At 32.0% G+C, this 144179-nt stretch overlaps 3 protein-coding genes across 4 annotated transcripts; 1 reads left to right on the top strand and 2 right to left on the bottom strand.

The window, feature by feature from the left end:
- Positions 1–52096: 52096 nt before the first annotated feature.
- LOC139490726 (histone-lysine N-methyltransferase SUV39H2-like) lies at positions 52097–65459 on the bottom strand. The gene is made up of 6 exons (XM_071277676.1): positions 65130–65459; positions 63575–63651; positions 58381–59214; positions 57578–57730; positions 56736–56865; positions 52097–55213 (listed from the first exon to the last, which is right to left on the bottom strand). Exons 1-6 carry the CDS (start codon positions 65299–65301, stop codon positions 54837–54839), a joined length of 1743 nt encoding a protein of 580 aa, XP_071133777.1. The 5' UTR covers positions 65302–65459; the 3' UTR covers positions 52097–54836.
- Positions 65460–81796: 16337 nt separating this feature from the next.
- On the bottom strand, positions 81797–102904 carry LOC139490722 (carnitine O-palmitoyltransferase 2, mitochondrial-like). Its single transcript, XM_071277661.1, has 15 exons — positions 102727–102904; positions 100527–100576; positions 99727–99926; positions 98718–98777; positions 97191–97294; positions 96452–96585; positions 95519–95623; positions 93934–94031; positions 92313–92459; positions 91601–91721; positions 88583–88779; positions 87228–87397; positions 85862–86090; positions 83594–83782; positions 81797–83077 (listed from the first exon to the last, which is right to left on the bottom strand). The coding sequence occupies exons 1-15, from the start codon at positions 102790–102792 to the stop codon at positions 82932–82934; spliced, it is 2016 nt and encodes a 671-aa protein (XP_071133762.1). The 5' UTR covers positions 102793–102904; the 3' UTR covers positions 81797–82931.
- Position 102905: 1 nt separating this feature from the next.
- LOC139490707 (muskelin-like) lies at positions 102906–138123 on the top strand. Of its 2 annotated transcripts, none has more exons than XM_071277648.1 (21): positions 102906–103208; positions 106483–106552; positions 107013–107155; positions 111241–111329; positions 116896–117005; positions 117710–117847; positions 119048–119102; positions 119994–120068; positions 120563–120634; positions 121778–121890; positions 122454–122567; positions 124540–124697; positions 126792–126936; positions 127271–127400; positions 128805–128872; positions 132694–132770; positions 134084–134195; positions 135991–136068; positions 136325–136489; positions 136760–136820; positions 137483–138123. In XM_071277648.1, exons 1-21 carry the CDS (start codon positions 103132–103134, stop codon positions 137608–137610), a joined length of 2178 nt encoding a protein of 725 aa, XP_071133749.1. In that variant the 5' UTR covers positions 102906–103131; the 3' UTR covers positions 137611–138123. The 2 variants fall into 2 exon arrangements, with proteins under 2 accessions (XP_071133749.1, XP_071133741.1); XM_071277640.1 differs by having other exon boundaries at positions 102919–103208; positions 127271–127490.
- Positions 138124–144179: the final 6056 nt, after the last annotated feature.

Genomic DNA, 144179 nt, shown 5'->3' with positions numbered 1-144179 from the left:
ATAATGAGTTTTGAAACATACACGAGAGTTTACAACAAGGACTAGGATATCGTGAAGATGATGTTGTTATTTTGGTCCATTGTTGTTGATAGGTGTTTTATGTGTGTATTGTACATCTTCTTTAGATACTAACCAACATTGTATATAATCGTTGGTGCCACGTGTGTACTCTTCTAGACCACCTGATAGCATCCCTGACTTTAAAGTTGGTTTCGTGTTGAGTTTTGTATATAGTAACTGTTTGTGTTTTCTTTTATTTGCCATGGAAGTTGCGTTTTACTTTATTTGCTATGGAAGTTGTGTTTTGCTTTATTTGCCATGGAAGTTGTGTTTTTCTTTATTTACCATGGAAGTTGTGTTTTGCTTTGTTTGCCATGGAAGTTGTGTTTTGCTTTATTTGCCATGGAAGTTGTGTTTTGCTTTATTTGCCATGGAAGTTGTGTTTTTCTTTATTTACCATGGAAGTTATGTTTTGCTTTGTTTGCCATAGAAGTTATGTTTTGCTTTATTTGCCATGGAAGTTATGTTTTGCTTTATTTGCCATGGAAGTTGTGTTTTACTTTATTTCCTATGGAAGTTGTGTTTTGCTTTATTTGCCATGGAAGTTGTGTTTTTCTTTATTTGCCATGGGAGTTATGTTTTGCTTTATTTGCCATGGAAGTTATGTTTTGCTTTGTTTGCCATGGAAGATGTGTTTTGCTTTATTTGCCATGGGAGTGTCAGTTCCTTTGGTATCTTAAGCCTCTTCTTTGTATTCATCTGTATTATTGTTGCAATTGGCTTTGGTTTTGGTAGGCCGCTTACTTGTTTTGTAATTGCGCCTTAGATTCATAGAACATAAATATTATGTATATGTTGTGTACAAGTTGTAATGTTGTACAAATTATAATTTGTACAGATTTTTTGTACAAGTTATCAGTGTTTTATGACCTGCTGAACAAAAATGGATGATGCAAGCACACAGTCTTTTGCTCCACATATTTCTGTGAATTTTTCACAACTTCATGATACAGTCTAATACTGAGCATTGATACAAAAACATTATAAGACCTCACAAAGATTTTGTATAGATATGAATATGGTGTAAGGAAAAAAAGAAAATTAGAATTTAAACCATTCAGGTATCCACATTTCCAGTTTGAAGGCAAGGAGAATAGGACTAAATGTTAGGTTGACGTATATTTATTTGAATTTAAAACATTACACAGGTACATTTTTTAAGTTAAACCTGTACCACCTGTTTGTTGCAAGAAGGTAGGTGTCAAAAAACTTATAACTTGTACAAAAACCCTGTACAAATTATAATTTGTACAAACTTACATCGTGTACACAACATATATATACGTTCATTCCTTAATTAACTTTTAGTATTACATTTTGGGACTTTTAACCTGTATTGTGTTTCTTTGTGTATTTGTTAATTTTTATCATTCTTTCATACTTGCTCTGCATAGTTATAATATGGTCTCTGTACAACCCTTTAAACTTTAAAAAAAAAATTAAAGGGAAACTTCGCAAAAAAATCAAAAATTGATATTATGTTCATTCTGTATAAAAATGCTCAAATTCATAGATATTAAAGTTTTATTCCGCTAGATAAGCGATCACCATCGATTTTAAATTTAGAGTATTAATTCTCTGAGTTCCGCCATTTTGTCCTTCTTTCCCGATTAATGAAACGATATGTCTATAAACCACAAAGAAACAAAACTACAGTAACCGATGTAGTCGTAATTGCGTGTCGATATCTTGTCAATCGTACGGTTGTTTTATCCGACTAACTAACCATGGTCTGTTGTTTTTATACTTGATATTGGAATTAGGTGAAAAGTCAAAGTTGAAATCATAAATAAGTGTTCCGTGAAAATTGTTTTCGAAAATCTAATTTGTTCATAATTCTATAAAGTAATAAACCGTTTTCAAATAAATTTTTATCTTCCCTCTTCTGATTACCAGCATGGCTAAAGGTATTACTTCCAAAGGTATTGTGAGGGGTGTGAGGTGACACGTCCAGGTATTCAAGCGATTTCCTGTCGGGCTTGCAAGTTCACGCATCGTTTCACTTCTGCAGGTATTGATCAGTGTACACGGCTGATAACATTTAACTTTCCATTTTGAACTATCAGATGTATAATATACAACTCTGTCTTATTTGTCATTACCAAACTCATACGCTTGTTTATAAATAACATTTCTGGTGTAAAGAATATTATTCATAAAAATATAAATAATACCCAAAAAAATAAGATTTGATGAAATTAAAATCTATTTAAATATTTTTTCCCAGGGTGAATTTGGGAAAATGTAATATATACTCATTGTCAAAAGTGAAGGACAGATTGGAACATACCAGAAATATTGATTTAAAAATATGTACGCACTTGCCGACGATTCGTTTATACGACTGGATAGAAAGTTACGGAACTATAGCGCAATTTAAAATATATACATGTATACATTGAACATAAGAAAAAAACATATATTTTGAATAAATAGGGGTAAAAGTGTTGTAAACAGACTAGTCCACGTATGCCAACAGTATGTAATCATCGAATGTCGATAGACTATTGTATACCAGAAGAACAAGAAGAGAACCAATTTGATTTAAATACAGGTCGATGTATAACTTTTGCTTTGGTACATTGAAGTTGTGGACATAGTAAAATCACAGATTTATATTTCAATAAGATTGTTCTCGAACAAAGGAAGGAATTCGTCATCACAATTGTTATATATGCCACTGGACGAACACTAATTATCCCGAAGGGATGTGAATATTTTGCTGGGAAACTTTTGAGTATCAAAGTTTCAAATTAATTTCGGGATTTATTTTTTTTCTTGGTATTCAATAACAGAAAAAAGAAAAAATTACTTGTCCGCTAAATAGGGGTATTCTTGTCAGATGAAAGACTTTTAGTTATATTTAAAAAAAATAGGGAAATATGACATTAAATTGGTTCTGTCTTTTTTTTATTTAAACATCGTTAAAAAGATGTGTGTCTAAGGTGAACGCCACAAGAACCCTGTAATACTAGTACGAGAGTATAGCATGTAAACATTCCTTCTCAATAATATGGTTGTATTGGAAATCTTTTCATACAGATTGACAACTCATTGTCCGATATGCATGTAATATTTGCCACATGACGCCCATAGTTCTTTCTACCATCATCATCTTATTCTTTGATATTGCTGTCAACATCGATGGTTCACACCCAAACAAAATGGGAGTAATGGACCTTCAGAGCTTCTCCGTGTTATACACTTGTGAAATATATAGACGAAATTTCTGTATTGAAATGAATATACATCTCACAAACAGGATTTTCAAATAACGATTTTGAGTAATCACCTTACAAACCAATATAAACGTATGGCAAGATATAACCATGAAGGAATTTAGTTTTTGTCAGACACAAGAACTCATCACTATCATAAACGTATACGTATATATGCATACAATTTCAACTATCAAGAACAAGCGGTCGATGTCGATAGTCCGTTTTCTAACTGTTCGAGTTAGACATGTCACTTGTTCATTCTTGAAAGCCTTCATATTCCCCGTCTAACGATGGGAACTGTTTCTGATTGTGTTGACTATAAATGCTTGTATGGTAATTCTGTTGTTTATCTGTACAAGCGGTTGCATTTCCTCTCCTTTCCCAACAAACAAACGAACGAAACGCTACTAGTCTGCTTTCTCTGGAGCTCATCCTCAATGGCTCTTATACGTCAGGAAACTTACATGTATACTAATAATGATTGTTTTAAGAACAACGATGTATGGATGAACTATTCTAAATTCGTCAATATCAGTTATGCATGACTAAAATATAACTTTTATTACAACTACTGTATTACTTATTTGGATTAATGACGGCTATCATGTTCAACATTGCACAACTATTATCATAGAATTAAAAAAAAAATTCCTCAAAAATCCTTAAAAAAAAATAATGCCTTAGCTTAGATAATTGGTATTTTTTCACAAAAAGTTCGTGTAAATGATTGTCAAATGAATTTAATTATGTAAGAATAAAATGTTAAAAAGAAACTAAAAAAAAACCCATGTATGTTGTATTTTTTTGTCAATTAAAAACTATAAAATTGCAATAGTTTCATTAGCATTTAAACACAGCCAGATTTGAATACAAGTTAAGAAATTCCGGTAAAGTCAATGATATCAAACAGATGTACAATGGTATATCAAATTGGGTAATATTGCATTTAGTTTTTATTAAAGATTAAAACTACTATTTTTTACTTCATATTTGAATCTTTACGCCAATTGCCGCTAAGAAAGTAATCAAAAATTGTTTCCTTTTATTTTTATACATTTTCGGATTTACGAATCTGAATTTTATTTTCAATTAATTTACACAATTTAATTATTGAATCTTTATTCTCATCGTGTATTAAATCTTAGTGTATTAACATCGTGACATCATACTCTTTCTAATCCTTTCTGTATATCCTTTCCAAATAACAACATTTATACCTGTGTACGCTTGAACTCACACCTGCGGCTAAATAGCTACAAGGTAAACGAATTGACCTCAAGCCGAGAAATATACAGTGACCTTTACAAAATAATATACACACTCTGCTCACACATTAGTTGCATTGAAATGATTATCAAAACAATAACGGTAAATAGACAAGTAAATAGTAAAAATGTTCAATAAATATTTTATGAATAAAATCTCAACAATAATTAATTAAATTTATTCAAAAACATTTACTAGAGACAGAGACATATAATTTTATAGGAGTTTAATTCAATGAATACAAAACGGTATATGCATATTCATTTTCGTTCATTATTATATTGTGGTTAATAACTACGACCATTCGTCAGCTGTGCGCTTTTAATTACGTATATTGTCGATAAGCTATAAGAGTTAAACAGATTTTATTTTTTCCCAGAATTCAATAAATCGGGCTAATACGTCACGACCCACTCGAGAATTCAACCAAAAAAGTTACAAATACTTGATTTTCTCCGTTATTAGAAGGAATATAAATTTAAAACTTTGCAAATGTGTTTTTTATGTTAAGATGAACATAATTAGATGATAAGTAAAAAATCGCGGAATTTCCCTTTAAGGAAGTTCGCTGCTCAGTTTCAAAATAAATAGCTTTTTATAACACTACTAGTATATATTGATAGGGGATTAATTGAGGAATCAAAAAAAAGCAAAAAAATATAGGGGTCAATGTGCTTGTTTTCGATATATTAGCCATTTGAATTTTGGCGGGAAAATGTTCTCTCTTGACTTTTCATTGACCAGTTAAAGTTCTCAAAAACTATTAAAAAATAACAATGATTTTATAAGACTCTTACAGATGGCTTATAATTATGCATGTAAAAGATGTATAAAAAGAAAAATGGGGGTCAATGGGCAATTTTTTTAAGGCAAACAAATAGGTAAAACCAGAGGATTTGGAAAATTTGACAATAATTCCAAAGCAAGCGAACATCCTTAAGTAACATTATATAATCTGATTAAGAAATATTGTGGGCTTTTGACTTTACGTTCTCTGTTGGGATAGTGAATGATAAGGGTATAATGGATTGATATTGTGTGTGTGATCCGTTCATTACTGACTAATACGGATATTCTCTTTAAAAGTTATAACCAAAAATTAACACAGAAGTCTTGTGACTTTGTTTCCGTTTGAGGTCCTTCACAAGCTAATCAGAAAGATTTAGATAACCGAAACCCTTAAACGATCCTCATTCCATATGACATAACCAAATATGTCAACTTGAGTATTAAACCTTATTACGCAAGAAAGGCTTTTAAACTGTTGAAAGCTGTGATTGTGAAAATGTTATTTTAAATTTTACTTCTTTATAAAAATCGTTCGAAACCTGTGAATTAATAAAAACGGAAAAAAAGTCTTTATATATCAATAAAATTTAGATAATAAATTCTTTAAATATTTGTCTTTAAACTATTGAATTGAATATTCTAAAACATAATGTGCCTATTTGCTTTAGCACAATATCTAAAAGTTTAGAAAATAGTTCAAATATAAAGGCATATTCGATTATCTTTTTCTTCGAAAGCATCGTGATCCGGTAATCTGTAATAATTACATTAGATGTATGTTACATTATAATACATTATTCTGATTGGCTACACTGCAATTTCGCGTTATTTCTTAATCAACTTCATTACACAATAAAATTTATCATTCATGATGACACGAGGTCCCACAATAAAGTGCACAGGTAAATTAAATAAAAACTTGACAAAAATCGTGTTTTTATGATCCAAGCAAAAAATGAAATTATAAGTATTGAATGCTTCTTTTTGTAACTTCATAGGGTTGTAAAATCGTTGACCGTGCGTACATTTTTGGAATGAAGCGCGGAAACAAAATGTACTTCGGTAAACGCTTTTACACCCCAAATGAAGTTACAAAAAGAATCATTCAATTCTTAAGTAAAGTTGAAGTATGTCAGAAATATAAAAAGTAATTGTAAATATGACAAACTTTAGTCCCGCCGAAAAGGTATAAACCCATCCTGCTGTCTATAGACTATAGTGAAGTGAAAAGTATGTTTGAATTATCTCCCATGTCTTATTTAAATTCTATAACTGGTTTAAAATACTTTTTACGTCGCGTTCCTACAACACGACGTTACACTAAAAATGCGGCGTCAAAGAGGGTTTTTGACTTTGATTAATTTTTGCAAGTTTTATTCGAAGGTTTTTGGTGGAAGAAGACTTCAAGTCTTCTGAAGACCTATGGTGCCGACTTTAAAATCATTGAGCCTCCGTATGCCGCATCCGTTTCTGTGCATTACAATTTCATAACAACTTCCAATTCTTGACACCGATTTTTACACATTATAAAGCATCTGAATCATTTGTTAATTTGTAAATTAGGATTGAAAAACAAGCAGTCGTAAATATGTACCCTTTTATTTATGTAAATTATTAGATTTTATCTCATCTATATGAACTTTGTTTGTTTACTTGTACATTGTAACCGGATGTTTTTAATGTAGATATTTGTAGTACGCATGCGTGAATTTAGTATCGGGTCGACTCGCCCTGTTTACATGTTCGCCCTTGGTCTGTTCGTCCTGAGTTCTTTCGACCATATAGTACGTTCGCCCTGTGTTCATTCTCTTCACTCTTATCAAGGACGTTTTAAAATACGTCCTTGCATTTATTAAAAATATTAATATTAAGGGTATCGTTAAAAAAACCCCTCTAAAACACAATTAAGTGAATATCATATGTTCCTTATTTTGTTCCCAAGGTAAAACAACCGTGTTCAGCCAATCGAATTCTGTGTTTCTCATGATCAAATTAATAAGCCAATCAAAAATGTTTTCTCTGAAGATTATTTTAACATGCTAGATTTTTTAACTTTGTTGTTTCATCTAGTTGTAAAATCGTGAACATAGCACTGCCGCAGGTGAATTTTCGTCTGCAAAGAGGGTTCTTACACAGTTTAAGGATAAAAGCATGGCTGATTGACAAAATTCAATGATGCAATGATGCAGAACTACCACGAAGATAATACTGAATAGTAGTTTTTTCACTAATTTATTGACATAATACGTTATTTTTATTCAATTAAATCATTTAAAGCACAATGTACTATTCTTTTTTTCACAAAGACCAACAAACAGGTTGTTAAATGAAGGACTGTTCCTAAAACAAGGGGTCATTTTACTGTTGAAAAAAAAAAGATAGGAAAATTTTTAAGATTTTTAACTCAAACATGGGAATATTCATTATATTTGGAACAACTTTTCTAAATGAGGGGTCAAATTAATAAAGAAGATATAAGTTTAGAAGCATCGCAAATTTTTTTTGACATGTTTTGACTATTTAATACTTGATAGATGCATAGTTCTTGAGGAAAGTTTCATCAAATAATATGAATATAAAGGTGCTATTTTTTTTTTACAGTGGGTTATGTTCTTCCAATGAGGGTTACCCCTCATTTGGAATGTTGTTCCCAACCTGTAAAAGGTCCATCTTTGTGCATAATTCAAAATTGGAAATTTCAACAAGTATCATATATTCTTACACAAGAAAATAAACTCTGGTCTGCTAGCTACATGTTCATCTTTTCTACTGATTTAATAACTAGAATCGAGCAAACAGACTTAAGAAAAAGGCATGTAAGCTCATCATACAAATATGACACTTTTTCTAGACAATCCAGATCGTGCAAAATACTTCGCTAAAAATTGTAACCTTTAAAATTGTTGTCGCGCACTAAAAAACTCCATGGGAACTTTCAAAAGTTGGCAGGTATGTAACAAGTGTTACTATTTTTATGCCCCATTTATGGGCATTATGTTGTCTGGTCTGTCAGTCCGTCCTGCTTCAAGTAAATGTTTATGGTCGAAGTAGTTTTTGATGAAGATGAAATCCAATCAACTTGAAACTTAGTACACATGTGTTCCTTATGATATGTAATCTTTCTAATTTTACTGCCAAATTAAAGATTTTACCTAATTATCACGGTCCATTGAACATAGAAGATGATTATACGGATGGGAAATCCATGTACTTATGACACATTCTTGTTTGAAGAAAAAAATATGTCATAACGATAATGGAACAAAGCAGGCTGGGTTATTGGGGCTGCTTTTATGGTAATTCAAGTAACCTTTTATTCACCTTCTTCCACCTCAGAGCTTTCAGCTCTTTGATTTTATATGTTGTTGGCTGATTTCTGGTTCTGTTCTTTTTGTGATATCATTTTATCATAAATTACCTCAAGTTGTGGAAATCGATTTAATAATGTTTACCTTTTAAGTTATTTCACCTAAAATGCAGTGCTTACTGTCGCAAGTAATGTAGATAGGAAAAATTGGACGGAAGTACTGTACATGTATACGGTTTCCATAAATAATGTGCAAAACTTTTATCATAGGATGTTTAACTTTCATGGTGCATATCATCTCTTATTGTAAAATTTTTATATCTTAATTCAACCCCAATACAAATATATCTGACACTCTGCAAGTAAATCGAAACTTTTTTAAACCTTGATTAATTTGAATAGAATTGTATTTTTCTTGGCACATAATTTGTCGAAATACATCCCTTCAATTTCTTGAATCTTGGCTTGAGAATTTTTTTCAAAGTCTTCTAAAGTTGCCTGCTTAAATTGTTTAACTTCTGATATACATTTTAAAATATAGTAATCTACTCCTGAATTGTCCGAAAAACGGCTAATATAATCTCGGGTTTTATTAATTCAATGAAACGGTTTTCGTCTCTGTTTTAGATTTGTCTTTTAATTACCTCAATTTCATGCACAAGTTAATATTGACGAAAAGTTCCGGCTTCGCTAGTACATGTAGTACAGGAATTACTTTCAGTTATAACATGAATAGCAGGACAAATTGCGATGTAAAACATTCCGTGGACCAGTATTAAGTCTTTTAATATAATTGGTGAATGCACCTTACTGAAGTGACGACTTTAAATGATCTATTTCGTAGTCCTTCCGCAACATAAATTACAATTCGCATTTTACATTTATAGGATTGTCTTGGTGTTTCTAATTTTTCTTTGCAAAAGTTGAACGAAGTTCATGTAATGAGATGTAATTTCCCTTTTCACGATCCTTTTGAATAAATCGATAAAAGCTATAAACGATCAATAAAAATTGGCAAATTTAAGCTGTGTCGAATCTATGTCCCGGCCGGAGTCTATACATGTAGCAACATGCACTATTCTTTTTTTTTCGGCAGCCATCAACATCTTTTTCCAAATTTCCCCAAACGATTTGTTTTAATTATCATGAACATTTAATTGAAACTTTAGGACATGTAACGTCGGAAATTAGCGTTTTTCGGATTTTTCGACGTTTTTTGACGTTTGGACAAAATGGCTACCGTTTTGTAATGTGTTGAAAAAATGTATTCCTTTAAGACCCAAATATGTAGTAAATAAAAAAAAAATTGGCATTTTGTATTTTTCATGTATCTAACTTTTGTTTTGATCAATTATAAATAACTTATTGAAATATCAGTTAAAAAACTGCTTTGAAAAATGAAATATCAACTTGGACAAAATGGCTAACGCTTGAAAAACGACTGTGTAGAGAAGATTTTATAAAATCTGAAATATTTGAACTCACGAACAATGAGGCAAATATTTGTACTTTTGGTAGATGTTATTATTGTCTTACTCTTTTTATTCGTTTTCCGCTATATTTACTTAAAAAATTAACTTTCAGTCGTTAAGTTCCCGAAAAACGTCGTTGGACATTTTTCTTATTCCAGCTTAATATGCGGCCACCGAGTCAAATGAAATTTGGCAAAATAACGGCTTTAACGCCACAAAGAACTGACACATGCCGTTGTTCCTGTCAAGTTTCCGAAAGATCAGAGAATAAGAAATATGATCACTTTACATAAGAGTCAAAACAGTTTTTCATAAATGTAACGTTGGACATCCGTTTTTTTTCACATAGCTTTGTTATTTTAATCCTCAAATAGTATAGATATTACTTAGTATATGATCAAGAGCTATAAAAACATAATTTAAAACATATATTGAATTTGTTTTAATAGTGGTTCGTGTTTGCTAACACGTTTATTTTGTTTTGCGGAGGAAATTTCGAAGATTGTGTTACAAATCCTAGGGATTGTAGGAACAGCGTGCGTAACGTTGAGGGCATTCCGATGTATTGTTGCAACAAAGATTTAATTAACTTTCGTTTTTGACTGACCAGTATGCATCGTATTAATAGGCGGATATTGTCGAGTGCAATATAAGATGCCTTATCGCTTGTTATGATTTCATTCCTTCAATGATTACTCATAACAATATTTTTTTAGAACATTAATGATATAAAAATGTTTTGTCTTTAGAAATATATATATATATATAAAACAAATCATTAATTTCCATGAACATGTACAGAAAAATTGTGTTAACGCATGTGGAAGAATATCTCCAGAACGTTTTGCGGGAAAATATGAATGCCTACTCAAATCCAATGTATTAGAAAAATCGAATTATTAAAGAAGATAGTCCACCATGCACTTGCACTGTTACAGTACTATTATAAGACTACTAGTAGTACAATAGAATGATATATATACAAATGGATGAAAATTATTCATAGATGTAAATGTTACATACTAATATTAATATAATATATAACAACAAACCAGAGTATACTGATTTAATTGTATCACTAGAATATAAAAATTATTACGGTGGGGTTGAATTCCGTGTCATTTATTCATCGTCCACGCACGAACTTGTCTCAGAAAAATTATATCTCTGTACATTAACCTCATTTTCAGGTATAAAGGTGTGATTTTTTTGTGACCATCCACAACAACCAGCGGTCATCCGATGTTCAGTACTTCAGTACATTGATTGAGTAATTTTGTGTGAAGCTTTTCGCATATTTTGATCGGTTATTTGTCTTTTCTTAAAAGACATCATGATTTATTTTTGTGTTTATGTCTTTTATCTTGAAAACAATAATAGCTAGGTAGTTGGAAACTTTAAGAAGCAAAAATGAACAAATCAAGATCTACAGTTCAGTCAACATTGAAATCATAGATTGACATTTTATAAGAGTTATTGACCTTAAATGACATTTTTTATGATCGTTTTGTGTTTTTGCCTTTTATTTAGAAAACAAGAACAGATGGATATAATTATGATTTGCAAGACTAGATCTTCGAAATATAGACTTTTAATAACGAATATTACCATTTTTGGCGCTTTTACTTTTTATCTTAAAAACACATAATAAATAGAGTCAGACACACTAAAATAGAAAGCTCTAAAAAAAAATCGCTGTTTCTGAAATCGTGTTATATATATATATATATATATTATTTAGAAAACTACCCCTTTACATCTGGGGCACCAGTCATCAGAGTAGAAGTGATGGTGCGTCTATACTATATTATTTACAATTATATACATTTTAGTTAATGGTTTCATTATAGAATGTCTTTGAAACAATAACATACATGGCACATTAAAAAAGACAATTTATAGAATGTTAAAATATACATGTAATTAAAACACTCATAGACAAATCTGACCATGCAGTATGTATAAAGCATAAAAAGTAAGTTAACTCAAAGGTTATTTTGGTTATTTTGGTTCAACCATAGTTTGACGTAATCTAAATAATTCTAAGAGATACATTCTTCCATAAACATCATAAAATGAACCAATTTCATCGTTAAAAGCATAACCAATATCGCCAACTAAAAATAATACTTGTGCACGTGGCGACAGTTCCAGAAAACTTACATTTCTATCATTAAAAGAGGCAAATAAGGTGAAAAATGTAGTCCTGGTTTGTTCAAGAGATGTACACCCGAGCAGAAAATGTTCTAAATCTTTTGACTCCCCTGAACCACAAATGGGACATAGGTTGTCCTCGGACATATGCATTCTAAAAAGAAACTGCTTTAATGGCAAATAATTTGTTCTTGCGAGCAGTTTAAGACGAGATGAATTAAAATCGCCTATGTCCTCTAAGTATAACTGGCTACCTGTCTTAATATAGCAGTGCTGATACAAATCAAGGCTACTTTTAGTAGTAACATCAATAATTAAACTTTCCCTTATGGCATTACCATATTGACAGTTAAATTTATCAGACCCAATACTTTCCGTGTAGGTGTTCATCTCTTGAACATATTTCCAGACACTTTCGTTTAATTGAACCACTTCACTAAAGACTCGCTTGCACAGTCTATCGTCTGGTAGGTTATTAATCCTTTTAAAGTATGCAACTTTTTGGCGGGTGATAAATGCAGATACGGGTTCCCATCCAAGCTCGAGAAGGAGAGCGGAACGGGGAATATTCATTTTAGTGTTCATAATGATCTTAGCTGCGCGGTATTGCCAACTGTCGATGATCGATATATTAGTAGCTGAAAGTGGCATCCAGACGGCACATGCGTGTGTTAAAGAAGGCCGGAGCACTGAGTTCCAAAGGGCGTCTCTAAATTTAACAGGGTTAAAATTTCCATGCTCACCGAGGACACGTAACAAATAGTTCAGCATATTATCCATCTTATCTTTCCATAACAGTGTGGTCGACAGTAAAACGTTTGTAGGTTGTAACTTGTTTGTCAACGGCTATGATTTTATGCTCACCCAGTCTGTCAGAGGCCTTCCAATGGGGATTGAACTTGTTACACATTCCGATACATAAAATGAAACTTTCTTTTTACAAAGCTTGAAAGGAATTTGTTATAAATATTTATTATAATCATCACATACAACCGTGTCATTTATAAGAATAATAATGTTCAGAGATGATATTATTTAATAATAATAAAAAAATAGGTTTATCCATTGTAAAAAAAAATATTAAGTTGATGGGGTTAATTCACAAAATATCTCATTGATTAAGAGCACAACTACTTCTACGGTGTGATCATTTAAGAATGGCCTACTATTTATTCAATGCGTATACATGTGGGGTTTGTTTGTGAAGAGTTCTGGATAATTAAAAAATCATTTGATTTGTTTGTTTAATACCATAAAACGATTCATTCTTTCAGATATTTGTCACTTTGCCTTATCTTCAAGTCCAACACAATTTCTCACGTTTCTTACAAAACTTATATTCTTGTGATGTATTCTTTTGTTGAAAAAAATGTATAGATAGATATAGGAAGATGTGGTATGAGTGCCAATGAGACAACTCTCCTCCCAAGTAAAAATTCATAAAAGTAAACCATTATTGGTCAAGGTACGACCTGCAACACGGAGCCTTGGCTCACACCGAACAGAAAGTTATAGAGGGCCCCAAAACTACTAGTGTAAAACCATTCAAACGGGAAAACCAACGAGAAACGAAAAACACATGAACTACATAAACAGACGACATCATGCATTGTAACTTTTAAAGCCAATTAAGTAAAAAAAATAATCTGAAAGAACGTGCGATATCATATTAGGAAAATTGATGGTCTGTGGCACCGTTAAAGTCCACAATTCCTCTAAAGTCCACAACACCGCTAAAGTCCACAACAAATTTCCGCTAAAGTCCACAACGCCGCTAAAGTCCACAAATTTTCCGCTAAAGTCCACAAAATAACCTCCGCTAAAGTCCACAAGAAAACGCCGTTAAAGTCGACAATAACAAGTTCCGCTAAAGTCCACAAAAAAGCACCGTTAAAGTCCACACCAATATTTTTATTGTTAAAAACATTATTCGTTATTTTTATCCCGTTAGTACAATACAAAGCATTGGCCATTCTTCTCGGTAGTATTTTTTTTATCAGTTTAATACATGAAAGAAGTACAGTATCGGTATATGATTTTGTTCTATCAATTTTGATCTTGATGGCCAATTTGGACATCATTTCTAAAAAGTTTGTAAATTCGTTATTTATTATTACTGCATTCAACAAGTAATTTTTTTCTCTTATTCTTTGCATATAATCACTTTTTGACATAATTAATGTACAAAGCAAATGTGCCTCCTAATCTATAACATTTGAACGGCATGCAACAATCTTGATTATATCATTAAACAAAAAAAATACTAAGTTTATGAATTCCCAAAGGTCTCCTGTTGCAAAACTTTTAACCAACGTTTAACGTTATTAATTTCTGTTATGATTTTCAGAACGGAAAAATGAAGCCAGTATGATAAATTCCAAATAAAAAAGAAAATATTCTATGCTTTAAGGTGGTACCTAACACCGCAGGGAGATAACTCTGTAAAGTTAGCTAAACGTTTTAATTACGTTGTGTTGGAAAAGGAATATTAAGCTTCTCAATAATCAAAATTGGTGTTTGTCAAACTGCTATATAACCAGTGTAATTTTTCTGACAAAATGGTTGGTTCAAAATTTTTGAAAATTTTATATTTTTGTTAAAGGGTCAAAGTTAAATAATTTGACAAAATTTTATGAAAATTAAACGAGCCAAATTAATTTTAGTGAAAGTGTTGGGTACCACCTTAAGTTATATTTTTATCGATTAGTATCAGATATCGATGCGTTGAATGGGTTTCTACCAAAATGTCACAACAAAACCTGATTTGATCGATAAAGGAAGATGTGGTATGAGTCACAGTGCCAATAAGACAACTCTCTATACAAGTTAAAATTTATAAAAGACCATTATAGGTCAAGGTACGGCCTTCAACACGGAACCTTGGCTCACACGGAACAGCCAGCTATAAAAGTCCCCAACAATTACAAGTGTAAAACCATTCAAAAGGAAAAACCAATGCCCATAAATGGGGCTTTAGAAAATATACATACACTAGTTGTTTATCTTGGTAAAGTGTTTTAATCACATGTAAAATTACTCACAAGATTAATTTCTATAAACTCACAAAACGCTAAATCTGTTCTACAGTATTAAACCAATAAAATTGTATTGAAAAGAACAGAAACATTCTTTGATATTATATAATTCGTAAAAGTTTCAGCTTAAAACTTCATACTTGTCTTCCATTTAGCCTTTTCAAAATACTAAAAAAAGTATCTTTAAAAGAGAATAAAGAAACGAAATTAACTCTGAAAGCGATACCGTGAACTTTGACGTACATTTTATCAATCAATATGACTATAGGATAGTTAAACAATTGTTGGTGTTCGGGCTCAATGCAAGATGAACGTTCCTATCGCCTTTATTCTATATCCACATCCTGTCTTTATCCTATATCCACACCCTCCAATGCTCATATACACTTATTTTATTAGTTCTGGATTTCTCAACACACAAATACGTCGGCAAGTTTTTTTTTTATTTGGTCATACTTTTCTTCGGTTATTTTTGTTTTTCATTTTTGGTGTAAATCAAATTTTTGGATAAGATATAAACTTTGTGTTATATCATCAGAAATTGAGAATTAACGCTTCAAAATAGATAAAGTATATATACGTACCAAATCAACAAATAAACCTATGAGAGGTCTGCTTCTATTGGTACTAATTTTGATTAAAATCTTACATGAAATAGTTCCTAAATATTTGTTATGAAAAATATCCGTAGATTTCATGATATATATAACAACTAATTATAGGTGACAAATACTTCTGACCATTTTACTTTACTGGCTTATCGGTTTTTGAAGTACAACGTTCCTAAATGTTCTAAAAACTTATCTTCCAAAATATACATGTATGTACTTCCATAACTTCAATTGCAATTTGAGCATTTGAACTTAATTTCATACTAAAAAATGTAGCGTCACTTTTTAGCTCACCTGGCCCGAAGGGCCAAGTGAGCTTTTCTCATCACTTTGCGTTCGGCGTCGTCCGGCGTCGTCGTCGTCGTCGTTAACTTTTACAAAAATCTTCTCCTCTGAAATTACTTAAACAAAGTGTAACTAAACTTATGCACAATCATCATAAAAGTATATAGTTTAAAAAATGTGTCCGATGACCCTGCCCGCGAACGAAGATGGCAGACATGGCTTAAAATAGTACATAGGGTAAAATCAGTTTTTGGTTTATATCTCTGAAACTGAAGCATTTAGAGCAAATCTGACGGTGGCAAAAATGTTCATCAGATTTAGATATATCTGCCCTGAAATTTTCAGACAACCAGTTGTTGGGTTGCTGTCCCTGAGTTCTTTGCTATTATCTTAGATATTATTATAGTATCTAATGATATCTTATACTATAAATTATGATTTTAACCTTATTTTACATGATTTCCAAAGGATCAGTAAATACAGGTGAACGACACAGGCTCTTTAGAGACTCTAGTTTATTTGGTTAAAGTTTTTATTTCATTTTCTGACTCTTGATAAATTTGACAAATGCACATGTATGGTCGACCTCATACTAAACCATACGAGTATACTCATACGGTACGAGTATACGTTCAGGTATACTTATATGGTCCACATTGTACGCGAAAGGGTTCAAATCAGATATACTCATATTGTCTGGAACATATATATATATATACATGTAGCATTGTTGAAAAAAAACTTATAATTGTACTCATCATGGATAATACACAATACAGAACCACATCCGCGTATAATTTATTCAATTCATCTTTCATTCTGAAACAAATTCATTTTCCTTTTTGAAAACAAAACAAACAGTTGTTTATAATGTCTGTGTCATTTTGGTCTCTTGTGGACAGTTGTCTCATTGGCAATCATACCATATCTTCTTTTTTATATGCAAACCAAAGAGTGATGGAAATTTGCTGAGCACCACAAAATGCATGAATGTGTGGTATTCTTTATCATTATTTTGACTTCAAAAAAGAACATGATGGATCCAAGTCTATTTTTGAGATTTACGGACCGTTTTGGCTGCTGTAGAACCTAACAGACACTGAATGGAAATCTTACTTAGAATGAAATTCATAACAGTGTAGCTATGGCCATTCATTGACTGGGGGAAATTAGGTGAACGTTCGTCTGTAATGCCCACTGCTCACGACGTACTTATCATAGAAATTTAAACTGTGAGGTCACCAAAGGTTCTAAACGCCTAAATAAAATAATTAAAAATACTAATCAGGAATAACCTTTGTAATTTGAAAATAAATAAAAATGGTCTTCAACACGGAGTCTTGGCTCACACCGAGGTTGAATACTTAAAATTCTTTACTTGATTTTTTGTTATGGTTTGACCATCAATTTTCCTAATATGATATCGCACGTTCTTTCAGATTTTTTTTTTTTACTTAATTGGCTTTAAAAGTTACAATGCATGATGTCGTCTGTTTATGTAGTTCATATGTGTTTTTCGTTTCTCGTTGGTTTTCCCGTTTGAATGGTTTTACACTAGTAGTTTTGGGGCCCTCTATAACTTGCTGTTCGGTGTGAGCCAAGGCTCCGTGTTGCAGGTCGTACCTTGACCTATAATGATTTACTTTTATGAATTATTACTTGGGAGGAGAGTTGTCTCATTGGCACTCATACCACATCTTCCTATATCTATTTATATCAATACATTTTTTTTCCAACACAAGAATACATCACAAGAATATAAGTTTTGTAAGAAACGTGAGAAATTGTGTTGGACTTGAAGATAAGGCAAAGTGACAAATATCTGAAAGAATGAATCGTTTTATGGTATTAAACAAACAAATCAAATGATTTTTTAATTATCCAGAACTCTTCACAAACAAAACCCACATGTATACGTATTGAATAAATAGTAGGCCATTCTTAAATGATCACACCGTAGAAGTAGTTGTGCTCTTAATCAATGAAATATTTTGTGAATTAACCCCATCAACTTAATAGTTTTTTTTACAATGGATAAACCTATTTTTTTATTATTATTAAATAATATCATCTCTGAACATTATTATTCTTATAAATGACACGGTTGTATGTGATGATTATAATAAATATTTAAAACAAATTCCTTTCAAGATTTGTAAAAAGAAAGTTTCATTTTATGTATCGGAATGTGTAACAAGTGAATATTTCAATCCCCACTGGAAGGCCTCTGACAGACTGGGTGAGCATAAAATCATAGCCGTTGACAAACAAGTTAACACCTACAAACGTTTTACTGTCGACCACACTGTTATGCAATTAATTCTATGTTTTATAGATATTGCAAAGGAAATTTAAATATCAAATATAGGCTCCAAATTATGTCTCCAGCATATACATAAAGAGAACGCTATGTTGGAGTTTCTTGTGGATGAACAAATATTTACTAAAGAATAAAAAGAGAAAACTTTTCAGAAATGTTGTCTGTTTGATTGATAGAAAATCGCATAAAAATCGATAAAGCAAATACTATAATTTTTTCATTCATCAAAATAGAATTTATGCTGACAAGAAATACTTTCTAAGAACAAAAGTCCGTGCTTTTAATTAGATCTATAATATCGGGTGTAAAAAACAGAAAATTGTCTTTTGATAATGAAAAAAAAAATGTTTGGACTTTAACGGTTCTTTTTTGTGGACTTTAGCGGAACTTGTTGTTGTGGACTTTAACGGTGTTTTCTTGTGGACTTTAGCGGAGGTCATTTTGTGGACTTTAGCGGAAATTTTGTGGACTTTAGCGGCGTTGTGGACTTTAGCGGAAAATTGTTGTGGACTTTAGCGGTGTTGTGGACTTTAGAGGAATTGTGGACTTTAACGGTGCCACAATGGTCAAACCATAACAAAAAATCAAGTAAAGAATTTTAAGTATTCAACCTTTATAGCTTGCTGTTCGGTGTGAGCCAAGACTCCGTGTTGAAGGCCATTTTTATTTATTTTCAAATTACAAAGGTTATTTATGGAACGCCGTAGCTGCCTTATGTGTACTTGTTTTTAGATACGCTTATACTTTTCAATATATGCACATAGTTTTTCTATACATGCACATAGTTTTTCTATATATGCACATACTTTTTCTCTATATGCACATAGTTTACTTTATATGCACATAGTTTACTTTATATGCACATACTTTTTCTATATATGCACATAGTTTTTCTATATATGCACATAGTTTTACTATATATGCACATACTTTTTCTCTATACGCACATACTTGTTCTCTATATGCACATAGTTTACTTTATATGCACATAGTTTTTCTCTATATGCACATCTGTTACTTATTCGTTTTTAATGCGCGGAGTATACGGTTGCACTTTGAATTAAATCGTTTTTCAATTGTGTTCATGTCTCTGGTGGTAACAATGTGTTCTTACAGATGAAATGACCCTATAAGCGCGATTGCAACCGTTCCAGTGCTCGGTTAATACCCTGTTACTTATTCACTTATAATACGTTTGTTGTACGTTGCACCTTTTAAAAAAGGATTTTCAATTGTGTCCGTGTCTTTGATGGTACCGATGTGTTTTAAAAAATGAAATTACCCTATTAGCGCGCATGTGTACTACACCCGTTCCAGCGCTCGGTTAATACCCTGTTACCTATTCACTTATAAACGTTTGTTGTACGTAGAACCTTTTAGAAAAGGATTTTCAATTAAGTTCATATCTCTGGTGGTAATAATGTTTTCTTAGAGATGAAATGACCCTATTAGCGCGCATGCACCAGTTCCAGCGCTCTGTTAATACCATGTTACCTATTCACTTTTAATACGTTTGTTGTACGTTGCACCTTTTAGAAAAGGATTTTCAATTTTGTCCATGTCTCTTGTGGTAACAATGTGTTCTTAGAGATGAAATTACCCTATTAGCACGCAAGTACCCGTTCCAGCGCTCGGTAAATAACCTGTTACCTGTTATATAAAATTAAAGTATTTACATGTTTCTGCTTTTGCACATATTTTCCTTGGAGAACCCTGACAAATATGGTTGAAAATCAAATATGATGAATAAAAGATGAAAATTTGCTCTTCTTAATGAACATTTATCATTGTCATAGAAAATTGTAGATTAAAGCAATGTCCCTATTTTTTGGTGGCAGCTTTGTGACAAGTACAGCTTTCTTTTAAATGTTAAATTTACTATTCTAATAAATTCAAACTCTGAATGTTTACACTGCCATTACACATGGAATATTTAAACAAAATCATCCAAAACGTACAAACAAAAATAAGTCTGAACATACTACACTACACATAAAAAGTATTACAAACGTGTTATAAGCGAATAAGTAACGAATAGGTAACAGGGTATTAACCGAGCGCTGGAACGGGTACATACGCAGTAATAGGGTTATTTCATCTCTAAGAACACATTGTTACCACCTGAGACATGGACATAATTGAAAATCCTTTTCTAAAAGGTGCAATGTACAACAAACGTATTATAAGTGAATAGGTAACGAATAGGTAACAAATAGGTAACAGGGTATTAACCGAGCGCTGGAACGGGTACATACGCGCTAATAGGGTCATTCAATCTCTAAGATCACATTGTTACCACCAGAGACATGAACACAATTGAAAATCCTTTTCTAAATTTTCTAAAAGGTGCAACGTACAACAAACGTATTATAAGTGAATAGGTAACGAATAGGTAACGAATAGATAACAGGGTGTCAACCGAGCGCTGGAACGGGTACATGCGCGATAATAGGGTCATTTCATCTCTAAGAACACATTGTTACACCAAGAGACATGGGCACAATTGAATTTTTTTTTAAAAGGTGCAACATACAACAAACGTATTATAAGTGAATAAGTAACAGGGTATTAACCGAGCACTTGAACGGTTGCAATCGCGCTTATAGGGTCATTTCATCTGTAAGAACACATTGTTACCACCAGAGACATGAACACAATAATTGAAAAACGATTTAATTCAAAGTGCAACCGTATACTCCGCGCATTAAAAACGAATTAGTAACAGATGTGCATATAGAGAAAAATTATGTGCATATAAAGTAAACTATGTGCATATAGAGAACAAGTATGTGCGTATAGAGAAAAGTATGTGCATATATAGTAAAACTATGTGCATACATAGAAAAACTATGTGCATATATAGAAAAACTATGTGCATATAAAGTAAACTATGTGCATATAAAGTAAACTATGTGCATATAGAGAAAAAGTATGTGCATATATAGAAAAACTATGTGCATATATTGAAAAGTATAAGCCTATCTAAAAACAAGTACACATAAGGCAGCTACGGCGTTCCATAGTTATTCCTGATTAGTATTTTTAATTATTTTGTTTAGGCGTTTAGAACCTTTGGTGACCTCACAGTTTAAATGTCTATGATATTAAGTACGTCGTGAGCAGTGGGCATTACAGACGAACGTTCACCTAATTTTCCCCAGTCAATGAATGGCCATAGCTACACTGTTATGAATTTCATTCTATTTACATGGAAATTTGACTTTAGTGTTCTATTTATGTAGTAACCGAGGTATTTATATTCGTTCACTTCCTCGATATTTACATCACCAAGAGACCAGACTCGTTCCGGATTCAACCGCTTCCCAACCACTAGAACTTTAGATTTCTTATGATTAAATTTCAAGTTCCATTTAGTTGCGAAATCGTGTGAAATCCGAAGTAACGTCTGTAAGTCTTCTGGCGATTTGGCAACAAGTACAACATCATCTGCAAATAGGAGACAATTTATAAGTTGTTGCGAAAGATCCAATCTCACGAGATTGTGAAAGATCAAAACCTACACCGCTTTCATTAAGCATATCAACCAAGTCATTCATGAGCACAGAGAATAAAGTGGGTGATAATACACAGCCTTGTTTGACACCATATTCCTGTTCAAACCAGGTAGATTCAATATCACCAAATAGTACCTTATTTTCTACATGACTATAAATATTTTTAACTAGACGCCATACCTTCCCTTGTATCCCACTTTGCCATAATTTAACAAAAAGCCCATCGCGCCATACCCTATCAAACGCCTTTGATAAATCCAAAAAGGCTAAGAAAAGGGGTCTTTTAGAAGAGCGTGACAAAGCACAAATACCCTGTAAAGCAAATATTTGATCTTCAATGCGTCGATCCTTTCGAAAAGCGCCCTGGTTTTCCCCAAGTACTTTGTGTTGTTCGGGGAAGTTCACGATATGTATTTCCAAAGTCTTCGAAAAAAGTTTATATACATTTGATGACAAAGTGATACCTCTGTAATTATCTAAATCGTAAACAGAACCGGATTTATAGACAGGTTTTATAATCCCCCTCTGCCATTCCACCGGTAACTGTTCGTGATCAGATATGAAGGTAAACAGATCACACAAAGTCTTAACCATCGTATCACCACCATATTTCAAAAAAACTCGTTCGGAATATCATCGAAGCCGGGTGCTTTTCCTAGTTGAATCCAACGCAGTACATCTGAAATAGAGTCACTCGAAAAAGATACTGAAAGCAAATTTTCGCCACGGCCACGGTTGCTCTCAATTTCAGATAACAGGTTTGTGACATGGTTTTTGAAATCGGGTTTAGTAGTTGTGTCTTTTCCGATTTTGCTAAAATGAGTTTTTAGACACTCACTTATGTCCGCATCGTCCTCGATAAAATCGTCCTTATTGTTGGGATCGATAATTCGACTGGGGTTAACACTTTCTTTCGGACCACTGAGCAGTTTCCAGAAAAAATTACTATTTTTATCAGTAGCTATGCCCTTAACCGTGAGACACTTAACCTTTCTGTCGAATTCCTGACGCTTAATGGCTTCATTAAGTGCTAATTTCCGTTTTTTATAAACGTCAGAAATGTGAGTTCCGAGTTGGCTATCATGATTTCTCGTTCTATTATGTAAACGTTGCAATCTATTTGCATCACGTCTGAACTTTAGCATTCGATCTAGGGGTTTGTCCCAAAAGTTTCTATAATTTTTTACAAACGGAACTTTTTTCATAACCATATCAGCCGCGTAGTTAACTTTGGCTTTCCAAATATCCCAAAGAACAATTTATATCATTTGATGCTTCGTGCCAATGTTCATCGAATACATTGTCTATGTTAACTTTGAATTTGTCCCAGTCAACATTTTCAGTTTTCCACATAAGCCGTGTCGGATTTCGCAGTTTATTAACGTCGTCTCGTTGTTTACGCAACCGAATCCGAACAATTACATGGTCGCTATGGAGATGTAAACTCCCGAGTTCGTCGATGAAAACCGATTTGACATGGTTACAAAGCGCTTCCAATAATAAAATATAGTCAATTGCAGACTTCTGGTTAATATTAAGAACCCTGGTGTAAAAACCTTCACAGCAGTTCATAGAGTTGGCAATTTTTAGGTTTACGGTTTCTGAGAATTGACGAAGTCTTACACCGTTGTAGCTTTGTTTTATATCGGTTACTAACGTCTTGCCAGTAAAATCGCATTTACTTAGGCATTTACCATTAAAGTCGCCCGTAAGACAGATCTCGTACCCGAGCCGGCGAAAGACTGAACAGTTTTCCAAAAGCTCGTAGAACAGCTTATCAGTAGTGGGTTTATCCACTGCATCATTTGGAAAGTAAACAACCCCTCAAGCCGTTTTAACATTATTCATTATGTACAGGATTCAAAGTCGTTCAAAACCATCGTCTCGACTATCAATTAAGTTTTCGTCTAAAATCTTTAGACGGGAGTTAACACATATACCAATTCCACCCTTATCTTTAGAACCAGTACGACATTTTCCTACCCAGACATAGTTATTGTGCAAGTCACGAGGTTTGCAGTTTGTGTTCATTTCGGGATTATTTCCCCTAAATTAAATTTTTTTATGCAGGGACTTCTTATACTAGTGTAGAAAGTCCCTGAAGAATGGCATCCTTTAAAACTAAATTTTGACTTTTGCCATTTGCCATTTTCATTTGTTTTTACATAAGATAAAGCTTCCGTCTTATTTAACTAATTTTTTAATGTCCATCTGACATCTTGACAACTAGCCCTTGGAAATTACAGTTAATTTTATTTGAGTTTGCCTTTTTATAAAGGACTTTTACGTTTTGATTTTCCTTTGAGTTTTGTATTGCTGCAATTTTACTTTTTAAATTTCCAACCGGACAAGGAATCAGAGCTATGCATGAAGGAAATACTATCCTGTACATTTAAGATGATTTTAAAATTTTATAACAACAAACATGCAAAGAAAAATTGTATACAATTATGGCCCGCTGAGGAGCTAAATATCCAAATGAGTCATATTTGTTATATGATACCGAAGGAACATATTACTTTCAATAGTAAATCGTACTATCCACACTTATCTGTGTCCACACTTGTACTATCAATAGTAAAATATTGTAACAGATTGTCAAAACACTTACGTTAGAAACCAGTTTGGAAATTCACCTCTTCACCGGGCCATAGTTGTATATTGTATAATGCTAATACCGAAATACTGGCTTCTGTGGTTGTGATAGGCCTACTCTCTAGGACTAACACAAAGCAAGTAGAGAAGCAGTTATAACTAGTATATATTTGTTTAGGGGCCAGCTGAAGGACGCCCCCGGTTGCGGGAATTTCTCGTTACATTGAAGACCTGTTGGCGACCTTCTGCTGTTGTCTGCTCTATGGTCGGGTTGTTGTCTCTTTGGCACATTCCCGATTTCCATTCTCAATTTTATAACATTATTTGACGGTACCAATTATGTTGCATCAGGTGCTTATTTCAACTTAAAATTGATAACTGCATATTCAAATAGAACAGAATCAGGACTCTCATGTAAAAATCTAGTAACGGCATGACATAAAATATACTTGCGATAAAATTCAACTTGCAACTTAAGCAAAACTTCTGTTTGACTGTATTGGCTATTCTATTAGTACCCCTCGAATGTTTTAGACCCTGCCTATTTATATCTGTTTGGAATCATTTCATAATGCTATTCATCATTTTATAAAATTTGATAGACGTGTCCTGCTATCTATGATATTAGACAGCAATATAAAATTAGAACTTCAGTTCAACTGTTTCTAAACGTCTAAATACTACAGGTGAACCTTTACGTGTCAAATGTTAAACAAATATTATTTCAGAGTTTTATATATGTGATTGGATATACTTAGACTAAATAACATATAATTTTTACTGTATGACAATAGCATTAAATCAACGTAAATTCCATATTTTTTCGAATTGGTGCTTAGAGGGCTGATATGAAAAGTTTATCACATGCTTCGATTGTTATCACATGCCTTTCCGTAACGTTATCGCATGGCATTCCGGTGATACTCGGCAAATTCCGGAAAATACACCTCAATGCTACGTTTTCGTTTTCTATGAAAAAGTTTAAACATTACAAAGTAGTGTACAAAACAATTATTTGGATGCTGGAAAGTATATTGTGTAAAATAATACACAAAAAAAAACCACAAAATTATTGAATAAATGCATTTTTAAAAGTTTCAAACATAATTTAGAAAGTTACTTTAAAAAAGTTGACTTTTCCAAACAGTGTTCATTATGTACATTTTTGTCGATTCGTCCATATTAAAATATGTTTCTTCTCTGTTGAGGCATATGATAGAAAAATTTCATATCGAATGATCTAAATTTGGGATCCGATGTCCGTGAACTTTTCACTCTTTAATTAAACTTCTATTTGGGAAACACGTAAAAGGATCAATTAATGAATCTGTTATTTTCTCCATTGTTGAAGCATATGATAAAAGATCATAACATGTCATTTTTCATATCGCATGTATCATCAGCCCTCGGTCAATATCAGCCCTCGAGCCCTTGGGCTGATATTGAACCTAGGGCTGATAATACATGCGATATGAAAAATGCCATGTAATAATCTGATTCTATTGCATAGCAATATAATATTTCCCACCAAAAAAAAAAGTTAGCGTGCAATAAATTCTAATATTGCACTAGTGCAATAAATCTTCAAAAATCATGACGTAATCAACGACAAAATCTTAGTTAAAACCAATTTTTACTTTCAAATATTATATTGCTATACATTAACCCATTTCTCTGACGTCAGACTATTGTTCTAACAGTGGATTATTTTTCAAGAATCCACTGACCACCATGTTAACTTAAGATAACTTACATCATAACTTTAAACTTTTAACTTACGATATGTTATCCTCTCAAAAACGAGTGACTAATGAAAGGTTCGAACTCGCGCGTATTTTCGACAGTAAAGTTCGTAGTCTATGCACGTTACCACTAGACCTGACTTAAATTATTTGTTAAAAATCACTCTAATAGCGTATATCTGTCAATAAACTGTAATTTCTGTCTTTTTGTTATCTAATATATATAATAAACACTATAAAATCAAGGAATTGTAAATATTACTTATTAGTACAATTACTTGATAAAATAAACATCCATGTACAAATTACACTTATCACTTTTAACGTACAAGGCCTTTCTCTTTTCATCATAGCAAATGCTTATTTTTGTTTTCATAATGATATCATACTATGCTCACTTAACTTTTCTTTGTTTGATTATAAATTGTCCAAATTTACATCTACATTTAACTGACTCTTATGGGAATAAAGTGTGATAAGCTACGACTGTAAAACTACTTCTTTGACGGTACAACTAGAAACAAAATCGTCAACTTTATAGTAAAAATGAAATATAGATACCTCTAAGATTAAAAATAATTTTTAGGTAGAGAAAAACATTACAAAAATAATCATTCCGGGTACTAGGCTTGAACTTGGCAAAGTTAATATCACAGATATTTCTTTCGGTACCAACGACTAGACGATCACGGCTATGAACAGCTTACATCATACATTGCAAAATTGACATATTATATATTGTACATTTGTAACAAAAGCAATTCTGCTAGGGTTTCAGATTGCGTACTACAAATAATACTAGTTCATTAACTTATTGACGATGGATACCAAATACAATAACGTTAAAATAATCAAAACATAATAAAGAGTAACCAGTTTACACAAAATTTATGTAAAATTTTCAATTTAGACCAATAATTGTATCTATTTTAACACCATCTGGTGTCTAGTGAAGTGGTGTTATTGTGAAATTTACAATTTAATATGGTTTAATCATTTATTAGGTGTGTTGTAAATTCAACCAATTGGGAGATATAAACGACATTACCTTTCACATTATATATATGTGGTGGTGTTTAACGACCTTGACTGGCTATACAGCCCTCGCACGGTCGGCTCGGTGCCCGAAGACGCTTGGTGAGCTTTAACATGTTTTTGATGCCGTGGGTCAGGAACAAGTAGTGGAGGTCGCAATATGTAGGCCGCCATCTTGGTTTTGGTGAGTAGATTTTTCTTTGTTTACTATTTTGATGTTTATTTTCACTAACGGCTGCTTTCAGGGCCAGTTTGGTCAGCTTGGCAGCCCGCTAGCCTCGATGATGGAGTACAGGTAGATGATCTCGGATGTAGTTCGAAAGATGACAGGAAGCATTATCAAGACCAAAGCCGTGAGGCAGTGAAATGAAGGTCATATCACCCAACAGCCTAGGATACAGCCCTCGGACGTTAATCGGCATAACACTCCCCATAATACAATGGTTTTGGAGTGCATGTTAACGCGGGTACGCCAACTACTACGTCTATCTGTACGGCATGGATTGGTTTCTGTCATCTTAAGTAGTAAGTCGTTGATATCTGACTGTAAACCCTCATCGAAGATAGCGGGTAATGGAGAGCACGTCCGTTTAGCTGTAATGACTGAGACGAGAATGATGTGTGATGTGTTTCACATTAAGTTGCTAAATACTATATATATATATATTGAAGGTTTCAAAAAATATGTAATTATTTTTTTTTAACTTTTCAAAAAAAGATTAAAAACATTCCATATATTAATTATATGTCTTTTTGAATGAATTATAAATACTAAATTATACTCAATATCAATTATTTGTAATGATTAAACATTGAATGAAATAATTCTTTACAGATACAAAATCTGGTAATAAAAAGGGGAGATAACAACACATTTAAGTTAAATTGAACTTACTTTAAGTTAAATATAAATGTGAACCGTGTGGATCTAGTCATTTCCAGCCATTAGCGGAAAAAAAAGACAAAATACCTAATTATTTGCACGAAAGTCCGTTGATTCATTGTCAGATAATGAAACAGAAAGTCGTTTTACTAGAAATGGGTTAAGCTAGAGAATTGATAAGAAGTAGTGAATTCGAAAACGATAATCAACTCGCGACTAAAGTCGCTCGTTGATTATCGTTTACGAATCCACTACTTCTTATCAATTCTCTACTACATAAAACGGTTATTGCATGTTTATTAGGGAATATTGTCATCGTAGATCATATATTGCACTCGCAAGCTCGTGCAATATAAAATTCTACTCGGGACAATATTTCCCAATATTCATGCATTAATAATAACAATAATACTTTATTCCGGAAGCAATACAGCTTATAGGATACATATACACAATTTTACACCAATATAAGAATATTAAGAAATAACCCTATAATAAAATTTTTAATATAATTTTAAATATAATTTTCAAGCTCAATGTCAAGCACAATGAAAGTTTGACCTGCATATAACCGAATAAACAATATATTGAATAGACATTGATTTGACGAAATTGTTTTCTGGTGAAAAGCAATTTGATTTTTAAATTATTTCAATTTAAATATTTTGTTTAAAGGTACAATAAAAGTACTAGATCGAAAACAAGTACAACTTAATCTTATTTTAATCAAGCCCCCATGTATAATATTGTTTTGTTAAAACTAACAAATTTTATAAAAGTACTTTTAATGTTTAATTTAATCTACAGAATTACACCTACGCAAAACATTTTTCAAACAATTCGCTGTCAATTTAATTTATTTGCTAAATCGTGATGTTTTCTGAAATAATATATAACAAATACGTGTTTTGTCATCCGATGGACACCATTATAGTAAAACGCCTTGGATGTGTAGGTAAAGGTAATATCTTGAACTGTGAATATCATTTTAATGTAAAGTATACCACAAGCGTTAGCCTTTCAAAAAGGCTATTCGACTCTTAGCTGATGAAAATGGAAAGTGCTCTCGCTTTGTAGCTTAATTCATTTACTAGAATAGCCACGTGCATCAATCAGCAAATTTTACCACACACGTGAGGTCACACGCTATGAATTATTATCGTTTAACGTTGTTGTTTACTCGTGAAGATTCGACTATTTATAGATAAAGGTTACCTGTGTAAAATCTAATTGCTAAAATAGAGAGGACAAATCTGATACTCTACGGGATTGAAGGACATTTACTTGGTTTGGATTGTCCTAACCAATCAATAAACTTTGATTATTCACGTCTCGTAATATCTTCCAATCAGGAAGCAAGAAAAATTCACGCAATATCTGTCCATCGTTCAATTCTTAATCTCGACTCCTAGGAGTCTAGAGTCGAGAATCATCCTTTCGGAGTAGTCCAGTCCTACATACAGATTGATTGGTTATTTGTCTGACTAGTCGTCTTTAAAGGAGGGCAGTATACCTAACTTAATAATTTTCGAGAAATGATATTCGGATCGTTAAGTCTGATACTGCAGCTGTTGGTTTTTTGTTGTATTTCATACAGGTGGAGTGCCTGTTAATCGTAAGGGTATACAGTATTGCTTGCCAGTCATACATACTGGTTTTCTCCCCGCAACCCTTGCAAGAGCCTGCTGAATTAGAGCCTGACTTATAGGATAAATCATTTGGCACAGGAAGGCTTTAAGGCTTTTGGGATTACTAAAAGCAAGTATACGGGTGGTTCGGGAAAGATCTTAGATAGTTTTTTTTTTCTTCAATTTCTTTCCAATTTTAGGATAAGGTATGACAATTTGTCAGGATGGTTAGTCAACACAAACGCAACTTTTTTGCTTACAGTTCTCTCCTTATAATGTAATAGTTCATTCCGGTTGACATTGTGAGCACGAGGAAAACCTCTATCAACCTCTTTATTTTTTAGGTGACTGCGAAGCTCTTGAAATCGGTCGGTCACAGTATCATAATGACATTGGTGGATCAATCCGCTTTATTCTGATAGTCTGGAGAGTTTGTCTGTGGGCTTGCAATACAAGTCTGAAAATAGGATTCCATTGTTTACTTGTGCAGCAGTGTCAAGGAATTTGATCTTAGATGAAGATATTTTAAATTTATATATATTTCTTAGGGAAACTACCCCTTAACATCGAGGATGCCAACCGTTTGGGCAGTCAAATTGTTTATTGACTTTGATCATAATGCTCACCACTGTTCCTAGATAAATTATAAAAAGTATATTTTTTTTACAACCAATTTTAGAAATATGTATAAATAAAAATAGATGACGTCAGCAATATCAGGTTTACAAAATATCTTTACAATTAATTGTTACTTAATTATAAAAAAAGAGATATGTATGTTATTGATTCCCATTCAGTCGGAAGTATAGCATAAAAGAAACATTATCAAGCTATATTTGTAAAGCTTGTAATACAAATCTTTACTCATTGCATAAATACTACTATGTATTCCAAATTTGGCATGTGAAACAACACAAATTGTAATAAACTATACACCGTCCATTTTCACTAAACTATTACACATTTTTGTTTAGGGGGCAGTTGAAGTACGCCTCCAGGTGCGGGATTTTCTCGATGTGTTGAAGATCCATTGGTGGCCTTCGGTTGTTTTTACTCTTTGGTCGGGTTGTTATCTCATTAGTGACACATTCCCCTCTTCCATTCTCTATTTCATATTTAATTATAAGTTATGAAATATGAACTAAACACTTCATATCAACTTGGTTATGCATCTTTTGCATTCATAGACTTGTTTGTTTTATTCACAGCCTCGTTATTAGTTTTACTATAGAAGAGGTGTACGAGTAGGGACAAGGAGCAATTACAATTTAAAGTAAAGGACGATGAATAGCAAAAAGAATATATTAAGCTTACATGTTTTGTCACTTTCATACCCCCACCACCCCTTTTCCCTAAGTTAACTCTTTACCTTCTTATACGCCATTAGCAATGGCACCAAACTGTCTCCCTTTTCTGAATTTGTGAAATTTACATAATTATTGATCATTAAAGTATGTTAATCGTACGGCGATAGCACTTAAAAGCGAAACTTTATAACAATTAAGTTAACAGAAACCTCTTTAAAACAATCAAACACAAGTTTTCGTTAAACGTCTTAAAGCGGTCAAATGAAATGCATACAAAATATTTAAATCTATTACAAATTTCATCACTATCGGTTTCTAACAATGACATCACTTAAAGATACGAGTTTAAATTTTTGCCAGCACCTCTTAGATAGACGTGATTTTTCGAATTTACAGTCGTTTAAAGTTCAAATTCTTGCCTGAGGCAACTTTTATAAGAAGTCGGGATAATTTGAGACGTCATATTTTATATGGTCAACCCTATACGTCTATAATGCAATGTAATGGTTAGGCTATAAAATATTATAAAAACATCAAGGTTTGAGTTATCGTTTTTGTAATGGTTAAGACGAACACTTTCAATTAGTTGTTTGAAAAACGAAATATATTAAGATGTATCAGATTATTTTGTAAGCCGTTCATATTGACAATTTCTTGTATAAGCGACTATCATGTAAACTTTGAAAGCGTGCGTAGTAGCCAACCCTTTATATACTAAATTAAATGTAATTATTCGCTGGTTATATATTTTTTTTTCAATTTAAAATCAATTTAGCCGCTCTTCGTTTCAACGATGATGTAAATTAGATAGAGCAACAGGATCAACGGGGGCATGGTTTTCGAAAGTATCCTAGGATATGGCTAAGAAATATCTTTAAACTGTATGACAATATGAATATCATATGATATATTAGTAAGTCACTATATAAAACCGGTATATACTTTTGGAATCAGTCTAAATATAGCTATGATCAGGGACCGGAAGTGACATGTCTACACCGGAAGTAGCAAATTATATCCCTTTTACAGAAAAAAGAATATATATAAGATTTATTTTTTTGGAATTAGTATAAGTATAGTACTCGCTTATGAGACCGGGAATGACATTTTTTAAACCGGTCAAAAATTTGAGTGTGTAAGTTAATCAGCATTTTTTGTTATCTAGCGGTTAAGATAGCACTAACCAAAGCTTTTGTTTCAACTCGCACTCTCAAGTCATTTGGTTGTAACCGATAATATGAAATTAAACAGACCTAATAAAAAATCCAATTATTCAGACCTATATAGTTTATTAAAGAAAACTCAGCCGCAGAAGACTGCGTAACAGGAGCATATTATGCACAATATACATCACAATATACATCACAACATCACAATATACATCACAATATACATGCACAATATACATCACAACATATACATAACTATGTTTATATCGCTTTTATATGACTGTCGGCAGTCTTTGGATGTCACTTCGATAGTTAGTTAGATGGCATCTAATCCAAAAAAGAAATACACACAAAATGATGATACATATTATCGAGCCCATGCATTGTAAATTGTATATTCTAGACTTTTTATAATTTGGTATATACGTTTTATATATAAAGGAAGATGTGGTATGAGTTCCAATGAGACAAGTCTCCATCCAAGTAACAATTTATAAAAGTTAACCATTATAGGTCAATGTAGGGCCTGGCCTTCAACACGGAGCCTTAGCTCACACCGAACAGCAAGCTATAAAGGGCCCCCAAAATAACTAGTTTAAAATCATTCAAACGGGAAAACCAACGGCCTTATCTATAGATATAAAAACGAGAACCGAGAAACACTTATGAACCACATAATAATTATCAAAGGTACGGCAGGATTATAATTTAATAAACAGACGACAACTACTGCACATTATATTCCTGACTTGAGGCAGGTGCAAACAATTGCAGTCATAAATCAAATATGAGAATTAAGTCCAATCAGTGAACATCATTTTGACAGCAAATGACCCTTTCAGTGTGTAATCATTTCAGGTCTAGGAATTTTTGTTCGAACTAATTGGGGCTTCCCTACGATACAGGGTAACACATTTTGCCCTTATTCAAACATTTTTCTTTTCATAAAAGACTTCAAAGTTTCATATAAGGTCACAACCAAAATTAAACAGATTCTAGATTTTTTTTTCTAAAGATTTGTGACACAAATAGTGCCAATACGAAATCACAATGTTAAAGTCTGAATCAGTCTTTTCCCGCCATTTTTTTTAATCAAATAAAAGGAGTTCCATCCCAGAACGATATCTTAGCTTATTTCGTTCCTTAACTAATATAAAAAAAGAAGATGTGGTATGATTGCCAATGAGACAACTATCCACAAAAGACCAAAATGACACAGACATTAACAACTATAGGTCACCGTACGGCCTTTAACAATGAGCAAAGTCCATACCGCATAGTCAGCTATAAAAGGCCCCGATAAGACACTGTAAAACAATTCAAACGAGAAAACTAACGGCCTTATTTATGTAAAAAAAAAAAATGAACGAAACACAAATATGTAACACATAAACAAACGACAACCACTGAATTACAGGCTCCTGACTTGGGACAGGCACATACATAATTATAATGTGGCGGTTTAATGCTCCTCTGATTAAGTTATAGTATCAGTTTTAAAATCGAGATTTCACCTGGTTACATCCCACATTAAAAACTCTTCTATTTATTTAACCTTCTATAATTGAGAGTGTATAATAGCTATAACATATTGTTTAATTTCAAATGGACATCCGTTTGTTAAACTTGCCTTCAGGCTGAAATGTAGATCTTTTCATGATACATAAAAGAGCTCTATAACATATCAAAATATATTTATTTCGCTTTCAAAATAAAACGGCATAGTTTATTGTACAGATATATTTATTATATACATAAAATTAGTCGCTGACGTAATCTATCTTCTTTTTTATATTACAGACATAATGCCAAGGATTTGTATAGTCTTACTATACAAATCCTTGATAATGCTTTTAGTATGCCTTAGTTAGTTTTCTCGTTTGAATTATTTTGCATAGTTGTTTCGGGGCCTTTTATAGCCGACTATTTGGTATGGGCTTTGCTCATTGTTGAAGGCCGTACGATTTCACCTATGAACGGCCTATGGTTGCTAATTTCTGTGTCATTTTGGTCTCTTGTGGACAGTTGTCTCATTGGCAATCATACCACATCTTCTTTTTTATACTAATAACAAAATATTATATTGTATAGGCCAGAGGGTGATCTGACACGTACTGACACACCAAGTCCGAATGGGATAACTATTTTACATGCCAATCGGCCCAGACTAAATCGCCACTTTCTAAAAAAATCGCCTTACTTTTGATTACCAACTCGCCCCACATATGAAAAGGGTGAAATACCATTGAACAATCAGTCTGACGACTCGACTCGCCTTATTTATGAAATTTAAGACTTAAAATCACACTGAATACAGGTCTGCCAACCCGCCCCCACTTTTAAAAATATCTTGCTTCCTTTAAATATGTTAAATTACTGAGAGTAGGTATCCAGTCGTCCTGAGCAGGGTCATGGGTTGATATGCTAAAGGTCTTGAGTTCGAATCCCAGCATAGACAATGGATTTTTTCTACATAAATTTTGAAAGTGTGTCTTTTCTCAATAAATAATAATAAATTTTATTGTAGATAAGATATTCCCGCCGAAATGATTCAAAACAAAGGAAATCATGTATCTCAAGCTGGGGTGATCTGGTAGGGATGATCCAGCTCAGATGACCCCTGGTAGAACAAAGGAACTGGGATGTAATCACTAGGATCGTGGTTTATAGAGTGAATCGGCCCACTTTTTTTGAGTGTAGATCGGGGTTTTTTTCGAGTGATAAAACATGCGATAAGAATAATCAAAATCAATGTTATTTCGTTATCATGATCGTTTTTTACATAACTACACATCTTATTTTAAATACTACAAAATGGCTGTTATCTTAAAAATCTTAGCTTATCTTTAAGACATGTTTTTCGATGCTCTATCTTCTTGGTATAACCTAACTTCAGACAATTTTCAAAAATTGTATCCTTAAGACCGTACTATATCTAAGTCAAAAAAATACTTTCGAAAACCTTGCCAGTGTAAATTTTTAACCACTTTGACATATTCCCCATTTCCATTCTCAATTTTATCATCAATATTTGTTTTTTGTAATTGATTTTTATGACTGACATTAAGAAAACACAAAAACTACATTATTTTGCATTTAATTAATTGTTGAACCTCAGAAAAACTTACAAACATTCATATAAAGCAGTGCAAGAGGCCGTTCCAAACGGAGGGTCAAGGATAGTCGACTCTTTCCTTTTTAAAAATGTGAAAACCGCAAAAACAACTACTCTGTCATTTATATGGACGAAAGGCTGTTTTTAAGTTTCCTTACTACACTCCAGGTTGTTTTTTTCGTATGACAAGATCTGACAAAGTATCTATGTCAAATCAAGCATAACTTAGTTGACAAAATTTAGAATTATTTTATATAAACATTTAGTTTCAAACAAATAAATTCTTATATTTGAATTTCGGGTTTAAATCGTTATCAAAACATTTTTCTTTGCCATCTATTGTTATAAATCTCTTAAATTTAAATGATACCAAAAAGAAAACCAAACGTAGAGGTGAATATATATAACTCAGTTAGTTTAGATCATTTATATTTTCTCCGGATGCAGGATTTTCTCGCTGTGTTGAAGACCCATTGATGGCCTTTGGTCGGTTGTTTTTTCTTTGACACATTCCTCATTTCCATTCTCAATTTTACTAAGTCACATATATTATTTATTATTACTATTTTTTTTTCTTTAATAAAACTTTAGATATGAAATAAAGATAAATGCCATACTTATATGTTTCTTCTTGTATTTCAAGGTTTCAAACAATTTGGTCGTGTTTCCAATAATTCTAGATAGCAATATCATGTGCCATTGGTCCCAGCAACTTCCTTCCCTATATCTACTATATGTGTAAGTTATATTTCAATCAAGCAAGGGCAACCCTAGAAACCATCTGGCAATCATGTGTTTCGACCCTAGAAACCATCTGGCAATCATGTGTTTCGACCCTAGAAACCATCTGGCAATCATGTGTTTCGACCACACAGATGGATGAACAGAGTTACAAAGCGATTACTATATGCTTCTAAATTTCGGGGAGCGTAAAAAAAATGGGGGGTCACTTTTAAATGACCTTAATCTTTATATGATATTAGATATTTTTTCATTTGAAACAATTTAGGCAAACTTGACAAGAAAGGGATGCATGACATTAAGCAATTTTTTTTTTATTGACCCCACAGACTTTGAAGCATTGATTTTCATATATATCTACTTCTAATAAATATTTTTTTCGCTTTTAAAATCTGAATGTGGTAAATGAGGGCTTATTCGAACATCTCGAATGAATATATTTTGTGAGTCAACCTATATGCCTGTCCTCGCCGACTTTGTTGCAATAACTTTGTCTTTTTCAGCAAAAACAGCTTATAGTATTTATTCTGCAACATGAACCTGAAGGGCAAAAAATATATTCAAATAAAAACTCATCATGACAATTATTGTCTAAAAAGAGGTAACGGACAACTTTGATCATATTTATTCAAATATTTTTGTAAAACTTAAAGGACGACGACGATGGATATACGACGATGATGACGGACGACGACGATGGACATACGACGACGATGGACATACGACGATGATGACGGACGACGACGTCGACTGACGCCAAGTGATGAGAAAGCTAGCTTGGTCCTTTGGTTTTTGGCCTAGGTGAGAAAATATCCTTTAATATAAGATTATTCAATCATTCTTGTTTTGGGAAAAGATTTGTATAGGCGTTGCCTTTTGTCCAATTCCTTTGTTTATATTAAATGTACGTTAGATATTTTAACAATGAAATATTTTGAATTGAATTGAATAGCCTAGAAGAGCTTAAAATTGCGCTATATAGTTATGTATATATCGATAATACATGTAGTAACATTTTATATTTAATTTCGAATTAGATTTTAAAAGAAAAAAAAAGATAAAAACTTAATTGCAATAAATATATTCGCATGAGTTGATACACACTGATTGTAACGGACCATCGTAATTGGCCAAAAAAAAAGGAAAGAAAAGTAAATCATGAACAGAAAACGTGATTTTGGTCAGTCTTTTCTTTTGTTGTTATATATTCTTATACATTTTTGGTTTAATCGTCCGTCTCAATTATTTAACCAATAATATACGCATGGAGTGACATTGGTCACGATTGAAATAATTGACCAGGTATAAAAGTCTTAAACCTGTCCAGCTACAATCAAGAACACTGGTCAAACATAATGAAGTGGACGTTACTATTAGTGGCGCTGTGTGCCTGTGTATTATTGACTGACGCTCATAGCAAGGCAAGTATTCGTTTTTATTTTATCTTGTCTTTTTTTTGGCTTTAGATTTCTTGTTTGCTTATTGTAAATATAAAATAAAAACGCTGGACTTGATTTTTGTTGCTCATCATACATGTATTGCGAACAAACTTGCTTATTCGCTTAATTTGACAAAATGGACCCATACTGGCTGCTAAAAGCTATTATTTTTTCACTATTTCACTTTCATTAATGATTGAAAAAAACTAATTATATTTTAGATTTTTCATATATCCAACTCCAACAGTCGATAATTTGTACTATCAACCCTCATGTGGTACCTTTGGTGAAATAAGAAATTCAAAGTTTCACAAATTGTTAATTTACCTACGATGTGATTTAGCTTCCTCGCCCAAAACTTCGACGTAACTATTCAAAGCACAACACGATTTCTAAAGTGTTACCAAATTTATATTTAATGCAGAGATAATGTGGACCATTGATCATTGAAGCATACTTTCAGAAATAAAAGTTGTAAAAAAGGGCGGTTATTTTGATGTTAAGTTGTTCTTGATCTAGTAACATAATGTCCTACAACAGGGTATAGGTAGTCTGTCGATGTAGACGCCCTATATTCGGCTATACAGTTATTCTATCTGTTCTCTGATATTTTTTATAACATTGTATGTAAATGTAAATATAGTTGTCATGGTTTTGATTTACAGTTGTTTATTTTAGAACTTTGACGAGGAAAGGGAACTAGACAGGATTTTGAAAGAACTAGAACGTATGTATCAATTATTCTGTGGTGCTGTATGGAAAATAAATAAGCAAATTTAAAAAAAAATTTATGTTGTATTGTACTAATTGTTGAATATTCTAAATATAGAGTGGTGTGAGCTATTTTCTTTTTGTGTAGCGTATCGCACTTCGTTCGAGAAAAAAATGTACACAAAATGTACACAAAAAAAATGTACAAAAACAAATGTACAAAAAATTATAAACCTATTTAAATAAGTTATTTTCTCCCTCGCTTCTTTCCTCCGAAAATAAAGTTTACCTTAACTAAATTTTGTAGACAAAACCAAACACAGTATAGGGTTGTGAGTTCGCTACAAGATCATCATCTTTAATTTTTAACATCTTTTAATATCATAAATATATACAATCAGCCATACGTCAATACAACAAATGTCACCATACACAAGGAGATACGAAAGGAGAAAGTTATTATAATGTAAGGAGGGAGGGTAGGGAATAGCATGTCAAACTAAATTTGAAATTTTGTCCTTACTATCTCGTTACGAACTTCGCATTGGTCAAGCGCGCCTTAATTTTTTTACACACTGACCGCCGAAATCGTCCGTGCAGAAAGGAATTAATTGGGTTTTATCCTATATCTAATTTGTAAAATATAGAACTAGAGGCGCTTTATAAGAGCCTGCTGTGTCGCTCACCTTGGTCTATGTGCATATTAAACAAAATACAGATGGATTCATTACAAAATTGGGTTTTGGTGTTGGTGATGTGTTTGTAGATCTTACTTAACTGAACATTCTTGCTGCTTACAATTATCTCTATCTATAATGAACTTGGCCCAGTAGTTACAGTGGAAAATATTTAGTAAAAATTTACAAAATTTATGAAAATTGTTAAAAATTTTCTATAAAGGGCAAAAAATTCTTAAGGGGTCGTCAATTGACCATTTTGGTCATGTTGACTTATTTTAGGTCTTACTTTTCTGTACATTATTGCTGTTTACAGTTTATGTCTATCTAATAATATTCAAGGTAATAACCAAAAGCTGCAAAATATTCTTAAAATTACCAATTTAGGCGCAGCAACCCAACAACAGGTTGCCTGAATGGTCTGAAAATTTCAGGACAGATAGATCTTGACCTAATGAACAATTTTATCCTATTCATCTTTGTTCTAAATGCTTTGGTTTCAGAGATATGAGCCAAAAACTGCATTTTATTCGATCATACACAAGAATGAAGGACATTTTAATTTTTTACATTAATCAGTACACGTGCTATGTCATTGATAAATCTTATAAATAGTTATCATTGGTGTAATACCCTGTTATAATTTTTAATATGTCTTTTTTTTTTTACCTTAAATGTCTACCAGATCGTTGAAAATGTTCATTTCACGTTTTCAATGTTAATGCTTAAGAAAAATCTTACATTTTCATCTTCTTGTTTATATGATACATTTGGACTTTCTGAACAAAATGTGAATGTCTTTTTTTTTATTAGAAATGCAGACATTCCCTTATCATTGGTTTGTTATGTAATAAATAAATCAAATAAATATTATTCAATTAAATTACAGGTGAAGCGGACAAAATTATTCGTGGTGAAGAACGCCCACGTCCAACAGGAGATCGTCCAGAGCGTCCACGTCCAACAGGAGGACGCCCAGAGCGTCCACGTCCAACAGGAGATAGTCCAGTGCGTCCACGTCCAACAGGAGGACGCCCAGGGGGTCCACGTCCAGCAGGAGGACGCCCAGGTGGTCCACGTTCAGCAGCTCTATTTGAAAGGAGGGCACGTCCAACAGGAGGACGTCCAGATGGTCCACGTCCAACAGCTCTATTTGAAAGGAGGGTAAGTCCAGCAGGACGCCCAAATCGTCCACGTCCAGAAGGAGGACGCCCAAATCGTCCACGTCCAACAGGAGGACGCCCAAATCGTCCACGCCCAAATCGTCCACGCCCAACAGGAGGACGCCCAAATCGTCCACGCCCAACAGGAGATAGTCCAGTGCGTCCACGTCCAAGACCAACCGGAGGATCTGGGCCTTTTGCAAACGAAGAATCGATGCTTATGGACTTGATTCGAATGTTAAACAAAAGAGAGGGCTAATCTATTCAAATTTTCGTTAAAAAAAATAACTGCAAACTGATGATATTGTTGACAAGTGATTTCTGATGCAACATTTATAAAAATGTAAACAAAAATGAACGATTTTAAATTGTCAAAATATGTACATGTATGTCAAAAATAAACCTGCAAATCAATATTACTATCTTATTAAAGTGCTGTCGTTTTCACCTAGTACATAATTGGTTACGATTCAGTCCGTCGTATATACTTCACAGAGAAATTAAAAGAACTTGTAAATGGTTATCCCAGTAGTAGTGTCTGCCATTGATTCGAGTATATGTAAAGATATTTGCTTTAGGCTATTTATACACATCATACCTAGGTAGCTCACGTTCGGTTCGCGTGATTGACTTCATATGGGGAACGGCTTCTCAACAAAGAAGGCAACTTACTAGTAAATCAAAATGTGGCCAATAACAATTGACATGTTAGAGCCTTTATAGTCCTTTTTAATATAAAAAGCTCTAAATCCCCGACAGTCTTGCACATGAAAGGCAAAAACTGCTACCATAGAGGAGGCCTCAGTCTAAATGTGTATTTAGATTGGTTACTAAAATAAGGCGATGTAGCATGACTCCCAATGGGATAACTATCCACAAAAGTTCAAATAAGTTGATGTAAGCAAAAAGACATAGGCAACCATACGATCTTCAACAATAAAACACCCCTTACCGTATGGTCGGCTAGAAAAGGCCCCAACATGAAAAATATGTAATAATTCAATTGAGAAAAATAAACTGTATAATTTATAACTAAATATGACCGACATGAACCAACAACCACCACTGAATAATACAGAATGTAACGGGATTAAACATGTTTATGAGCGCTGAAACCTTCCCCTAACCTGGTACAGTGGTGTAACAGTACGCCATAAAACAAGATAAGACAAGGCAAGACAAGACAATATTTTATTTAAGTCTCACCTCTTCACATAAGATCACATCACATAACGTAACTCCTTTTTAATGTTTATGTTGATATTGAATGAGTTATGTTTGAAGCAACCGCCAAACGTATGGCATTTAAAAATATAGCCCCAGTTGGTCCCCGTCCCAAAGGTAAAATTAACACAGACCACGTCTAAAGGAACAGCCCTAATATGAAACTTGAACATTGACCAATGAACCTTTAGAATGACATTGAGGTCAAAGTCAGATGAACCCTGACAGACAACATGTATATCATGATCAAATACAGTTTACCTATTGCTTTTTCGAATCTAAAATCTAAAATCCAGATACATGTGTAACCCTGAGAACTAATCATTTACATGTATTAATGAACCATGAAAAATAGGTCAAGATCAGATACAACAAGCAAGACAGATTTCTTTTTATTAGTTGTAAGTGGCTTTGAACTCACCAGCTGTCAGTAACTGCGAGTACTCTCAGATCTGTACTTAGTGTCTTTTTGTTGTTGGGATATACAAATACCCGGCCATGTCGACTCTGTGTAGTATTTGTATTTGTATCCATCTGATGAGTTAAGCCTTTGTCAACTGTTTTTTTATAGTTTTTTCTTATGTTGTACTGTTACACTACTGTCCCAGGTTAGAGAAGGGTTTGGATCCCGCTGACATGCTTAGCCCCACCACATTCTGTATGTATGTGCCTATCCCAAGTCAGGAGCCTGTAATTCATACAGTGGTTACCGTTTGTTTATATGTTACACATTTGTTTTCCGTTCATTATTTTGTACATAAATTAGGCCGTCAAATCTCGTTTGAATTGTTTTATATTGTCATTTCGGGGCCTTTAATAGCTGACTATGCGGTATGGGCTTTGTTCATTGTTGAAGGCCGTACGGTGACCCGTGAATAGTTGTTAATTTCTGTGTCATTTGGTCACTTGTGGAGAGTTTTCTCATTTGCAATCATACCACATTTTTTTTATATTGTTCACCTTACAATCTTTCCATGCACCATACATAGTTGTTGCTTAAATTTTCTAAGGAATGGACAAACAATGAAAACGTAACCTTGACCAATGAACCATGAAAATGAGGTCACGGTCAGATGAAAACTTCTTTACAGATATGTACACCTAAACATCATTCTATACATCAAATAAAGCGGACGTTTGGCTGAAAACATCTGAGAAAAGGACTTAACTGGAATAATTTAACATTGTCCAATGAAGCCTTAAAATAGAGGCTTTAAGGAGCCTGTGTCGCTCATCTTATGTTTTTATTCACAATTGATGCTTGAAATGTTGGTTGGCACATTTTTAAAACTAGGTACCCCAATGCTGTTTGTTGGCAATTTTTATTCAATTTGTCTCAGTTGTTTCTTAAGTTAAAGATTTTTAAAAAAATACGAAAAAGTGTTAAATTTGACTTTAAAGGACACTTTAATGCCACTGGAAAATGAGGGTATATTGGATAGGGACTGAGATTTTGCCTTGCAACAGATCACGCGACCTTTAAAGAGTTGTTGCAAGGGTTCTTAACGTGCAATGAGCGTGGCACAGTCTCTTTACACGAGGCACAGGATTTAACATCTCCATTCTCACCGGATGTGGCTGCAATCTTGATACACAGCCAAACGAACGCCCAACTTTGGCAAGCGTTTTACTGCCGGTTGGAAGAAGATCAAGTGATCTTTTTTCCTTTTCCCAGTCAACCATAGGATATAATTGTATCAAGTATATATATACACATCAAAACATTAAGAACTTTAATTATTAATTATGTACAGATGGATGACTTTAAGCAATAATAATTAATAAATATTATAATCATTTCATAGGATTGTCATCATAAAATTTCAAAAATAATAGTCTTGATGTGCTGAAGTGTAAGAAAAAGTTAAGTACGAACAGGATATATTTACAAATAAGTATATAGAATTTAAATAGTCTCAAGAATGTTCGCTTGTCAAGTTTCTATCCTTTTTGTGCGCAGTATCAATTTTATCCATTTTCTGTTTAATTTTTTAGCAATATTCAGATCTTCTTTGCAGTGTAGAATAAAATGTTCTAGATTTTCATTTTCCTGTTTACAGATTGTACATATAGGGTTAACTTTCGGATCAAACTTAGCTCTTTTGGCTTGGAATATGTAGGTTTTAGTACTTATTCTTGCTTTAATTTCTCCTGCCTTCACATCTTTACTATTGTTTTTTACGCTTTTCCATATATTGTGAGCTTCATTTAACGATTTTTTTCAGATTTCGAGTTTTTCCCACTCTGTTGATAAAGTCTTTTTCTCTTTGTTCTGAAAATGCTATTTGTCGGTGCAGAATTTCACATTCTATGGTTTCTGAATTTCGAACAATATTCATGAAGAAGTTAAGTAATTTTTTGTCTAATGTGATGGTAATAGGTTCTGCTCCTACCAGGGTATAGACAGTCATATTTGCTGTATTATTTGGAAGCCCTTGAATTTGTCTGAGGATTTTTCTCTCTGCAAGTTCTGGCATATCAACTTCTTTTGCAAGTGAGTTCATCACCTCAAGTCTGTAGATGCTTCTTGGTATATGTTCTTCATAACTTGTATGCGACCATGGGTGAGAACCCCTTCTGACATGTAAACCAGCTCCGAGAATGCTGTATATTATTGCCTTGCCGGTTCTTATTCTTTCTGAGATATTTCCCCTTTTTCTAGTTTCTTTATACCTAGATGTTTGGGTTCATTGGTTATATTAATGTCATCGTCTTCGAATACAATATTGATGTGTTTGAGCTTTTTGCATTGTAGATGTAGTTGGATTGATTTTAACGAGACATCTGCTTGTATGGTGCTGTACTATGTCTAGTATTCCTTGTGCGTCTACAGTACTATTTGCCAGGACAGCAATGTTATCGGCCTATGTGGGTGCGGGGATTTGTACATCACCAAAACATGCTCCAAGTCCACTTTTTTAAAATGCTATCTAGTATGACTTTGTTGTAGCATTTATATAGCGCTGTAGAAAGTTTCGTACCTTGTTAAATTCCTTGTAGCACTATGGCATCTTCTGTACATTGCCCTTCCCATTTAATCTTAATGCTCATGTTTTATACATGTTTTTCAGTAGTATCCAGTTTTCCTTTTATTCCATAATGTTACAGCTTATTGAATAGGATTTCATGGTTTAGTTTGTCAAATGCCTTTTTTACATTTTGTAGAGTCAACTCTATCCTTCAGTATACTTTTAATATATAGGTTTTAGTTACAGTTGTTCATCTGAAAATTAAATTAAGCAAATGTACTATAAAGGGAGTTAACTCATTCAACCCATATTTGTAGTGTTCTGCCGAAATTCCATCTTCATCCGGTGCTTTTCCTTAAAGTTTTTCTATGGCTTTATTAACCTCCTTTACATTGACATGATAATGCCTTGAACTTTTTTTTCACTTTGTATGGATTCTATTTTATTGTTTTGTATTTCTACAAGCTATAGCTTTCCAGTGTCAAAATTTTCTTCTAATATGTTGGCGTAGCTAGTTGTTGGAAATGTTCTTGCCAAATGTTTATTATGCTTGGTCCATCTTCTGCAGTCTTTTCCTTCAGTTTTAGTAGCTTGGTGTTAGCAAGTGGTGTTTTTCGTTGCATTTTGATAAGCTTTTTAAAAAAGTTTTGTGTCTGCATTTGAAGCTTTCACAATTTTCCCCGCTGTTGATTCTCTCTGAGAGGCATAAGCTTGTCTTTGTGCTTTTCGAAGTATTCTTTTTGCAGCTGTCATTTTGATTTTGAGCTCGTTACTTGTTTCTTGATGTGCTCCATGTTGCGTTCCATACTTGATTGCGTTGATGCCTTGTCTATTTGTTCATTCCATATCGCCTTTCCCTTTGATTTGATTTTGATTTTTCTTCTATACCCGGCTTTTTTTTCTCTCTCTAGATTTCTTATATCTTGCTCAATGATTCCTTTTGATTATTGCATGAGGTTTGGTAAATCTTTATTGAGGATTTCCTTATAAATTTGATGGTCACAGTCATTCCATTTAGGTTTTGTTATGATAGTTGTTGCTTTTTTCCTTTCTTTTTTCTGTTGGTTGTTCAGTGTCAGAATAACAAGTACATGGTCCGAAGAATTCTGTGGGTCATTATCACTATTATTTCCGAGTTACTTTTGAAGAGGAAGTAATCAATTTGTCCTTTCGATTTACCATTCTGGTGTTGTTTCTTTTTATGGTCATTTCTCAGTATTTCCTGTACATTTTTCCTTGCAGAAAGCCCTAAGAATGTTATCATGAGGTGTAGAGCTTCTGTGGAGTGACCCGTTCATGTCTCCACATACTATAATTTCGTGTGTATTTTTATATTTCTCTATCATTTCATCAATTGGAGCAAAGGTGTCTTTGTATTCGATATCTGCATTTTTGTTATCTGATGGCATACATACATTTATAACACATATTACTCCACCATATCCCCTTTTCATTGATACGCTGAAGTCAAGGTCATCATTATCATCAACGCTTTTAGCTATATATCCGCTATTTTCAGCAATTTCAGCTATAATTTTCTTTTCCGCATTGAATAGCCAGTGTTCGTTCTTTGCCTATTTGGTTTATATTATCAGCCTGTTTTGTTTGTTGTAATTGATTTTGTCTTTCGATACTTTGTATAGCTATTACTGGCATGCTTGTTCTTTGGTCATAGAATATTTTATTGATGTTTCATTGACTTTGTTCCATTCTCTTTGTCTATTTTTGACTATATCCTTGGTGATAATTTATACTTTGTAGTATGGTTGTGGATCTATCCTGTATTGCTGTCTATATAATTGTGCATTTGTATCATCTTAGTGTTTATACTGCAAGTTGGTATACTTCTATAACCAGTGTAATGGTGGCTGTTTTGTCTATTTGCAGGTACTGATAATATCCTTCTGTTATTGTGGTACAATGGCGCTTGTATATGGCCACGATTTATATTGCTCTGATCTGTTGGTATTTAGCTATAGTGTGGAGGTGTCATATGATCCATGAATATTGGATTGACTTGATTAGGAATCCTGGATTGCTGGTTTGTTAGCTGTAAGCCCGTATGCTGATCACTCATTTGGTGTAGGTCCGTGTTCCTAGTACTATCCATAATCTGGTTATAAGGATGATATTCATGACTTCCTGGTCTTTGACACATTCTTAGTTCTTTTTGTAATTCCATTATTTGCAGTTTATTTCTTAATTCATTTATTTCCATATGATGTTGAATTCAAATGTTTCTATATTCCATTTATAGCCTGAGGTTGTTCAGCATCATATCTACTTTGTTTAAAGCTGCTCCTGCGAGTTGTTGCTACAGTTACAATTTGGCTGATAGGATTTTAAATTAACTTTGTCAAAGGTGCTTTTTTCTGTTTGCACCTTGAGTAGATTGGTTGTATTTCTATAGTCTCTATTGGTATCTTCCATTATGACTAGTCTTGCTCTGTATTGTGCTAGTTAATCTTCCAGTTGTAGTTTCATTTATATATTTGCACTTATATTGCCTTTTCGTTTTTGTTTTCATGTCTTTTGGCTCATCTTCATATTTGTTCGTTTCTGCCATTCTGTAACATTTGGATAGGCTGTTCCTTTCTAATTCTTCTGTGTTTGCATTTCCTGCTTCTTCCTTCGTCATGTCATTTCTAAGTGGACTGTCATTAGATTTACTGTCTGGCACGTTTTTAACTATATGGGCCATTTCACTATATTCCTTTGTCGAGCCTTGTTCTTCTAGACTTAATGTTGGTATTGTTTCTTCTGTATCTACAAGGTACAAATATAATTTCTTCTGTATCTATAATTGTGTTATTGCTTCTCAGTGATATATTTACCACGTCCATGTCCATAATAGAGCAACTCCTTGATGAATACTGTTCTTCGTCAGTTTGGCTTACCCTTACAGGATCAATGTTTTCACATGTATAATGAAACAGCTGGCCGCATGCAATACAGTCTATGGATATTTCTGGTTGTGCTGTCTGATTGCATATGGCACAGTATGTATAGTAGACATGTGACTGCACTTGTATCTTGACTTGGTGTTGGTCCAACTTCTGACCATTCAATGGTTCTATTCCAGTTATTTAGAAATTCTTCTGTGTTTTTTTATACATTCTGCCCTTTTGGATACTAGAATTCTATTACTGTGGTTGTTTTAGGCTGATGAACTTTTGTTTTTACGAATGACTCATTCTGTTTTGCTTTTATTTCTATATTGGCTTCATTTCTCTTGATTATGTTTGTCTGTTCCTCTATCTGTTTGTTATATATCTTACAGTTCCCTCTAGATTTCATTCTTTTATATCTTCAATGTGTGACAGGAAGAGTACTATACCATGGCCACGTTTGATGTTGCATGTAATAAATTGATACGATAAAGTTGTCGGTTAATACTTCTATTTCTGACTGAAAGTGATGTTCTGATGCATCATGCTGGTGTTTTGACAAGAGCTTGTTGTCCAAATTATGTCTATATCCCCTTTAAAACTTAATAAGCTCTAGTATGTAGTTATGATGTTTCTGCTCAATTTTTGTCCATTTTTCTATTACATGTTTCTAGCTTTTTGTCTAAGGTCCTGATTTTATTGATACTAACGTTTTGCTCTTGGTTCTTTCTGCTGTTTATTATTTCCAATGCTTGTATACAACTGCATATCAATTATCATTATTCTTTTTGTGCTAATGCGGCGTAAAGCAACCAACAATCAAAAAATCAATTATCATTAAATTACCACAAGTGGTTCCAAATAAATCCACAAACTAATACATGAAAACCAAGCAAAATTTTCAAAGACAACAGACCATAACAGAGGGGGCGGGCCAAATAAAAAATCCATGGTAATGAGTTGTGCCAATACTATTACAACTGCATACCAAATACCATAAACTAAACCTTATCACAAACTAATAGTATTGGCGTCGCAGCCGCTAGAAACAGCATACCTTTTTCTCACTTTTTGACTCTGTCAAGAGAGACCCAAAAAAACAAGAGGCTCTCAAGAGCCTGAATCGCTCACCTGGTAAACAATGTCTTATTGAACATATTGAACCATGCCAGGCAAACATGTACAGCTAACAATTCTTCAATATTACAAATATATATGACTTACTGTTTATAAATAATGAAAATGAGACCAAAACACAAACACTTAAAACTTAGCAATGGACTGTGAAAATGAGGTCAAGTTCAAATAAAACCTGCGTAACCGACATATAGATCATAAAATATTTTCATACACCAAATATAGTTGACCTAATGCATAAAGTATTAAAAAAATAGACCAAAACTAAAAAAGTTAACTTTGACCACTGAATTATGAAAATTAGGTCAAGGTTAGATGACACCTGTCAGCTAGACATGTACACCTTACAATCATTCTATACACCAATTTTAGTAGAACTATTGCATATAGTATAAGAAAAAAAGACCAAAACACAAAAACTTAACTATAACCACTGAACCATGAAAATGAGGTCAAGGTGAGATGACACCTGCCAGTTGGACATGTACACTTTACAGTTCTTCTATACACCAAATCTACCAGACTTATTGCTTATAGTATCTGAGATATGGACTTGACCACGAAAATTTAACGTTGTTCACTGATCCATGAAATGAGGTCGAGGTCAAGTGAAAACTGTCCGACAGGCATGAGGACCTTGCAAGGAATGCACGTACCAAATATAGTTATTCAATTCTGCCGCCGGATCACTATCCCTATATCAAGCTAACTGCAACAAAAGTTGCAGGCTCGACAAAAATGTTCTATTTAAAGTAAGGGCGGCCATGTTTTTTGACGGATCAAAAATCGAAGCACACACTTTGTGCAGGATAATCTAAGGAACTATCATGCTAAGTTTCATCCAAATCCATTCAGTAGTTTCAGAGGAGAAGATTTTTTAAAGTTAGCAAATATGATGAACAAATTGTGAAATATTGTCATTAAAGGACATTTACCCCTTAAGGGGTCAATTGACAATTTTGGTCATATTAACCTATTTGTAGATCTTACTTTGCTGATCATTTTTGCTGTTTACAGTTTATCTTCATCTATAATAATATTCAAGATAATGACCAAAAACTGCAAAATTTCCTTAAAATTACCAATTAAGTGGCAGCAACCCAACAATGGTTTGTTTGATTCATCTGAAAATTTCTGGGCTGATAGATCTTGACCTAATGAACATTTTTACCCCATGTCAGATTTGCTCTAAATGCTTCCGTTTTTGAGATATAAGCCAAAAACTGCATTTGACCCCTATGTTCTATTTTAAGTAACGGCGGCCATGTTTTTTGACGGATCAAAAATCAAAGCACACACTTTGTGCAGGATAATCTAAGGAACAATCATTTTAAGTTTCATTCAAATCCATTTAGTAGTTTCAGAGGAGAAGATGTTTGAAAAATTGTTAACGACGACTGACGCCAAGTGATGAGAAAAGCTCACATGGCCTTTTAGGCCAGGTGAGCTAAAAACGCATAAAAGAATTTCAATATGTAGTTAAAACTGCTCGATTCAACTTGTTTTATGTGTGCATATGCATTATTGCTTTCTATGTTTAATTTATTTGTGCTTATGTCAGTTTTGAAATATTTCTAAAGCAAACAGTTGTATCATCTTGCGCCATATCAACTTTAAATAAAGTATGGTCTTAAAGTTCAGAGATTAAAAGTATCAGTATCTGAAAGTCTTGTTCTACTTGAGGTCAAACAGTGATTAAATTTACTTGGTCATACTAGTATAAAGTATTTGATTTAGAATATGTAAACCACTTTTCTGCACAAAATGAGTCTACATAGGTAGCCTTAATCTATTCCTTTGATGTGTTGGACCTAAAAATCAATATATATCTTCTTCTTGCAATTGTTAAAAGTGACCACAAATCCCAGAAAGATTACAATCCCTTGAGAGGAGATTTATTTTGCATACAAATATCACTTATCTGCAATAAGTTCAGTATATTTTAAGCAACTTTAAACCTTGACAATAGCAACCTCAAATCCAATAGCTAATTTCCACTCATTATGTGTGACGACAAATCCATGTATGGGTTGAATTCTTTATGAAGAATTGTGGTTGGCATCCAAAAACAAAAATGACCAAGACCAGTCAAACTATATAAAGTAAATAAATTGTTGACAGAAATGTCTCTGCTGTCAGCATAATAATTAGTAAAAGACAACCTGATGTTAAGTAATGGAAAGTCACCAGACCATAGCAGAAAACTTAATATTAAAAATTGGTATTTAATTGCAAGTCACTACACCATTACAGGGCATCAAAAGAGTCATCAAACTGATATGTACTGAAAGCAATTTTGCTTCAATTTATTTTTCATTTTTTATTCATAAAATAGGTCTTTAGTTTTCTCATATTAATTGTTTTACATTTATATTTGTCATTACTGGGCCTTTCATAGCTTAATATGTGGTATGGTGACCTATAGTTGTTAATTTCTGTGTCATTTGGTCTCTTATGAAGTTGTCTCATTGGCAATCATACCACACCTTCTATTTTATATTAAAGTAAATATCATTGATCTACCATTGAACAAAGTTCCTATCATACTAGGAGCAGAACTTTACATTGAAAATTGCGTCTTATTCAAAGTTACTAGAACATGACCTAGGGTGCAGGGCCTCATAAAAGTCATCAAACTGTTATGCATTGATAGAAATTAAACTTCATACAAAATATCATTGATCTATCACCGGTGGTTTCTTTCAAATTAACTTCAGCAAAAAAACAATTGATTACGCCATCGAAGCTGCTGGAAAACAGCGCCTATATCTTGCCTTCCAAGACGATAGTTGCAGGGGAGACATAAAACAACCAAAATCCAACATGAATAACTTTCTACTTCAATAGATTTAAAACATTCAATAAACTTTTTTTAAAGACAGCAGGGACAAGTAATGGCAGTAGCTAGGACTGCCTTTTATGTGGTGACTAAAAATAACAAAATATTTTTTTATTAGGTTTTTAATTCAATTGACTGATAAAAAGAGGTGACAATCAATTAAAATAGAATATATTCAAAAATATGCATGAAACAATTCTAAATGGTATTATAATTAAAAGCAATAAAACAATGAAATATTACTTAATTTCTTCTTACAAAGTTGTACCTGAAAGTTCAACAAAAAGACAATCTGTTCATCTTTAAAAATTTCAATGTGTAAAAGTAAATTCACTATTCATAAGAAAAATGCAATAGGACTATTTTATTTTAACTATTAAGTAGATTTCTTTTAAATTTCAATACACTTAAACCCATTGTATATGTAGTACATTATTATCTCCATTTCGAAAAATCAAGACAAAATGAAAATGACTCAATGAGCCACTATTCAATCTCAGAAATTATAAAAATTTAATTCAACCTTTGAGCATTGTATTTTATTGATCAAATAATGAATAGAAAGATGATCTAGAAATTTCTAAACAAATTTCATCCATTGCTTTTGTTGGTCATAAACACGTCATAATTACAATATTTCACCAAAAATGGTCAATTGCTGTTCAGAAAATATTTAGTTGAACCTTTTAATAAAAAAAACTGTAACCTGTGTCAAGGTATTTCAAGTCATTGTCAGTTAAGACATTTGTTCAATGCATTTCCAACTCTGGTGAAGGAATTTATTTTGGGGTTTTCTTAAAAAAAAAAGAAATAACATCTAAATTAACCCTGATCAATCAAAATTTGAAGTAGAAGAAAAATGAAACCAAAAGAAGTCATTTGAAATAATACTTATTCAACTCCATGTTTTTTGTGTGTAAACCAACACACTTTTCATAGGACACCAGCAGATCAGGTTTAGGAGAAATAAATGAATCTCACAACTAGTTCTGTTCCAAATATTGACATATTGTGTATTAAAAGTGAACAATTTTCTCTGTATATTTGAGGAAATGAACAGTTATTTTCCAGTATCATTAATTCATACAGATGCAATAAAATGTTTTTTTTAACCATTACACACTATTGAAATGGTCACCTCGGATAATTTGAGAAGTCTACTTGGGTTACTTTTGAGTTATTGAGGATTGACTGTAATTATGCCCAAAGATTTTCAGCAACCATCATCATCTTTGTAAAAAAAAATTGTTGCTCACAGCAAGCAGAAAGATCACAAAGTTGAGCAATCTGAGGACTTTTTTCTTCTTCAAAATACAGAAGTTTGAAGGCCTTAAATCAAATATGCCTGATAAACATAAGTAAAATACTTTATTACTGATATCTAATACACTATATTTTGTTTGAACATTCATGTTTTTTATGCAAAAAGAATAAACACTGGATTAATGTTCACATTTATCGATAATAAAAAAACAATCACAGAGCGATATACATGTATTGTAAGTTTAGGGGTCTACATAGCACTATTGGATCATTGAATCCCTTCATAACTGCTATTCCTTACAAACTTAAAATCCAATCTTCTATTTATATATACTACACTATCTACAACTTTATTTGGTTAGAATAAATTACATATGTGTTAAAAACATTCAACTTCATTTCATATTATTGGTTTTGAAATAAAATTTATCTAGTTGACTCCCTTTTTTATTTGAAAAAAAATCAAACCCCAAAAAAGTCTTTTGTTTAAATATTTTTCACTAAATAAAATGAATTTATTCAAGACACCTTCAAAAAGATAGCAAAATACAGGATTGTACAATCAAAATTCTCATTTTATACTGCAACTTTATTTTTAAAACTTCATTAAAACAATCAGAGTATTGTGAAATTTAAATTCCACCATTATTTTTAAATACTAATGAAATAGTTGTGGGTAGAACTTTAAAAGGGTATACAACTACCATTGTTAGGGGGAGATAATCACAGTTGGATGCTGTCATTGGCAACACAATAACATCTCAAAATTTAATAATTCTCAATGAGGGACTACTTTTTACAGATATGCTATAAATTTCATGTTTATTTATCTACAAATTATCTAAAAGTCGCTTTAAATTTAACAAATAGATGGGTATCATCCATAAAATTTAAAATATAATTTCCACCCCACTTATCGGAGAAACTCTTGGTTTTATAAACAAAACAAATCAATATAGCTTCACATACATACATTTAACTTTCCTAGTGATTACAAAACCTGTTCAATACCTTTTTCACCAACATGTTTATAATTCAGTTAAAATACACATTTGTATATTCAAATCGGTTACAATAAGTTTTCTCTAAAATACAACAAATCAAAAAGTTTAAGAAGATTGTTTTTTTATTGTAAGTGGGATAAGAATATGATTTATTTCACACTTTTTCAAACGTCAACCCAAAAAGTGTTTATACCATATGATTTATGAAGTTTGACAATTAAAGGGATAAAGGCTAAATTAAATAATAAATGTTTTAAAACTGGATGTTGATTTTCAATTGTAAAGGTATTTTTTATATATATATTATTATTGGAATAGGAACATCAATTTCTTTATGGAAGTATTTCAAAAAGTATGAACATTATTTAATATATACACAAGCAATTTCTATATACAATTAACAATTATTGACCTGTTACAGGTCTATGTTTCATGTTCAATATTATTATTCAATTCCATTAAAAAAAAAAGAAAAAAAGTAGGTCCTGAGAAATTTGATAATAAATTAAATTTCAAGTATAAATAATGTAAATTATGAGATGATACCATACTTTACAACTTTTATGAATTTTATACAGAACAGAAAGAAAACATTTTAATTTGATCATTGTTTTCCATTCTTTTTGATACCACATACTATTACCAACTTTTGTACTTTCAAATACATCCAGCAAAAAGCTATAAGAAAAATTCAAATTTTCTCAACATCTGGGCTGTTTAGTTTACTGCTATAAATAAATTCAAAATAAATATTGCAATGTTTTAATTCATAGAGAGCTGCCTCTTGGTAAATAAAATTTGGTAAAGCAATCATATCTCTGTCAGCAATTGCTGCCAAAAACCTCACTATCATTTGTTCAAGTTTATAACACTTGTATGCAAAAATAACCAATCAAATTAGAGAACAATTGTATCTTTAAAAATCATTCTTGCCTACATTTTCTGTACCATATTTTTATATACAGGTTTGTCTTGGAAAAAATATATGAAGTTGTCAATTTTGTTCATTCTCTTAAATGCCAATTATAATGTGGCGGTACTATAACATACCAATGACTAGTAATCAATTAAGAAATAAAACTCTCAATCAAAATAAAAAGGTCCTCTTAAAATACCAAAGCCATTTTGAGTAACATGAGCAAAACCAAGTCTTTCTCAAATATATATATTTTTTATCTTTATACATTCTGAACACAACTGTGAGTACACTAAAACAATGATCTGAATTCATTATAAAACAACAAATGTCTAATGATTAATAACAATCAACAATTAAAACAAATATTTTCTACAATTTTTTGCACCACACTGACAAACAATTCTATATTGATCGGTCAATGACTTTGGAATAAGTTCACTTTTTTGTGTTTCAAGTTTTGGAGGTTCATCAAAAACCTCATCTGACTCGATGGATAGTTCTGGTATATTACTGTCATTACTGTCATTACTGTCAGCAGCGTCTCCTGTTTCCTTGACCTCATCAGGCTTTAACTCTGGTAAAGTGTCATTCTCCTCCAGGGTGACCTTTAATGAATCCCCTTCACCCTCGGGCATGTCTGGATAAGTCTGTAGCACAGGTGTTTTCAGGAACTCTGCTGCTAAATCCTTTTCTACTTGATCAAGTGTTGGGGGTTGATTTGTAGTATCTCCTGTAAAAAAAAAAAAAGTTTAAAAAAAATGCTTCAATCAAAACTTATAATTTAAGATCAAATTGCAACTATAACTATAACCTATCAATATTTTTGTGACTTTTTTTTTAAAGTAAAATATTATGTGACCTGTTGAGTGTTCAGTAATGCTGGATTACAATTATAACCTGTATTGACAATACAATTGTTCAACTTTTACAAGTTCACTTTTGTTCAGTCTTGTCAAAATCTCAATTGTATATCAGTGCCAAAGATATTGTATTTTATATCAATTCAAATTGAAGAGGAACATTTACTATCATCCTAAAACAAATGGTTTATTAACGACAGCAAATGTCAGACCCATCAAAAGCAAACTTGGCTATTCTTTTTATAAATATTTGGGCATTATGTGCAAAAATATGTGTTTTTGTTATACAGGAAGTTGATAGGAGACAAATCTGAAAATGCATCACAAAGTGAAGCATGTTGTAAAAAATTTGTAAGGGTTCCACGGAACCCAGTGTCTCTCCTACTCTTTCTGTTTATTGCAAGCTCAACAAAAATGAGGAAACAAATCAATAAAATATTCCTGTTGATACTATCTTTTGATTGTAAGAAGCTCTGTCGAAGTTTGGTAAAAATCCAGGATAGTTTATGTAATAAATGTTTAAAAAATTTAACTGCACACTGAATGTAATATTAACTAGAAGAAAACAAAATTTCATTCTAGATACTAGCTTTTGATCATAAACAAGCTTCTTTCCAAGTTTGGTACAGATCCAAAATAGTATAAGAAAGTTATTAAAATTTTTGAAAAGTTAAACCATAGAGTGAATGTGTTGTTTCGCAGCAAATCGAAGTCACTTTAAAAGTAAAATACAAAAAAATAGATTTATTTTTTTACAAAATTTTCTTCTAGATACTAGCTTTTGACCATAAACAAGCTTCTGTCCAAGTTTGGTACAAATCCAAAATAGTATAAGAAAGTTATTAAAATTTAAAAAGTTTAACCACAGAGTGAATGTATTGTTTCCTGGCAGAAAATCTAAGTCCATTTAAAAGTAAAATCCAGAAAAATGGATTTTTTTACAAAATTTACTTCTGGATACAATCTTATGATCATAAACAATCTTCTGTCCAAGTTTGGTACCAACCCAGGATAGTTTAAGAAAGTTATTAAAATTTTTAAAACTTTAACCACAGAGTGAATGTAATATTTCCCGGCAGAAAAACTAAGTCCATTTATAAGTAAAATATGGAAAAAATGGAATTTTATTTTTACAAAATTTACTTCTGGATACTATCTTCTGATCATAAACAAGCTTCTGTCCAAGTTTGGTAGAAATCCAGGATCGTTTGAGAAAGTTATTCAAATTTCAAAAACTTTAACCACAGAGTGAATATTTGTGGACGCCGCCGCCGGAATGTAGGATCGCTTAGTCTCACTTTTTCGACTAAAGTCGAAGGCTCGACAAAAATGAGCAGAGTTCAAAATGTAGGCAGACATCATGTTTTGGGCTTAACAATTGACTAAACATACCTGTCATCATGTAATCAAAGGTTAATTCCTCTCCCTTCTCTATGTCTCTCCTTGAAAACAATGCAATCCTTGGTAATGTTGGATCTAATGTATTAATCCACACTCCAAATACTTCCAAATTAGGATCACACTGAAAAAGATAAGTTGTTATTCTAAAGTGGACTTGATTTGTAAATTGCTTTTAGATAATACATTTTCCTCATTTAAATTCACATATTACGTTTGTCATCTTTCCCAGTAGATTGTCATTGATGTATAACCGGGTTAACTTTTAAAAATTAAAATAGGTTCATTTTAGTTTATCATTTACTTGGCTCTATCAAAAGGGATTGTGTCATTGATACAGAAGCATTTTTGAACTTACAGAAAACATACCTGTTGACCTACAATCTCTGATGTATAGTAAAAGTCTATATAGTAGTAAACACTTTCCATCATTTTTATTAAAGTGTAGACTATATTAAAGCTACCAATCAATTTTCATAGTGTATAGACTCTATTGTTAGTCAAATGTAATAGGAATTTTAGAGACTTACAAGTCGTACTTATGCAGTTTTTTGTGTTTTTGAAATTAAAACTTAAGGGCTCAAGCATCCTCAAAGGATTCATATTATTTAAGGTCTAGGTAATTTCACCTGTGTGAAAGATCCAAATCCAACAATGTGCAAGTCTTTTCGATTGGCTGCCTAAAATCCATTCAGGTCACTTATCCACACCCTTTTATTGAGTGCAGATCCCAACATTGCCCATTAATTGTCAATTTAGATAGCAAGAGACAATTAATCTCTAAGTATATGGTGCTGTTAGATTGCTCAAGTTTTTCAATGTCAAAAATATCTTACCGAATGATTGATAAAGTGAGACACATTTCCATAGTAACCAGCATCAACAGTATATGGACAGTCTCCATCATTATAATCAAGATCAAAGAGGTAGGTTCTTCCAACAGCATCATAATACTTCCCTCGTTTTTCTGCTTCCACATCTGTTATAACCTGCAAAACATCACATTAGTTTAGAAGCCATTACTATGTATTTCCTCAAGTGAATCATGCAGCTTATCTAGTTCAATTTTACTATTTCTGGTAATATTCATTTTATAAAGTTTGATTCAAGGGTCACTGATGAGGTGTATGTAGATGAAATGCACATCTGGCACACCAAATAATGATCCTGGTATCTCTGCACATTTTTTTGTATAATATCATTTTTTTTTTTTAAATTTCCCCCATTTTGAAATGTCTTTCTAATGTTAAAATGTAGCATGTATGTTTATTTTGATTAGGCAGTAGTTTCCTTGAGGTAAATCAACATTGTATTCATTAAATTGTAGCAAATGCACACAATTCAGACTAAAAGTTACTTGTATTTTTTTTTAACTCTACATGTAAGTTGCATTTAATTTTGTTGTCTAAAGAAACATCTGAAAACAGTTTGCAATTTAATTTGTTGTCCATCAGCAAAAGAAAAATTCATTTGAGGTCATACATGTATCAGCAGTAGTAAACGTCAGAATTCAATTTTTATATTCAAATTGTTTCTATATATTATTCAGGAGTTTTTCTTTTAAATGAAATCTTACATTAGCTGAACTTCCAGTGACTAGGTGAAAATGCAGCAATGCATAATATAAAGTATACTTTACCTCTCCAACATATTCAACAACAAAAGACCCTTTCTTAATCTTCTGTAGAGTTTTCACACCCCATCCTCTACCATTGATTGTCCGAAATATGCTTAGTTTGCATTTTCTTCCCAACTGAACAACACGATTAGGACACTCTGGACCACATTTACAACGTTTATTACACTCATAAATTGGTGTTCCTTTGAGTACTCTTAGTCTCTTGTTTTTGTAGTAAGCGAACTCTGATCCACACTGTGTTACACAGCATTTTTTCTTATTATCTAAACAACTGTCACATTCACATCCTACAAGGGGGTCATTTGGTATGATAATTCCTTCCATTGGCTTATAGTCATTGATATATACAAAGTTTTCTGGTGGACCCTCAAGATCTATATTGTTTTCTACAACTATTCCAGCAGGGTCTGTACTGATGGCATTTAAATGAACTTGCCATTCCTTGAGTGCTTTAATAATTTCAACTTTCTTTTGTTTGTATGCTTTGGATCTAGGATTTAATGGTTTTCCTGCTGAAGGTTTATATTTTGGTTTGTATTTTCCACCAGTAGCAATCAGTCCTTTGAAAATAGGTTTCCCCCCTTTAACTGGACTACTGACAGAGAGCAACTGAAGGGGAGATATTTTCCCTTTCATTGGTTTAAGTTTCTGAAATATTTCATCTACTCTGCTTCTCTTGGAAATTGGGACGCTATCATCATATTCAAACTTTCTCTTGGTACCCCTAACATGAAACTCTTCCAAAAGATCTGTACATTCTAGATTAGCCTTTGGTTCCCAAGAATTGTGTGCATTACTCCAGTCTTTCCATTTGATAAGATAATATTCTTCTCCCTGAAACAATTGTGATTTAGTTTATTTCAAAATGATAGGAAGGTTCAAACCTTTTTCATTAACAAAAGTTACAAAGTCACCTGCAGTATTTTTTTTTAATCAGAGTGCTTGGTAATAATTGCTTTAATTTATCACTGATAATTTTTTGGAAATGTCAATGGATAGATGTTTGGAATGATCAATGCACTCTACTTTGTGTACCCTAAAAGTAGTAATGATCCTTGGAAGATTTATATATCAAGTCAGTGAGTACCATAGGGTTTTGCTTGCATTTCAGTTTCAAAATACAGTAACATTGTATTTAAATTCTTAATTTATATTTTGAGCACATCTGTGAGTATTTCCTGGCAATACATAGTCACCAGCCACTTAAATATTCATTGTATTTGAACAAAATTCTAACTTAATCTATAACTTGTCATGGTGTAAAATAAAATAGTGTTGGATAATCGGTTGAAATTACCAACCGATTATCTATTACAATTGGTTGACAGCAACCAACCGACTATCAGTTATAATCGCATTATAATACCTTGCCCTTTTTTTAAAATGAAATCATGCATTAAGTCTCATTGTACATGTCTAATGTGTACATTGTATATTCCATATCATTGCAGAGTTTATATATTCTGTTTTGTTTTCATATTTTATTTAGCAATTAAACAATGATTTAATTAGAATCTAGATTCAGATTGAACATATTTTATCTCATAATAACAACATTAATTACCAACAGTGACACTAACATTTCTAAATTTCAATGGTGTAACTCACATTACAGTTTCAATAACGTCATAGCTGTATAAACATTTGAATGCTTCTAATTAAGAAAAGATATATAAAGTTTTTTAACTTTAAGAAATTTAAAATTAACAGAAAAAAATTAAACAATGCATTTACAATGTACATTGAAATATATACAGTAAACAAAGGGGATAAAGCCAATGTTTGTTTAATAATTCGTGAAGAACGCTTTTTTTCACTTTTGTGATCATTATTTTTCTGTCAATTGTGTCATTTGTGCGTCTGAACTTATAATTGCAAGAATGCAGAATTATTACATAGTTGAACCGTATCCGATTCGTGACATTATATTTTTCAATGGCTGACAAATTTCAGAAAATTTACCAAAAAATAAACGATGTTTGACAAGCAATTTGGAAAGGAATATATTTTTGATGCTACAAAGGGATAAAAACATTTTTAAAAGGCAATTTGCAACACATTCTAATGAAGCAAAGGAATTATTTTATGTATGATCTCAAGTAACAAGTACCGGTATTGAAAGTACATATTTCATACAAGGTTATTAATTTTAAATAACATTCCATCAATCTGTATATATTTAAAGTCAATGCTTTTGTCACGTTTATAAAGAAGGAAATTGGTTATGTCTTTAATTATAGGATGTTTGACATTGTTAGTGTCATCGACTGATATTTTTTGTTATTATTTGTTTGACTGCGCATATAAAATGCAAACGGACCAGAAGTTGATAAGCTAAAAGTCCGGAAACGACAATCAATTAAACAAAGTCCCAATCGATTATCGACATCGCCAGGCCCAACCAACTAATTTCCGACTTATTCCGATCATAGGAACAACACTAGTGTAAACTATAACTAATATCAAGTCAAGATCTTCAAGCAGGACGTAAAAAAGGGTTGAAAACGGATATTTAACCCTTTCAACGCTACACAAAAAAATAGAAAAATGGCTGCTGCTGCTGCATTTTTTTTGTGTTCATTCATTATATAATTAGAACAGTATATTCTTTTTCAGACTGCTGTATCTTTTTTATTATAAGAGATACAGAGAAAGTTATTGCATGAAAAATGTTCAGGAGAGTATGAACTGTAATGTAAGGCAGTTATTTCAGTAAAATTTTTATCAGGTTACCTGCATTTTCAGGTAATTAACAGGTAAAAGGTGTAATTTATTACATTTGTGTTGAATTTGGAATAAAAACTACTTTTCGTCTTCATCTATTTTGTTGTTTTATCTGCCATATAATAAAGAAGACACCAATTGCACGATTCCGTAGCGTATTGCACCATACACAACGTGTTATGTAATTGTGGCACAAATCAGAGGCTCCGTTCCCAAAATTTCAGTCAACCTCCGTTTTCCCCCCTTTTTCTACGTCTCGTAATGATCGATCAAATCATATTTCCCACACGAATTGAATGTAATAAACACATTCAGATAACAAGAAACCTTTTAACTAATCCTCGTCGTCAGTTTCGCCATAGAAATGCTGAAATATTTCCATATTTACAGCTTCGTTTCCGATTTCCGCCATTTGCATTTGTCAAAATATTTGTTTTTATTTTCCTTCAATTTTCCTTCTACTGCATGATTTTACAATAAAAATTGCCGGGATTTCAAGCGCAAATGAGACCTTGCATATCCTCGATTCATACAAGGAAAAATTAGAGAGGACCCGAATGAAAACCCAATGGTTTAAGAGTCCTAATGAAAAATCCGTTGTCATCGCGGCATATGCCGCGAATAGCAGTGGCGGACGGCGTATGTCATCGCGGCATATGCCGTGTATAGCGTTGAAAGGGTTAAGTAAATTTTCCAAGTCCAAGGTCACTTAGGACCATATATAACTCACCACAAAATCATCAGACCACAGGGCATGAAGAATTTTTTGGAAGGCCACTTACCCAAGGGAAAGCGATAAAAAAAAAAAAAAAAAAATTCCTGTGTGCAATTCCACTATCTCCTGTTGAGACAAGCAAAGTGGGTCAAATTGCCTAGGAGGTTTGGGGGAATGCCTCTCCCCTCCCTCCCCACAAAATTTTGAATTGAAGATGCAAAATCCCACAATCTGTGCATACTTTGTAGGGTTTTAACATATATTTTGAAATTTAAACAATAGGGACAAATTATTTTATTTATTTACTGGAAAAGGACTTTCCCTACGGAATATTAGTAAAGTTCTGGAATGTCACTTTCCTGTGTAATAATTTACTTTCCCCGGGAAACGGGAAATGGTAATCTTTATGCCCTGGACCAGTACAAAATTTGAACTTCATCTGTAACTTGTCATGATAAAACAAAATATACACCAAATATCAAATTATTATCTTCAAGCATGAAAAAAAAAGTGGAAAACTGATTCGCCAGACTAATGGATGGAAAGACGGACAACACTGAGTGCAAATCCAAAGTCCCCTGCGAAAAAGAACATTATAATCAATTAATCTGACAGCATGCTGTTGTCCTTTTTTCAATAATATGCAAATAATTTAGAAATTTAGTACTAACTCACTTTTTCAATACTTAAGCCAGAGATGCAACTAATCGTCGGACCTAAGGGGCAGAATTTATGCAGGTCCGGCAAAACTCGTAGCTGTGCAGGACCTGATGGCCGGCAATATTTAAGTCCGCTTGGGTCCGCCAAAACTGAAATCCCCGTCGGCCCCGGCAGAGTATTTTGTTTATAAAATTGCGATCATCTTTAATAAAAGTAAATGTCCTGTTCCCCCGCATTTTCTAACTCCGGGAACCAGTATTTCCACCCAGTAATAGTCTTTCGTACCTTGTCCATCTCGCCCCGAACAATTCTCCGTATTTCCGTCATGTTTTTTGTTTTAGAAATTCTCTCTCTAGGAAGGAGGTCTATTAAGCATAGTTGATAAGTTCAGGAAATATGTCATGGCCGATAAAATTTGTAAGTGGGTCGAAACCCGGTAAAAGACCAAACTACCAATGACTATCTTGTTTCCAAGTACTCTTGTGAAGAATAACTTTTAATCAGATCAATATTATGTAATGTATTATTCAATAAACTACAATTGTTATGAATCACAGGTTTATATTTTAAAATAATAATAATATCAACAAAATCAAAATTAACGTTTGTTCAATAGCATAATTTCATTTGATTTTTGAGTGAAAATATGGGTCTGGCAGAAATTTGATGGGTCTGGCAAAACTTGGTACCCTGTAGGCCCCATTGTCTGACAGGGAAAAAAAACTGTTTTCATCTCTGCTTAAGCACATAATATAATTCTAAAAGCATTCCTTACATTTAATATGAGATGTCAACATGGTCAATATTATATTTTTAATGATTTTTTTTTAAATTTCTTTCACACAGACATAATGTTAGAATAGAATCATGCATTAAGAAAATGTGCACCATTAAAGATTAACTAATTATGATGACTGGAAACATAACTCTTAAAGATTTCCCCCTATCAAATAATTTTTGCATTTGCACAATGCTGAGCTAAACATGCTAAACCAAATTTTACTGGACATTTAGCAATTGTCTGAAGAACTGTTTTCATTGAAATACTATAGCTAATATAAATTGTCTTAGTTTAGGAAGTAAACATTTTCATACCTCATCTTCACAGTGGTCAATGATCTGTTCAACTTCCCAGTGGCCATCTTCCCAATTTATTTCTCCCTTTTCAACAACTGAAAAAGAAAAAAAATATTTTTGTTATTTGTTAACAATGCAGGTTGCCGTCTCATTGATTTTATTCATATCCATGTGTACATATACATTTGTAAATGTATCTTTTGTATTGTCTTGCATGTTCTTAATCGTAATTATTCAACAGAAAACAATTTAATATGTACATGTCTAGCTATTTGAAAGAGGATGAGAAACGTAATTATTTGTAATGACCTTTAGCAAATTTGGTTTATCATATGTTATAATCCAATAAGTGTTCTATTGTTGCAATTAATTTTGCAATATATTAAATAACACCAGCTGTGTATATGCATTGCCATTTAGTGCACAACAAATCAATACCACACTAATCCAAGTAAACATTGTTGAATTTTACCTTTTTATAGATATAGGAAGATGTGGTGCGAGTCTGATACTCTATATGTATTGATAAATAAAACCAAGCACAACATTTGTCAGAAATCTTTAAAACTGAACATTAAAAGTTAAAATCTTCTATTAAAGACTTATTGGGGCACACTGTATTATATAATATCCATGATTCATGAATCTAAATTACACCAAATAACGCAGAACCAGACTGCAGATAAAAAAAAAAAGATTCTGAATGACTTGCGGAACATAATTCTGAAAACCACCATCTTCCGACAGATCATTCTCATCAAGTTATCAAGTATAAAGAAAAGATGCCAACTTAAAAAAATATCTCAAATAATTTTTATGCTTAGTCTGCACCAAATTTCTTTTCAACTATATAGCTACTAGTCACAAGACCAATATTCCAACATTTTTTTTATTGGTCTTAACAAAATTTTGCAATAACTTACTAGTCCATATAAAATTTTACTAGTCTGGGGCATCGGACTATTGGCTAAAGTGCAGACTGTGCTTTGAGAGGATCACACTGTTGCGGCTCAATTGCAGGCAATAGAACCTAATGAATTCCTTTACTTGCTACTTAAAATGTCAATGCAACAGTTTAAAAAAATAAAGCAGTTGTGTTTAATTTTATTATATAAACAACATAATTTTCATCTATGACTTTTTCTGTTTATTGAAATACAATGTCGCAAGGCTTTTACTTAAATTAACAGATTAGAAGATTCTTCAATGGCGTCATTTACCATGATCAACGATCAGTCAATTTGTACACTCATTTTTCAGTTACTGTATGGATACCTTGGAGATATATCTATGGGTTTTTAATATGTCATAATACAAAAAGGTATTTTTTCGTAGAACATTTGAATTGTCAACACTAACAGCAGCGTTACTGAACACATAATTTTGATATCTTAAACTCATCGACCCCTATAGTCTATGTACAAATGCATTCTTCATGGATTGAAAACAATTACTTTTCCACAGCATGGAAAAGCTTGAAATCATGCAGAGTTGTCTGCCACAAGACCGGTCGAACTTCAAAACTAATAAATATCGCAAATGCAGATGTATTTAAAACTAACAATAAACTTACGTTTGCTGATCAATTTTTGTGCAACGAATGGACCCAATTTTTTCAGTGTCAAATATACCAGATACTGATTTGTTTCGGCTGAAAGTTTTAAATTTTGTTTTTGACACGCTCTTTGCAAATCGATAATTCCTGATAGACAGGACACCTGTGCGTCTTTAATCTCATCTTCCATGGTAGCAAAATATAGATTTTTTTAGAAGTTGTTTCAAATTTGTTGATCTTTAATGGTTGTCTGAAAATATCTGGCTGTCACCATTTACGATGCCAAGATAAGTTAACCACTGGATCAAACAAATGGCGCGCATTTGAATGTTTCCCGTTTGTGGAGACAGATGATTGGTCGAACACTTTTGTCCTAGGAGTTATCCCCCTTATAACTTATTTTTCACGCTAACCATCCCCCGCGTTGATTAGTGGCTATAAATTTGTGTTTCTATCTCCCCAATAATGAATTTGCATCGACAGCAAAAATTCTGGCTGCGCGAATACATGAATAGACTCCCCCTTTTTTTTTTAAATTTTGTTTGTGTTCACAATCTTATTTTAATCATTTTCACTAATTTAATATGTTATCCGCATACCGAAAAAATAACCGGCTCCGGCAAAATAGCGATTTATATAAAGATTTGCTATTTTGCCGGTCTTGATTAAGATTAAAATAGAAGAATATATATAACAGAATTTAAGAGTAGAACAAAATATAGAAACATACACTTCAATAAGAAATCTCTATACAACTCACTTACTATGTCTTCTTTTATAAACATTTATACAAAACGTGCAAAAGCCGTATTAAACCTGTTAAAATTGATATTCTTTACAGTCTCTAAAAACTTGTCTTTTTAAATATTTATAAAAAAGAATGATACTTAATACTTTTAATTCTTTAAAAGGAGGTACTAAAATATTTCTTAAAAAAGGTATATAATAAACGGCATAAGCAAAGCATATGATACGAACCAATGTTAAACATGTTACTGAAAAATCGACATTCTGATTAAAAGTTAATAAAAAATATCCTATTAGTTTTGAAACAAAACGTAACGCTCAAGGCGCTCAACAACCTCAAACTGCTTTACGAACCGGTTACAAAACCAGTGCCTTGCTTTTTGGTGCTTTTTGTTTAATTCTGGCACCAGAAAGATGCTGCCACTGCAGAAATGAACTGAACATATGATCACATGATTTTTCTGTGTCTGCATCACTTTTGCAAAATTTGCAGATATATAAATTTCAGTATTCAAGATCATTCAACATTCATGCATAGAATAAATGCTGTCAATAGCTAAATTTCTACGCATCGTGTGTACAAAAAATTTGTAAGGGTTCCGCGGAACCCAGTGTCTCGCCTACTTTTAAGTCAGAAAATAACATTTAACAATAAGAATGGGTGTAGTGTAATAGACTATATGTTAATTTCACAGAATATTATGTTCAATGTTATTAATAGTTTTTCTGTGGGATCGTTTAATCATTTCTCTTGTCATGCACCACTAGAAGTTGATTTTAATCTTACTGATAATGTTGTTAATAAAGACCAGTGTAATTGTATTAACCATGTTTGTGATATTTTTAAATGGAACGAGGGGTGCGAAGATCAAATCAGAGACAGTTTATTGTTGAACGCTCAACAATTTGAACTCTTACTCACAAATATAGACGAAATTAGCGATATTGATTGTTGCGTGGAAGAATTTAATAAACTTTTGAAAGATATATTCGAGCAATACAATACACAAAGTCAGAAGTGAAATACAAAAAACATTGTGACTCCTGCCCTACAAGTAGTAAAACACGTGACCAAAAAGATGATAAACCGTGGTTTACAGACGAATGTAAAAGTTTATACAGAGACTATTTACGAGCTATGATGGATTTTAATAGATACCGGTCGAATGAAAATAGACTACATTTTAATTTAGCCAAACAAAGATACAAACGATTGGAAAATCAACTGAAAAGACAATATAAAAACCAACAGGGGGATATGTTATCTAAATTACGTAAAAATAACCCTAAACGATTTTACAGGAAATTTAAAAAGTGCAAAAAAACTATTACCCATACGCTTACTGTAGAAGAATTTGAAAAACATTTTAAAAACCTGATTTCAAAAGATGTCACCACAGAGGATCAGCAAAGTGATTCAATTCCAGAGGTCGTATATGAAGAATTAGACTCTCCTTTCACAGACTTGGAACTTGACACTTCTATTAAATATTTAAAACGTGATAAATCCACTGGATATGACAATATCATGAACGAATATATATTAACGAGCAGAAACTTTATCAAACCAGTATTGTGTAAGCTGTTTAACCGTATATTGAGTGCTGGCGATTTTCCAGAAATCTGGGTAAATAACATTATAATACCAGTTTTCAAAAAAGGACCAGTAGATAACCCTGGCAACTATCGTGGTATATCTCTCGTATCACATGTGGGTAAACTGTTCACATCAATTATTAACACCAGGCTTACCAAATGGAGCGAAAAACACAATATAATAACCGATGCACAGTTTGGATTTAAACCGGGTTATGGAACAACTGACGCCATCTTCGCACTCCATTCTCTTATTTCTAAGTCTTTGCGTAGTGGAAAACGATTTTATTGTTGTTTCATAGACTATAAAAAAGCATTTGATAGTGTGTCTCATTTCAAATTGTGGTTAAGATTAATCAGATGTGGTATAAGTGGAAACTTATTAACTGTTATTAAATCTATGTATGCAAAAATTAAATGTTGTATTAAACTGGAAGGAAATTTTTCAAATTTCTTCCAAAGTAATGTTGGTTTGATGCAAGGAGAATCATTATCTCCTTTTTTATATTCTTTGTATATTAATGACATTGAAAATGAACTTTTAAGTCAAGGTTGTCAGTCATATGAGTTAAAGATGCTCAATTTATATTTGCTAATGTATGCAGATGATACAGTTCTTTTTAGTGAAACTGTTGATGGTTTACAAAAGATGATAGACAGTGTAGACATATATTCTAGAGAGTATGATTTGGATATTAACTTGTCTAAAACCAAAATTGTTGTGTTTAGAAATAGAGGCCTCGTTAAAGCGACTGAAAAATGGTACTTAAATGATGTTGATATTGAATTATGTGATGAATTTACATATCTTGGTCTACTTTTTAAATACAATGGTAACTTTGTACATACACAGAAAATGTTAGCTAATCAGGGTAGAAAAGCATTATTTAGTTTATATAGTAAAATATATGATGATTGTTTTAACCATGAAACTATGTTATCTCTTTTTGACACATATGTATCTAGTATATTAAATTATAGTTGTGAAGTCTGGGGACATCACAAAGCCGAAAATATTGAGAAAGTTCACTTAAGTTTTTTAAAACGTATATTGAAAGTCAAAACAACTACTGTTAATTATATGGTATATAGTGAATTAGGTAGATATCCATTGTACATAGAGAGATATTGCAGAATGCTTAGATATTGGTTTAAATTATTGAAAACAGATAACTGTATTTTACAATCTTGCTACCAAGAAATGTTAGAAAGATCGATATTAAAACCTCGTGACAAACAAAATTGGGCATGTGAAATAAGAAACATATTATTTCGTTATGGTTGCCAAGATGTATGGTTACACCAAAATGTTATTAATGTTGATCATTTTTTGCTAGAAATTGTTAATAGAATGAAAGGTAGTTTTGTCAGTGAAATGAATGCTTTTTTCAATGAGTCATCAAAGTGTAATTTTTATAGATATATACACGATCCAGATACTCTACAATTTTACCTACAAAAACCTGTAAACTATGTGTTTAAGCCATATATTAGTAGATATAGATTGTCTGCACACTGCCTTAACATTGAAACTGGTAGATTTTGTAATATTGAAAGAGAAAACAGATTATGTAATATGTGTGATAAAAACATGATTGAAGATGAATACCATTATATTTTACAATGTGAGAAATATTCTGATATAAGGAAAACATATATAAAACCATTTTATTGGAAAAAACCATCTAGTTACAAACTTGTTCAATTATTGTCTGTTCATAACATCAAAGAGCTTAACAATCTAGGTAAATACCTTTATTTAGCTGATAAGATTCGTTATTCATAATATTATACTTATATTTCATTATTTATATTATTTGTTGTCATTCTCCGCCATTGATACAAACTGTTTGTAATTATAAAACATGTATGTAATTATTCACTGATGCTATTATATTTGTATATGTAAATTCTATAAGCTGTATTGCTTCTGAATAAAAGACTATTATTCTATTATTATTTGCTGTAAATTGCAGGATCAACAAAAATGAGGGAAAAAATCAATAAAAATATTCCGCTTGATACCATGTTTGGATTGTAGGAAGCTTCTGTCCAAGTTTGGTAAAAAATCCTGGATAGTTTATGAATCTAATAAATGTTTTAAAAACTTTAACTGCAGACTGGATGTAATGTTAACTGGAAGAAAAACTAAGTCCATTTATAAGTGAAATACAGATACACACTACACAGGTACAAAATATTAACAAAATTTCCTTCTAGATACTAGCTTTTGATCATAAACAAGCTTCTGTCTTAGTTTGGTACAAATAAAAAATAGTATAAGAAAGTTATCAAAATTTTAAAGAATTTAACCACAGAGTGAATGTGTTGTTTCCTGGCAGAAAAAAGTCCATTTAAAGTAAAATATGGAAAAAATGGATTTGTCATTTTACAAAATTTACTTCTGAATACTATCTTATGATCCTAAACAAGCTTCTGTCCAAGTTTGGTACATGGATAGTTTAAGAAAGTTATTAAAATTTAAAAAAACTTTAACCACAGAGTGTATGTAATGTTTTCCCGCAGAAAAACTAAGTCCATTTATAAGTAAAATACGGAAAAATGGAATTTTATTTTCACAAAATTTACTTCTGGATACTATAATGATCATAAACAAGCTTCTGTCCAATTTTGGTAGAAATACAGTATGTTTTAAGAAAGTTATTAAAATTTCAAAAACTTTAACCACAGAGTCAATATTTGTGGACGCCGCCGCCGACACCGACGACGACGGAATGTAGTCTCGCTTAGTCTCGCTTTTTCGACTATAAAAGTCGAAGGCTCGACAAAATGAAAGAAAACAAATATGTAACACATCAAGAAACACTGACCACTGAATTACAGGTTGGGACAGGCACATACCATTATACAGAATGTGGCGGGGGTAAACATGTTAGCAAGATCCCAACCCTCCCGGCCTAAGCTGTAACAGCGGTGTAACAGTACAACATAAGGACGAACTATAAAAAAATAGTTGAAAAAGGCTTAACTCATCCGATGTATACGGCAAATAACATACATCGAACCAGTGGCGGATTTACCGGGGGGGGGGGGGCACAGGGGGCACGTGCACCCCCCCCCCCCAAAAAAAAAAAATTCTAACATAATTTTATTGCTATTGAATCTTCTTATCTAGAGCGGAAATTAATCCCAGCTTGATTTGACTTCTTAAACTGGCCGTTATGTAATTAATACCAGCGTCCACATGTGTGAATTATGACAACTTATCGGTGGGTGTGTAAATATTGACACCTGTGTGTAATGTCTGTTTGCTAAAGCTTTTATGTAAAATACATTTACATGTTGATTCGAATAGTACGATTTTTTATTGGTTTATAATTACGATAACCAGGTGAAACTTCTGATGTGTTTTTTTTTTTTAAATAGGTACAAATAAATGTTTGAAGTCGATAAGGATGGCATACATTTATATTTGGCTATATATCTCTTCATTCCAAATTACAGTACTCACAAATAAAAGTTCTTCTTCTTCAATTTCAAAACTCGTTTTGAGAATTTATTCAGCAAACAACTTAAACTGTTTTTTTAATACCATACAAGATTTGTTTTTTTAAACGGCATGTCATATTTCTTTCCCCTCTTATTTTCAAGGAAAATTAACAATTTGTTTTACCCCTCCCCCTTTTCACCAGGTCCAGGAAAAATGAATTGACATTTTCTAATAAATAATCATTTATAAATGCTATTTTATTTCCATAAGATCTACTTTAAAACGGAATCTGGGACTTATACAGCCCAAGCATACAGTTATATTTGTTTATTTTTCCTGTTTCAATTACCATATGTACGTACATGTACAAGGAAATGAAAAGGTCACCATATATAAGGATATGAAGGTGTTTTACAGAGATAAGAATTCTGAGCAAAAAAGTAATATAAGCCTGGAAGGGAGGCCAAAAAGTATAGATAAAAGACGGTAGAGGTGATGAAATATAATGAAAATATTGATTGATTGTTGGTTGTTTAAAGTCCAGTGCCAAATATTTGATGCATGTTTAGGACGAATTTAAAAATGATCAATTGACAGGAAAATAAAGCATAAAGTGAAATAGTTATAAAAAAATAGAAAACGATGAAGTGACCCCCCCTCCCCCCCCAAAAAAAACCCCCAAAAAAACAAACAATAAAACAAACCCACCCACACTCGCATATACATGTATGTAATATACATCTCTATAAAAAAAAATATAAATTTTGGTTTCATGGTGCCCCCCCCCCCCCCCCCCAGGAATCGAGGTTCTGGATCCGCCCCTGTCGAACAAAACACAGTACATGTAATTTAATGAGTGCAGTTCGCCAAAGGAAGGTAAGGCGAACAAAAAAGATTATTGACATCTAGCACCATATAATCACTTATGTAATAGTTTCCTTAAAAAATATATTTCATGTAGTCTTGATTAAAAATTTGAAATAAGACCGGCAAAATAGCAAAACTCTATAGTATATAGATCGCTTTTTTTGCCGGAGCACATAAACGAGGGGCGAAAGATACCAGAGAGACATTCAAACTCATAGATGGCTATTTTGCCGGAGCCGGCGATCCGACAAAATAGCCACTGCCTTAATTATAATCATGGTACCTTTGATAACTCTTACTCAGTATATAATACTACAACTACAGTAGTTTAGATACTAGTATGTAATTTTTATGATGCCACTATATTCTTATTTTCCACGTCTTAGTCGGAATAATATCATAAGTTACGTTTTTTTTAAGACTCTGGCACCAGGGAACACAACGAAACACCTTTTGACATATTCAACTTTTATTTTTTTGATAAATATAGATAATTCTCAATTATCATAATTTTTTTATCGTTGGTGGAAAAAGGTTCCAAGAAAACTGAATTGTTGTCTGTTTTGGACCATTTGAGCTTCATGGCTATGGTTGGCATACATATTTCGAGCCTATTTGTAAATTTACATAACAGTGCTTGGAAGTTACAAAGTTTCCACTATCTTATTGAAAACCCAAACTTTCCAATTGTCAACTTCCCATTTCTCATCGGTAACATACCAAATTCCTCAGTGGCAACATAGCCCTTGTCAAGAGGCAAATCTAGTCACACAAGTCCGTAAACCAATACGAAACTTCAATCGATATCATTTAAAAAAAACAGTTGATCATTGGCGTTCAATTAAAACATTTTATTCAGTTAATTGAAACAACCTTGATGTCATGTAATTAAGTCAAGCAAGCTAAATCTGTATAGGATTTTAATAGATACAATTCAGTCAATTTAACCGACAATTCACCACAGTGTCATTGATTGCACTGTTTTAAGATCTAGAGTTCGATTGATTCATTTTATTGTGCTGTTAGGATTCAAAAAATAATTGTAAGAAGCTAGGTAAATCTCGAAAATATGAAACAGAACAAAAAAAAACTCGCTTGTCAAACTACTAAAGCCATTACATGACTTCAGTTGATACTTGAAATTCAAATTGAAGCGATTTATTCAATTGAAATCCAAATTGAAGAGATTGATTCAATTGAAATCCAAAGTTGAATTAATTTAATTGTATCAGGTGTACCAATTCAATTGAACATGTGAAATATAAACGAGAAGACTTGACTAGTGTGACCTCATAACTGGGTCGAGTTCAGGTGATTCAATAGTATAAATTGCATTATACGGACCATTTGAGTCAATTTTGAAAAATAATCAGGATATGTTTTGGACATGAAATAATTGACTTGAATTGAATCAATTGATCTCAATTGAATAAAAACGTCAGCTGGGAAAATGATGACTCGTTTGACCTAGATCTTACGATAATTTGATACGAATCTTCAAAAGGTACTTAAGGCAACAGTAGTATATACCGTTGTCAATAGTTATCAAAAGTACCAGGATTATAATTTAGTACGCCAGACGCGCGTTTCGTCTACATAAGACTCATCAGTGACGCTCATATCAAAATATTTATAAAGCCAAACAAGTACAAAGTTGAAGAGCATTGAGGATCCAAAATTAAAACGAGGGAAACACTTCAACTACAAGAGGAAAATAAAGAAACAAAATGACAACGGAAGTTGAACTGAAACAAACACCAACATACATAGAAACGATCGAACTATTTGATAAAAACTGTCATATTCCTGACATTTTAAGAAAAAAAAAGTGGGTTGAACCTGGTTTTATGGCTAGCCAAACCTCCCACTTTAAATGACTACGTTACACAAATACAGCACAAAAACACGCACGAACACTCATCACAGAGAAACGCACACACAAATAATATAATAGTTGACACAACATGGAAACCACAGAACAACAACAAACATCTTCCATCAACGACAGACACCACAAACAGTGACACACATACTAACGTAACGAACATGTAATCTCGAACTTTATACAATTATTTTCACAAAACCAGTCAAAGCAACTTTCATAATAATGAAGGTATTGTTCACAAAGGCAATGGTATAATTATTTGTACAACAAACCATAAGACTCTAACCTAACACATTATCCAACCGAAACCATAAAAGAAACATAAAAAATAAATACATGAATGTTGGATGTACAAAGTACCGAAACACATCGTATAGCAATGCAAATTCACACTCGGTATATAAGTTAGATTCGCGAATAGGTCTCATTCGTTGCTTAACAGACATACGAAATAGATGTAAAACCACAATCTAAGAAGTGGCAAACATGTCATTAGTTAGTTAAGACACTGACACATATCGTAAAGTTACGTTATAAATTCATTTTTTTAATTTTTTATCATCGGAAAATGCCTGCACTAAGTCAGGAATATGACAGTTGTTTTTCACTCGTTCCGTTGTTTGATGCCGTTTGATTTTGTCAATTTTATGGACTTTCCCTTTTTGAATTTAACTTGAACTTTTATCTATCAATTTAACTTTACCTAAAAATAAGTGATCCCAAGAATCCTACATACAGCAAGACCGGTGCATCAGCAGGGTAAGAGTCTCTGCTGTGCATTCATTATACGCCATGCGAGTCCACACTAAGTCCACAACCCTTCTACAGATGAGACACATATCTGGTATTATTATTTAGTTCTAATACAGGGAAAACTTGAGTTAAGACAGACACACCAGATTAACCAATTGGTGATGGGGAATCTATGTAGTATCGATGCGAGTCGTTATTCATCCTAGCTATTCCTCATAGTTGTGTTAGGGACACACATTTGTTGATGAAGTCCATACAGTGTAAACATGCATGCCTGAAACGTTTCAATTGATATATGTAAACGCCATGCGAGTGGACAGAGGAGTATGCATGTTACCGTTGAGAAACGGGAATTAGGCAACTGGAAATATAATCGCTTATGATCGTTGACGTTGTATACTTAGTATATGAAATATCGTGTTTATCCATGCGCACTGATTAGTAAGACAAACTTAGAATGAAATTCAAAACAGTGTGGCTGTGGCCATTGATTGACACATTAAATTCATCCATTGACTGGGACAATTTAGGTGAACGTTTGTATGAAACGGCCGCTGCTCACTCTTTACTTTTTAAAGACACTTAAACTATGGGGTCACCAAAGGTTCTCAACACCTTCTTAATAAAGTAATTCGAAAAATTAATCAGGAATAACACGATGTTTTGATTTATATCAATTGTATAAATCAAAACATAAAGATTATTCCTGATTAATTTTTCAAATTAATTTATAATAAAAGGCGTTAAGAAACCTTTGGTGACCCCACAGTTTAAATGTCTATCGTAGGTTCGTCGTGAACAGTGGTCGTTACAGACACACCTTCACGTAAATTGTCCCAGTCAATGGATGAATTTAATGTGTCAATCAATGGCCACAGCCACACTGTTTTGAATTTCATTCTAACAACCCGTTTAAGTTGATGTAAACGAAAGCACTAATTGATGTTGTGTAAGAATTTATATTCATACTGATATACCAGGACACAATTAAGTACGCCAGACAGACTCAGTTGCAAAGCCAAATCATTAGTAACAGAAATTATGAAAAAATAAATAATCAGAAGACAAATACTGAACCCTAAGTTAAATTCAAAATGGGGGAATTTATATTCATACAAGTCAACAAACACTGACAAAATCAAACGCTACGCAAACCAACAGAACAAGTGAAAAACAACTGCCATATACCGGGCCTAGTAGCCTACAAACCAACAGAACAAGTGAAAAAACAACTGCCATATACCGGGCCTAGTAGGCTACAAACCAACAGAACAAGTGAAAAAACAACTGCCATATACCGGGCCTAGTAGCCTATAAACCAAAAGAACAAGTGAAAAAAACAACTGCCATATACCGGGCCTAGTAGCCTACAAACCAACAAAACAAGTGAAAAAACAACTGCCATATACCGGGCCTAGTAGTCTACAAACCAACAGAACAAGTGAAAAACAACTGCCATATACCGGGCCTAGTAGGCTACAAACCAACAGAACAAGTGAAAAAACAACTGCCATATGCCGGGTCTAGTAGCCTACAAACCAAAAGAACAAGTGAAAAACAACTGCCATATGCCGGGCCTAGTAGCCTACAAACCAAAAGAACAAGTAAAAAAACAACTGCCATATACCGGGCCTAGTAGGCTACAAACCAACAGAACAAGTGAAAAAAACAACTGCCATATGCCGGGCCTAGTAGCCTACAAACCAACAGAACAAGTGAAAAACAACTGCCATATACCGGGCCTAGTAGGCTACAAACCAACAGAACAAGTGAAAAACAACTGCCATATACCGGGCCTAGTAGGCTACAAACCAACAGAACAAGTGAAAAACAACTTCCATATACCGGGCCTAGTAGGATACAAACCAACAGAACAAGTGAAAAAACAACTGCCATATACCGGGCCTAGAAGGCTACAAACCAACAGAACAAGTGAAAAAACAACTGCCATATACCGGGCCTTGTAGGCTACAAACCAACAGAACAAGTGAAAAACAACTGCCATATACCGGGCCTAGTAGCCTACAAACCAACAGAACAAGTGAAAAAACAACTGCCATATACCGGGCCTAGTAGGCTACAAACCAACAGAACAAGTGAAAAAACAACTGCCATATACCGGGCCTAGTAGCCTACAAACCAACAGAACAAGTGAAAAAACAACTGCCATATACCGGGCCTAGTAGGCTACAAACCAACAGAACAAGTGAAAAAACAACTGCCATATACTGGGCCTAGTAGCCTACAAACCAAAAGAACAAGTGAAAAAACAACTGCCATATGCCGGGCCTAGTAGGCTACAAACCAACAGAACAAGTGAAAAAACAACTGCCATATGCCGGGCCTAGTAGCCTACAAACCAAAAGAACAAGTAAAAAAACAACTGCCATATACCGGGCCTAGTAGGCTACAAACCAACAGAACAAGTGAAAAAACAACTGCCATATGCCGGGCCTAGTAGCCTACAAACCAACAGAACAAGTGAAAAACAACTGCCATATACCGGGCCTAGTAGGCTACAAACCAACAGAACAAGTGAAAAACAACTGCCATATACCGGGCCTAGTAGGCTACAAACCAACAGAACAAGTGAAAAACAACTGCCATATACCGGGCCTAGTAGGATACAAACCAACAGAACAAGTGAAAAAACAACTGCCATATACCGGGCCTAGAAGCCTACAAACCAACAGAACAAGTGAAAAAACAACTGCCATATACCGGGCCTAGTAGGCTACAAACCAACAGAACAAGTGAAAAACAACTGCCATATACCGGGCCTAGTAGGCTACAACCCAACAGAACAAGTGAAAAACAACTGCCATATACCGGGCCTAGTAGGCTACAAACCAACAGAACAAGTGAAAAACAACTGCCATATACCGGGCCTAGTACGCTACAAACCAACAGAACAAGTGAAAAAACAACTGCCATATACCGGGCCTAGTAGCCTACAAACCAATAGAACAAGTGAATAAAGGGCTGCGCTTTAGCGCATGATACGACCTTTGCTCTTTTAACTTGTCTTTTATGCTTTAAATGAATTTATATGATCAACTAGAAATATATATACAAATCAAAAGGGATGTTACATTAATATATTCACCAAAGTTTCATAAAATCCCCCTTTTTTAAGTATAAAAATTCATTACTTAAGAAAACGTAAAATCTAAAATTTATAAAAATGGAAAGGAAGCTTATGTCAATAGATATAAACAATTTATCAAAAATGCATAAAATTTTGTGAAAGTGTTAGTTATTGTCCCAAAATTGGAAAATCCCCCATTTTTTAAGCATAAAAATTCATAACACGGAAATGTAAAATCTGAAATTTATTAAAATTGAAAGGGAGCTTACATCAATAGATATAAACAATTCACCAAAGTTTCATGAAATTGGTGAAAGCCTTTTTGAGTTATTGTCCGATGTGTTGAAAATCCCCCTTTTTTTTATGAATAAAGCCCCATAAATCCAAAACTTAAAATCTGAAATTTATAAAAATTAAAAGGGAGCTTACGTCAATAGATATAAACAATTCACCAAAGTTTCATGGACATTGGTGAAAGCCTTTTTGAGTTATTGTCCGAAGTGTTGAAAATCCCCCCTTTTTTTATGAATAAAGCCCCATAAATTCAAAACTTAAAATCTGAAATTCAAAAAAACGAAAGGGAGCTTACGTAAATAAATATAAACAATTCACCAAAGTTTCATGGACATTGGTGAAAGCCTTTTTGAGTTATTGTCCGAAGTGTTGAAAATCCCCCCTTTTTTATGAATAAAGCCCCATAAATCCAAAACTTAAAATCTGAAATTAAAAAAAAACGAAAGGGAGCTTACGTCAATAGATATAAACAATTCACTTAAGTTTCATGGAAATTGGTGAAAGTGTTTTTGAGTTATTGTCCGAAGCGTGGACGACGGACGGACGGACGGACAACGGTATACCATAATACGTCCCGTCTAAAAGACGACGGGCGTATAAAAACAACTGCCATATACCGGGCCTAGTAGGCTACAAACCAACAAAACAAGTGAAAAAAAACCTGCCATATACCGGGCCTAGTAGGCTACAAACCAATAGAACAAGTGAAAAAACAACTGCCATATACCGGGACTAGTAGGCTATACAAACCAACAGAACAAGTGAAAAAACAACTGCCATATACCGGGCCTAGTAGGCTACAAACCAATAGAACAAGTGAAAAAACAACTGCCATATACCGGGCCTAATAGCCTACAAACCAACAAAACAAGTGAAAAAAAACCTGCCATATACCGGGCCTAGTAGGCTACAAACCAATAGAACAAGTGAAAAAACAACTGCCATATACCGGGCCTAGTAGGCTACAAACCAATAGAACAAGTGAAAAACAACTGCCATATACCGGGCCTAGTAGGCTACAAACCAATAGAACAAATGAAAAAACAACTGCCATTTACCGGGCCTAGTAGTCTACAAACCAACAAAACAAGTGAAAAACAACTGCCATATACCGGGACTAAAGGGCTACAAACCAATAGAACAAGTGAAAAAACAACTGCCATATACCGGGCCTAGTAGCCTACAAACCAACAAAACAAGTGAAAAACAACTGCCATATACCGGGCCTAGTAGGCTACAAACCAATAGAAAAAGTGAAAAAACAACTGCCATATACCGGGCCTAGTAGGCTACAAACCAACAGAACAAGTGAAAAACAACTGCCATATACCGGGCCTAGTAGGCTACAAACCAACAGAACAAGTGAAAAACAACTGCCATATACCGGGCCCAGTAGGCTACAAACCAACAGAACAAGTGAAAAACAACTGCCATATACCGGACTAAGTCACTTGGTACAGGCATGTATTATCCGAAGAAAATACTGGGTTAAACGTGTTTTTTTTTTGCTAGCAAAACCTTCTTATAAAACAGTTGTTTATAAACCCGTTATATCGTGAAAAAAGTTGAGTGGTTAACCTAAAGAGACATTGGAGGACAAAATAACATATTCTTATGAAACCACTCCAGATCTTGGCATAGGCAACTACATTATATAGTCTAGCAAAGAAACTAAGATTACATTTCCCTTATGAAAAAATGTCCTTAGACTGTTTTTGCTATTCTTTTTAGGACACTTTTGGTTATATAGTACCTTAATATTTAATCATCCCTGCTTTCCAATTGTTTTGGTTTGACCTTTCCAGAAGAAAGGCAATCCTTAAAAATGATTCAGATGCAAAATATTTATCAAGTGTGAATTATTGACTAGAACTGGGTCAATGGCATTGCTGGTTGTCTGTTGACCCCATAACCCCAGTAGTCATGGCTTTCCTATTTAGATGATTCATAATATCCTGAATCCACGACATTTTTTTAAATATATTTTAAAGTAGCTAAGGTTGCAATTCCCTTAGCCTAGGTTGATCATAACTAATCTTTGCTACTAGTATTCCTTTAGGCCCATTTTCAATTTGTCATATACTAATGGCTCAACAAGTATCTATAATACCTTGGCTTTCAAATTAATGTTTAGTTTTGCAGATTCCTGGTTATATAAGGAAAATCTTGTAAAGCAATTCAGAAACAATAAATTTATAAACCATTATTCTATTTATTATCAAATTAGAAAGTCAAAGCAAATCGAGTTTACATATCGAATGATCATATAATATACCAGATACAATAAATATTCTGCTCTATTATACTTTCAAATGTTGTTATGCAATGGTGTGACCTTGGCCTTGACTAATGATAAATAATTCGTCTGATTGAGGTTAGATATAATTGAATTCAGGGCTAAATTTTAGTCTGATATGACATGAAACATGCACAAATAAGTTACAAAAATACCTTTGTCATATATTCCCTGTGACATTATAATTGAGACTACACTCACATGCATAACAGAAGAGTGTTACTTGCATCTTCACTCACAACTATTGGAGTTATTTATTATTCGTTTTTTTTTAACTTGATTTGTATATATATCTATATACAATGAATTATAGAGATTGAAACATTGATAAATTACTGTTTCTTTTCAATTACTTCTTTATATTTGTTGCCAAATCCTGACTTTTCTTACAAGACTTTATCAAGCCTTTTGGGGCTTTGCATCCTGTGCTTTCAATTTCTTTAGATTCAATTGTTTTTGTAGAACTAAGGTAGTGTCTAACAAATCAAGCTTGATGTGTCTTCTTTGATAAATGCAGTTATAAGTCAAATGTCATTGTTAAACAAATCAAGAACCATGATTTTCTTGAATAGCATTGGCTGAAATTGTTAAATCAAACTTGAACTCAATTTTGTCATCAAAAACAATATATTGAAATTTGAAAATATTTGGTTGAACACTTAGTGATTAGGATTAAAACACAATGTTTACTGCTGTACCCCTATTTTTCACATTTTTACCTATGTCTGTTTGTTTTGTTCACACTTTGTGATCAATATAATTGATTTTTTTGTGACTGATATTGAGTGAGTGGTGAAGCTAGTTATATAACCAGGTTTGATCCACCATTTTCTGCATAAGGAAATAAGGAATATAACAGTATTTGATAAGGGACTTTTCATTTTAAATTTTCCTTGAAGTTCAGGTATTTTTGTAATTTTACTTTTTTCAAGTTAAAGGTCTTAACAACTAGATTGGGTAATTTTTCAACTAACCAAGGATGAAGGTCTATAATGGCAACAGTGAAAATTGTCAAAATCAATATTGTCATTAGAAACAACATATACAATAAAAAAAAAAACTAATTGAGTTTTTCTCAAAGTATTTGCACACAGGGGTTATCATATGAATCAGTATTTTTCAAGTAATGAAGAACCAAAACTCCTAAAAGTGAAAATCATATTGAACATCAAACCTGTCCTGTTTTTCTTTGACGGAACAGTTTAAAAAAGAAAATGATTGGCTTGATTTTTCTTGTGCTAAGACAAGGAAATTGCTTGATATTGCTACCTGTTTGACATACTATCATAACCAGATAGTCTTTTTGGAAATCACATTCATTAAAGAAGGAGAGAAAAATATCAAGGGGGACAATAAAAAAATCACTAAACATCACTGCCATAAAAAAGACGAAAACACAACACAGAAAAATTTTAATTAACAACTCTGACCATTTCCAAAAATCTGTGGTAACACAACTCCAAATAAAAGAAAAGCAGTTCCTATTACACAAGTGACACACATCATACATTTTACATCATTATCTGGTGATAAGTCAAACCTGATGATTTCATAAATAAGGATCAACGGACAGAGTTGTCTCTGCAACAAGTGGAATACAGCTGTGCCGTCATCTATGACCCGAGACACAGATTTTCCAAGCAGTTGAATAAAACAAATAATGATGGTTTCTACAAAACTTTTAAATAGAAAGTAAAACATCAAATTATTAAGGTGTATATAAATATAAATTTAATTCATATCTAAATCGTAAACAAAAAAAATATAACACATTCTGTTTAACATTACACATTGATACATTTCCAATACCTTATAGGCAATACAAATTAAAAATTCAATCACTAGTTTTTCAAGGAGGCAAATACAGATATACGCTAGAAAAAGTTCGCAACTATTTATCCCCTACAAACATTACTTGAGGTAGCAAATGTTAAAATAAATGCTAGTATAATTTCGCTATTTGCCAAATAACCCAGTTGCATTACTATAAACCAACTTATCTTTCAGGACTGATACAAGAAGCAGAGAAAAGGTATGCTTATATAAAACTACTGAATATGCCAAACTTGGAGCTTCACTCATATAAATCAATCAGAATTTAGATAAAGTCACTAGAGCATGTATAGGTATTAAGGTAAGGAATATATGTAAAACTCAACTAATATTAAAGGTATCCCTAGCTGTGTTATACAACCATGCTACCCTAGATTTCCTTTGCAGTGTTAAACAACAATTTTACACTAGCATATCCACTGCTCTATCATTCAATTGACTTTAAAATCCCATGAGGTTGATATTTATTCTCATAAAACTGTTTCGTCTGCTGTTTTTTTTTTAGGTTTAAAATTTTTTGTTACATCTGACTATCAAAATGGATAGTTTGTCAAGTAAAGTCTTCAATAACATTTGAGCCTGTTAAAAAACTTCCTAATCTGATTATAAGAACACACTGAACTGAGGTAAACTGCAAAGATAAAAGGTTTAAACAACTGCATAAAATTTTTCTAAGCTTTCATTAAATGCAAGGTGATACTATATTTTAAACATTTGAATTGATACATAATGCTGTCTTCAGAAGTTTGTGCTTACTCAAAATAAGCAATGATTGTTAAATCACATAATAATATATCTCTATATGATTGCACATGATAAATAATTGTTCAAACTTTGATCTTGAATTAAACATACACAAAAGAGCAAATAAAGAAATCAAATCCATATATTAAATAAATAATCTTCTCGCTATATCAATGACAAACAGATAAAAAATATGGTCCCTTCACTTGCTGATTATAAAGGATTTTCCTTAAAGAAATAAATTGATCCTATCATCTTCACTATCATTATGATTGTCTTGGTATTCTTCCATGGAATATTTCATAGATGTCATCTAAACTTTCACTAAGACATTCTATAAAGTCTTGTACATTTGTGGCTGGAGGATAACTAGTGACATTGTATCCTATTCTGTTGTCTTCTATTGAATAACCTGAAATATTAAAACATAAGTAAATTAACTCATTGTAGTTACCAGGATTAGCATTTTGGTTGCAAGACAAGCGTTTTGTCTACAAAATACCCATCAGTGCTGCCTGATTTTAAAAAGTAGTAAATAAAGTAAGAATTTGAAGAGCATTAAGGACTCAAATTCTAAAAAGTTTTGCCAAATACAGCTGAGGTAATCTATTCCTATTTTCTATATCAAAAAATTGAAAGCTTTGTAAACAGTTCATTTATTATAATTACGACCATATCAATGATAATTCATGTCAACACAGAAGCACTGACTAAAAGGTCATACATTGTTTTTTATCTAACCAAAATACTATATATTAATTAGAGACACTAATTAATATAAGTTAGATGACACCAACTATTTTTCATTTGGCTCTTAATTGCAGTTTGACTTTGTATTTGTTTGAGATCATGCATATTTACCAGTTTCAAGAACTATCCACTTGCTTTAAAGGAAAATAGCACACAAAAATCCCACAAATTAACTCACCTACTCCATAGCCATCCCTAACAACAGGAGCAAAGCCTCCTATATTGATAGCAGGACTACCTACAGTAGAAGTTGACAGGATAATATGGTTGATCTTTGCATAGTTTGGATCTGAAAACATTTCTGTTTTTGTGCCATTTTTTTCAGCTAGGTTCCTTAAAGCAAACAGATGTCGATCAAAGCCATTACCTACAATAGAAAACATTAAGCCTTCATGTAATAATGTTAATCAAGTAGATGACAAGAAGACAATACAAAAAAACAAACAAACTCAGAAATATATGTGCATGTAGAACATGGCAAGAAAAACAAGAGTGCACAAACTGAAATGTCTCGCCTTATTTACTAATCAATAATATTATGTTGATAGTCCTAAATATTAAGCTTTATTACAACTGTCACATAAACTTAATTAACCAAGAAAACTAAACATTGACCAATGAACCATGAAAATGCAATTAGTATTAGAAAAAAAGACCAAAACTCAAAAACTTAACTTTGACAACTGAACCATGAAAATGAGGTCAAGGTCAGATGACACCTGCCAGCTAGACATGTACACCTTTCAATCATTCCATACACCAAATATAGTAGACCTATATTGCATACAGTATACGAAAAACAGTCCAAAACACAGACTTGACTATAACCACTGAACCATGAAAATGAGGTCAAGTAGTTATCAAAGGTACCAGGATTATAATTTAGTACGCCAGACGCGCGTTTCGTCTACATAAAGACTCAAGGTCAGATGACACCTGCCAGTTGGACATGTACACCTTACAGTCCTTCCATACACCAAATATACTAGACCTACTGCTTAAAGTATCTGAGATGTGGACTTGACCACCAAAACTTAACCTTGTTCAATGATCCATGAAATGAGGTTGAGGTCAAGTGAAAACTGTCTGACAGGCATGAGGACCTTGCAAGGTACCCACATACCAAATATAGTTATCATATTACTTATAATAAGAGAGAATTTAACATTACAAAAAATCTTATCTTTTTTTTCAAGTAGTCACTGAACCATGAAAATGAGGTCAAGGACATTGGACATGTGACTGACAGAAACTTAGTGACCGAGGCATCCATATACAAAGTATGAAGCATCCAGGTCTTCCACCTTCTTAAAAATAAAGCTTTTAAGAACACCACCGCCACCGGATCACTATATTTATGTCGAGCTTTCTGCAACAAAAGTTGCAGGCTCAACAAAAAACCCTGTTTGGCAAAAACATAAATAATGAAGACAACTAGAGGCTCTTAAGAGCCTGTGTTGCTCACCTTGGTCTATGTGCATATTAAACGAAGGACACAGATGAATTCATGACAAAATTGTGCTTTGGTGATGTGTTTGTAGATCTTACTTTACTGAATAGTCTTGCTGCTTACAATTATCTCTATCTATAATGAACTTGACCCAGTAATTACAGTGGAAAATATTTTGTAAAAATTTACAATAAAGGGCAATAACTCCTTAAGGGGGCAATTGACCATTTTGGTTACGTTGACTTATTTTTAGGAATTACTTTGTTGTACATTATTGCTGTTTACATTTTATCTCTATCTATAATGATATTCAAGATTAATAACCAAAAGCTGCAAAATTTTCTTAAAATTACCAATTCAGGGGACTTTAATGGTCTTAAAATTTCAGAGTAGATAGATCTTGACCTAAGAAACAATTTTATCCTGACAGATTTACTCTGAATGCTTTGGTGTCAGAGATATTAGCCAAAAACTGCATTTAACCCTATGTACTATTTTTAGCTATGTCAGCCATCTTGGTTCGCAGGCAGGGTCATCGGACACAATTTTAAAACTAGATAGCCTATTGATGATTATGGACAAATTTGTCTTAGTAGTTTCAGAGGAGAAGATTTTTGTAAATAAACACAATTTAGAAGGTAAAGGTCATGGTAGGAGGGGCCAAAGATCTTGTTCTGAACAAACAGTTATAAGCATCTCTGTAGAGACTCACATTAGCATTCTTATTGCCTAATTCCAGATACCTACCACAATCATTTTGAATCACAGTTCATGATCCGGTGCGTCGGGAAGCCGCTTAAACATTCTCCACGGCTCCCTCTCTATTAAAAATTCACCCTCATCAAAAAATGAGCTCACCTTCATTGAATTCAATCAATCAATGGCTTAGTTTTCCTTTTAAGAACATTTCTACTGTGACAAATTTAAATCAATAACGTAAGTACAACAGATGTAATTCCAAGACAATTCCATTTAAATGTAATATATATATATTACCCATTGCGGCATCCTTTGTTAGTTTGTTATGAAGATCAGAACAATTCATTAATGCTTTTCCTAATTCTAATTGACTTGCTGTGATATTTTGTTTACATATCATCTCAACAGCTTGTTTAGTGTACATTGTGGCAGGTCTCATTGTTTCAGTTCGGCCATGTTTAAATGCTGCTGTACTGCAAGATTCATATGTAGCAACAAATTTACCATACTGTTTATAGTAGGCCATCTGCAAAAGAACATGTATATCTATAAGCACAAATTAACCATATTGTTTGTAGAAGCCATATGAAAAGAACATGTTATATTTATAGCTACAAATTTACCTATTGTTTGTAGTAGCCCATATGAAAAGAACATGTTATATTTATAGCTACAAATTTACCATACTACTTGTAGTAGGCAATCTGAAAAGAACATGTTATATTTATAGCTACAAATTTACCATACTACTTGTAGTAGGCCATCTGAAAAGAACATGTTATATTTATAGTTAAAAATTATCCATATTGTTTGTAGTATGCCAATTAAGAAAATATGTCTTTAAATAGCTACATATTCAAATATTTTGTTTGTAGAAAGCTGCTTGTCTAATGTATAGGGACAAATTTTAAATATCAAACATAGAAACAACAATAACGGAAAAAAGTACAACGTTACAATAGATGGACAATGAACCAAGCACATGGAAATATCTCACACAGGCAATTTTGACAGGATGAGATTCGAAATATCTGTAGATAATGGCATGAAAGAATCAGGTCTTGCACAATATTCTTCAGAAAAATAACCTAAACCAAGTCTCTTAAAAATTAGTCTCCATAAAAACGAATTGGTAAATAAAGTTTCTGTTTAGCTAGTGTAAAAATAAATGGTGAGTTGTTGATTCAAATCAGATAATAATCTAACAAATTGCTACAAATTATCTAAAATATTAAAGAAACAGTGCTTTTTATTGCTGTTCATCATAAGGACAGTTAAAAAGGTCTTTAACATTGAAATAAAAGCTCAAAACCTACAAAATGTCAAGATAGAATCTATATCCACCACTCAAGCAGTATTCTGTGAAACTAGTATCTTCTTAATATGGAATTAAAGGAACATAGGGAAATAACTAATAAATTGCTCATGAAACTGGTAAAGTAATTCAATCAATTCTATCTTTCATTGTCGGTTGATAATTATGATCATAACATATTTTTCAATAAAATACTGTGGATTCCTCAAATTTCAACAAATTGCAAATTTGCTGTGATTAAATGCTGACTTTTTATACCAGGAAATCAAATATCTGTGAATATGCAAATTTTCCTCAATCTACGAAAATTGGTACCCACTAAAATAAATGAATCCACAGTTAAAATACCTGTATAGCTAACTGCATCAGAGCATCAGGACTCATGCGGAATTCTTTAGCTGTCTTCTTTGTTATTTTAAAATACTCCAAGTGATGTTGATCTAAAGCACCCACATGTTTATCAAAATTGATCTTGGCTGTTTTTATAGCTTCTTTTACATTATTATCTAGTGTGAAATCTATAGAAATAAAGAGAAAATAACAGAACAATTTTATGGTGAATTGTATGAAACATCCAGTATCAATTTTAAGTTATATTAAAATTTATGCTTTAGGCAAATAAAATTAAAAACTAAAGGCTCTCAAGAGCCTGTGTCGCTCACCTGATGCAGATGGTTTTGGAAATCATGTAAAATAAGGTTAAATCATAATAAATAGTATTAGATACCCCAAAATTGATTTAGACCATGTTTGGTTTAATTTGGCCCAGTAGTTAAATCAAAAGCAGGTCATCCCAGTGTAATCTTACAATAATTACTGAAGACACCTTATCATTATTTAAATTAGTGTTCAAGTTGTGACCATTTGAAATTTTGTTTTTTAACAATTTTCCCATCTATATAGCAAGCCATGTTGGTTGGATGGCAGGGTCATCAGATACATTTTTCAATCAAGATACCCTACTGAAAAGTGTGGCTTAGTTTTATTCTATTTGGCCCAGTAGATAAAGTTGAGAAGATCTTTGTAAAAGATTACAAAAATTTACTAAAAAATGTTAAAAATTGACTTTAAAGGGCAACAACTCCTTAAAGGGTCAATTGACCATTTTGGGGCAGCAACCTAACAATGGGGTGTCTGATTCGTCTGCAAATTTCAGGGCAGATAGATGTTGATCTGATGAACCACTTTACCCACTGACGGATTTGCTCTAAATGCTTTGGTTTCAGAGATACAAGCCAAAATCTACATTTTACCCCCATGGTTCTATTTTTAGACATGGTGGCAATCTTGTTGGTTGGCCGGGTCATTTTTTAAACTAGATACCCCAAAGTTGATAGTGGCCAAGTTTGGTTAAAATTGGCTAAGTAGTTTCAGTAGAAGAATTTTAAAAGTTACCTACAGACAAGACGACAGACAAAGGACGCCAAGTGGTGCCCTTTGGACAGGTGAGCTAAAAACAACTAACAGACTAAGTATCTTAAACTGGAGGAGAACAAATTAATTACCATCTTTGTTCTAAACCTGTCAACATTATGTTTGGCCTATGTTTTTCTTATTATCAAAAACATATAGTTTAAGATTTAAGGTCAAGGTTAAGAAAATCACAATATTATTATTATCTTTTTTTGGATAATAACACACTACAATACAAACCATTACACATGCACATTTTTTTTTATCAATTCACATTAATGTTGTTTTACCTAAGCACTGTACAATTTGAGAAGAATCAACAGTTGCTGGCTTAGTGTCAGGGTGTACTTTAGGATTCTCTGTTGAATCTTTGTATATCTCATTAATATAACGGACTACAGCCACACCATCTCCCCATGAATGTTCAAAGTTCACACAAGCAACACCTTCCTTATCAAATATCAATGAAAAACTCTTGTCAAACCATCTGAAAAAAAGAAAAATTTATTCAAAGAAATAAAGTACTATAAACATAAGAAATTCAAAAAATTTGTGAAGTTATTATTATTGTAAAAATTGCCATGATATAGAAGTCACAAAAATAAAACTTTTGATAACTTTTTTTTGTATGCAGCATTTTTTAAAATCACAATAATTTAACTCTGGTTCATAGATGATTGTTTAACAATCCCTAAAATAAAGCGCACAATGATTTCTGCATTTACAGTTCTTTCTATTACCTATTGCAATTGAAAATATGGTCTTTTGCAATGGAATGATTTTGTTGATAATATTATCAAATGAATATTCAAGATTTACACAAAATATAGTTTCCTTTTTAAAAAAATTTGTAAGGGTTCCACGGAACCCAGTGTCTCGCCTACTTTTGCTGTTAATCGCCGACTCAACAAAAATGAGGAAAAAAATCAATAAAAATTTCCCTCTCGATACTGTCTTTTGATTGAAAGAAGCTCCCAAGTTTGGAAAAAATCCAGGATAGTTTATGAATCTAATAAATGTTTTATAAACTTTAACTGCAGACTGTATGTAATGTTAACTGGAAGAAAAACTAAGTCCATTTATATGTAAAAAACGGAAAAAGTGATTTTTTTTTTACAAAATTTACTTCTGAATTATATCTTATGATCAGAAACAAGTTTTTGTCTAAGTTTGGTAGAAATCCAGGATAGTTTAAGAACATTATAAAAAATTTTAAAACTTAAACCACAGAGTGAATGTTTTTTTTCTGGCAAAAAAACTAAGTCCATTTATAAGTAAAATACGGAAAAGTGGAAATTTATTTTTACAACATTTTCTTCTTGATACTATCTTATGATCATAAACAAGCTTCTGTCCAAGTTTGGTACAAATCAAGGATAGTTTATGAAAGTTATTAAAATTTTAAAAACTTTAACCACAGAGTGAATGTAAATGTTTCCTCGCAGAAAAACTAAGTCCATTTATAAGTAAAATACAGAAAAGTGGAAATTTATTTTTACCAAATTTTCTTCTTGATTCTATCTTATGATCATAAACAAGCTTCTGTCCAAGTTTGGTACAAATCAAGGATACTCTATGAAAGTTATTAAAATTTTAAAAACTTTAACCACATAGTGAATGTAATGTTTCCTCGCAGAAAAACTAAGTCCATTTATAAGTAAAATACGGAAAAAATGGAATTTTATTTTTACAAAATTTACTTCTGGATACTTTCTTATGATCATAAACAAGCTTCTGTTCAAGTTTGGTAGAAATTCAGTATAGTTTAAGAAAGTTATTAAAATTTCAAAAACTTTAACCACAGAGTGAATATTTGTGGACGCCGTCGACAATGACGACGAAATGTAGGATCGCTTAGTCTCGCATTTTCGACTAAAGTCGAAGGCTCGACAAAAAAGACAGATATATTTCAAGTATTTTACCCTGTTTCTTTATTGCAATAGAAATATGGTCTAGTACAATGGAATAATTTTTCTGTTGATACATGTATAATCAAATGAATACTTAACCCTTTCAACGCTACACAAAAAAATAGAAAAATGGCTGCTGCTGCTGCATTTTTTTGTGTTCATTCATTAGAACAGTATATTCCTTTTCAGACTGCTGTATCTTTTTTATTATAAGAGATACAGAAAAAGTTATTGCATGAAAAATGCTCAGGAGAGTATGAACTGTATTGTTAGGCAGTTATTTCAGTAAATTTTTTTATCAGGTTACCTGCATTTTCAGGTAATTAACAGGTAAAAGGTGTAATTTGTTACATTTGTGTTGAATTTTGAATAAAAACTACTTTTCGTCTTCATCTATTTTGTTTTATTATCTGCCATATAATAAAGAAGACACCAATTGCTCGATTCCGTAGCGTATTGCACCATACACAACGTATAATGTAATCATGGCACAAATCAGTGGCTCCGTCCTCAAAATTTTCAGTCAACCTCCGTTTTCCCCCCTTTTTCTACGTCTCGTAATGATCGATCAAATCATATTTCCCACACGAATTGAATGTATTAAACACACTGAGATAACAAGAAACTTTTTAACTAATCCTCGTCATCAGTTTCGCATAGAAATGCTGAAATATTTCCATATTTACAGCTTCGTTTCCGATTTCCACCATTTGCATTTGTCAAAATATTTGTTTTAATTTTCCTTCAATTTTCCTTCTACTGCATGATTTTACAATAAAAATTGCCGGGATTTCAAGCGCAAATGAGACCTTGCATATCCTCGATTCATACAAGGAAAAATTAGAGAGGACCCGAATGAAAACCGAATGGTTTAATAGTCCTTATGAAAAATCCGTTGTCATCGCGGCATATGCCGCGAATAGCAGTGGCGGACGGCGTATGTCATCACGGCATATGCCGTGTATAGCGTTGAAAGGGTTAAGATTTACACAAGCTATACATTCCTTGTCAAAAAGAAAGATACTTCAAGGACTTTACTGTTTTTCTTTATTGCATTCAAAACATGGCCTTTTGCAAAACAAAGCATTTAGTAGTGATTTTATCTAGTCTTAATTTCTCTAATGAGTGACATTTGAGCCGTAAGAAAAATGTTGGTATTCATTAATGAAAGATATGTTGCCATCTGTTTCCTTTTCATTATTATTTGGATTTGTGATATATTGTAAGATATGCTGTCATTTTTCTTTTTTGTGTGTGTTTTTATAACATCAGATTAAAATTTTAACTTCTCCCTTCATGACCCTATCACTGTTAATGGTGCTACTGGGTAAGTATTCATTAAAACAACAAATGTAAAATAAAAGTGAAGAAATGGGTGCATTTGTAGTATAAGAGCACCTGTTTTTTCCATCACCATGTAAAAAGTTTTTAGTGATATCATTAGGATCTGTAGGAGCACAATCATCTAATGTCAACACAAAAGCTGCACTGTCTATCAGCTGTAGGGTATTCTCATTGCCTGAAAGAAAAGGAAAAAAAAAACTTTGTGAATTGTGATCCTTGGTTAAAATGGAATACAAAATTGCTTAAAGGTATTTTTTCTGTTGTTTTTTTACCTACTTTAAACAACTTTACTACACTATAGCAAAATGTTCACTGCAGCTTAACATAATAGTTTTAAGTGTGAAGACTGCAAAAAAATTGGCTACCAACATATATTCACGATGAAACATTAATTTGATTTACTTTAACAATGAATGATATTTTACTTAAAAATAATCATTAATGTGAAAATTATGTTAAAAAACTATGCATGGTGACAATCAATCCTATTAAGTATGACATCACTGACTGATGAAACAATTTGTGTCATGTTGTGCTTAAGGACAAAAAGGTGTTTTGAATTGCAAAAATGTTGCATAATTCTGGCAATTTTTAATGCATGCAAGATATTTAAAAAAAAATATATTCTGAATCAAAATCTAATGTGGGAAAATCCAAAAACTTAAATCAAATAATCAAATAACAATCCGTACAAGAAGCTATAAGTTGTTGCCTAATTTTGGTCATGGCATTGTTCAACAATTGTTGACAAAATACACATAAATACCTGAATTTAAGAGTTGTTGTCTAATTGTAGCCCATGTATCACGATTTTCAGAAGTCAGAACTCCAACAGGATATTCAGGAACTGGTCGACTGTCTTTTAGAATATAATCCAAATGGGCCATGATTACATCAGGTGCTAAAACCATTCCTGCAAGAAAAAATTTAATCAAATGTAATGATCCAATGAGTTTAGTAGTATATAATGTTCAGTTTTGTTCACCATGGCTCACTACAGTTTGTGGGTTTTTATCAAAACAAAGTTACTTTATCGACAATAAAACCTTCTAAAATTATACAACAAGAATGGATAAAAAGCTGTTAACTATTGTAATATAAAAAAGAAGATGTGGTATGATTGCCAATGAGACAACTATCCACAAAAGACCTGGCAAAATGACACAGACATTAAAAAATATAGGTCACCGTACGGCCTTCAACAATGAGCAAAGCCCATACCGCATAGTCAGCTATAATAGGCCCAGATAAGACAATGTAAAACAATTCAAACGAGAAAACTAACGGCCTTATTTATGTAAAAAAATGAACGAAAAACAAATATGTAACACATAAACAAACGACAACCACTGAATTACAGGCTCCTGACTTGGGACAGGCACATACATAAATAATGTGGCGGGGTTAAACATGTTAGCGGGATCCCAACCCTCCCCCTAACCTGGGACAATGGTATAACAGTACAGCATAAGAACGAACTATAAAAATCAGTTGAAAAAGGCTTAACTCATCAGATGGACAAAACTAAGCCATTGTAATTTTTTTCTTGTAGAGTTCAACATTTGGATTCATCTTTTTCTGGCAATATGATTGTGGTTTGAGTTTCAACATAACAGAAAATAAAACAAGAAAACACCAAAATTTTTGTCAACAATATGCTTTTCGAATTTGAAAAGCAAAAGTTTCGTTCAAATATTGCAGTGTTTTGTTTCAACAGTAAAGCTGACCTTGTGTAAAGAAAAATTCTTGAAATCTCAAATGTTATATAACACAATGCATCACTAAAATCTGTTTTAGTTTTTTTTATTAAATTCTAATCATCAATAAATGATAGTTTAAAATCAACCTCACGAAACTGTACTCAAATTTCTCTTTCATTCATTTAGAAGATTTAAAAATACCCTGGAGGAATTTATACCTTAATATCTAATATCATGTCTTATATATCAAACCAGACTGTTAAAAGCAAATAGTATTCTATAGAATAAATAATCATAACAACAACTTATGCATCCTTATTGACAATATATACAGTATACAGTAAAAAAATATGTGAACTCGTGATACACACAGGGACGTAGACATTAGAAATGAGCAGTGCCTTCTATCATAAAAAGGTGCCCTGCCCTCCACTGGCACCCTGCCCCTTTTGAATTCTAGCTTGAGCACTGTAGCATATCCATATTCACAAACCAAAAGTATCCATCACATTTCCACACTCTGCCATAGGTGTTCTAAATCAACATTTATTATTATATGAAGACATAAATAATGCATATCTATACCCACACAGGAAAAGAATTCATCTTATTTCCCCACTCCGCCGTAGCTGTTCTAAATCAACTTCTATTATTATATGAAGACCTAATAATGATTTTGTATCTTACCATCTCTATCAAAAACATCAAAGATATAATAATTTCCATTCCTCATCACAAGAATATGCTTAGCTGATTCATCTGTAAATAGTTCATCTTTACCATGTCTACAAATTACACAAAATAGCACTATACTTATAACATGTATAATTACATCTTCAAATAACATCATACTAAAAATTCTTAATCTAACTTCATATCAAGCTGAATTTTTTTCCCTAGAAATGTGTTTCTATAGAAAAAATCTGTCAAATCCAATTATCTCATTTTGGAATCTTCAAAATTAGAAATTAACTGAAAAACTCCTACAAACATAAACTGACTCAGTGCACATAACAATTTGAGCACATGACAGGAGTAAGAACTTATGCAGCTAGCGTAGTGGTGATGATCTATTAGCAGTAAATTTCTGCCTCAGAACAAATGGTGTCTGTAATGTACAAGAATATATCATATCTTTCACTAGTAATAATTATTCAATCTTGGCTTATTATAACAAAAAGAAAGGGTTTTTCTCAATGACTAACTAGACTGTTAAGAACTGTATTTGACACTGTGATTCACAAATCACAGTACTTGTAAGTTCACAAAAGAAGACCTGTGTATTCCGAACTCTGTTCAACCAACAAAACGTCAGACAAAAAATCAGATAGAACTTTTAAGATTTATTAGTTGAATATGAAATAGAAAAGTTCAAATTTCTTTTCAATCAGACAAACCCAAAAACAGATTGGCACAGACTTGCAGACATTGTTTTTAACAATTTGTTAATGAATCACTGTCAAGGGACAGTCTTAGTAAATAAAATTGGCAAAGGACTGATAAAACATTTTTGTCAAGCCTTCGAAAAAGCGAGACATAGTGATCCTGCATTCCGTTGTGGTCAGCAGTGGTAGCGGTGGTGTCCACAAATATTCACTCTGTGGTTAAATTTTTTGAAGAAGATGGTATCCAGAAGTAACTTTTGTAAAAAAACAGGTACAAATGGATTTAGTTTTTCTGCCAGTTAACGTTACAGTCACTTTGTGGTTCAAGTTTTCAAAATTTTAATAACTTTCTTAAACTATCATTGAATTCCATCAAAGCTTGTTTATGGTCAAAAGCTAGTATCTAGAAGTAATCTTTGTAAAAATATATTTCCTGTTTTTTTGTATATATTCATTTTATATGGACTTAGTTTTTCTTTCCAGTTAACATCACATACAGTCTGCAGTTAAAGTTCTTAAAACATTTTGTTAAATTCATAAAGTAGACAAGACACTGGGTTCCGCGGAACCCTTACAAATTTTGTCTTTATATGTTACTGTCTGTAGAAAATAAATCCATTGATTTGGTTCATAGTACACATGTCCAAGCAACCATAAGGCCCACGAGTTGAATTACAAGACTTGACATTCAAGTTGCATCAATCTTTGATGTAGTTATAGGTTGTTCCTTTTCAAGAATTCTAAGAGAGGAATTTGTAAAAGTGAAAATTCACTTCTTTTCAATCCCATCATAATAACACTGTCATATTGAAATGTTTACCTTATTATTTCCAAAATAAAATATTGTTTACACTAAGTATCAATTACAGTGAGTTTTTTATTCTTACTTTGGTATTCGTGTAGAGTTGAATAATCTAAAATATTGACTCATATCTAAGGGAAATGCTTTGTACCAGTAAGCGCCATACCAGGATATTAACTCGGGTAACCTTCTACAAAGAAAATGAAATAACAAACTGAATTCTGATCATGGACTGTGATGTCAGATGTTTTTTTTCTATTTGATTTCAACATTTTAATTCAAATTACACATATTTCATTGCAGGTAATAGATCATCTATACCTATCATCTTTAAAGAAGATTTTTGGTATCTTCTACAGTTACCTTGTTTTATTCAAATTTTTCTCTCTCTGCCAATTGAAAAAATGTAACCTGACTACTGTTGACTTCAGAAAACCTGTTGGGAGTGTTGTTGATGATTTTCACTGAGCAATATGTTTGTGTTTTATTTTTACCATGTATGATCAAGATATTAGAAAAGAAGGGGTGTTACACACATGAAATTGGTTAAATCCAACCACATTCTGTTCCTAAACCAAGTCAAGATATCTACATTATGTGTTGTTTGTTGTTGTTTTTCTCTGGGAGTCTAGTATTGATGGTTGGTGTGGACTATTGTTTTGTTAAAAATGTTTTGTTAAATATTTGGTTTATTCCATTTTTACCTGTTTTAATATGTAAGATATAATAAATTATTTCAAGCCTTTCTTCCTACAACCCTAACTAAATCATCACTTTTGTATTATCACTTTGGAATGTAATTAGGGGTATAAATATTTCATGTACAGCAATTCATATTCTTAATTATCTATCATATATCTGCATTGCATCATAATAGTGCTTCATAATCTAACTGTGACCAATTCAAATAATTTGTTTAATCAATGTGTAAGGCATAATATATACTACTAGGATAAAAACAATGTATGATCCATATTCCCCCTGAAAGACTTGCCTTACAAATATAAGAATGCCATACCTTACAAAATTTCTAAATTTCAAATTATCACTTTTACCAGGATTCAGATGGAAAACTTCTGGTTCTAAAACTTTTGCTCTATATGTCTTCAGATATTTCATGGATGACACTAACATGTTTGTGGCTCTAAGCAGCTAAAATTCAAATGTTAATTTTATATGCAAAATTCACAGCATTGTTCAATGTGGTAACTACAGTCATGTTTAGTAGTGTTGTTTATGATCTTTTATTTGTCCTATTGGTCTGATCAGACTTTATTGTCAAAATGTGTATCTAGTGTAGTTAAATTAGTAATGTAAATGTTATTATTCGCAAATGGCCATATTTAAGTAAAATAATTGCTAACAAACAGCTTTGGATTTTTTTTTTATAAAACTGCCATAAAAATATAATATTTAAAAAAAAAATATATAAATTAAATTGTCAGGATGTTGGTTTTTCTTTTGATATTTCTTACATTTTATAGTTTTATAGCTTACTTTACAGTATGTGTTTAAATTATTGTTGAATGCTTCAATGTAACCTTTTGAGGTTGTTCAGATCCTCATCCTTCGGTTTGTGACATTGTTGACTCTATGAAAATCATACCAAATATGATTTGTTTTATAGAACTACATTTGTACCTTTTCTCTTTAACATTAAACCGAATGAAATCATTTCTTTTTCATCATACCATCTGCTCCAAGTTGATGCAAAACATCCATGGAAAAAAAAAATACATTATATATGATATTTTTACCTGATTCTGATATTCTGGTTTAGGATCATTATGGAACACTATAAATGGATTATAGTTCAGCACTACTGATTCTCTGGCTTTCAGATACATATCAAACCATGCCTCTAGTCAACAAAACAGAAAAAGGAAAAACAATAAATATTAAGATTTCAAATTATAGAATTCAAAGTATGTTTAAATACTGATTACTCTTTCAAAGTAAAATTCTTTATAAAGGAAAGACATGTGAGACATTTTTTTTTTTCAGATCTAACTTCTTCGTTCCTTTTTTGTCAGATCTAACTTCTGCATTCCTTTTTTGTCAGATAAAACTTCTGCGTTCCGTTTTTGTCAGATCTAACTTCTGCGTTCCTTTTTTGTCAGATCTAACTTCTGCGTTCCTTTTTTGCCAGATCTAACTTCTGCGTTCCTTTTTTGTCTAAGTCGTTACTGATGTCCAGTAGATCAAGTTGGATTATAATCAAAAGTTGGTCATTTGAAGATGCTTCTAAATAAAAACTATTGCTTCGTTTTCTTTCCTCTATCTAGTGTTATTATCCTCATCTCTCTTGTTACAAATATTGATTTACCAGTAGGTTTTCTAGCTGCCATTTTTTACATTTAAGAATTGAATATTTAAAAAAGAAGATGTGGTATGATTGCCAATGAGACAACTGTCCACAAGAGACCAAAATGACACAGACATTAACAACTATAGGTCACCGTACGGCCTTCAACAATGAGCAAAGCCCATACCGCATAGTTAGCTATAAAAGGCCCCGATAAGACAATGTAAAACAATTCAAACGAGAAAACTAACGGCCTTATTTATATAAAAAAATGAACGAAAAACAAATATGAAACACATAAACAAACGACAACCACTGAATTACAGTCTCCTGACTTGGGACAGGCACATACATAAATAATGTGGCGGGGTTAAACATGTTAGCGGGATCCCAACCCTCCCCTAACTTGGGACAGTGGTATAACAGTACAACATAAGAACAAACTATAAAAATCAGTTGAAAAAGGCTTAACTCATCAAATGGACAAAAATACAAGTGGAAAAGCTTTTTTTTGTAACTTCATTAGGGTGTAAAAGTGTTGACCAAAGTACATTTTGTATGAAGCGTGGAAGTTACAAAAAGAAGCATTCAATACCTATAATTACATTTTTAAGTAGGATCATGAAAACACGATTTTTATCCAGTTTTTATTTAATTTACCTGTGCACTTTATTGTGGGACCTCGTGTCATCATGAATGATAAATTTTATCGTGTAATGAAGTTGGATAAGGAATAATGCGAGATTGCAGTGTAGCCAATCAGAATAATGTATAATAATGAAACATACATCTAATGTAATTATAACAAAATATTTCACTTGATTTTCCTCTTACAAAATGTGTGTTTGTTTAACTTGTATACTCATTCATTAAATGTGATTTTATATTTTTTTGTCCTAAATCAACTGTCATAAAAAGTAGATAAAACTATATTTATTAATTTTTCCCAAAATTATATTGTGTTTTTTTCTTGCCTTACCTGTCACATAGCTGGTATGTTTGTTTTTCTTGTCTTCAGCAATCAAAATGTTGTTCAGTTCTAAAACATAAGAAAACTTTTAATTACTTCTGGCAGTAAGATTTCAACAAATATGAAATAGACTTATATGGTATGATGCCTAAACAGTCAGAATACCGAGACGGCAACACAAAAGTTGAACATGTTGAATAGATATCAACAGCAACAATAGAAAAAAGATGTAATGATCAACACTAACCCATCTAAAAATCAAAAGCCATGTGCTTGGAATTTAAAGAGACTGATTTTAGTACAAAATTATTAAAAAAAACCTTTATTTTACTAAAACTTTTATGATAAGTTCAAAATGTCTAAGCCACAATTCTATTATCTTCTTGGCTGCTTATGACATCATTGAATGCCACTTGACACCGATTTTAAATTGTCTTGAGCAACAGATTAGGTGCCACTAGTGGAGAAGATATAAAAAAGATGTGGTATGATTGCCAATGAGACAACTATCCACAAAAGACCAAAATGACACAGACATTAACAACTATAGGTCACCATACGGTCTTCAACAATGAGCAAAGCCCATACCGCATAAGAAGCTGCTTATACTTTTGCAGTATCCCTTGCTGGGTTAGTGTAGATAAAGCTTTAGTTCACTGTGTTGTATTTTAATCACTTGTCTGTTTTACATTTTGACTTTTATTACTCCTTTGGTATCTCCTTAACAATTTAACTTCAGTAAAAGCATATCAGTAGCATGTTTATCGAAAAATATATGCAACTGACCCTTTGCATTACAGCAAAGTCAAATATTCTCATTCTCTTAAAAATTCATTGACATACCTTATTTTAGCTAATGATCTAACAAATTTGGGAATATGGTAAGATTAAAGAAAATTATCACAAATTTATATGTTTTATGACAAAATGTATGAACAGAATTTCACTTGAACATGCATGGTCATAGAAATTATGAATTAAATAACACAAAATATTTCATATCTGATTAGTAAACAACCTTGTCCATCATGGTTTTTAAAGTAATTTGTAATAACTGCTGTGTTCTGGAGCTCCTCTGGAGTAAGTATAACCTCTTGTGCTGCAAGATATCTTTCACATGTTTTCTCTAATGGTGGAATTGGGAGACGAGGCAAACTTTTTTGGAAATGTTCTGTTGGCACAATACTTTCATGAAGAAAGTCAGGATCTGACAAAGTACTGTAAAAAATAATAAACAATTAGCAAAGAAGCATAGATATTCAGGTAAGCACATGACTAATATGTACAATAATATATAGTTTATATCTTTAAAGGAGCTATATTTAAGTTTGTTGACTCTCTTTTCAAATTATTTTTTTTCCTTTCGCACTTGCAAATTGTGATTATAGGATTTATACATGTTGAGGTACATTTTAATTACACACTGAAAACATGTTGGCAAATTGTTGTCTGGGAAGTCAACATTTACAAACAAATATTTTTTAAATTTGGACAAATAAAGAATTTTCTTCATAAAAATGTATATGTACACAAGTTTTATAATAAAAACTAGCCATTTAGTTATAAAAAAACCATATGCATCCATTTTTTTTTAATTTGAAGTTTCATACATGTACATGTATGACTTTAACCCATATTACATGTCTTAACTCGGTAGACATGCAAATGACTTGGTTAGATATTCATATAGTTCTGAGTATAATAAAACTCATCTTTTTGAATGGCATATGTATATCATTTTAATCAACAATGGATTAGAAAATAAAACATGTACATTTTTTATCTGAAAAAAAAAATCAAACTGTTTTACACATTTACCTGTAGTGATTTGCCTGTGGAATCCTTTTAACTATATCTTTACACAATTTCTGAAATAAGACACAAACTATAAATGAAGGCTCTTATGTGTTTATCAATCTTCACATTAATTCAAACAGACTAATCAGTTTATGTCTATAGGTGTGATAAATGAATCAGCCTTTTGCCTGATGGGCTACCACATTAAAATTCAATCTCATAAAGTATTAATCTATTGTTGCATATACATGTACATGTACTGATTGTACTTTCGATTTCCCAATTCTTAAACATCTTGTTTTCTTTTAAATCTGTCTTCTTGTTTCGGTTGACTAATTTTGCAGAAATTTTATACTTCTGTGTTATCATAATTTTATTTGGAATACATTTTTACAAATGATGCAGGTCTTTTATATTTGTACAAAAAATCACTTTTTGTCTTCTTCAATTTGCACTGATCATGACTTAAAAAATTAATCATAAGCATAAGAATTTTGAGAAGAAAAAAACCAGATTCTTTTCTTTTTACAAAAATATTATCATAACAAGTATAAACTTATCATGATCATTTTCAAAGTTGTTTACTAAACAACTAAAGCTGTCTGACATGTTGTTTTGGATAATTAAAATTCAATACTATATGGATCAATTATGAGTACCGTACTTTGACAAACATGTATGATGGATGGTTTACTGTTACAAATTGCGACATGGATGGAGAATTGTCTCATCATGCTCATGCCACATCTTTATATATCTACTTTTAATGTTGATTGCAAAGTAATTTTATTTATTAACAATTAAAGGACCTAGTGAGCTCACTCACATACCCTGTATTGTCACTTGAGAAATAAAATAACTTTAAGAAAAAAAAAATTGTATAAGAAAAAAAATGGATCATAATTTCCTGTCATTATGCACATCTACATAGTATGTCCTTATTATCTACTAAGTTTCATAAAATTCTGTTGTGTAGTTTCAGAGGAGTTGCGATGACAAACTGTTGCAGAGGTATATTGAAGCAAATAAGTTCAAAGGGGTGTCACTCCTAGAAAAAAAATTTGAATCATAATTCCTTGTGGATATGCACATCTACATAGTTTGTCCTTAATTATCTAAAAAGGTTTCATGAAGTTCTGTTGTGTGGTTTCAGAGGAGTTGCAATGACTGACTGTTGCAGTAGTATATTGAAGCAAATAAGTTCAAAGGAGCGTAACTCCTAGAAAAAAAAATTGAATTCTAATTTTTTGTCAATATGCACATCTACAATATAGTTATCCTTATTATCTAAAAAATGTTACATGAAATTCTATTGTGTGGTTTCAGAGAAGTTGTGAAGACAAACTGTTGCAGTATTATATTGTAACAAATAGGTTCAAAGGGGCGTAGCTCCTAGAAAAAAAATTGAATCATATTTTCCTGCCGATATACACGTCTTCATAGTATGTCCTTATTATCTAAAAAAAACTGTTGCAGTATTATATTGTAGCAAATAAGTTCAAAGGGGCGTAACTCCTAGAAAACAAATTGAATCGTAATTTCCTATCGATATGCACATCTACATAGTACAAAAATGTATGTCCTTATTATCTAAAAAGGTTTCATGAAATTCTGTTGTGTGGTTTAAGAGGAGTTGCGATGACAAGAAACAGGACTGGCTGACAGACAGACGGATGGGTCAAAAACATTATACCCTCCACAACTTCGTTGCATGGGGTATAATTAAACTAAAAAGGCAATAGAAAATCTATAAAGAATAGTTTGTATGAGCATACACCTTTATCCCTATTTGTATATTTGCTATAAGTAGACATCAAAAAGGTTTCAATAAAATTTTAGTGTCATAATAAAAAATTCATGAAGCCACAATGGAAAAGTGGTTGTTGTATGATGTCAATAGTTCAAGTGGGGCAGTTTCTCTGGTAAAAGCCGGACAGATTTCCAAATAGTGATATAAATTTGTATTAGAACAATCTCATATTCTCTATGTAGACAGAATTAGTCTTGCTGACTCATGGAGATAAAATTCCACTTTGCTTGGACTTAAAAAAAATATGGCTTATGGTTGTATTGTGTCAGTAGGTTTAGTATAGCAAACTATTGTGTCTGTCAAGTGATGGTGGGTCAAAATAGTTATAAGTTCATCATGTTCCATAAAACTAAAACTAAAAGTTGACACTTTAGTTGAGTATCATATCACTTCAATAACCAGATAGACAACCTTTCTCTGTTTAAGGCATGATGACTGCAAGTAGTTTCTCCCAACTAAAATTTTGCTTTGTAACATAATGTTACAATCTAAGATCGGTTGATGTAGTAAAACTTTGGGATCTTTGGCTTTTTTTAGTTGAAACTTTGCACCGGTCGGCAACGGAAGTTTGAAAATGATTCTAATTTCTAACGAAAGACGGATAATGATTCCGGAACTATGAATGATATTTTTTAAAGAAATGACGAAGCCGTGAAAATAGATGGAAATTGAAATGACTAGACAAAACTATATATCATAATTTGATTGTATTTCAATGTTTAGTGGACAGCTGCATTCTATTTATATCATAAAAAAAAATTGTATATCAATCACTGAGTTCCGGTTTCTTAAAATATCACGCAGTGAAGATCAAGTATGGCAGACACTGGAAAAGAAATTTTGAAATACAAGATAAAAAATTGGTCAAGTTTTTCATACAACTATTTACCAGAGTATGTGTCACACATATTTTTCATTGTGTTAATTTTGAAATTGATAGGAAAAGATTTGTGTAATTAGAAACACTAAATATGAGTAAATTATTTACCAAAATTACGCAACAGTACAATACTACAAATCTGCATATATACATGACCATCTGCAACCACAGGTATTTGGGGCATGGACCCCCCTTTTTTGGACCTCACTAAAAAAAAAATTGTTTGGTGTTTTTTTTATTTATTTTCAATTTTTTACAATGTATAAACATATATCAAGTCTCAACAATCCATTGCAATAATCGATTGCAATAACTTTTTACTATCCATATGAGCCCCAAGTGAAAAAAGAAGCTTCTTTTTTCACTTGGGGCTCGTATGAGCTTCTTTTTTCACTTGGGGCTCATATGGATAGTAAAAAAGTTATTGCAATCGACTAGCAATGGATTGTTGAGACTTGATATATGTTTATACATTGTAGAAAATTGAAAATAAATAAAAAAACACCAAACAATTTTTTTTTTAGAGAGGTCCAAAAAAGGGGGGTCCATGCCCCAAATACCTGTGCCTGCAACTGGACGATCTGATCCTACAAAAATCTGTTAGATGTAGAACTCAATTTATATTTTAATGCAATGGAAACTGGGTGTTATGTTCTTTCTGCTTCTGCCAGACAATGGCCACATTCAACAAACTGATTATACTGCCATGGTTTGGTGTGCATAAATAGAAAACCCCCCTCCCCTCAAAAATTTTGATATTTAATTCAGCTTTGTCATCGAGGCCTTAAGGACAAATGGTTGGACCTGGGACTATACACCTTATCGCTGGTCCCAGCTGACCAGAGAATCTGTGCCGCTTGAACTATTAACGTCATCATGGTCATACAACAATCACTTTTCCATAGTGGCTCAGATATTTTGTATTATGACAGCTAATTTGACAGAAACCTATATGATGTCCAGCATTTTTGTCCAGTAATGGTGAACAAATAGTGATAAGGTGTATTAATTACAGGCACTTGTCTCTGTTCCCATGCCAAGCGAGTGGTTAGAAAAATATGGGAAAATATGATGCTATATTGCATTATTTACTCAGAAAATTAAATTCTTATAATTGACAATCAGCACTGCTATCATTACAGAATTGTGATTACCTACGACTTCTGCATTCACAAAATGTTTTCAATAACTACATGTATCAAATCACAGAAGAGCCCACCCAACTTGTAAACAATGTTAAAAGTAAGGAAATTAAAATTTGAATTTCTTATAACATGTTTAAAGCACATGTTCATTTGTATATATATGTAAGCCGACAGAACATTGGCAAAGATTCCAATGTTTTGATTTTGAGTAATATGAGTATTTTTCATCATCTTCATCTGACATGATAAAAATATAAGGATTAGAGGTATTGTTGAGGATGTCGGGATGTAAACAACAACAGGCGATTGCATGTATGGCCTTCACCTATAGAACATCAATCCTGTATGTTTTTGGAATGACAATGCTACAAAGATTTGGTTGCTTGTACATGTCGTACATGTATATGAATAAATATACATTGTAATGTCTTAAAATAGCAACAATCAACATTCAATCTATTTAGGAGTGGATCATAAAATTGAGAATGAAAATGGGGAATGTGTCATAGAGACAACAACCCGACCAAATAAAAAACAACAACAGAGGGTCACCAACAGGTCTTCAATGTAGCGAGAAATTCCCGCACCCGGAGGCGTCCTTCAGCTGGCCCCTAAACAAATATATACTAGTCCAGTGATAATGAACGCCATACTAATTTCCAAATTGTACACAAGAAACTAAAATTAAAATAATACAAGACTAACAAAGGCCAGAGGCTCCTCACTTGGGACAGGCGCAAAAATGCGGCGGGGTTAAACATGTTTGTGAGATCTCAACCCTCCCCCTATACCTCTAACCAATGTAGAAAAGTAAACGCATAACAATACGTACATTAAAATTCAGTTCAAGAGAAGTCCGAGTCTGATGTCAGAAGATGTAATCAAAGAAAATAAACAAAATGACAATAATACATAAATAACAACAGACTACTAGCAGTTAACTGACATGCCAGCTCCAGACTTCAATTAAACTGACTGAAAGATTATGATTTCATCATATGAACATCAGGCACAATCCTTCCCGTTAGGGGTTTAGTATCATATCATCATAACATATATGAGAAGAACATAACCCGTGTCATGCCAACAACTGTTTTTAGAATAAATGTGTTTAGTTCCGATGCAAAGACCTTATCAGTGACTCAATATTAACGCCAAAATATGCAATCTTTAATGACTTGACAACAGTATCGTAATTATATCCCTTCTTAATAAGTCTATTCAAAGGTTTTGTAAGTTTCTGAGGTGAATACTGACATCTTTGTGCTTTATAAAGAATATTTCCATAAAAAATTGGATGTGAAATACCTGAACATATTAGAAGTCTGCATGTTGAGCTATATTTACGAATGATGTCTTTATACCGATGATAAAATTTAGTAAATGTTTTGACTAGTTCGTGATATCGAAAACCCTGGTGTAATAATTTTTCAGTAATCAGTTTGTTAAAAAAACCTGATACAGTTACTAAATTAAAATTATATAAATGTCTAAGAATATAACTTACACATGCTAATTAATATATAGTTCTATTAGATTTTAAATAGAAATACGCAGTATTGCGCTATACATTAATTAGCTTCATCAGGCTTGTGCATCTATCAAGGTGAAATCAGATGCATGACAAAAAATATTTTTGTAGCTTAAAGTACACATAGTTGGAGTAAAAGTTGAACACATTTATTGATGTTCTATGTAAAAAAAAGCTAAATATATTTTTGTATATATATATATGAATTTATATAAATTGAAGGAATTGTTTTGATTTGTTTTTTTGAATCTTTTCTCATCTCTATATATGAATAAATATATATACTTTATTAACATAACTATTCCAATGTGATAACATATCCTTCCATTCCAGGAAGTACAGTAAAATAGTTGGGGTATGCTTAGCCTGACAATGACACCCAACAGCACAAACAAAAGTAAAAAAAATGTATTAGGAATGCACTACTGGTGCTTTTTAACTTGTTTAAACAAAATATTTGATGTCTACATAGTGATGACCTTCACTGAGTTACAATTATTGGTAGACAAAGTGGTGTGCTGATAATTTAAGTGAATCATTATCTCAATTACATGCAGTTAAATGGTAACCTTTGGAACCATAAAAATTATATAGTATTCTATTTCTTGTAGAAATATTTACCTTGATAAGCCAACAGACCAGTCGTCTAGGTGGTCATCAGATTCTAATCATCCACCACAGGTCAGTGATTACTCACATTGTCACTTGAATGATATTACTAGTACATTTATATGGGATTTGTGATATGTGATTTGTTCTAAAAAAAAACCAACATCAATATTTTGAAGACAAGCATGATATGAAGGGACATGATATTTTAATTGTCCATGAAAATTTACTTTTTATGAAAAGTTAGGACATCTATATATGACACTCACAGACAATTTATATCAAACATTCAATTAAAGCAATGCTGTCCATGTATGCAAAAGAAATTCAAGAAAAGAAGAAAATATGACAGTTTTAAACAATGGTCATTGATGGTATCCTGAAACAACTCTTGATCAAATAACACCAATGTTCCCTTCATTTTTTAATAAAAAATATATGTTTTAGAAATTTTAAAATTTGCTCCTTTAATTGTCATGATTGTTATGTTATAATGCATTTGAGTTAATTTTCTTATATTTTTTTATTTCAGTTCCTAATATTAAAATTAGATAAACCAAGCATTGTACAGACAATAACATTTGGGAAATATGAAAAGACACATGTATGTAATTTAAAGAAGTTTAAGATATTTGGTGGAATATCAGAAAGTCATATGCTCCAGTTACTAGAAAGGTTAGTACATTCTGTGATGTTGAAGGATTTGTGCTGAATACATTTTGTACTAGAATAGACAATGATAGACAGATTAGACATTTGATTACAGGTAATTCACAAGTCAGAAGTTTACTCAAGAACTTATTAATTAATGCTCCATACTACTACTCTATACTATGATAAGCCAACAGACCAGTAATAAAAAAGGGGGGATGTTCTGAAGGGAGAAACAAGAAAAGAAAATGCAATACTGCATAATAAACAGAAAGACAAAACTCAATCAAATCTTAGTTTAATTTTGAAAGGCATAATTGAAAGTACATACTTTTTTTGTAATATCGAACAGTTTTCATGGTTTCTGGTCATGTTAGGAAAATCCAAATGCTAATCCAATCTGTAACTTGTTCCGTCATTTTTTTTTACCATCAGAGGGAATCCTTAAAAGTTTGTTCATGTTGTTGGCAGGAGATTAAAATTGACAAATTGCAAAGAGAAATTCCTTTCAGCTACTAAATATGGATGAGAATGAGGTTAAAGGGATAATTCGCGATTTTTCACTTTTCATCTTATTATGTTCATAATACCATAAAAAACATATTCACCAAGTTTTATTTCGATATGAAAAGTAATAAAGGAGAAAATTGGGAATAATGAATTTTATTTTATCAAACTTCCTGACTTATGTGACGTAGTTTAAGTCTTTGAGCATGCCGGGAGTGAAATTAATCTCATTTAAGTCTTGTTCGTTAACCATCTAATAACGCTATTTAAAGCGCATCGACGACTTTTGGTGTAGCTATTAACCAACGAAAAGTAAGTGATAGCCATGTAACTTTTTAAATTAGATTGTAGGATTCATGTGTGGATTTTTTTATACGAATTCTAGTAATTAAAGTAAATAATACAATAGAACATTTTTATGATTTTTTTTCTTCAAATACTTTAAACAAACATATGAAACTGACACGATCGATAGTGTATAAAAAAATACATGTTTGTATTCTGAACTTTTTTGCTTCATTCCAGAAAACATTTTCACTTGCTTGTACTGTGGAAATTAAATGTGTATTAATTTGTGACACTTAGTGAATGTTGAATGCGTAGTTAAACTCAAGGTAATTAAAAGATTAGCATTATGTAATTCTAATCTTTTGATCTTCATTCAGTGACACCTAGGCGTCACGGTTCAGCATTTCAGGTGTGAACAACATTTCGTATGAATGATATATGGGAGTCAGTTATAGTTATAGACACAGAAATGAAAGAAAAAGAATTAAAATGAATTTACGGGAGAAATAAGGTCGCACAATAACTGGATAGCTGTTGTATATTTTTATGTATTTTGCATAAGCTCACTTTTAAATGAATTATGACTTCTGATTAGTTTTGTAACGATAAAATACTGAATTATTTTAATTGAATAAATTTATAAATAAAAATAGCCTTCTAAACACGAGTGTATGAACTAAAAATTGTACTTTTTTTTAAATTAAAATCGGCAACCTTTAATATTTCAAACAGATTGCAATTATATAATTTAGTCCATCCAAAGCGATCTTTATTTACCTATTTAGGAATTAATGTTCTCATCAAAATATTTTAAATCTCACAACGCATGAATACTTCAGCTATTTGAAAAAAAATATGTTTTAAAAAATTGACAGGAAATTTAAGGATCCTCTTGGAATGGAATCGAAAAATTACGAATAGAAATTCTTTTCAAGTGTGAAAAACGTCAACCAAATTTATTCATAATCGGGAGCGTCCTTATTAAAATAGTCTTCTTCTAACAACGAATAATACTTTAGCTATTTGACCAACGATGTTTAAAAAAATAGACAACGAATTTAATGTCATCTTAATTTCCCTATTTTTGAATGTAATTATAAGTCTGTTCAACTGGCAAGAATACCCCTAAAGCGGGGAAGCAGTTTATTCTTTAAATTGCTGTCATTGAATATCAAGAAAGAAAATAAATCCCGAAATCAATTTGAAACTTTAATACTCAAAAGTTTTCCTAGAAAATATTCACATTCCTTGGGGTTTATTAGTGTACGTCCAGTTGCATATGTTTTACATGAATGTCGGAACAATTGTGATGATGTCGAATTTCTTCCTTTATTGGAGAACGATCTAATTGATATATAAATTTGTGATTTTACTATGTTCATAACTTCGATGAACCGAAGCAAGTTATTATATCGACCTGTATTTAAATCAAATTGGTCATCTTCTTCTTCTTTTGGTATACAATAGTCTATCTAATTCGATGATTACATACTGTTGGCATACGTGGACTAGTCTATTTACAAAACTGTTACCCCAATTTACACAAAATGTATGTTTCTTTCTTATGTTCAATGTATACATGTATATATTTTAAATTGCGATATAGCTCCGTAACTTTCTACCCAGGCATAGAAATGAATCGTCGACAAGTGCGTACATTTTTTTTAAATCAATATTTCTGGTATGTTCCAATCTGTCCTTTACATGTTTACTATTGACAACGAGTATATATTAAATTTTCCCAAATTAAACCTTGGAAAAAAAATGTAAATAGATTTTTATTTTATCAAATCTTTTTTTTTTTTTGTATTATTTATATTTTTATAAATAATATTCTTTACACCAGTAATGTTATTTATAAACAAGCGTATGAGTTTAATAATGATTAGTATATTATATCACTTTCGGACACGCAAGACAGAGATGTATATTATAATTTATACACCTGATAGTTCAAAATGGAGAGTTATAAGTTATCGGCTGTGTACACTGATCAATACCTACAGAAGTGAAACGATGCATGAACTTGCAAGCCCGACAGGAAATCGCTTGAATACCTGGACATGTCACCTCACACCCCTCACAATACCTTTGGGAGTAATATCTTTAGTCGTGCTGGTGATCAGATGATGGAAGATCCGAATTTATTTGAATAAAATTTATTACTTTAAAGAATTATAAACGAATTAGATTTACGCAAAAACAGTTTTCACGGAACACTTATTTATGATTTAAACTTTGACTTTTTAACTAATTCCAATATTAACAGTTTAAAAATAACAGACTATGGTTATTTAAAAAAATAAGAACATGTTCTGTATCAAGTTAGTTTGTCAGATAAAACAACCGTACGATTGACAAGATATCGACACGCAATTACGACTACATCGGTTACTATAGTTTTGGTCCTTTGTGGTTTATAGACATATCTTGATTTTTAATCGGGGAAGACGACAAAATGGCAGAACGCAGAGAATTGATACTCTAAATTTAAAATCGATGGTGATCTCTTATCTAGCGGAATAAAACTTTAATATCTATAAATTTGAGCATTTCTATATAGAATGGACATAATATCAATTTTTGATTTTTTTGCGAAGTTTCCCTTTAATCCTGTGGAAGTTTCCAAATACACTCAGTCATGTCAGTCGCACATTATACATATAAATAAGACAAGATTTATACACATAGGATATGTTTTTTCTAATTAGACTGCAATCTGATTGATTCCAATCCTGGAGGATATCAGAAAATGAATGATAAAGTCTCTGTTGTTATGGTAACAGTTGACACAAACAGATTGCTATAGAAGTAACTAGGGTTTGCCAAGTCTCACTATTCACTTGTACTGTGTGGATGAGAAGTAGAAACACCAAACATACATACAAATACCCTAGTTTTGTGAAGAAAAGAGCTTTTTAAATTATCATACACTTGCTAAATACTGGTTCTATGTATTAAAGTAAGATGTATATATTAACACACATATCATGAATAGTCATCCATTTATAGTTTTATACAATGTATAGCATCAATAAATATATAAATTTTTAGTATTTATCTGTTCTGATCTTCAAAACAATATCTATATCGGAATTTTTAACATTTTGAATCATTTTTGTTTTTCTGTGCACCTGTCATCAAATAGAAATTAAAAAGATGAAATGAAAAATTCAATTGTCTCACCAAAAACCATATTTTTGCTTATTTATACCATGTATACCATTTAGTGGGAATTAATGAATTATCAAATGATATATATTATACATTGTTGTACTTATAAATGTTTACATGATCAGTTTCATTTTTTACAGTGGATTAAAGAATGACCATATACCAGAATCCTTTCCAATAAAACATGAAATAGATGGAAATCACTTTCCATGTAAATACCTCAAAATAGGTAAGATAGAAAAGATTTTATGAGTATTAGAAGGTTTTAAGAAACTGCAAGTTGACTGATTCCAATCCTGGAGGGAATCAGACAGTAAATGTCTCTGTTGTCATGATAACAGTTGACACACACAGCTTGCTATATAAAGTAATTATGGTGTGACAGGTCTTGCTACATACAAGTACAGTGTAGATGAGAAGTATAAGTACCATACATTTATTTTACAAACTTTTGTTTTGGAATGATTTAATATACCTTTTACTGCATTTTCCTTTAGGTTTCAATCACTGAAATATGAAGTGTTCAGGCATAAGAATTGCTTAAACGTAATATGAAATATTGATTGGAAAATACTTTTGCACATGAACATGATGAAGATGTGGTTTCATTGTTAATAAGGTTTATGCTATCTGTACAGATTAATATACTGGCCAAACAGTTAATAATGCACACCACAAGTTAGTAGTGTAGACATTTTTCTTGTTGACTTTATTTTGATAAAACTGGTCCTGGAGAAAAAAAATCTATATTCAAATTGTCAGCTTTCACTTTGGTGAGCATAAATACATTTTTACAAACTGCAAGTTGACTGATTCCAATCCTGGAGGGAATCAGACAGTAAATGTCTCTGTTGTCATGGTAACAGTTGACACACACAGCTTGCTATATAAAGTAATTATGGTGTGACAGGTCTTGCTACATACAAGTACAGTGTAGATGAGAAGTATAAGCACCATACATTTATTTTCCAAACTTCTGTTTTGTGATTATTTACTAGACTGTTTATGGCTAATATATAGGTCATTAACTATTGGTTCATACTTAATAAGGCTTTAGTGGGCATGTGGAAGATTTAAAGAACTATGTTCCAAATATTTTTAATAGAATTAAGTTAAGAAAAAGTCTTATGCTAATCAGAAGTGCAGATCTTAAAACACCATTTGCTATTTGCAACGATTCAATTATTATATTGACCAAACCTGTAAATTATGGATACCACAAGTTCTAAGTGTAGAAGTTTTCCTTGTTTACATCATTTTGACAATAATGGTCATGTAGAAAAAAAAAGTTAAAAGATTCAAAACGTTTTTATATGAGCGCAATTTTTTTTTTATACGATCGCATTTTTTTATCATTGTATGATGTTGTGTCGTCTGTTTTGCGTCATCCGAAGATACGTTTGGTTTCCGGACAAAAACTTGAGTTTAAGGGAATGAATCTGAAAAGGAAGGTTGGGATTTATTTTGGGGTTGATGGTCCCAACTGTTTTGGAAATAGGGGCCAAAAAGGGGCCTATAACACGATTTTTTTTATACTTTCAGAATAATAACTTGTGTATAAGCATTTCAATTGCTCTGAAATTGTACCACAATGTGTAATACCACAAGTAGAATGTTGGGATTCATTTTGGGGGTTATGGTCCATTTTTGTAGTTTCTGGACAATAACTTGTGTGTAAGTGTATGGATCTCTCTGACATTATACCACAAGGTTCCTTAAATCACAAAAGGAAGGATAAGATTGAGTTTAGGGGTACTGCCCATTTTATGAAGGAATTAGGGCCCCAAAAAGGGCCAAAAACAAGCATTTTCTTGTTTCCAGACAAAAACTTGTGTTTAAGTGTATGTATCTCTCTGAAATTGTATTACAAAGTTACATTCTACTAAGGAGGGTATATAGAGTGTGGTGGTAAACAAAAACTTTGGGGGTTACAATTTGTTTTAAGTGGTTCAAAAAAAAAATTTCAAATTTTTTTCAAATCTCAAATTTTTGAAAAGTTTCAAGAAGAAATCTTTAATTGCACAGTATTGCACAATAGATTTGTAAGATCTTGACATTTATTTTGTGTCAGAAACCTACACTATGTCAAAAATTTGATCACAATCCAAATTCAGGCTGTATCAAGCTTGAATATTGTGTCCAAATTTGCCCAAACTGTTCAGGGTTCAACCTCTGTGGTCGTATTAGGCTATGCTAGCGAAGCATTTTATTATTTCATCCTTACAAATTGCAAGTTGACTGATTCCAATCCTGGAGGGAATCAGACAGTAAATGTCTCTGTTGTCATGGTAACAGTTGACACACACAGCTTGCTATATAAAGTAATTATGATGTGACAGGTCTTGCTACATACAAGTACAGTGTAGATGAGAAGTATAAGTACCATACATTTATTTGACAAACTTTCGTTTTGGGACTATTTACTAGACTGTTTATGGCAAATATATAAGTCATTTTTAAACTATTGTTTCATTGTTAATGAGGCTTTAGTGAGCATGTGGAAGCTTTAAGGAACTATGTTTCAAACTTTTAGAATAAAGTTAAGAATAAGTCATATAATAATAAGAATTGCAGATCTTGCACCTGTCCCAAGTGAGGAGCCTCTGGCCTTTGTTAGTCTTGTATTATTTTAACTTTTAGTTTCTTGTGTACAATTTTGGAGTTTAGTATGGCGTTCATTATCACTGAACTAGTATATATTTGTTTAGGGGCCAGCTGAAGGACGCCTCCTGGTGCGGGAATTTCTTGTTGCATTGAAGACCTGTTGGTGACCTTCTGTTGTTGTCTGCTCTATGGTCGGGTTGTTGTCTCTTTGGCACATTCCCCATTTCCATTCTCAATTTTACTTAAAACAAGATTTTTTTTCTGCAACAGTTATTATATTGGCGAAACCTGTTAATTATGGACAATACAAGTTCTAAGTGTATAAATTTTCGTCGTGGACAATATTTGACAAAAATAATTCTGGAGAATTTTTTTTTTCAAAATTCAAAACTGTCAGCTTTTTTTATTTCAAGAGCATAAACTCATTCTTACAAACTGCAAGTTGACTGATTCCAATCCTGGAGGGAATCAGACAGTGAATGTCTCTGTTGTCATGGTAACAGTTGACACACACAACTTGCTATATAAAGTAATTATGGTGTGACAGGTCTTGCTACATACTAGTACAGTGTAGATGAGAAGTATAAGCACCATACATTTATTTGACAAACTTCAGTTTTGTGATTATTTCCTTGACCTTTTCACTGAAGATTTATACTAAGTGAATAGCATGATAAAAAAGGATGTAGATGTACATCATTTCTAATTTTAATTGTATTGTGGTTTTCATGTAGGGGTTTGACCACTTTTTAAGGGGATTTTCATCTAAATGAAATATGAATTGTGCAGACATAAAAATTGCTTGACCAAAATTTAAAATTTTGATTGGAAAATTCAATATGTGACCCTTCTTTTGCACAATTTTATGTTGTTTAATTGTTAATAAGGTTAAAGTAAGCATATGGGGGCTTTACAAAATTATTTTCCAAAAATTTAAGAATAAATGTAAAAAAAATAGTGTATTATGATTATTAATATTGCAGGTCTTAAAATAAGATTGTCTATCTGCAACAAATTCTATAATTGCCAAAAAACGTAAATTAAAGGTTTAAAATGTTGAAATAACCTTGTTTCTGACTGTTTTGAGAAATATTGTCATTGAGAATTTGACACAAGTTTCTAAATCCAAAACTATCTGCTTTTTCATAAAACAAGCATAAATACATTTTTACAAACTGCAAGTTGACTGATTCCAATCCTGGAGGGAATCAGACAGTAAATGTCTCTGTTGTCATGGTAACAGTTGACACACACAACTTGCTATATAAAGTAATTATGGTGTGACAGGTCTTGCTACATACTAGTACAGTGTAGATGAGAAGTATAAGCACCATACATTTATTTTACAAACTTCTGTTTTGTGATTATTTCCTTGACCTTTTCACTGAAGATTTATACTAAGTGAATAGCATGATAAAAAAGGATGTAGATGTACATCATTTCTAATTTTAATTGTATTGTGGTTTTCATGTAGGGGTTTGACCACTTTTAAAGGGGATTTTCATCTAAATGAAATATGAATTGTGCAGACATAAAAATTGCTTGACCAAAATTTAAAATTTTGATTGGAAAATTCAATATGTGACCCTTCTTTTGCACAATTTTATGTTGTTTAATTGTTAAAAAGGTTAAAGTAAGCATATGGGGGCTTTACAAAATTATTTTCCAAAAATTTAAGAATAAATGTAAAAAAAATAGTGTATTATGATTATTAATATTGCAGGTCTTAAAATAAGATTGTCTATCTGCAACAAATTCTATAATTGCCAAAAAACGTAAATTAAAGGTTTAAAATGTTGAAATAACCTTGTTTCTGACTGTTTTGAGAAATATTGTCATTGAGAATTTGACACAAGTTTCTAAATCCAAAACTATCTGCTTTTTCATAAAACAAGCATAAATACATTTTTACAAACTGCAAGTTGACTGATTCCAATCCTGGAGGGAATCAGACAGTAAATGTCTCTGTTGTCATGGTAACAGTTGACACACACAACTTGCTATATAAAGTAATCATGGTGTGACAGGTCTTGCTACATACTAGTACAGTGTAGATGAGAAGTATAAGTACCATACAGTTATTTTACAAACTTCTGTTTTGGTATTATTTACTGAATCCTTAATGGCAAATTTGTAGGTCATAAAATGAAGAAAAAAAGATGTTATTTTTTTGGTGGATTGTCTTTATGTTTTTTAATATTACTTATAAGGTACTTTTCAATGAAATATGACCTGTACTGAAATATCAGTTGTTTGAACAGAATATAAAATATTGTTTAGGCAATACATAGGCACAGTTGTTTGCTTTAGTTAGTATATGAGAGCTTTGAAGCACTATGCTCCTCATCTTTTAGAATAAATTTAGATTGTGATAATCAGAATTGTTGATCTAAAAACAACATTTACTGTCTGCAACAATTATAATATCGACACCACACCAGTAAATTATGGACACCACAAGTTCTAAGTAATAAGTAAGTATAGAAATTTTCCATGTTTACATTATTTTGATAAAAGTAGTCATGTAGACAAAAAAGTTAAAAACTTTAGAACTTTTTTATTTCATGAGCATTAATACATTCTAACAAAATGCAAGTTGACTGGTTCCAATCCTGGAGGGAATCAGACAGTAAATGTCTCTGTTGTCATGGTAACAGTTGACACACACAACATGCTATATAAAGTAATTATGGTGTGACAGGTCTTGCTACATACAAGTACAGTGTAGATGAGAAGTATAAGCACCATACATTTATTCGACAAACTTTTGTGTTGGGATTATGTACTTATCAGTTGTACTACACACTCATTGATTTTATTAAACTTAAACGGTGTTAAACAGAACTTTTATCACATAAATATACCTTTTATTTTTTATTCATTTGGTTGGAGAGACTTTTATGAACTTAAAATTGAGAATGGAAATGGGGAATGTGCCAAAGAGACAACAACCCGACCATAGAAAAAAACAACAGCAGAAGGTCACCAACAGGTCTTCAATGTAGCGAGAAATTCCCGCACCTGGGAAACACTTTAGTGAATTATGTTTACTTTTACTGTTTATAGAGTTTTATATTTTTCAGTTCCAATTCAGTCGTGGGACTTAGTTTTAATTTCTGTATTTTCATATTTTCAGTTCCAATTCAGTCGTGGGGACCTAGTTTTAATTTCTGTATTTTCATATTTTTCAGTTCCAATTCAGTCGTGGGGACCTAGTTTTAATTTCAGTATTTGGTATGTAGAACTACAAGGAATCTCAGACTGGCATATTGTAAAACCAACAATGCATTGGTACAATAATGTAAGTTACAACAATGAAGTAGTATATGACCTAATTATTACTTGATATCTGAATCATTCAAGGTTTATCACTACCTTTTAGATACACAAAATGTAGTACATTGATCATAACTTTCTATATGTCCTATCTATGAAAATTTCCAGAAATTTATCAATGAAGTAGATGCTAAGATATTCAAGTAAAAATGATGTTGTTGTCAAGAAAAGTACAAAAAACTTTTGAAAGGAGCAGGATTCAATTTCACAAATATACTTACGACTAAATCATATGTAAAGCTCAATCACATCAAACGAATGGATAACAGCTGTCATATTTCTGACTTGGTACAGGCATTTTCATATGTAGAAAATGTCTGATTGAACCTGGATTTATAGCGCTAAACCTCTCACTTGTATGACAGTCACATAAAATCCATTATACTGACCACAATGTGTGAACAAAGCAAACAGACATAAAAGGTAAACATGTCAAAAATAAGGGTACAGCAGTCATCGTTGTTATAGTCTAAATCACCATTAAAACAAACGAATATGTAACAAAGAAACACAAAAAGACAGAATTGTAGTTAAATCAACCACATGCTTTATACAATGCAATATTCAATTTAATTCCCACTGATAAATTAAAGTAATCTTTTCCATTCAATGCATACCAACGCTTTGATTTTATGGTCAATTAACTTATATGATTACTTTTACTTTCAGTTTAGAGAAAGAGAAGCTATACGATTGTGTTTAAAACACTTTAGACAGAGACAGTATTTAGAGGCTTATGAAGCTTTAGAAAAGAAAACAAAAATAGTATTAGAACATCCTATATTGACAGAACTACATACAAAACTGGTAAAATATTATATAGTATTAAAGCATCCAATAATGACAGAATTACATACAAAACTGGTAAAATATAAAATATTATCAGAACATCCAATATTGACAGAATTACATACAAAACTGGTAAAATATAAAATAGTATTAGAACATCCAATATTGACAGAATTACATACAAAACTGGTAAATAATAAATAGTATTAGAACATCCAATATTGACAGAATTACATACAAAACTGGTAAAATATAAAATAGTATTAGAACATCCAATATTGACAGAATTACATACAAAACTGGTAAAATATTAAATAGTATTAGAACATCCAATATTGACAGAGTTACATACAAAACTGGTAATATAGGAAAAAGTATTTTAATATCCAATATTGACAGAGTTACCCACAAAACTGGTAAAATATTAAATAGTATTAGAACATCCAATATTGACAGAACTACATACAAAACTGGTAATATATAAAAAATAGTATTAGCACATCCAATATTGACAGTGTTACATACAAAACTGGTAAAATATAAAATAGTATTAGAACATCCAATATTGACAGAACTACATACAAAACTGGTAATATATAAAAAATAGTATTAGCACATCCAATATTGACAGTGTTACATTCAAAACTGGTAAATAATAAATAGTATTAGAACATCCAATATTGACAGAGTTACCCACAAAACTGGTAATATAGGAAAAAGTATTTTAATATCCAATATTGACAGAGTTACCCACAAAACTGGTTTAGTAAAAATAGTATTAAGCATCCAATATATACAGACCTGCAAACAAAACTGGTAAAATATTGATATTAGGACACACTTTATAAGCGTAAGAACATAGCTTGGTATTTCAATGTCCTTTTCTTTCTTTGATTCTCAGCCTTAACATTTCAAAGCAATCAGAAAGGGTATAGATGGCGTTATCAAAATTCTAAGTTTTTCACCAGTGAAAGCAAAAGTCAAACACACTATTCCAGAACAGGCTGGTAATTGCTGACAAAGTGAAAATATAAAATACTTGTGTTAGATCTCATACAGAAAACAAAACTGAACAGTAATGAAAATATCAAGATTACTACACCTTGGAATGACAAAATTCCCAGTAACCCTAGATTTCAAGCCTGCACCATATTATGTGTATTACAGTTTGCACTTTTTTGCCCTATCATCTTGTTAAACATAACAATGTATTTTCAGGTTAAAGATGGTGATTTTGATGCATGTGAACATTTAGTGTATAGAGCTTGTGAAGGTTTGTAATATTTTATTTACACACATATGGTTTGTTCAAAATAGTTTTATCCTTATAAAAAGGAATTGATATTGCTTAAACAAGAAAGATTAATTTAATATTCTAATATAATGAATATCAACAAAAAAGGCCTAAAAATGTACTCTTATTACATGTTTTACCAGTAGTCTAGAATTTAAAAAAAAGATTTGAATATTCAAATATTCAAGTTCTGGTAACTCACATGTTCAGATGAATATATAAGCTTTTAGTATGAATTCATAACTTACATATTTCTTTGTTTCTGTGAAGTAGTTTACTAACTTTCATAGATTTGGGTTATTTGTGATGACATTCACTTGAAGCAGAAAATTGGTTTTAGTCATACTTATTGACAACAGTATCAACCATTACATGCATTATTGATTTTTTTATTAAGACATTTTTTAAAATGGAGTCCACATATAATAAGTCAATATTTTGTTTGTATTTGCATTAACACCAAAAGAAAATATAAAAAAGAAGATGTGGTATGATTGCCAATGAAACAACTATCCACAAAAGACCAAAATGACACAGACATTAACAACTATAGGTCACCGTACGGCCTTCAAAAATGAGCAAAGCCCATACCGCATAGTGAGCTATAAAATGCCCCAATAAGACAATGTAAAACAATTCAAACGAGAAAACTAACAGCCTTATTTATGTAAAAAAATGATTGTTTCACTTTTCTTCTTCCCTTTCTCTTTTTATATTTATTCAGTTTGAAGTCCTGAAGACGCCACCCTTGTTGGCCATACATGTGGACCAGAATAAATTCTTACCATGGGGTAATTGATGGGTGTTGTTGTCTTTATTATTGTTTTATTTATTCAGTTTGTGTAATATATCGCTTTTTGTTATTTTCAGAAGGTTTATTTCATCATTATATAAGTTTACAAGATTATAAACCATTATGGTCACCCATTGAGCCAGTAATTAAAAGTAAGTAACATCTATTGCAGCTGGTAATTTTTTTATACATCATAATAGTGTTTTTGAGATATATTTGAAATGAACAATGAAAGTGATTTCCCAAATATGGTCTGAAATTTAAACACAATTTTTTTCACATTCCTTAACAGTCTTCAGTTTTTCTGTTTCTAGTTAGAATCTAGTTTATACTATTTATGAAATCAATGCAAGAATACACAATTGATAAAAAAAAAGTTGGTAGAATATTTAAATTCTTTGTATGTATTCTGTTATTTGCAATGTTTCATCACTTTGTTCATGAACAATGTAAGATAGGATTTATATAGGTATCCACAACTTGCATAAAGATTGGTAACTTTCCAATGGTAATACATTATGAATTTATTCTTTTTGTCATGTACAGATTGATTTTATTTTAGATTAAACTTAATAATGATGTATGTGAAAACCAATTATTCCAATGAATGCTGTTTTAATGAGTAATGGTTATTTTCTCTTTTTAGCAAATGACAGTTTAGTAGATAGTAGGCCTGGTATGAGAGGTGGACATCAGATGTGTGTGGATGTATTGAGTGGTAAGTAGATAGTAGGCCTGGTATGAGAGGTGGACATCAGATGTGTGTGGATGTATTGAGTGGTAAGGACATATTTGTTTCCTCTGTAAAGATTTACGGTCAGACTACTTTTGAGATAACTGCTTTTTTTTATGGGGACGGAGTCCCCAATAACAGTAGAAAATTCAATAAAAAAAAAATACGGGAAAATTTCCTGAATTTTTCATTGTACTAATGAACTCAAAATCGTTCAAATTTTTTTTGTCGTGTTTTGAAATCCCGGACCTGCGCAGAAATGTACAATGTACTTCCTTTTTCCGGTCTCGTTTGTATGAAACTTTGAGTAAAATATATATTTATCAGTCTAGTATAAAATAGGAAGGAACGCGCAATACCAATTTCATTTTTAATAATTCCTTGATATGAAAAAACGTTACCTGATGATAGCGTTTCTTTGTTTACATTGCATATGACGTCATAATTTAAATAACGTCACAACTAAATCCCTAATAACAGAACCAAAATCGGAAATGTTACGGTATTTTCGTTTTATTTTTTTTAAACAAATATTTAAGTTACAAAAAAATAATTCATACAGACTTCGTCCCCATTTACAGGTAATGCCTGCCTCATTTATGTTTTTACCTCACCTGGACAAAATAGTATTTGATGCTATCTTGTAATTCATTTTAAATTTCTTCAATTTCTAGATACAATGTAGTGCTTTTCCTTGTATAATAAAAACATATAGGAGAACTTGCCTTCCGTTTTGGTAGATAGTTTTCTCCTTTATAAATTTATATTTATTTAAACATACCTAATTTAGGTGTAACCCATCTCTAGCTAAGGGATTAAATTGTAGGTCACATAAATACAGATTTAATGAGGTCAAATGCAAGTGAATTATTCATTGGTAATGTTTCTAGCTTATTTTGACACAATTGACCGAACTGTCTGCTAAAAACATCTTTGTATTCCACCTTTTCACTTTCATTAATGATAGGGGAAAATAATATATTTTTTTTATTTTTTTTTTATCTCATAGCTGATGCTACTTTAATAAAGTTATTTTTTTGTTTAAAAAAAATCTTCAATAATTGGATGCAGTGATCTTATGATTTAAGATCTTTGTTATACATTTACCTTTGTCATATGTCATTACAGAAACTTTATATTTATTTGGTGGTTGGGATGGTAACCATGATTTAGCAGACCTGTGGATGTATCATGTACCATCTCGTGAATGGACATGTTTATCTAGAAATACACAATTAGAGGTAAGTAACAATTTATTCTGTTGAAATAAAAAAAAAGTCCTATTTCTGCTTTCGAAACCTTGAAAATTTTAAATAATTCAAGATTTCTCTTATGCATCTAAACACATTAACATGTGAAAAAAGATCACTGGACCTAACAGTTTTATAGGTGGTGCTCACTAGACAAATTCAAATTGTTGTGAAGCAAGAAAATTGGCGTAATGATAATGTTTTTCTCTTTTTTTGTCACAAAGGATTTCATATAAACTTTCTTCTTGTTATTTATTTCAAATTCATCAATTTCTAGTCGCACAGAAATGCTTTTCCCTGTATAATAAAAAAATTATGAGAATTTGCACAATCTATTGCTTGGTAACAGAGCCAGTTATTGATTCTGATTCACTTTAGAAACATATCTGGTGATCTTACACTTTATTGATGCTCATTAGAAAAATATACATTTGTCTAACAGTTGTAGTAACATTATAATTTATTGCGAGAATGTGAAAAGATAAAATTGTTGATATTATAACTAATTCTGCTAAAAGATTGCAATTAATTTGATGTTATAAATTATCTTTTAGGGTGGTCCTGGTGCTAGATCGTGTCATAAAATTTGTATTGATTATGAAAGAAAACAAATATTTACCCTTGGAAGATATTTAGACTCAGCTATGAGGACAACAGAAAATCTAAAGGTAGGTTCAATGGTAATTATGAAATAACTAATCCAAGAATTTTACAATAATATAGAAAATTATTCAATAATTGATGGAACAACACATGAATTCTCAATTTTGTAATGGTAATCTACAAGTCTTAAAATACCTTTTTGGCTCACCTGTCCCAAGGGACAATTGAGCTTATGTCATCACTTGGCGTCCGTCGTCTGTCGTCGTCGTCTGTCGTCGTAAACTATTTCAAGAATCTTCTCCTCTGAAACTACTGGGCCAAATACTTTCAAACTTTAACTGAATGTTCCTTAGGGTATCTAATTTATAAATTGTATCCGAAGTTTTGATCTTTCAACAAACATGGTCGCCATTGCTAAAAATAGAACATAGGGGTCAAATGCAGTTTTTGGCTTATAATTCAAAAACCAAAGCATTTAGAGCAAATCTGACATGGGATAATATTGTTTATCAGGTTAAGATCTATCTGCCCTGAAATTTTCAGATGAATCAGACAACCCATTGTTGGGTTGCTGCCCCTGAATTGGTAATTTTAAGGAAATTTTGCTGTTTTTGGTTATTATCTTGAATATTATTATAGATAGAGATAAACTGTAAACAGAAATAATGTTCAGCAAAGTAAGATTTACAAATAAGTCAACATGACGGAAATGGTCAGTTGACCCCTTTAGGAGTTATTGCCCTTCATAGTCAATTTTTAACCATTTTTCGTAAATCTTAGTAATCTTTTACAAAAATCTTCTCCTCTGAAACTACTGGGCCAAATACTTCTAAACTTTAATTGAATGTTCCTTAGGGTATCTAGTTTGTAAATTGTATCCGAAGTTATGATCTATCAACAAACATGGTCGCCATTGCTAAAAATAGAACATAGGGGTCAAATGCAGTTTTTGGCTTATAACTCAAAAACCAAAGCATTTAGAGCAAATCTGACATGGGGTAATATTGTTTATCAGGTCAAGATCTATCTGCCCTGAAATTTTCAGATGAATCAGACAACCTGTTGTTGGGTTGCTGCCCCTGAATTGGTAATTTTAAGGAAATTTTGCTGTTTTTGGTTATTATCTTGAATATTATTATAGATAGAAATAAACTGTAAACAGCAGTAATGTTCAGCAAAGTAAGATCTTCAATTAAGTCAAATTGACCAAAATTGTCAATTGACCACTTAAGGAGTTATTGCCCTTTAAAGACTTTTTTCACAATTTGTTCATCATGTTGACTTACTTTAAAAAATCTTCTCCTTTGAAACTGCTGTATCAATTTCAGCCAAACTTAGGCTAAATGAGTTTCAGAGTATCTAGTATAAATTTTATATTTTATTTCCTTGTATGTCAAGAAACATAGCTCCTATGGCTAAAATAGAACATAGGAGAAAATGATTATTTTTTTTGGCTTTTGAAGAAAATAGGACGATCCAAAAAACATTTAAATAAATTGAAAAGCCAAAATAATCATTGATGAGAGATTTAACCAAAAGAATTAAGGTGAGCGATTCAGGCTCTTGAGAGCCTCTTGTTTTGTTTGTGGTCATAGAAGTAAAATTATTGGATTTATTTCATTCCATGATTTATCAATCTACATGTGAAATTACAGATTTTACATGTAGATTGATAAATCATGGTATTTTATATGTTAAATTGTAAAACTTAAAGTGATCAATATAACAGTATTTTTATGTAAGCTACTGTTTATTGGGAACATTTTGCTTGGATCTAATTGTTGCAATCTTTGCAGGTGTTGTTTAACCTTGAATTTTACTCTAAACAAATATTTCACTGTCCATTTTAATGCACAGTACAAGGCCATAAAATGCTTACTATAAACATGGCATGTCTGATTGATGTTTACCCCAAATTTCCTTTTACTCAAATAGAATTTTCTAACTTCATTTATTGAAAAATAGTAATATAGATACATATCTTTATTAATGAAGAATTTTCATCATTATCTCCATATATCTAAATTTTGTTTTCAGAGTGACTTTTATATGTATGATATTGGTTCTGGAAAATGGACATTGATAACAGAAGATACACATGCCATGGGTGGACCAAGGCTAGTGTTTGACCACCAGATGGCAATAGATGTTGAAAGGAGAACATTGTTTGTGTTTGGTGGAAGAGTATTACTAAGGTAAGATATGACAAGTGATTTTGTTGCTAAGTCTAACAAGTTATGGATGAATTCAATAGACACTATCTTGAGCACGAATTACATATTGGACCAAAATAATAAAATACAACAACCATGTACGTTGTTCCTGAATTGTGATAGGTGCAGCAGAGTAAAACTAGATGAATCTTTTAGTTACTTTATTGTCGAGCCTTCGACTTTAGTCGAAAAAGCGAGACTAAGCGATCCTACATTCCGTCGTCGTCGGCGTCGTCGGCGGCGTCAACAAATATTCACTCTGTGGTTAAAGTTTTTGAAATTTTAATAACTTTCTTAAACTATACTGGATTTCTACCAAACTTTGACAGAAGCTTGTTTATGATCATAAGATAGTATCCAGAAGTAAATTTTGTAAAAATAAAATTCCATTTTTTCCGTATTTTACTATAAATGGACTTAGTTTTTTCTGCGGGGAAACAAAACATTCACTCTGTGGTTAAAGTTTTTAGAATTTTAATAACTTTCTTAAACTATCCTGGGTTTGTACCAAACTTGGACAGAAGCTTATTTATGATCATAAGATAGTATCCAGAAGTAAATTTTGTAAATAAATAAATCCATTTTTTCCATATTTTACTTTTAAATGGACTTAGTTTTTCTGCGGGGAACCATTACATTCACTCTGTGGTTAAAGTTTTTAAAACTTTAATAACTTTCTTAAACTATCCTGGGTTTGTAACAAACTTGGACAGAAGCTTATTTATGATCATAAGATTGTATCCAGAAGTAAATTTTATAAAAATAAAATTCCATTTTTTCCGTATTTTACTATAAATGGACTTAGTTTTTTCTGCGGGGAAACAAAACATTCACTCTGTGGTTAAAGTTTTTAGAATTTTAATAACTTTCTTAAACTATCCTGGGTTTGTACCAAACTTGGACAGAAGCTTATTTATGATCATAAGATAGTATCCAGAAGTAAATTTTGTAAATAAATAAATCCATTTTTTCCATATTTTACTTTTAAATGGACTTAGTTTTTCTGCGGGGAACCATTACATTCACTCTGTGGTTAAAGTTTTTAAAATTTTAATAACTTTCTTAAACTATCCTGGGTTTGTAACAAACTTGGACAGAAGCTTATTTATGATCATAAGATTGTATCCAGAAGTAAATTTTATAAAAATAAAATTCCATTTTTTCCGTATTTTACTATAAATGGACTTAGTTTTTTCTGCGGGGAAACAAAACATTCACTCTGTGGTTAAAGTTTTTAGAATTTTAATAACTTTCTCCAACTATCCTGGGTTTGTACCAAACTTGGAAAGAAGCTTGTTTATGATCATAAGATAGTATCCAGAAGTAAGTTTTGTAAAAATAAAATTCCATTTTTTCCGTATTTTACTATAAATGGACTTAGTTTTTTCTGCGGGGAAACAAAACATTCACTCTGTGGTTAAAGTTTTTAGAATTTTAATAACTTTCTCCAACTATCCTGGGTTTGTACCAAACTTGGACAGAAGCTTATTTATGATCATAAGATTGTATCCAGAAGTAAAGTTTGTAAAAAGATTACTCTGTTTTTTCTGTAATTTACTTTTAAATGGACTTAGATTTTCTTGCAATCATAAAATAGTAACAAGAGGAATATTTTTATTGATTTTTTTCCTCATTGTTGTTGAGCCTGCGATTTACAGCAAAAATAGGCGAGACACTGGGTTCCGCGGAACCCTTACAAATTTTATTAATATTTAAATGAAACATGTGACTTAGATTGATTTGAAATTTACACAGTTGTATTTTTTATGTCCCTGCTGTTACCAGATAGGGCATTAAGTGTTATCCTTGTATGTCCATAGGTACTTCCCAAAAGTCGTTTTCATTCTTAACATTAGTTTGCCTCAACCAAATGCTAAAAAACTAATACATAATGCTTGTAACCACAAAAAGATCAGATCAAGAATTTGGTAGACTTTTATTGTTCTTGAGTTATGCCCCTTATCATGTTATATGCAAGCAGGGGCACCATCTGTATCTTAAAGACACATTCTTTATTTATTTATAGGCATTTAAAAACAATATGTAAATTATAGATATTTGATAATTGTTTTTCAGTCCAACTGAAGGTGGAGAAAGGGGAAGTGAACCAATATTTAGTGGTTTATTTGCCTACCATATACCTACAAATACATGGAAACTGGTGATGGAAGATTGTGAACAACTTAGATCTAGAATAGGACATTCTATGTTGTTCCATCCAGTAAGTTAGTCCATATACCAGTTACATAGTAAATATTTTTGCTAGATTAATGATGTGATAAAATTTCAGAATTTTTATGGATATGTTAATTCAATGGTGCCTGAATTATCTGTAAAGGAATAATGTCCCTTTGAAATGTAAATTCTATGGAAAATTGCTTTGTAATCACTTTCAGACCTATGTTTGCTTAATTTTGATCATGAAATAACATGTAATGTTATGAAGACAGTTTAAAAATGTAATACATTTTCTTCACTTTATCTTTTTGGTTTAATTAATTGAGTATGAAGTGTTTTTTTTATGGTTTTCATGAAAGATCATGTTTCATTTTCAGAGAAAAAGATGTTTATATATCTTTGCTGGTCAAAGATCAAAAGAGTTTCTGAATGATTTTCTAACATACAACATAGACACAGGTCAGATAGATATGATCGTGGATGGAACCAAAAAGGACGCTCAAGGGGGTACGGTATCATCACAATCCATATTATTTGATCAGCCAGTTCATCATCCATATTACCGTCATGTCTTGAAAGACTTCGTCAAGACTTCTGGTGAGAATTGGGTCATCACAAAGCTTGAATGTTTTAGTGTGTTCAACTGTACACTATCACAAAGTACATGTATCTCTAAACACCTGATATGCTATTGACTGGTTATCTTTTGAATCATTCACTCAAACAATAGAATCCAAAGTAGTGATCCAGTTGGAAATTACCATGCTCTGCTTCCATATATTTTATTGTGAATAGATATATTTACTCTTTTGGATATTTAGCTGAATATGCTTGGAATGACCCTAAATCTATCTCTGAATAACCTTTTAGCATCATGCAACAATCTTAACTATGACATCAAATGTTTTGAATTGTGACGGAAAAAAATATTGAAGCTTTATTTGCCTTTAAGTAATGATAGTCAAATTTATCTTATAAGTGATAATACTTCTATTAAATTCTAGGCAAGTATTTCTATTGTTGGAATGATCTGATCCCTCAACTGGTTTCCAGATAACTGCAATAATGGTGTACAGGGATACAGGATGACTATGCACTAACATTTGGTGGTTGGGTTTTAATTTCTTTGCTGTGATTCTTTTTCATCATACCTTTCATCATAACATTCTTGTTTTATCATCTTTTGAGTAAATATATGTTTATAACCTAAACCATTTTGTAAACATGGGCACTTTAATTATACATGTATAGGAGGTAAGGAAATAATAAACTTGTATAACATGTGATTTTGTACAATTTAGTATGGAAGACCATGTTTTAGCTAAATAAAAAGGATGGTAATACAAATAGAAAATTGGTTGTGTTGGCTAACTTTTAAAGTCACCATTTATTATACAAACACAAGTTCATGTTGATATCTGTATATATTTTAACTTTTACTTTTATATTGTAAAAAGACCCACTAAGAATGGCTGTTTATATAATTTTGATATTAGTATTGAAACTAAATGTTTTTCTTTCACAGTTTTGACAGTTTTGTATCACCCTTCCATAACATACTAAACTTAAATGAGTTATTTTTGTACATACCTTACATACAATCAAATTTAAATGACACCTTTGAATTGAAAGCAGCAGTTGCTATGTCTGTTATAACCATATATGGATAAAAAGTTTTGACAATGAGAGATTCTATATCTCTAACATATTATATATATATTAGCCCAATAGACATACTTAACTCATTTAAAACCACACTTTGTCAGATTTCAGGAAAAATGTTTTATATTGTGTCAAAATTAATAAAGAAATGGCTTTCAAATACACATACCTGTAAATGGAACTATTTTCCCCTGAAAAGTACCATTATCAATTTACTGAATTACTAATAAGATTATGCTATACTTGTAGTACCAGCAGCAGGATTTACACAGAGAGCTACTATAGACCCTGATAAAGATGAAATACATGTCTTGTCTGTAAGTAACATGTTTGAATTTAAAAATACTGAAATTGATTGTGCATAAATATTTTTAACAGAAGATATCTTTTTAATGATACCGCATACCTGTCAACCTGTGACGATGAAAATGCAGGTCATGACCTGCATTGAAGAACAAATCTCAGGTCATAACGCGTACGAACTTTTTCGAGCTGAATTTCAGTATTTATGGTACATTTTCTTATAGTGTATATCAAAGATACCAAAACATCAATGCATGTTCACTGTGTAAATTTTATTAAATATTATTTCATTGCACTTTTAAAGATTAAATATTATTTCATTGCACTTTTAAAGATTAAATATTATTTCATTGCACTTTTAAAGATTAAATATTATTTCATTGCACTTTTAAAGATTTTTACAACTTTGTGTATCTCAGTCTTATGTGCTTTACTTTTTGAGAAAAAATACTACAATCATCAAACACTAGAATTTAATGTAATTCTTAAGTGTTTGAGACTATTGCCTATGTAAAAAAAATAATTTTCAACTTTTAAAAAAAAATTGTATAAAGGTATAAAAATAATGAAAAGTTATTTTTCATTATGTATTTGAATTTTATATTTTTATGATTTAATCTTTTTCACCCATAAAACGTAAATATAAGGAATAATTTTGAATGGTGACAAATAAGGGGAAGTAACTCTAGTTCAGTTTGTTCAATGGTGCAATTTATTTACGACCTAAAGCTAAGGTAATTGGTGTTAATTAACAGTGTTTGACATCAAAGCTGTCAAGTGAAGCCATGTACTTAATGGGTCACTTAATTTGACAGTTTACATAGCTAGATGAACTTCCTGTTCATGGAAGAATTACGAATTTGCCGGTATTTCAAAGGAATATTACTTATGAAATCAATCTCAAGGCTAAGAAATACGGGTGAAATCGGGTCATTTTCGGAATTCCCGGGTTATTTCAATGACCCGGCAGGTGTTCCGGGGGAGCCCTTAGAATTGTGAAAATCTCGGGTCACACCCGCAGAATACGGGTCAGTTGACAGGTATGATACCGCCCTCAGATGACAATCCTGACAAAAAAATGAATACACGTCATACCCACAAATTCTACAGCCCAAATGGTGTTATGTTTTAACAGATTTCAATGTATTTACTAGTGCATTTTTAGCTCACCTGACCCAAAGGACCAAGTGAGTTTTTCTCATCACTTGGCGTCCGTCGTCAGTCATCGTTAACTTTTACAAAAATCTTTTCCTCTGAAACTACTGGGCCAAATTTAACAAAACTTGGACAGGATCATCATTGGGGTATCTTGTTTAAGAAATGTGTCTGGTGACCCGGCCAACCAACCAAGATGGCCGCCATGGCTACAAATAGAACATAGGGGTAAAATGTATATTTTGGCTTATAACTCTGAAACCAAAGCATTTAGAGCAAATCTGACACAGGGGTAAAATTGTTTATCAAGTAAAGATCGATCTGCTCTGAAATTTTCACATGAATCTGACAACCCGTTGATGGGTTGATGCCCCTGAATTGGTAATTTAAAAGAAATTTTGTCGTTTTTGTCAAGACTGTCTTGTATTATTTTAATTTTAGTTTCTTGTGTACAATTTTGAAATTAGTATGGCGTTCATTATCACTGGACTAGTATATATTTGTTTAGGGGCCAGCTGAAGGACGCCTCCGGGTGCAGGAATTTCTCGCTTCATTGAAGACCTGTTGGTGACCCTCTGCTGTTGTTTTTTATTTGGTCGGGTTATTGTCTCTTTGACACATTCCCCATTTCCATTCTCAATTTTATTTTAACTTTTGTTGCAGAAAGCTCCACATAGGGATAGTGATCCAGCGGCGGCGGTGTTAGCTCACTTCTTAAAAGCTTTATATTTTAGAAGGTGGAAGACCTGGATGCCTCATACTTTGTATATAGATGCTTGCTTCATGTTACAAGGTTCCGTCAGTCACATGTCCAATGTCCTTGACCTCATTTTCATGGTTCAGTGACCACTTGAAAAAAAGTTCAAATATTTTGTAATGTTGAATTCTCTCTTATTATAAGTAATAGGATAACTATATTTGATATGTGCGTACCTTGCAAGGTCCTCATGTCTGTCAGACAGTTTTCACTTGACCTCGACCTCATTTCATGGATCAGTGAACAAGGTTAAGTTTTGGTGGTCATGTCCATATCTCAGATACTATAAGCAATAGGGCTAGTATATTCAGTGTATGGAACGACTGTAAGGTGTACATGTCCAACTGGCAGGTGTCATCTGACCTTGACCTCATTTTCATGGTTCAGTGGTTTTAGTTAAATTTTTGTGTTTTGGTCTGTTTTTCTCATACTATATGCAATAGGTCTACTATATTTGTTGTATGGAATGATTGTATGGTGTACATGTCTAGCGGGCAGATGTCATGTGACCTTGACCTCATTTTTAGGTTCAGTGGTCAAAGTTAGTTTTTGAGTTTTGGTCTTTTTATCTAATACTATATGCCATAGGTCAACTATATTTGGTGTATGGAAATATTTTATGATCTTTATGTCAGTCGCGCAGGTTTTATTTGACCGTGACCTCATTTTCAAGGTTCATTGCACAGTGTCAAGTTTTTGTGTTTGGTCTATTTTTCTGAAACTATAAGTAATGGGTCAACTATATATATGTTGTATAGAAGCATTGTTAGCTGTACATGTCTGCCTGGCATGGTTCTTCTGACCTTGACCTCATTTTCAAGGTTCATTGGTCTTTGTTTAGTTATCTTGGTTAATGTTAAGCTTATGTGACAGTTGTAATAAAGCTACGCTTTATACTTAGGACTATCAACATAATATCAATGATTAGTATAGAAGGCGAGACATTTCAGCGTGTGCACTCTTGTTGGTTATTATCTTGAATACTATTATAGATAAAGATAAACTGAAAATAGCATTAATGTTCAGCAAAGTAAGATCTACAAATACATTGAAAGTAAACATGACCAAAATGGTTAGTTGACCCCTTAAGGAGTTATTGCCCTTTATATTAATTTTTTACTAATTTTTCATAAATTTTTGTAATCTTTTTCAAAAATCTTCTTCTGAAACTACAGGACCAAATTTAACCAAACTTGGCCACAATCATCACTGGGGTATCTAGTTTAAAAAATGTGTCTGGTGACCTGGCCGACCAACCAAGATGGCCACCATAGCTAAAAATAGAACATAGGGGTAAAATGTAGATTTTGGCTTATAACTCTGAAACCAAAGCATTTAGAGCAAATCTGACAGGGTTAAATTGTTTATCAAGTCAAGATCTATCTGCTCTGAAATTTTCAGATGAATTGGACAACCAGATGTTGGGTTGCTGCCCCCCAATTGGTAATTTTTAAAGAAATTTGGCCTTTTTTGGTTATTATCTCGAATACTATTTATTATAGATAGAGAAAAACTGCAAACAGCAATAATGTTCAGCAAAGTAAGATCTACAAATAAGTCAAATTACCAAAATGGTCAGTTAACCCCTTAAGGTGTTATTGCCCTTTATATTCAATTTTTAGCAATTTTCATTAATTTGGTAAATTTTGGAAAAAAATTTCCAAAATAATTTCCTCTGTTACTAATTATGGGCAAAGTTCATTATAGATAGAGATAATTGTAAGTAGCAAGAATGTTCAGTAAAGTAAGAACTTCAAACACATCACCATCACCAAAACACATTTTTGTCATGAATCCGTCTGTGTCCTTTGTTTAATATGCACACAAAGACCAAGGTGAGCGACACAGGCTCTTAAGATCCTCTAGTTTAGAAATATGAAGACTTGTCATATATTCCTTTATATCATACATAATCTTTTTCAGGGTTTAAGTAAAGATAAAGACAGAAGGGACAATGTTAAAAACTCTTTATGGGTGTATGATATTAATAAAAATAAATGGTAAGATTATCTGAGGTAGATAAAAATGAAAAAAATCTTTATTACTCTATAATTACATTAGATGTATGTTTCATTATAATACATTATTCTGATTGGCTAACTGCACATCTCACATTATTTCTTAATCAATTGCATTACACAATAAAATTTATCATTCATGATGACACGAGGTCCCACAATAAAGTGCACAGGTGAATTAAATAAAAACTTGATCAAAATCGTTTTTTCATGATCCAAACTAAAACATGTAATTACATGTATAAGTATTGAATGCTTCTTTTTGTAACTTTATAGGGTTGTAAAAGCGTTGACCGTGTGCACATACAAAATGTACTTCGGTCAATGCTTTCTCACCCCAATGAAGTTACAAAAAGAAGCTTTCAATTCTTAAATGTTAATGGAAGTAAAATGGTTAAATCATTATACAATATAGATTGGTGGAATGGGGTGCATTAAAGACAGCAAATTGTTATTATTTTACATTCTTCTTGAATGAACTTGGTTTCACAATAGTTTTTTTTTCAAAACCCATAGGCAAAATAAATGTGCAGATGTTTGTCTTAGAATCCTGTCATTGCTAACCAGAAGTTAACATTATTATGATTCTGTCCTCAGAAAAGAATGTTCTTCCTAACATTTCAAAATTCACATTCAGATCTTAATGTCACATGTCAACCTTTGCAGCAACTAAAGATTAGCAATTCTAATACACTGCTACTTTTGCATAGATAATATTTCTGTACTAAAAATCTGTAGTACTGCAAATTTACTTTTAATATTAAGTACTATTTCTTTACTATAGAATTATTGTAATAGTTAGGTACCTGTATTTTACAGTACTTGATTGTACTAAATATTTTGGTACAGAAGTAATACCAACAGTGATCACAATAGTTCATGTTTGAAAATCATAACTTTAAAACATTTGAAATAGACAATCTTTCAAAATGTTGAAAATGTAATGATGTAATAAAAAATCTGCAGTACTTAAATTTCAAGAACAAATCAATTACTGTAAAATACAGGTACCTAAATATTACAATAATTTTAAAGTAACAAAAGAGTACTGAATATTAAAAGTAGATTTCCAGTGCTACAGATTTTTGGTACAGAAATAGTACCTATACAAAAGTACCTATGTAGTCTAGATTAAAGTGACTGTTAGTATCAGGTATAAATAAATGATATAAAACAGATTGAAAAAAGAAAATTGTTGTATTGTGTCTCTTCATATGAAAAGTAATTATTAAATAGTGTCTCTTCAGATATTAAAGATTTTTATGTTATCATTATTTCTTTTATATTTTTTTAAGGTCATGCATTTATAAAAATGAAAATTCTGGTCAACAATACTGGACAAAAATGCAGCATTTAGAACCTGTTCCAAGGTTTGCACATCAACTAGTATTTGATCATATTAAAAAGGTATGTATGATAATTAAAAACCAAAATTATAAGGACTGATTTTTTTTCAGAGCCAGACAATAAACTATTCATGGCTCATGTCCTTGTGAACTAATGCTATCTCTTCAAATTAATTGTGTTCAATATAATTTTTTGCATTGATGTACTCTAACACTGATGAAATTGACAATAATGATTGTCTGTGTCATTACCAGTGTTATACTTATGAAGGTATAAGAAATACTTTTGACCTTTTAAAAAATCTTTGATTAAGTTGAAAACGCTAATATTTCCCTCATTTGCAAGTTGAAAGTTTCCATAAGTTAGAAGTTTTTGTCGAGCCTGCAACTTTTGTTGCAGAAAGCTCGACATAGGGATAGTGATGCGGCAGCGGCGGCGGCGGCAGTGTTAGCTCACTTCTTAAAAGCTATATATTTTAGAAGGTGGAAGACCTGGATGCTTCATATTTTGTATATAGATGCCTCATGTTACGAAGTTTCCGTCAGTCACATGTCCATTGTCCTTGACCTCATTTTCATGGTTCAGTGACCACTTGAAAAAAAAGTTCAGATTTTTTGTAATGTTAATTCTCTCTTACTGTAAGTAATAGGATAACTATATTTTGTATGTGCATACCTTGCAAGGTCCTCATGCCCGTCAGACAGTTTTCACTTGACCTCGACCTCATTTCATGGATCAGTGAACAAGGTTAAGTTTTGGTGGTAAAGTCCATATCTCAGATACTATAAGCATTAGGTCTAGTATATTCGGTGTATGGAAGGACTGTAAGGTGTACATGTCCAACTGGCAGGTGTCATCTGACCTTGACCTCATTTTCATGGTTCAGTGGTTATAGTTAAGTTTTTGTGTTTTGGTCTGTTTTTCTCATACTTTATGCAATAGGTTTACTATATTTGTTGTATGGAATAATTGTAAGGTGTACATGTCTAGCGGGCAGATGTCATCTGACCTTGACCTCATTTTTATGGTTCAGTGGTTATAGTTAAGTTTTTGTGTTTTGGTCTGTTTTTCTCATACTTTATGCAATAGGTTTACTATATTTGTTGTATGGAATGATTGTAAGGTGTACATGTCTAGCGGGCAGATGTCATCTGACCTTGACCTCATTTTCATGGTTCAGTGGTCAAAGTTAAGTTTTTGAGTTTTGGTCTTTTTATTTAATACTATATGTCATAGGTGAACTATATTTGATGTATGGAAATATTTTATGATCTGTATGTCAGTCGTGCAGGTTTTATTTGACCTTGACCTGGTTTTCATGGTTCATTGCTCAGTGTTAAACTTTTGTGTTTTGGTCTATTTTCTTAAACTATAAGCATATTTGTTGTATGGAAGCTTTGTTAGCTGTACATGTCTGCCTGGCATATGGTTCAACTGACCCTGACCTCAATTTCATGGTTCATATTAAGTTTATGTGACAGTCGTAATAAAGCTTTATATTTAGGAGTATCAACATAATATCAATGATTAGTAAAGAAGGCGAGACATTTCAGTGTGTGCACTCTTGTTAACTCTTTAATATTTGATTTTCTGTTGCATTGGCATTCTTGCATCTGAAATGATTAAACACATAGCTTAAAGATATGTTCTATTTATAATATATACATGTATATGTATATTTGTATGTATCATCCCTTAAAATATTTATGTATGTATATTTTTTTAGTTTTTTTAAAAGAGATAAACATATGTTCATTTACATACACTAAAGTTTCATTGTATTCAAATACGTTGCTATTTTATAAGACAACAAAGGCAAATATCTGTTTCATCAGTTACATCTTGTATATTTTAGGTGCATTATTTATTTGGTGGAAATCCTGGGAAGGAGAGCTTGCCTAAAATGAGGCTAGATGATTTTTGGTCGTTAAAAGTAAGTTACACTAATGAATTTATTATGTTCATTCATTCAATCTCTAGGTGTTATACAATTTTCTTGATGGTTCATTCCCACTCATCCTGTCATTGATATTATATGAAAGACTTAATTTGAAAATTGTCTAATTTAAGAAATTATGTAACTCACCTGTTTCAAATTACAGGACCTTGGTTAGCTTTTCTCTTCACTTTTTTTCTTTGTCTGTGGATATTTGATAAATATTTGTCTTAAATCAATTTTTATATTTTAGTTAGGAAGACCTTCTGCAGAGAACTTATTACGTCGATGTCAATATTTAATAAGAAAACATCGATATCAGGAAATGGCGGAACGATATCCAAAAGCAGCCATGGAATATTTACAAAAAGATTTAGCACAGATAGTGGATCATAGAAGTGAAGAAGAAAAACAAGAGGTCTGTTAGAGATTATACACTAAATATTAGATTGACAATTTCTAATGTTTTATTTAGATATGGTACTGAGGACTAGAGTTTTATTTTTCAAAAATGTTACAGTATGCAAAATATAAGACTTCAAACTTTTATACAGTTATTTCTAAACTTTTCAGTAGATATTTCAAAATTAAAATCAAGATCTTACATTGAGACAAGATAGACATGTATATTTTTCTACGTTTCGTACTGAAATAGAATTCATTGATTGGACATATATTGTTATTACAGTTTCATCAGCTGGCATCAACATTATTTAAAACTGATAATGAAGATGAAGAAATGTTTGATGGTGAGTTAAGAATATTTTGTTATAACTTGATACAATATATTTAACTGATTTTCCAGAAATGTTCTTTGGGAGTTTGCGATGGCACTAATCATTTAATTTCTGTTAACTTTATAAAAATTAAGGAAAATTTTCAATAAAAAACCTGTAGAAATCAATTAGCATTTAACAGAGAGGCAAAGATACCCAATGAAGATTAAAACTCATAAATCAAAAATGAAATACTGACGTCATTGTTGAAAGAGAAAGAGACCAACAAACTAACAGTACACATAACATAACAGAGGAAATTCAAGTCTGAAAAATTAGCCATTCACATTTGATACCAGTTAATTTTTGTTTATAAGTTTATTAGGATATTTATGCAAGTAATGCAGAACAGCTTTACCCGCTTTTTCACAGTGTATTGATAGTGGCATAAGGTCTCATGTTTCACAATGTTTTAACAACATCACATGGCAAATATTTGTGCAAATTATACAAAACCTATTATATAAAACAAATATATTCTATGAATATCAGGGAGTTAATATTTTAACAAATAGAAGTTCAGATAGATTTAAAGTGAAGATGCAGCATAGTTTTTAAATAGGTGTATATGATCTTTTGAAACAAAAAATGGTATATATAAATGTTGCAATGATTTCTTGATATCTATTTTTCAGACTCTATTACAGTAATGAGTGACCATTATCAAAGTCGGACTAATTTGTTTGATGAACTTGTGGCATTTTTCCCTGATGATATGACACAGCCAAAAGAAAATCTTGTTGATATGATACCCATTTGTTAAAAGTGGCATTTTTAATAACATCCTGGATGTACGCAATGGAGGTGTCTAAATTGATACCCATTTAATGGTGTCTTACTGGATACCAGTTGAATGGTGCTTAAATGGATACCAATTTAATGGTGTCTGAATTGATACCAGTTTAATGGTATCGAACTGGATACCAGTTTAATAGTGTCTAACTTTATACCAGTTGAATGGTGTCTAACTGGATACCAGTATATATATGGCATTTCACTAATTGATGTTAGTTATGGAATATGAAACCCTTATACTGTGATACATTGTACTGTGTTTTAAAGTACTAAAAAATTAAAAAAAGAAATTGGTGCTGGACTACTGAATGAATACAATTATAAAAGAATCAATGTTTGTCTGTATTATTTGTTTCATATGACAAGTGTGATTGCATTAATAATGATGGACATAACAATTATTTGACAACATGCATATGTGTGACATTTATATTTCATCAAATGCATTAGCAAGTTATTAAAATAAACTATTAAACAACAAGTTCATCATAAAAATCTAGAAAAAGCTGACCCGTAGCAGTTTAATACTGTTCATGATTCCTTTCTAGGCTTGTCTAGCACAAACAACTATATGGGTTATTATCTTTACTTTGCAACCAGCTATTATTTCAAATCTTCACTTTTTAAAAATCTATCTGAACTGAAAACATGAAAAATATAAAAAAAGAGTACAATATTTTACTACTTGAAAAACTACAGTTCAATAACAATATAATGCCACATGAAAAAAATGAAAGATGTGGAAGGGATTTGCAAGCTATTAACTCAAAGACAAACTGTGAATGCCATGGCTAAAAACCAATCAAAAGACTAAACATACATCTACAAAACACAACATAGAAGACAAAATACTAATCAACATGAACCCTACCAAAACCTGGTGTTAAATCAGGTGCTCTGGAAGGGTAAGCAGATCCTGTGAATCATGCCTCTGTGTCCGATAGGTACCATGCATAGTTGCATTTGTCGTCCTTTCTTATGATTATTCGGTTTAGGTTATTTTGGGAGAAAAACAAAAAAAATGTGTCTGGTATTGGTTTCCATCATCAGACCAACTTTTAAGTCAGACAAGACTTCCAGTTTTAAACTTTTGAACAAAATTTTCATAATTACTTGGGGAGAGGACAATTATTTTTGCGTTATTCTGCATGTATACTATGATTATACTCCTATAATATAGAGAGACTCTAAGTCATCGCCGTGGAGAAGAAACTTGGAATTGATAGTTAAGAGCAAATACACTTTTCTTATAATAGACGTATGTTCATAGTATACAAAAACGCGAAAATCATGGAATTTAACAGTATGCTAAAATTAGACTTTGGAAAACAAGGAGAGTCGCTTTAAATAATTTTCCTGTCTCCAAGTACCTATGACTTTTGATACCTTTACTGAAATTCTCAAGACATAAAATCTATTACAAAAATTCATCCTTAGTATACAACAGTTTACATACTTTCAGCCAAGCTCTAAATGCCTGCAAATTCGCAGGTGTGGTCTAGTGTCTTTAAAATTAAGAACAGCAAAAGTACAATGTTCTCCAACAAAAATCAATTTCGTTTCAATGTCTTTGCACCGAAAAACTTCAATACAAGTACAATGTCCTTGCAGGAAAGAACATCAATACAAGTACTTTGTCTTTCCACATAATGAACAGCAATAGAAGTGTAATATCCTTCCACATAATGAACAGCAATAAAAGTGTAATGTCCTTCCACATAATGAACAGCAATAGAAGTGTAATGTCCTTCCACATAATGAACAGCAATAGAAGTGTAATGTCCTTCCACATAATGAACAGCAATAGAAGTGTAATGTCTTTCCACATAATGAACAGCAATAGAAGTGTAATGTCCTTCCACATAATGAACAGCAATAGAAGTGTAATGTCCTTCCACATAATGAACAGCAATAGAAGTGTATGTCTTTCCACATAATGAACAGCAATAGAAGTGTAATGTCCTTCCACATAATGAACAGCAATAGAAGTGTAATGTCCTTCCACATAATGAACAGCAATAGAAGTGTATGTCTTTCCACATAATGAACAGCAATAGAAGTGTAATGTCTTTCCACATAATGAACAGCAATAGAAGTGTAATGTCCTTCCACATAATGAACAGCAATAGAAGTGTAATGTCTTTCCACATAATGAACAGCAATAGAAGTGTAATGTCTTTCCACATAATGAACAGCAATAGAAGTGTAATGTCCTTCCACATAATGAACAGCAATAGAAGTGTAATGTCTTTCCACATAATGAACAGTAATAGAAGTGTAATGTCTTTCCACACAATGAACAGCAATAGAAGTGAAATGTCTTTCCACATAATGAACAGCAATAGAGGTGTAATGTCTTTCCACATAATTAACAGCAATAGAAGTGTAATGTCCTTCCACATAATGAACAGCAATAGAAGTGTAATGTCTTTCCACATAATGAACAGCAATAGAAGTGTAATGTCCTTCCACATAATGAACAGCAATAAAAGTGTTATGTCCTTCCACATAATGAACAGCAATAGAAGTGTAATGTCCTTCCACATAATGAACAGCAATAGAAGTGTAATGTACTTCCACATAATGAACATCAATAGAAGTGTATGTCTTTCCACATAATGAACAGCAATAGAAGTGTATGTCTTTCCACATAATGAACATCAATAGAAGTGTAATGTCCTTCCACATAATGAACATCAATAGAAGTGTAAATGTCCTTCCACATAATGAACAGCAATAAAAGTGTATGTCTTTCCACATAATGAACATCAATAGAAGTGTAATGTCCTTCCACATAATGAACATCAATAGAAGTGTAATGTCTTTCCACATAATGAACAGCAATAGAAGTGTAATGTCCTTCCACATATAAATCAGCAATGCATGCACATTCTTCTTCCAAATAAAGAACAGCCAGGGCCGTAACTAGCCTCTAATTTTCGGCGAGGGTCTGGGGCCACTGAAGGCCCCCAGAAGCTCTGGGAAAAATAACGCAAAATTGTGCATTCTGAGCGTTTCCCGGACTCTTTCTTACATTGAAATGCAAATCAAGTTTTTTAGCCGCGTATTTTTTCGACAATATTGATTTATTGTAATTTAAGATTTTTCGGTTTTAGGGACAAGATTAAAAAACCAATATGTAGGATAAAGCAAAAAACGTAATTCTCATAATCAAAAATACCGGTCTGTCAGTTCTCGTCTTGTATTGTGATGATTTAAATATATTGAGAGGGCAGTATTATACTTTAAGTTCTAGTCCTGCTTAGGTTGACACTAGGGACCATCTTGACCTTGTTTTACGGTATAAATGATTCTTTTATTATTGAAGACCCTCCAACAATTATCAAGATGGAGAACAGTGATAAAAACTTTGAGCATTGATCATTTATATTTTTTATATGCATTGACGCTGTGTGATTAGGTTCCGTGCACGTTTACTCCATATTCCTTTATTTTCTATTAAAGGGTTGAACACGACTTAATGCAAGTTTAACCCTCCAATGTAAAAGGTCATATGCCAATACATTGTTTTTTTCAAATGATTTGATAGCGGGAAATTGGTTGTCTTACTTTAATTTAAACCATGGCAGCTAGACTTGCTACAATTCCCTTTCTAATATTTCTCTCTTACTAATTTATATGTTTACTGATAAGTGCCAGCCTACTGATTGCCCTTGGAGAAAGGCCTTCCTCCTGCAGATGTCAGTATAATTGTAATCTCCTAGTTATAGCAGTAAAATTATTAAAGGGGCAAAATTGAAAAAATAATAATAATTAGGAAGGGACATGTAGCAAGTCTACATGGCAGCTATCTAGTTTTATCCTTAGTAGCCTGGGATCCGGCCCAATCTAGCTGCGCGTCGTATACTGACAAGATTAGCCAGGACCCCAGGCTATATATCCTTGTATCGACCTCATACAAAGGCTATATTTGTATAGTATCAATAAACAAGAACTTCAAGTATTTACGGATGGACATTTTATTTATCATATGAATCTATTTTTAAATTCTAACATTCCACTTTGGGAATATATTACTATACAAACTATAAGCAAAGACTTCTAAATCCATACTAAAATAGTATAAAATAATCAACATTAATATAATTGTAATTAAATTTTGTTGTGATTATTGTAAATCATTTTTTGGTTGTTGTGAGCTGCAAGGATTTAAAATCATGCTTTATGATAAGAAAACACACAAGTATTTTTATCCACGATCGTTTAAAATTTAAATATTGAACAAATTTATCTTAATATATACTTTCCGTTTTATGGATATATTGCAATACAAAAAAATAAATAATAATTACTCATAAAAGTTAAATACTAAAATGGTATGAAATAATTAACGTAGAAATATAATGATTATTGTTTATAAACATTTTTTTTTGTAGGATGCAAGAATTTATTTAGATTTAAATTTTATGTTTTCTTTACAAAAATACCAAATTAAGCAGAGTATATTGCCATATAAAATACGTATTTCTTAATTGCAACTCTGAATATTTCTTTGATTGAATTAAATAACTTTTGATAAGAATATTATATTTCTGTTTTCCGATCGAATATTATTATTTTAACCAGAATGTTCTCTCCCGTAAGTCTATGGTGAAATACACAGTATCCCGTGGTTAAATCTTCAAACATAATTACTTTACATGTTATCGAGTCAACAGACAATACCACGTATAATACTACTGTATTTACTACTAAACATATGATAATATCAGATTATTACATGGCATTTTTCATATCGCATGTATCATCAGCCCTCGGTCAATATCAGCCCTCGAGCCCTTGGGCTGATATTGAACCTAGGGCTGATAATACATGCGATATGAAAAATGCCATGTAATAATCTGATATTATCATATGTTTAGTAGTAAATACAGTAGTTTTGCATATGTGATAAATAGCCTGCTGTTTAATCCATATCGCGCAACTTTGATGCGCACCCTTTATCGCATACCCTTTATCACACCCCTACCCTTTATCGCATACCCTTTATCACACCCCTACCCTTTATCGCATACCCTTTATCACACCCCTACTTTTTTTTTTTTTTTTTTTTTTTTTTTTTACATAGTCAGTTTTGGTTTTTTTTTTGCTTAAGAAAAATTTTCCTCAAAATAGGTCAATTTTTTGAATGACGTCATTGTTTGGTATGTGACGTCACGAACGTCGAGTTTTCATATTTTTTGGCACACTAAATGCAACTATGAAAAATACAAAACACACAAATTAATACAATAATAAACAAAATATTTTAAAACAACAGCACGCAAATTGTAAGGTAACCCAGGTGCTTCGGATAAGTAATTGAGCAGTTCTTTTAAGGCCTTTGAAACAAGACAAAAGTAGAACTGAAGGTAACCCAGTGCTATGGATCAGAAAACAGTTCATATAATATAATACTCTTCTGTTGAAATATATGATAAAGTGTATAATACATGGCAAAATCCGTATCACATGCCGTATCACCCTCGACTAATATCATCCCTCGGGCCTAAAGGCCCTTGGGCTGATATTGATGTCTCGGGATGATACGACATATGATACGGATTTTGCCATGTATTATTCTCTATATATAATTGACCCAGATACACACAGTGTACAGCGGTCGTTTTAAAACAAATATAATTGCGTCGTCAAGGGCCATCAAGGGACCATATCAAAGACGTGTTTCAATGGCTATGGTTATCAGGGTTTTAATGCTTAGACTTAAATTTAAACCAAACTTCTGCCTTTTACCCCCTTGTGCAAAGTTTAACTACGGTACATATCGTTTTTGAAAAAAACATGTCTTTTGATATCTTACATGGGGTTCGACGAATTACAGAAAAGAGCGACGATTTACAGAAAATAACCGAAGAGGACCAAAAAGGACCCAAAAAGAACCGAAAAGAACCGAAAAGGAGATCAATGTTTTTGTAATCGAAGAAAATTAGCAAATTGCAAATTATTTAAGTCTATTAAAAATGAAAGGATATTTTTGACAAAAGTTTATCATTAGGTTTTTAAACCTTATACTGCGACAGGACTACATATAATAACTTACTGTGAAAAATTGTAGGTAGGGTCGGATGCCTAACTTATGGAATAGAAAACATAGAACAGAAAAGAAAAGAACATATAAGATATTTATTCATTACTGTCAAACAATCGTTCTACGTTAATTGTATTTATAAGCTAAGTGTCATTATTTTGTCCAATCTCGGTCGCTAATTCATTTCGAACATTACAACAGTTCCTTATATATTTTTTTTTTGGAATGTGTATATATATTCCATTCATCAGTGAATATATAATAACATGGACATTCGTACAATCGGACAAAAACAAAATAAAACAAAATATCGTGACGGAAAACTTTACAGTAGTTATTGAATAAATACGAATATTTCGTTCTTTTTTTGGTGTTTGTGTATGTGTATTACATGAGGGAGGTAATGCCCTTTACCGTCAGGCGTCAAACGGTCATTTTCGGCTACCGTTAGCGTCAAATGTATAATTTTTTACCGTGATTCGTCAAAA

This window comes from Mytilus edulis, chromosome 1 (genome assembly GCF_963676685.1).
Source record: "Mytilus edulis chromosome 1, xbMytEdul2.2, whole genome shotgun sequence".
Classification (NCBI taxonomy): domain Eukaryota; kingdom Metazoa; phylum Mollusca; class Bivalvia; order Mytilida; family Mytilidae; genus Mytilus; species Mytilus edulis.
This window is presented reverse-complemented; position numbering and strand designations above follow the sequence as displayed.

Coding starts and splice junctions, on each gene's coding strand:
- LOC139490726 (XM_071277676.1), bottom strand. CDS start 65,301: ATGGAAGATGAGATTAAAGACGCACAGGTGTCCTGTCTATCAGGAATT. Junction 59,215..63,574: donor TTGACCACTGTGAAGATGAG/GTATGAAAATGT, acceptor CAATTGTTTCAG/GGAGAAGAATATTATCTTAT. Junction 56,866..57,577: donor CTCACTTTATCAATCATTCG/GTAAGATATTTT, acceptor TATCTTTTTCAG/TGTGATCCTAATTTGGAAGT.
- LOC139490722 (XM_071277661.1), bottom strand. CDS start 102,792: ATGTTACAAAGCAAAATTTTAGTTGGGAGAAACTACTTGCAGTCATCA. Junction 94,032..95,518: donor AACTCTACACGAATACCAAA/GTAAGAATAAAA, acceptor TGTAATTTGTAG/ACATGGTAAAGATGAACTAT. Junction 91,722..92,312: donor ACAACAACTCTTAAATTCAG/GTATTTATGTGT, acceptor CTTTTCTTTCAG/GCAATGAGAATACCCTACAG.
- LOC139490707 (XM_071277640.1), top strand. CDS start 103,132: ATGGCAGACACTGGAAAAGAAATTTTGAAATACAAGATAAAAAATTGG. Junction 120,069..120,562: donor CATTGAGCCAGTAATTAAAA/GTAAGTAACATC, acceptor TTCTCTTTTTAG/CAAATGACAGTTTAGTAGAT. Junction 132,771..134,083: donor GATATTAATAAAAATAAATG/GTAAGATTATCT, acceptor TATTTTTTTAAG/GTCATGCATTTATAAAAATG.